The sequence below is a fragment of the Tetrao urogallus genome (genome assembly GCF_951394365.1).
Source record: "Tetrao urogallus genome assembly, chromosome: 5".
Lineage (NCBI taxonomy): Eukaryota > Metazoa > Chordata > Aves > Galliformes > Phasianidae > Tetrao > Tetrao urogallus.
The window spans coordinates 26,746,309-26,890,487 of record NC_136818.1 but is presented as its reverse complement, the minus strand read 5'-3'; the positions used below and the strand labels follow the sequence as shown (position 1 = coordinate 26,890,487).

General features: G+C 45.4%; 3 protein-coding genes across 3 annotated transcripts; 1 reads left to right on the top strand and 2 right to left on the bottom strand.

Annotated features, from left to right (window-relative positions):
• Positions 1 to 33,617: 33,617 nt before the first annotated feature.
• Positions 33,618 to 42,679, bottom strand: TSEN15 (tRNA splicing endonuclease subunit 15; the record flags this gene model as incomplete). The annotated part of the gene is made up of 4 exons (XM_079535267.1): positions 33,618 to 33,822; positions 40,600 to 40,735; positions 41,723 to 41,804; positions 42,563 to 42,679. The coding sequence occupies 4 exons, from the start codon at positions 42,677 to 42,679 to the stop codon at positions 33,618 to 33,620; spliced, it is 540 nt and encodes a 179-aa protein (XP_079391393.1).
• Positions 42,680 to 44,594: 1,915 nt separating this feature from the next.
• COLGALT2 (collagen beta(1-O)galactosyltransferase 2) lies at positions 44,595 to 76,775 on the top strand (the record flags this gene model as incomplete). The annotated part of the gene is made up of 12 exons (XM_079535483.1): positions 44,595 to 44,860; positions 67,365 to 67,475; positions 68,027 to 68,144; positions 68,629 to 68,763; positions 70,525 to 70,729; positions 72,709 to 72,828; positions 72,942 to 73,018; positions 74,210 to 74,316; positions 74,958 to 75,090; positions 75,278 to 75,405; positions 75,863 to 76,069; positions 76,499 to 76,775. 12 exons carry the CDS (start codon positions 44,595 to 44,597, stop codon positions 76,773 to 76,775), a joined length of 1,884 nt encoding a protein of 627 aa, XP_079391609.1.
• A 3,191-nt stretch (positions 76,776 to 79,966) lies between these two features.
• On the bottom strand, positions 79,967 to 142,923 carry RGL1 (ral guanine nucleotide dissociation stimulator like 1; the record flags this gene model as incomplete). The annotated part of the gene is made up of 18 exons (XM_079536348.1): positions 79,967 to 80,154; positions 80,624 to 80,738; positions 81,743 to 81,997; positions 83,747 to 83,933; positions 85,944 to 86,033; positions 86,550 to 86,671; positions 87,313 to 87,345; positions 88,144 to 88,230; positions 89,864 to 89,953; positions 92,046 to 92,130; positions 92,884 to 92,987; positions 96,520 to 96,735; positions 97,374 to 97,498; positions 100,097 to 100,281; positions 108,185 to 108,262; positions 117,915 to 118,123; positions 142,035 to 142,145; positions 142,897 to 142,923. The coding sequence occupies 18 exons, from the start codon at positions 142,921 to 142,923 to the stop codon at positions 79,967 to 79,969; spliced, it is 2,307 nt and encodes a 768-aa protein (XP_079392474.1).
• Between the last annotated feature and the right edge of the window lie 1,256 nt (positions 142,924 to 144,179).

The following is a 144,179-nucleotide window of genomic DNA, read 5'->3' as shown; positions in this document are numbered from 1 at the left end:
CCCACAGGAGCAGTAAAAAGCTGAACCCTGGGGAGCTCTTAAGGCCCCAACCCCAGCCCCAACCCCAGCCCTTGGAGAGGTTTCCAAGTGCACACAAAAGACAGAAGGATGCTATGTGGATGTGGGATGCCATACTGATTCATGGTTAGCCAGACCTTTTGGAGTCCTTGGCTATGTGTAGAAATAATGAATAAGCTCACAGTTGCCTCCTTCACAAGCACCATGCCAAGTGTTGTTACAGCGTGATGCTGGCGTGCATATATGCAGACACACGGAGATAGAGACACCCAGAGGGCAGGGGCACAGGGAGACTGGGACACCAAGAGAGTAGGGACACCAGGAGGGCAGGAACACCCTGAGATAGGGAGACCTGGAGGCAGGGAGACCTGGAGGCAGGGAGACCTGGAGGCAGGGAGACCTGGAGGCAGGGAGATCTGGAGGCAGGGAGACCTGGAGGCATGGACTGCCAGTGACAGAGGCACTCAGAGGGCAAGGATGCCTGGAGGCAAGGATGCCCAGAGGGCAGGAACACCAGAGGCTGGGAGCACAGGACATTCTGCTCCAGTGGATGTCGTTCTGGTTTCCCTCCAGAGGTGGGCTACCATCAGTCCTGCAAGAGGAGAGCAAGAATACTGAAACAGCACAAGCATTTATTCTCCTTTCTGCACTTATGCAGATCCCACCATGGCAAGTAATAGCCATTACGCCTGCAGAGAGAGGTCAGGACAGATCCCTTGGTAGGGGCATGGCTTAAAATGATAGTTTGTCCATTTCCTGCTAGCAGCTTCTCAGATCACTGAAATATCTGGAAGTGCAACAAGTGCTGTTTTAAAGGAGACCCTCTGAGTCACTCCCAGATTTCAAATCCCTGAAGGGGATGCTCAGGGTTTCTGGAAACAAATGGGGAGTTTTTTTTCTCCTGATGTTTTTGACTTTCACATGCAGGGAAGTGACAGGAAAGACTGAGCACATTTCTGCAACTTTTTTTTTTTTAAATCTCATCAAGACTTTGCCTGTAAGAGGGAGATGACTCAGCACGTGGAGGAATACTGTTTTCCAGCCCCCTCCATGCAGTGTACTGGAGCCAAGCTCAGTGCCTGTGTTTTGCTGGTGATTGCGTGAGCTCCATGAAGCTGCAGACACAGCCAGACCCGCCAGCCCCGCCAGCACCACTTGTGATCCTGACCTTATGTTCCAGTTGAAGGGTGGAAAGGCCTATTTTTTCCTTTCTGTTAATTTTAAGGAGATAAATATAGCCAGCGGAGTGACCTCTTAGTCCTGTGGAAATCTTTAAGTTTGAAGCTCAGAATGTGAATTTTAACAGTAGCTCTTTCTTTATACGCTGCTCATTGTTTTTGTATGCTTGAGGTGATGTTGTGTGACTCCAAGTGCAGTTAATTAGCACTAAGTCGGCTGTCATTGCAGAACAATGACAGAAGCCTCAATATCATTAAAAAAACCAAGTTTTCTGAAAAAAAAAAAAAATAATCTGATGTTTAAACATGATTGAATATAGTCTTTAATTAGGTTGCCCAAATATATATTTTTTGCTTAAACAGCTATCTAGCTAATTCTGGCCCTGCTGACCTCACTTTGCCCTGACCCTGATCTAACACCCACCAGGTCAGAATGATGCCTGAAAGGTACAGGAATGCTTGCAAAAATGTGTTTTATGAAACAAACGTTGCTCATGGCTTGACAGGCTGCCTAGCAAAGGGAGCATGAGCAAAGCCAGGCCCATGAGAACCAGCCTAAGCAGTGTGGAGAGGCACTGAGCTGATCTCCAGGGCTGCAGATGCAGAAAGCAGTTATGGGGAGAGGACAGGGAGCAGCTTTGCAGTGAAGCAGGTGACCTCACCTTTTGACTTCCAGTAGCCTGGAAGGAGCATTTTTCTGTGCTTTCATGAAATCTATAAAATATATTACATGGAAGGGCCCACAGCCACGCGGGCTACAGGGAAGGTTTCAAAGAACCAGATCCTTCAGGAGGTTGGACAGAGGTAAAGGGTGGAAACAAAGCTCCACTGTTCAGGTCCATGGTGCAGTGTTTATTTTTTATCCCTTTATGATGAGTTTAGATTGCATTTTTAAATAATTGCACAACTGATGTGGGTTCAGATTCTCAGGGCCACTTTTGCAGAAAAAAAAATAAATGTATGCTCTTTCTCATTGATGTGTATGGCACCCAGCCCAGCATGGCTCTGATCAGGCCATGCAGGTGTTGTTGCAGAGCAAATCAAATGAATGAAAACAGAGGCATGAACCGTGCTTTTATCAGCCAGAATGTGGGCCACAGGCACCATGGAGAGACCATCGTCTACGAAGATGACCTTTCCCTTAACAACAGCTCTGAGAAGGACCTGAATGAGAAGTACTGGTCAAAAATACTCCATGACATAAAACTGGCTCAAAACTGAGACCCTTCCAAAGCTTTTTATTTTCCTTGTGGTGACTGCAGAATTAATAGGACATGTGCTCATTAGTCTGCAGGAGGTTGTTGTAGTGTATAATAATGGATGTGACAACAACCCGAGGTAACTTCATGACTCTGTTCCTCATTCTCCCATACTTGGCTTTAGCCCTCTTCGATTTCTGCCTTCTGCCACCCGTACTCTCAGCCAGACACATGGGATGATCAAAAAATTGGGACATTAGTTTGTGAAAATAATACCGAAAATTGAACTGCGAACTAGACAGCTCTTCAGCAAGGGCTTTAATTTCCAGGCTCTGGATGTGGCTCAGGGCAGCCTGGTCTGGTAGTTGGTGACCCTGCACAAAGCAGGGGGCTTGAAACTAGATGTGCATTGTGGTCCTTTTCAACCCAGGCCATTCTATGATTCTATGATTAAGGGCCAGAGAAGTGGTGCACACTTATGGAATCTTGGAGTCAAGATTTTTCCTTCTTAGTGAAAATGATGTGAAAGCATGCCCATATGCTACTTAAAAGTATTAGCAATTCCTTCCAAGAAAGTTACGATGGTGTTTTCAAGAGTAGAAGGATGAAATGAGACCAGTAAAGCTGACCAGACAGGAGAATAGTTGCAGCTGAAGAACTCTGCAGGAGATGCAGCCCTCCTGTTTGAAGCAGCATCAGGAGTGTGCTATCCAGGACCATGTCCAGACTGTGCGTGAATACCTCCACAGGTGTAGACTCTACAACCTCTGCTTTCCATCTGGCATTTTCTGGTAGGACAAGAGTGATGTGTTGAACAATGCCATTGAGTTTTACCCATGATGACATTCTTGGTTTGGCACTTGAAGAACAGTTGTGGTCTTTGACAGCCTTTCTCCCGGGGGCAAGTCCAAATGAACCTGCATTCCTGCTGGCCTGTCTTGCCAAGGAAGGGCAAACAGTAACAATATTCACTTTACAACATGCCTGATTTTCTCTGCTCTCCATTTGACTTGTCTTTTACAGTACTTTTAGCATTTGTTTTCAAAAATAGGAGCTGTAACTATCTTTTGAATGTGCTGAAGTGCATGGCTTTTGCTTTCAGCACGTAGTTGATGCTAGTCCATGTAAGCAAGAAGGCAGCTTTGCTACCAAATGGCAGCTTGCTTTCCCTCTGGGTAGCTGCTGCTGATCATGTGGTGGGAGGCTTGTCAGCTGCCCTGCCTGCAGCAGCACCTCAGAGCCACTGTTGTCAGAGAGCACAGCGATATCCTGAAGCTTCAGTTTTAATTTATGACTCCACAAGAGCCCTGATCATAATCTTTTATATCAGAGGGAAGTGCAATGTGTATTAGCTAGATCATCTGAAATAATTGTACTTGCACACCAAATTCTCCGTCTGTTTTTCCCTGGCAAAAGCAAGAGCTCTTTACCTGACTTTGGATTCACCCAAAGCTGCTGCAAAGGACTCAGCCCAGATGTACGTGATCCCATAGCTGGACATGGGAGGCCCCGGGTCTTCCCCCCAAGGGCTGATGTTTTGTTTGTAGTGAGAATGAGGAGCCCTGTGGGCGAGCTGGATTTTTTGGCGTTGCATGGAGCTGCCAGCACAGCCCCAGCACATGTTGGTAAAATTCAGAGATACATGGGAAGAGACAGCAGAAACCAGAACTACTTAGGGAACCTTGTCTGAGAAGGCAATGGGGGCTGCTGGCTTCTCCCGGGCTCAGTCCATGGAGGGACTGCACAGCTCAGTACCTGCCTGCTGAGACACCATCAAGCAGTGGCAGCGATGTGGGAGGAACACAAGAATCTTTCTGAGGCTCTCAGAAGGAGGGCTGGTGCTAGACTGCGATACCTGGTCGTGTAAAACCTGAAGCAAATGCTTGCATCTAGTGTTCTTTACCTGCAGGGAGGGTCAGTGTCTCCATCCAGCCCCTTATGAAACATGACTGCAGGGTGAAGGATGTTCCAGGTGAAGGAGGTTGGACCAGCTGGGTGCTGCTCGCTTTGCTTTCAGGCTTTCACACAAGGAGCCCGATGAGAAAGAATGAAGGGAGCCAGGAAGCTCAACTCACATGAATTTTGCATGGATTCCTGTGTTTGGGCTGGCATTTCTATTTATTCTGGACTTTAATTTCTCTGGGAAGAAAAACATTCGTTTCTGAGATAGCTTTGAATAGTGCTTTATCTCCTGCGTGGTTGTTTTTTCTTTTACATAGAAGAGAGTTCTCATAAATGACAAGCCTTGCTATAAACATAGATTGAAGTTCCATATGTTATGGAAAACTCGCCCTGCTCTGAGCCTTCAGCTATGATACACAGCGAGCGCGATACGCAGTTCCTGCTAGACTGCTAGCAGAAATGCTCATTTGAGTCATCACGAAATCAAGCTTTGAGCAAAGGCTGGAGGGTTTCATTCCTAGGCAGAAGGCCCCTGTCTTCCAGCTGGGTGTCACAAGGTACACTTCACAGAGTGGATTAGCACTCCTGCGTCCTGCAGATCCAGCTCCTGAAGAGCCTTATCTTTTAACCAGGTTCCACAGGGAACCACGATTACTAAACAGACAAGGAAGGAAAACACGAATGGATCAACATTCATTGGGAAAAAGGTTTAAGACAGTTGATAACTCAGCCCTTTCAGAAGGGCTCTTTGGTAAGGCAAGCTCAAAGCCATGACCTTCTTGGAGAACGTTCTGTGAAATTAAGGACTGAGCCAAATAGCCACAGACCAAAATCCTATCTTTAGGTAAATGTATTTGTTTCCTCTGATGGGGAAAGGTTTAGGTGCTGAACCCAGTTTTAAGAGATTTTTGATCCTTTCATGGAAAAACAAAATTCAACCGTGGAACTGGGCTTGTTCAGCTTTTTTGTTAAAGCCAAGTTCTCAGTCAGTGGTATTCTTGAAAAGCCTTTTTCTTTCTTCCTCGGCATTAAAAACTGAACGTACAAATTATTTCTAAAAATACTTGGTATTTCCAAATAGGTCAGCTAACTTCATCAACAGTCCCAAACTACTGAGCAGTGTCCTTGCCTGGTGCAACCATTTACCCCCTGCAATTTAAGTCTGTTGACTGTAGATGGATACTGCAGGTTCTTTTAAAAAACGCAGCGTGCTCTGATATCCTAAAAGTTCAAGCAGGATTGAGATTGCTATTTTTGTCTTCCAGAAAGGAACTAAACACCAAATGTATCAGCTTGGGATGTACCAAGTGGATCTGTACAAAAAACCACCCCATGCTTCTTGCTTCTATGACAACATTAGAGACATACAATAACTTCTGCACAGCACATCCCACACGATGAGATGAAACTGCCTGCTATCCTGAAGTGGCCATAGAAATTTCCCTGAGACATAATAGCTTAATGTGCCTTGTTTCATGTGTCTGCATGACATGTCTTGAGAATGTTGGGGAACTGGCAAATTGAGCCCTTCTGCAGCACAGCAACGTCCACCACTTTGACCCTCAATAGGGAATCATGAGTTGACAGTAGCTGTGGTGCCTCCAGTCTAAATGTTAAGAGCCCTCAGCACAGGAAGGCTGGGAGAAATGACCTGACAGCTGAGTAAGGCTGCGAGCAGCCCTGACGTGTGCTCTATTAGTTACATGGAAAACACAGCCTCCTATTCTGATGAGAATACGATCTATCAATGAGCTGGTTCTACAAAGCTTAAATATTGTCTCTACCAAGTATGACCACAGAACAAAAGTCCAACTGCTTGACTTCCTTCCCTGGAATGCAGGGTCAGGAGTTTCATGCTTTTTCATTTTTCAGGTTGCTTTGAAGAAAATATGGCTCACTTGAACAGTGTAAAGGTGAGAAGAACAGAAGATAGATAGGATTTCTGTGCCAACCAAAACTATGGTTTGAGCTCATCTTTATGCAAAAACTATCTACCAGGGACACAAAATGTTACTTCTGCCTCAACTGCATGGCCGCTAACCCCCAGCATCCACCAGCCTTCTTGGGGTTTCCCCACCTTGAGTCCCTTGTAGCAGGTGGAGCTGTCTGAGATGGAAGATATGGAGATGAGCTTCCCAGACCAAGAGATCTTGCTGGAGTGCCAAGGCAAGCCAGACTCAAGGTGCTGCAGGGCTTATTCCAGCTGGACCCACACTCCCCCTGCCTGCAGCCCCAGAGGCTCCTCTGAATCTCAGGCTGCTCATGGAGGGCCCAAGCTTCACAGTGCTTAGTTCAGGGCTTGAGATGGCCATTAGGGAGCAACAGGGGCAGGCACAAGGCAGTAGCTGAGGGTGCCTGTGCTGAACTGGTGTGCTTGAGTGAGGTAGTAGGGCTGAGTGGCCACAGCACCACAGCAGCAGGTTCCTAACAGCCCCGTGGTGGTTATGGCCAAGATCAATGGAGGAAGGACAGACAGTATGTCAGGAGCATCAGGGACTGGGCACAAACCATGGCATAGCATTCAGCTGTAACGTGAGAACTCAGGCCTGAACCAAAGCATGGCTCTTAGCAGTTAGTGAGTGGACCAGGTGAGACTTGTCAGAGTGAGCAAGCTCCATTAATGCCTCCAGCGCCCTGCAAACTGCTTGGTCCCACTGGTGGAGGAGTGGAAGTGTAACCCCAGGTATAACTAGACCTCCAATCAATATATATTCCCCTGGAAAGCTGTCAGGAGGAATGAAGGATGGAGTCCCATTAGTAAGAAGTAGAGTGTCTTTGTGCCTAAGAGCTGTCTTGCTGCTTTGAAGATGGAATGCTGTATGCTGCCCTGAAGGTGACTGCATGCAGCTTGGTTGTGCTGGCATCTCGTTATCCCTCTGCTGTCGGCTTCTAGGAGCTCCCCAAGCAAGGAGGTTTGAAGGTAATGTGCTTAATCAGTATTCTGCTTAGTCTGTGTAGTGAAGTGGAAGGTTAGTTTGCTGTTGCTGTATGTCTTCTCCTTAGTTTTCTTCCTCTAACTCCATTTGAAGTAGCAGGAGCAGTAGAAAAAGCTTCCTTATTAATGGCAGCCCATAAGTGTGAGCCTGGCAGCTGGTAGATGGGCAAAGATGAAATCATTTGTGTTCCTGTCTGCACAAGACTAAAAGCAATGCAGAGGAGGCAGCTTTAATTAAAACCAACTGCCATAGATCATAAAGCAGCCTTATCAACTTGCAGGCACAGCATACCACGTTCCAGGGAGCGCCGGGCTGTGGGAAATGGAGTTGTAATAACTGAGTGCAGGTGAGGAGCCCTGGAACTTAGTGCAGAGCAAATGTCTCAGCCCCACTTCTTGCTTCCTGGAATCACAAAGAACACAGAGGAGCTGTGTTTGTACTGAAGGATGGCATCCAGTAGTGCAAGCCACTACAGTTACACCTTTTTAAAAGGTGGAGTAGCGCATGTAAAGCCATGCTTTTGGCTTTCTCTGTGCTTCATTCTAAGCCAGACTGAAAGTCTCCATTCTGCTGCTCACAGTGGGTTGGTGTATGGGGTATGACTGATACTCAGCTTTGCTTTTGGTTAGGGGACTGATCTTGCTGCAAACAGCTCGATGTGTTATTCAGTAATGCCTCCTCCAGAAGTTGCAGCCTGGCTTTTCCCAGACTGCTTGGAGTGAAGCATTTCAGTGCAGCGTGGTTGTGTAGGGGTTGGAAGGCTTGTCTGACACTTCTGTTAGCTACATGTAAAGAAATGTATACGAGTCCCAATCCACAACAGGCCACAGAACTACTAAGTTTGCTACCTCCAAGAATCCAGAAGTCATGAGGCCTTGGTCACAGTTCTTGTTTTTTTGGTTTTTTTGTTTTTGTTTTTTTTTTTTTTAAATACAAAGAAACCTCAGGGTTTTTATTTTCTTACTGGCTTCTGAACATTGAGTTCTTATTCTCAAGCATTCAGGCTCTCATAGTCGTGGAAAGAAATCTCTTGTAGTAGCAGCCGTATAGAAGCCTAACTGAGTTTTGTAACTTCTGTGTGTGTGTGAACTGAATGCTCCTACTGTCCAATGCTACCAAATGTGTTTCTTCTCCATTTGGACTTCTGTGCAGTACAGGTTTTAAGCAATGACATTAGGAACTGAGAGCTGGTTTTCAAATCTTCCCAAACTAAGCTTCCCAAACCATGTCCAATGGGAAGGCTGCATGGCATCTCTGAGTGTTGGCCACTATGGGGGATGTTTCATGCCAGGCCTTGCACAGAACTACACCTTCTGCGGGCTTTGAGTGGCTGGCAAAGCATGGAGGTGTTCTCTGCTTTTCCCTTGGGGTGAAACAAGTGCTTATTTCAATCCTAGGTCTGAACTGCTGCCAGGCTTTGTTCAAAAAAAATATGTATAAAGGAAAGCAAGCATGCAAGTCACGGGAAACTTCTAGTATGTTTTAGCCACGTTAGTAATGCTAGATGTGTTTCCATTTGCAGTTCATTCTTCTGTAAGGATTTGTGTGCTGAGCTCCCCTTGCTGCTGCTGTTGGGTGCACAGGTGGCTGGGAGACCAAGCTGTATTTGAGGTTGGACTTATAAACATACTAGGGCATATCAGTGTAGACAAGTGTTAAGAAACCTCAGACACATCTGCAGTGGTAGTGCATGTAATGAGCGTGGAGTTAACTGCAAACTGGGATCCAAAATCACATTGCAGTTATCACTTCTTCTCTAAATGAGAGATGTTTGGTTCTCTAGTGAGAAGAAAGTTGTTTTCCATATGTGTACATGAGTAAGAAACTCGAGTGAGGAAATGACAGGCAAAGGTCTGTTCTGTTTGGGGTTGAGAGGTTTGCTGCTGCCATGTGGTAGTTAGCATGGGATCCAGAGGCAGAGGATGGGTTTGGTGCTTCTGTTCACAGTGGAGTACCAAACAGTTCATCTCTCAGTTTCAGATAGCCAACAAGTTATAATGCTTTTATTCAGGCCTCTAAAATGTAGTTGTACCTCTAGGTTTGATGTACAAAGTGTTCTGTGCACATATGTTTTTATTTTCTCTTGCAAGCTCTTTGTGGCTTTGACCTTTGAAGGACTGTAAAATGAATCTATATTTATAAGAGTGCTGGGCTGATGCAGAGACACCTGGGTTTTGCTGCTTTGCTTTGAGATCCTCAGTGAGTTGCTGAGTTTTTTTGACCTTCCTTTCTTTCTTGGATTGAACAGTTGGTGAACTTTAAAAATAATGCTGTAAGAAACTCAGTAGTACTGTAAACTGTAAATGAAAAATGGGAATTACTTGGTGATGATGGATTATTAGCATAGTGGGAACGTGCCCTGCAAACTTAATGCAGGTTATCGAATGTACAGTGCATTTAAAATGTACATAGAGCCAGTTCTCATTTTGGCAGAACCTTTAAATGGCTCCTAAGGCTAATAAAGACCAGCTGGCTGTGGACAGAGGGGTGGTAGAGCTCTGTCTGAAATTTCTTTATATTTCCTTGGAGCGTGTTGTATGTGAGGCATGAAGTCCCAAATCAAACATTTCCAGCAATACACAGCATGTTTGTCTAGATGTATTCACAGCCTGTGTGACCATGCTATTCTCCTGCTAAAGATAAATGCAGAGTAGGGCAAGGCAGTGATATCACAGTCCAATTAAGGGTTTTGGTAATGCACTGAGAGGGGCAGAGGACGGCATGTTCTGCTGAGCACAGCTTGATGTGTCCATGCACTTGGGCTGGGTTTGCATAGCACAGTGATACCCACTATGAGCATCCATAACAGGTCTGCTGGGTTTATGAGTTGTAAACAAGTCCACAACTTCATGTGACACAAGTTTGTGTATCCCTTAACATTTCTCAATCTGAAAGATCTGCTTATGTTTACTGTGGTAGCATCCTGTGAGCTGTAGGAGCTTACCTCTGCCTGCAGGACACCAAGCTGCCTGGGGGGCCAGGGCAGCTAGTCCTGGTGCAACCTGTCTGAAGCTGCTGGCAATTAGCTTTTAACAGAAATCAGCAAGAGCTTTCAGATCCAGTTACAAAAATAGATGCTACCTGTGTTTGCTCTGAGAGGAGTCAGGATGCCATCGCATGCTGAGTATTATTAGAGCTTCATTTTGCTGATGCCCAAGGACAGACTCAGCTTTGTTTCTACCTACTGGGCACAGATTAGTTCTGAAAAGCACGTCTGTGCAGTGGAACACCTTGCTGCCCTCTTTTAGTGCATGTCCCAGCTGCACCACCCCAGCCCCCGTGCCATCCTGGAGGGGAACAGTGGCTCAGCCTCTGACATCCAGGCTGAATTGCCAGTGGTAAGCACCACAAATGCTGATTAGGCTTCTAGTAAAAACAAACATTTTAATGCAGGTGGTGAGCAGCGCCACTGATTATTAATGCTGGACCATTGTGGAAAATTGTATGGGTGTCAATAAAGACTCAAGAGCCCTCTGAGGTGAATGGTTTACTCTTCATTGCATTCTGTGGCTGGTGGACTTGGCTCCTTTGTTCACATTAGGGGCAAGATCTTAATGGTCTGGGTCTTTGGTTGCAAAAATCATCCTCTGGTGCAAAATTTTCATTTGAAAGCAAATAAATGAGAAGGCCTTTTACAGCAATCCGTACTGTGGGCTTTCAGTTAAAGAACCTTTGCAATATTCAGCTAAAACAGAGAACAGGCTGGAAAACCCTCTGCGGGTTGGATTGGGTGAGTTGATCAATGTATCTTTACTGCCATCAGTCAGCTCTTTCAGTTAATAAATCAAACCCTTGCCAGCTGAAGTATCTCATCAGAAATGTCAGTAGATAATGTACCAAGTTGTTCTATGAGGTTATTCTTTGTCAGAGGTTTGATGTATGTGCTTGGTGGGAACAAACTGATGACTTTGGACTTGTTAGGCACCAGAACTCCCCTCTGGAGAGCCAGATCCATCCACTTTCCCATCTGTGTCTCATTTCTGTACCCAGTTATGTGACTTCCCCTTGAGAACATTTCCTATGAATATTGTACATAAATATTTCCAAGAAATCAACAAACTATTGTTTGGCTTCTGTCTTTTTTCTTTCCTTTTAAGAGAGAGAGTTTCTTCATCAGGAAACATGACTGCTGTTGGTCTTTTCAGCAGGTCTGGTTGGGAGGTTATTGTTTCTGGGTTTGGACTGTTTTGTTTAGATGGTTTTTGGTTTTGTTGTTGTTGACTTTGCCCTCCATTGTTGGCAGTCTAGGGAAGTGGGTGGTTCTCTGTTTTGTTTTTGTTTTAAATTATTTATACAGGCAGGCTTTTGTGGGGGTGAGATTTTTCTCTGGGTTTTTGTATTTGTTTATAAGATTTACTGTATCTCAAGGCGTTTTTGGTTTTGTTCAGCTTTTCTTATTCTTGAATTCAGCTTGCTCATAGTATCTTCCAAGTGTTTTCTGTAGCTACCTGCTTCTGTAGCCCTTTATGAACAACCTCAAGGCTTTTACCTTTTGTTCTGGACTGGTCACGGTATATGGGGCTTCTGTGCAGATGTGTGCTGGGCTCACCCAGGGAACACAGCTGACTTGTCCTCTTAGCAGGGCCAGGGGGTGGAGAAGGCCAGAAACAGAAACTGCTCTAGACCACATGGGAGATACAGCAACTGTGATGGCAAAGCCACGTGTCTCTGTCCCCAGTTGGTGCTGGAGGGCACATACAAGAGGCTGTCTCATCCACTTTTGGATTCATTAACCCTTGTTGATCCTCCACCAATGCTTATTTTAAAAGGATGTATAAAGTAAGAAGGTGAGGTAGTATCTCATGGAATTGCCAAGGTTGGAACATCATCCATCAAATCCACCTATCACCAATATTTTCCCACTAAATATTTTCCCTTAGTAAAACATTTAAATGTTTCTTGAACGTCTCCAGGGACAGTGGCTGTACAATTCTTTGATCCTGTAAGTGAAGGAGCAGGGCTCTGTTAGAGCTGAATGTATCCTCTGAGTTCATAGCTGGCCATGTGGCCGAGGTTTTGTGCAATGCTATGGCTTTGATAAGTTGTGGCAGGACAACAGCTGCTGGCCTAGAAGGCATCCATTTGCCCATGTTGAGGAGGAGCATGTTTGCCAAGTCTTACCAAGCTGACAATGGAATGGCTCAAGTGAAGGAATCCTTTTGCACAAGGGGCTGTTTGGAAGCCTGGTGGACTTCAAAAGACCCTGCCAGCCCTGTCTGGCTGAGGACAGTCTTTGTTACAAGCAACTGGAGAAAGTCTTCAAGTCAGAGGTTAGTTCTTTCCAGAGATTTTAACACCCTGACTCCTCACAGCAGAACATAGAATCATAGAATCATAGAATCACCAAGGTTGGAAAAGACCTAAGAGATCATCCAGTCCAACCGTTCACCTATTCCCAACAGCTCCCACTAAACACAAGCAGTCCAGGAGGTTTCTGAAGGATGTCAGGCAACAACTTAGCCCAAGCTTGACACAGGTCATGCAGGGAAGATGTGCAGCTGGATCTGCTTTCCTCTAACAATAATGAGCTGACTATGTGGTGGGCTACAGCAGCCTTCCCTGAAATGACCAAGGAATAGTGGAGCTCAGGATTGGGAAACAGGGATTTCTTGAGAAACCTTGACTTGAACTATCCAGGTACCCAGTGAGATGCATCTGTGAGTGCTGGGAAAGCTGACTGCTTGTCACTGCAAGGCTGCAATCTGTTGTCTTTGAAAGCTCTTGGAAATAAGGGCATGATCCTGACAACTGGAAGAAGGTAAATGTTGCACCTACCTCCAACATGATTAGGGAGAACAGATCAGGAAGCTACTTAGTTGGTCAGGCTCCCTTTGCTGCTTGAGAGAATCATGGAGCAAGACCTCTTGGAGCATGTTTTTGGGCATTGGAAAGAGAAAGCAGTGGCTAGGAAGAGACAGCATGGATATGTGAAGGGTAGATTATGCCTGACCAACCTGAGCTAAAATGAATAAATCTGTGGATGAGGTAAAGCAGTGGATTTCACTTACCTTGGCTTTAGCCAGGCCCTCAGTGCAGGCTTCTCGTAGCTTTCCTGTATCTGAGTTGGGATGTTGAGGGCTTGATGGGTGGCCTCATAGATGTGTGGAAGAACTGGCCGGGTCATGTGGCACAAAGCATGGTGGTTAATGGTTTGTGCTCTACCCAAAGGCTGGGTACTTGTGGAATGACTCAGGGACCCCTCCTGGGACCCCTCCTGCTTTGGGAGTGTGGTTGGCTAGAGAACTCCTGAGGTCTGTTCTGACCTGAATAATTATGTTGTTCAAACAAGCTGATGTCAACTGGATGTCAGTGTCAGGAGAAGACAGTGCCCACATCCTACTACAGACAGCTATTTTTGCCTAGAGGTCTAGTCATTTTTCTGCTGATATGATGAAGGACAGATTCTGTAGCCACCTCTTTCTTTGAGAGTAGGACTGTGGTGATGGAAGATGCACTGCCTGCATGTTTCTGCAGTAGCATCCTTGACCATTCCTGAAATAAATTTGGTGCACACAAATTATGTACAATTTTCTTAGCCCCTTTTCACTTAGCTGTAAAAGCAGAGTTTTCCAGCCATACCTAGGTGTTTTATTGCTGCTCTAATGCATTCCTTCAAATTGGTTTCTTCCTTTTTTCGTTTTTTTTTCCAGTTTATAATGGAGGTCTCTAGTGCAATAATCCATTTTAAGATAAAGTTTATGACAAGTTGGAAAACAATTGTGATAATTTTTTTCTGGAATTTTAGTTGAACAAAACTGAAACTTAGGAGATAAAGTAATAGGTTGTTGTGGAGTCACTGTCCCTGGAGGTGCTTTTAAAAAAAAAAAAAAAAAAAAAAACAAAAAAAACAAAAAAAACAAAACCATATTTAGATGTTGTGCTGAGGGATGTGTTTTAGTGGGGAAACATTGGTGGCAGATGGACAGTTGGACTGGATGGTCCTGGATGGTCTTAGAGATAGTTTCCAACCTTGGTGATTCTGTGATGATTCTACGAGTTCTCCTGCTAGGTGGATATTGAGTTTCCCAGCAATTCTGTAAATGTGGGCTCCTAAAGTCAATATTATGACCAATCACAGGAGTCTTCTGGGCTTTGAAGGACACTTTTTTCTTAAGCAGTGATATCCTAGTTGATAAAAACACTCTAAACCATTTTTACCTGCTATAAAATGGGTAAGTGTGATGGAGTGTTGTCTTCAGGGCTTAGAAACCTAAGGTTTTGCTTTGACTCTTTATAACTTTAAACTCATTTAGACTTGTTGATGGTTTTCCTTCTGCCTGCTTCAGTTAAGACATTTGAAGCTGCTGTAGTGGTGGTTAATGCCTCCATTTGGATTCTCTGTGCTGCCAGAGGAGAGAATTTAAACCTTAACACCTGACTCAGTGTTTTTTTTTTGTTTTTTTTTTTTTTTGTTTGTTTTTTTGTATTAATGAAGCCTTCCTCACTTCCAGCCCTCTGACAGTGAAACTTTATTTAATGAGAAGCTACTGAAGCCAGCTGCTGAAGGACACTGTGTGCAGTATCTATGCTCAGTGTTCATCCTTATTTTCACTACTGAAATCTTTTTGTTTTTAAATAGGAAAAATGAGGGATCGCTCTTTCATTCACACCCTTCTGGACTGAGTCTCTTGTCATAGTCTGTAGCAGTTCTTACTGACCAGGGGATGAACTGCATTTTCACTGCATTGCCTTTTTATTGGCATCTGTGATATGGGATGGTATGAGGGGATTACTGACCTAGCTCTTCCTTTAAGTGACTTACACCAAAGCCAAAAACAGGACTGATGCACCACTGTCTTAAATACTGAGAAGTGGGTCAGTACCATCATGGGTCAGAAGGGCACACCTTTCTGGGGCACCTGAGCTTCCCCACCTGCAAGCAGAGCCAGGTCTGCTTTGAGGGACACTATGGGATGGAACTTGGTGCCCCTAATCTGGATGAAGGACTGCAACAAGCAGCTTAGCTCTGCAACATGAGGCAACAAAAGCCATTTTGGTGGCCAGCTTTTTTTCCAGGCAGGCCTTGCTTGCCCACGGCTGGCTGTGATGGATGTGGAAACTCAGGGTCTTCGGCAGCCAAAGAAGCTGATCAGCAGCACCACAGCACTGACAGTTGCCTGTGAAATTCAGCACTAGCAGGTTTGCTCTGCTTCTGAAAAAGAAGATGTTGAGGGTGATGCTGGAGAGCAGAAGCTGAGGCCCTGTTGTGTTGAACCTGTTTTTTTTTGTTTTGTTTTGTTTTGTTTTTTTGTTTTTTTTTTTAAATGCCGTATGTAGATGCTGAGAAGGCTTTGCATGAAACCCAGTCCATTGCAACATTACATATTATTGCATATAAACATAATAAATCCAAATACGACGCCAGTATGACTTGGAAGAGTCCCCAGAACTTGGGCCAAAGCAGAGTATGAAGACAAAGTTATGGAGGATTGAAAACAAGTATGACCCCAAGCTCACACGGGTGATGACCTTGAGCTCTGTTCCTCCCTTGCAGGCTGGGTTGTATCCCACACCTGCACTGAGACTTCTCAGCTGCGAAGAGATGTTGGCTCTTCAGTTCTTTGGAATTTATCAAGTCAGGTTTTTTTCTGTCTAAAAGACTTAAAAGTGAGCAGGCAGTTACTTCAACACCGTCACAAAAAGATGTAGAAGTATTGTAAGCTTGCCTGGCTTTTCCCAGTGCCGTGAGCTGCAGCTGGAGGACTTGGAAAAGCTTATGCAAAAGTGTAGAAATGAGAACTGTTTTATACAGCTGTGAAGGTTCTTTTTGAAGGTGAAGCCAAGTGATTTTTCTCACTTTATCTGAAATATTTGTATTGACTGGAGCTGCTCTGTTGAAAACCAGGAATCAGCCAAGCCTGATGGGTCCAGCTGTGTGCCTGCAAAAACTCACTCCTCAGACATGGAGGAGCTCTGCAGTTTCTCTGGCCACATGCGAGCTGCTCAGTGAGACAGGACAAGGCTTGTTGGGCAGTCCTGAAGACAAGTGGTCTTGTGCAGGCCCTGTCCTTGCACTCTTTCCTGCCTTTCTTGCCCAAAACAGCAAGACTTTGTCCCTACTGCCTTCTGGAGTTAGCCCAGGGCTTGTGCTCTCCCAATAACCAGATACTGCTTGACAGAGCATCAGCTGGTGCCTGCTGAAACCTCATGGAGGAGCTCAGTAAAACCACACAGCCCCTGCAGTGGCCATATTTCATCAGGGCTATTTGGTCTGCTATGGACTGGGTGGCTTCTGGAGTTGCAGTGTCCCCAAAGTTGTTTTGAACGTTAAGGCACTTCACTGCATACAAACACTTTTAAAATGACCTCTCTGGTCCAGGTGCCTTCAGCTATACCGCGGTTTTCAATGTTGGCATCAGTGGCTGCCATACTGTTTGCTCACCTCTGCCTCCGTACTGTGCTCTTCTAGCTGATCTTTCAAAGAAGCAAATGCAGAGGTCACCATGAAGTGTGCATTTCCATCAGTGCTTCCAATTCTGTGCTTTGGGAGTCAGCTGCTACTCCTGCACCAGTCTGTGTCCTGAGAGGCAACCACTTGGGATGGGCAGAAATAACAGCAAAGAACATGTCAAGCCTTTGTGATCATCAGCTAGATGGGCAGGTATCTCATTCATTGTGTCCACAGCATAAAAACGGAAGTGCTTTGGAAACTGAGTGCGTTTCCTCCACGATCTCCATTATTTTTGACATATTCTGGTATTTCTGACATGTTCTTAGTACAAACCAGAGGCCTGAGGCAGAAAAGCAGCAGCAGGAAGGCTTTGTCCTGGGGAGTGCTTACCTTTCAGGGATTAAAGCTCAGTGCAGAGCATGAAGGTGCCCAGACTTGGTAATTGCAGTAAGCAATTATACTGGGCACAGACCAGGAGCTTGCAGTCCTGTCAAGTTGCTCCTGCTCCGTGTCTGTCTTGACAAGGACTAAAGAATTCATCCTGTCAGACTTGTGTCTAGACACTTTCTGTTTGTTTTCTTTTGCATCAGTAGTTGTGCACTCAGCTGCTTTCTAACAGTAGTATTCAATGCATGCAGCAGGTACTTGGCAGTACAGGGGCAGCCCTGGACATGTGTGTAACTCCACACCCTGGTGGTTGCATGAATAGGAACTGGACAGCCCGCATCCTTCTTCAGCTGGCCAAATCCTGCATGAATCTCATTTAGCCCCAAGCCATGCAGTTCTGTTCTCTGAGAGAGGAGGAAAACAAGCAACAAATTAAGAGGTTTAAAAGAGATTAGGCACCAGAATGCAGTTGGCTCCTCAGCTATTTCAGTGTACCCATCCCCTGTGCTGCGGGGTAAATGCATGCTGACTCAACCTTCTGAGCAGCCCATGTGTCCGTGTCTGTTACCATCACATTTTAACTTCTCCTGTAGTGTCTGTTTGTCCCTTGGTAAAACAGGGATCCTTGGGGCATGAAGCTTGTTTTCTCTGGGGCTGCAGTCCTATTCGTTTGTTGGGCTGGCTGTAACACAAATGGATAAAATAAGCAATTCACCCAGAAGAGTTTAATTACTCCAAACACCCTCTTCATTCTCTCAGGTATTTTAGCTTCCATGGCTTGTGCTGGATGAGGTTGTGGCTCAGGGGCACAGCTCTAGCAGCAGATTCTGTCTAGGGCAGAGGCAAGGCAGGCTGCTAGTGCTCTCTGCTCTGTAGCTGCATGTCTTTTGGGGTTTGCAGGGTGCAGTGCTTGAAGCTGCTTCTGCCCGTGCAGTGTAGACATGGGAAGGCAGTAACCCTACATGCTCCTATCCTTATTTCTCCTCGTAGGGTGGCCAGTCTTTAAAAACAAATGTAGGAGGCAGGCCCCCCAGGCTGGGCTGGGCTGTGTGACCCTGTACATGGGTAACAGCCCCATGGACGGGCTGAGGAGCTGGGAACTGACTTGTTCCCAGGGCTGCAGCCTAGGGGTGATGGCAGCAGCATATCCTGGAGCCTGAGCAAGCCCCACGGCAGCACTGTGACTCATCTTGCTGGCATGTTGGGATGGACCCAGTTAAACCAGGACATCTGGGCAAGTCTGACTCCTCTGCTCACGCAGCACTGGAGCCCTGTTCCTTGCTAGAAGCTCCTAGGGAATGCACTCTGTACCTTGAAGGAATTGTTATCTGAGTTCTTGTTTAAAAGCTTAGAAGAACTGTACATATCTCCTGTTGTCATTCTCTAGGGAGTTGTGCTGTAATAGAGGTTGAGATGCACATGATCTTTTGGAATACTTGGGAAGAACTGAATTCTTATTCAGAGCAGTGTCTTTCTTTCTGTGTGTCATCAGATCAGCAAGCATGAGGAGGCAGCACCATCCAAGATATGACAGCTGTCTGGAAATGAGGGCCCAATTCTTGGCACTGCTGCCCTTCTGCATTTTGATAGCAGCCTCCCGAGTCTCTGTTTCATAGAATGACAGAATATTTTGAGTTGGAAAAGACCCTGAAAAGCCATCTAGTCTGACTCCCCTGCACTGAACAGAAACACCCACAGCTCCATCAGGTACTCAGAGCCCTATCCAGCCTGACCTTGAATGCTGGTTTTCTGGGCTGTGAGGGCACATTGTTGGCTTTTGTCTAGCTGCCATCCACCAGTACTCCCATGTCCTTTTCATCAGGGCTGTGCTCTATCCTTACATTCCCCAACTTGTACTGATAGCAGGGGTTGCCACCATCCAGGTGCAACACCTTTGTTGAACCCCATGAGGTTCTCCTAGGATCACTGCTTAGCCTATCTAGGTCTCTCTGAACAGCATCCCATTCCTTGATATGCTGGATGCATCCCATTCCTTGATATGCTGGCTGCACCGCACAGCTTGGTGTCATCCACAAACTGGCTGAGGGCACACTCAATCCCACTATCAGTGTCACTGATCAAGATGTTAAAGAGCCCAGATCCCAGTACTGACCTCTGAGAGAGACCACTGGAGCCAGTGACCATCACTCTCTGGATCCAATCTCACTCCACCTATCAAAGCCATATCTTTCCAATTTGGAGAGAAGGATGTTGTTGGGTACCATGTGGAAGGCCTTACTGGAGTCTGGGTAGGTGATATCATTGGCACTTCTCTTGTCCATTGATGCAGTGACACCATCTTAGAAGGCTGCAGGTTGGTCAAACAGGATTTACTGTTGGTGCAGCCATGCCAGTTCTTTCATATCATATCACCTCCCCCTCTTCCATGTGCTTTAGCATAGATTCCTGGAGGACCTGCTGTACTATCTTTGCCAGCTCAGAAGTGAGGCTGACAGGTCAGTTACTCCTTGAGTCATCCTTTCTACTCTTCTTGAAAAAGGGTGTGACATCACCTTTTATCCAGTAACCAGGGAGCCCTGCTCTGGAAGCCCATGGTATTGTGTAGCTGGGCCACACTGCTGAGAGCTGAGGAGGGTGTTGCTCAGGTTCCTGTTCTCACACATTCTCTGGCACAATTTGCTTCAAATGCATTTGCAGGTTTTTTTCCCCTAATTTTTCACAACTTCCCTGCTCTGTGTGCATCTCTTCCAGGCCTTTAGCTGAAAGCACAGCAGCATCTCCTGGAACTGGATGGCTATTGCAAGCTCAGCTGTCAAAGTGTTGCCCTTAAATCCCAAGTGGAGATATTCACTCAGTCCTGGAAACTCCATATTGGCTCCCATTGTACCAGGTACTGAGGATGGCATGGAGTAATGTCTGTCCAGACCATTGCCTCCCCTTTTAGGGGAGGTTCAGGCTGAATATTCAGGCTGAATTGAAAAAGTTTTCCTGCAAGAGGTGAGGTACTGGCACAGGCTGCCTTGGAAGGTGGTAGGGTCACCATCCCTGGAGGTAGAGATGTGGAACTGAAGGACATGGTCAGTGGGCATGGTGGGTTGGGGTTGGACTTGGTGATTTTAGACGTCTTCTCCAGCCTTAATGGTTCTATGATTTTTCACCTTCATGAGGTTTGAGGAGGGAACCAGCTATCAGAAACTGCCTTTCAGTTATTCAGGTGTTGCTCAGAAGTTTTGTCTAGCAATGCAGGTCATTGTGTTACACCAGTGCTCATTGCTTAGAGGGAAACCAGGGAGAGCCAGATGGAGAACAGGACTGACACCACACCAAAAGGTGTCTCTACACTGAAGGAGGTAGGAGGAATCCACCTCATAAGCAAGCAAAAGAACTGCCAAATGTCTGAATTTAATTACCAAGGAGCTGGTGTCTCCTGTGAAGGGAGGCTACTGGGACCGTGGGCATCCTTGAGAGCTGAGCAAGACGCTGCTGAAAGAGGTTCTCTGCTCAGACATAAAGCAAACTGCTGTCTTTGTTCACCTTATATGTAAGACCAGATAGAGCTGGAGAAAAAGGCAAACGCAAAAGAGTGAAAATCGAATACTCCAAGGCCTCTCATAGGAGACAGCAGCAGCAAGGTTGAACAGCACTGTCTTGTAACTGCATCATCATTGACTCCTGTGTCTGTGGGACAACACCTCAGTTCACAGAAGCCCTTGGAGCACAGTCAAGTTGAACTGCAGCCCAAGCCCAGGCTCCCTCCCTTCTCCTGGAAGGGACCTGTTGCCCACATAACTTAGAGGAAACTGGAAGTCCAGGTTTGTTGATGAGACCACATACGGGTGCTGGGTGAGAGTAGTGAGGTACTCTGAGGTGGGCTCTGGCTTAGGAAGGAGGATTTTTGCATTTGCACGGAGTATCTGTTGTTTGGCAACATCTCATTTGCATGGCAAATGTCACTTTTCCCTTGGTAGTGTTTGATGCAAGCTATGGGCTTTATTTATTTTTTATTTATTTACCTCCTGGTATGGCTTCACCCATCATACACCATTCACTGGTACATTCAGGTGCAGAAAATGGCCATTTAGGTCTGGTTTTGCGGTGCAGTATGACCAACCCATGGGAGAGAGGGCAGACAGCATTCAACTAATTTTCAGTGAGCTGATGACAAAGCTGATGTTTGGGCTGCCATGGCTGGACGAGGTTTGTCACGCTGTGGGTGAGAAAAGAGAATGTATTCCTGTGTTATGTCTAAAGGATGGGGGAAGCTTATTGCTTTCCTGCAGTCTTCTCCTTTTTTCCTCCCACAAATAGGGCAATGAAAACATAAATGCTGTTAGTGGAAGCTTTAGTTTTGCTTTTCTGCTGAATTTCCAGGAGAGATGTGCCACCAGTAAGGCATTGATGAGGCACAGGTTGGGCAGCTCAGAGTTCCTCAACTAAGATTTTGCAGCTCCAAGCTCTCTGCTGCTTCTGTGCCCTGTTCAGGGAAAGGAAGGGCTCTGCATTATTTAAACCTAGCTGTGCTTTTTCTGAGAGACACATCTTTCCCTTGTTCTAACGATTAACCAACGGGATCACGTTGCAGAAGAACATAAGAGCCGGGATGGGGAGAAGGAGCGTGGATGTGAATGCAGATTTCTTGTCTGCTGCAACACAAAGACTGCTTGTACTACAGCGCGCCCTGCAGCATTATCTGCCAAAGGCTTTGTTTAATTTCAACTGCTGTCCTTGTTACATCTCGACTAGCTAATTAGTATTTTAGGTGCTCCTAGAACAGTTTGGATGTATTCCTGCGAGTATTTCACACACATCTCTATTGCTGTTCCTTCTCCTGCCCTATGTGATCATGGCAGTAACATCATGTCTGCTTGCTGATGGGCTGAAATCTTTCAAGCAGGAGGAAAACTCAATCTCCTCCGCTCATTCATGGGCACTGTCTCCTCCTGCCACTGGCATCCATTTGACATCAGCTTTTTTTAACAACAATCCAGGACAGAACGGACCTCAGTAGTTCTCTAGGCAATGGAGGGACTGCTTGAACTGCTCCCACAAGCAGATGAACTTGGATTACAGTGATAAAGAAGCAGTATCGAGCTTTTATGCAAAGCACCCAAACCCACAGCTTATTTTACAGATCTCCAGCTACAAACCATTTCCAGAAGTGACGCTTTTCAGAGCACACAGTCACTCTGCTTGCTTTTTCCCACCTGATGTTTGGGAGGTTCTGCAAGCAGAAGGATAATACGTTTTCGTACCCGCGCAGTTCTGGATGTTTAGTACGCAGAGGCACTTCCCAAGCATTCTGTGAGAACAAAAAGCCTTTTTCCTGACTGTTTACAGATGACTTGCAAAGAATAAGCGAGAGGTTTGAGCATGGCTGAGCCAAACAGCTGCTGAGAATTCAAATCCATGGTTGCAAGCCTGCCTCTTTCCACTGGCTCTGCTTTGAAAAATGCAGGAATGAGGCATGTCCCAAGCTAATGGTGTCCAGCGAGGGCACAGTGAAGAGGAAACCTTGTCTCATTTCCATTCCCCGCTCTTTGAAAGCTGATTCTTTAAGTGTTACAATTTCTGAAAGATTTTCAGTGCTTGGGTTCCAGCTGTGATCTTGTGGGCTGCAATGTGCTTTTTTGAGCTGGAAGGAGGTTGGATGAACAATGACATGAACATGATTGCTTGCATCTGTGTGCTGTGTGCACTGAGACTTATCAGTCCCTGCAGTGAATAATGCACGTACCTCTACCTCTTGATTTTTGCAGTGTTGGTTTTCATTTCTTGTGTGTGTTCTGTAGGACAAAGGCTGGCTTTCCAAATTTTCTAGGCTCTCAAAATGCATCTTCCATAATCATAAAGAACTGTGTTGAAGAACACAGGATCACAGGATCTTCCAAAGCCAGGTTAGCTCCAAATCCTTGTGTTGTCAGTGTCTGCATTGGGAAGGGCTGAAACAAAGTCACCTATAAGGTGTCATGCACATTCCCAGTCATCAGAGCTAATTGTTCTGTGCCACCAGGGAGCTTTCTTACCAGAAACAGATATTAAATGACAGAAACACTGCACTTTGATACCAGCAGTAGGCTTTAGTAAGCTTGTTTTACTTCTCCTTGCCTTTTAATGAATTGGATATCCCTGAAGTCCTATTCAGAGATAGTTTGGGACATTTCTTTCTTTGCAGGTGCTGTTACTGAGCCCTCAGGACCACTTGGCTCTGACTTTACAGAAGGCAAACCAAGCAATCAAATATTATGTGAAACCAAACAAAACAAAATCTAAGGAACAATGTACCTTTGTTATGGAGGTGTTTCTTCACAGCTGGTGTAGCATATGCAGAAGCCCAGAGTGGTGCTGCAAAAACTTTTACAGGGCTCATTAGAGCTGACCTACTTCTCTGTTATGTTTTCAACTTCTGGATAGAGGCATCTTCCAACTCCTACTAACAGCCGTGTGGTGGAGATGTCTTTTCACTTCTGAAACATAGTTTTGTTCTGCTCCAAGCTTCAGCTTTGCTGGAATGGCCAAGGTACCTTGAAGTAAGAGTGAACCTACGGTGACTGCTTTCTCTAATGCATATTTGCACATCAGCTCCAATGTAAAACAAATACCTTCCCTGCCAGATGTAAGAGACCAATTAATTTTTCACTGTAGTTTGCTTTGGGTTGTGGGCAGAGTCTGCTGGGCTGCAGAAGGACGAAACCTTTGTCGTTTGTTGTTTCATCTGGGGACTGCTCTGTAATTCAGCACAAGCAAAAGGAGGATGTCTGACCTGAAAACACCCTAGGGTTCCTGTCATTTTCTTGGAGCAAAGCCATTGTTTGTCCTACTGACTCTAGGGAGCAGAGCTGTGTGCTGCAGAGCACCTTTGTGTCTGCTGCTTCCACCCTTTTAACCAGACTTCTTCAGGCAGATAGATATGCACATACTGAGTATGTGATTTTGGAGCTGACAGAAGATGACTGGGCTAGGCTGAACTGAAACCTGTTCGCATGGTTTAAGCTCGTGTCATCTATTTTTTGGATCAAAAATCTGATTGCCAAAGTGCATACTAATGAAATAATGGAGACCTAAGGGGACTTGGGAGCCAACAGTTTGACAGCAGAGGTCTGCTAGCCTGCTTTTCTGACAGTTTCCCTGTCAGACCTCGTTATATAGTCACTTCTACATCTGAGGGATGACAGAGTGGATTAGCACATCCAAGTTAGATGGCAATGAAAACAAACATCTTTTATCAGCTAAGCATCCCCTTTTGGAGCCATTCCTGTGCTGATGGCTGCAAGGGCCTTTCTGCTGCTTCCTCCCGTGAAAAGGATGACATCCAGTAATGGCATGCCAGGGCTGAGAATGTACTTGCCAGTCTGAGCCCATGTCTTGGGACTGGCATCTCTGCTGCGTGTCTGCTCGTGACCCTGCAAATCACAAGCTGTACAACTGGAGATAAGGCTCTTGAGTTCCTGTATTCCCAACCATGAAGATGTGAATAATAATGCACCACATTGCATTAATTAGCAAGGGATGTAAAGGCTACTGGAGCCAGAGTGAAGATGATCTACTGGCTTGAATTGGCTTAGGACTCATCCTGAGTTCCCTGCTAAGGCCTTATTGCATTCATGCCCCCTCTACAAATAGAGAGCAGGAGCACGAGGTAGCAGACACATTTGCATTTGTTACTGCGATGTTCCTCCTGCCCGTTGCTGAGTCCCACATTTCTGCTGCAACCCAAAGTCTGTTTGCAGATACGTGAGTTATGGCACAGGCCATTCCCTGCAGCCTGCTACGTACCCTGCTTTGTACGTGTGACACTTGCATGCCAGCAGCCATCAGGGTGGGAATGTTGCCTTTGTTAAAAAGACTGAGTTTGGTTCTTGCATCTCACTCCCTGACCCACTGCTGGTGCAGATATGCTGCTACTATGCTGGAAGAAGATTTTTCTAGTTAGAATTGACATTATAAACAAATTGCTGGTTAATTTGCTGCTTTCTTAACATCACTGATCCTACAGCTACATCCTTAAGCAGATGTGTGTGAATATAAACCACCCAGTAGTAAAATTATATCTCAATTTGGATGCAGAGCACAGCTTCCTTATTGCCAGGCTTTTACGCCAGTCAGGAGCTCCAGGGTTGCTCGTGCAGAAATAGCTGGTCTGCCTGAACAAGCTTACGAGTGTTGTGTCTCAGCTTTTGAGGCAGAAGTGTGAGCCCTCACAAAGGCATGTGCTGCGTTTTCCATAGGCAGCATTGGCTCAAATGCTCCCACTGAGCCTATGGCAGGTTTGGGGATGTGCTCCAAAAAGTGCCCAAACCTCTAACAAGTAGATGTGTCTCTCTGAAGACACTGAGCATTTGGCACAGCTCAGTGGCTGCTCATCCTTCTCAGCTGCTTGTTTCTCCACCTCCATCCTAGACTCGTGGCATTTTGTAGTTTGGGGTTTTTTCTTTGGGTGCATACAGAGGCGTGGAGGAATCACAAGAAAGAAGCATTGAGGCAGCAGAGCAAGGCTGAAAGACCAGCACAGAGCTGGGATAACCGGCTTTCCGTTCTTCTCCTTCCAGTTCTGCTCTCCTGGTGAGGTGAAAGAGGATACCCAGCAGTCTTTTCCCAGTCTTTTCCTTTTTGCTTTCAAGACAAAGACTTCACGTTTCTGTCCACCAGCCAGGAAGACGCTGGTCTTCAGGTCAGTGGGTTTTAATATCTTTAAATCAGATCATCCTCCAAAGTACAAACTCTCTCTGGAGCAAGCAGCCTGGACAAATCCAAACACCCTTCAGCCACAAAAGGTCTCAAGGCCAGGCCCACCCTTACCCAAACAGCACCCATGTATTGAAGGTCTGGTTTGCTCCAAAGTGCTGCAAGGAAAACACCCGTCCCATCCAACCTGTAGGATGGTGACCAGTCCTTGTGCAGGCGTTGTGGTGATCTGTGCTTGGGGAAGTTTCTGGGGGAAAAAAAAAAAAAAAAAAAAAAAAAAAAAAAAGTGAGGAAATTGAGTTTAACAGACCATCCTTTATACTTTCCAGGGGCCTGGCTAAATAAATACGTTTCTCCAGGTGAAAAAATTAACTTTTACAGTAAAATCCTTCAGCCTTCACAAAACATCCCCAGCTATTCAGGTTTGCTTATTGAAAGTCTGCTTTTATATAAATAACCCCTCCTTCATCAGTACCTGTGTGTCTTATGCGCACCCGCGCACAGATATGTGCATGAGTCTAGGTTTAGTTATTCCTAAAGCTTAAACCAGTCCTTAAAACACACAATCATAGTCATAGAATCATCAAGGCTGGAGAAGACTTCCAAGATCATCCATTCCAACCATCCACCTATCATCAATATTCCCCACTAAACCATGTCCCTCAGTACAACATCTAAGTGGTTCTTGCACACTTCCAGGGATGGTGATTCCACCACCTCCCTGGGAAATTTGTTCACGTTTCAGGATCCAAGTGGACCCAGTTGCCATGTCAGCAGATTAGTGCCTACAAAAGAACAGCTAAACACTGGGCAGGAATTCAGCATCCCGTCTCTCAGGCACGTGAGCTGAATCTTAAGGACTGTCATTTGTCCTTCATCCTGCATGGGAAAAGTTGGCCTGAACCCATCTTCCTCATCCTTCAGACTCTCAGATCTGGGAAGGCAGTGAGTGAGGCTCTGCCCTGCTGCAGGCTGTTTTTCTGGTGTGTGTGTGTGTGTGTGTGTGTGAGAGAGAGAGATACCCATGCTGTGACAAATTGCAGAAACCATAGGAAATTCATCAGGCTCTCTACTACTGGCTCAACAGCATCAGAATTGCTTTCACTGTCTGGTAATTAGGCAAAAGGCAGTCTTGTTTTCCTCCTTTGCAACATCACAGTGGCTGGTGCATCAAAGCAGGGGCATGTTGCCCAGCACAAGAAGCTCTCACCCTCGAGCAGTTTCATATCCAGAGGGCTGGATTCAGCCAAGGGGAAATCAGATCTGTAAAAAGTGTCCTCTTTGCTCCTATATGGGTACAGTGGATCGTTGCAGTTGCAATTCTTGTGCAGGATACATTTTGGTATATCTGCAGAAGTTTTGGGAGGAGAAATCCTGATAGCAGAAGGTTGGGTAGAGGCTTCAAAAGTTGCCTTCAGAAGTTGACCTAATGCTGCTAGTTGCCATGCATGCTTTAACTAACATAGACTTCACCAGGAGCATCTACCCCAAGGGTAAGTCCTGAGCATAACTGTGGTGCTCGCTCCAGAGCTCTGTGTTCATGCAGAGAAAAGACTTCATAGTTGCCTATTTGCTGAGATGGTGCAGGAGGGACATCTGAAGAAACAGATGCAGGCTCTCTTCTTCAGAGAGAAAATGGGATGAAGAACAAAAACATGCGCTTTGCTTTCCCCTTTCCCTCCACCAGCCTTGCCTCAGATCTAAGGGCAGGGAGACACAAGGCAGGTCCAGCAGTGAGCTGATCCGCATCAACAGGGACTCCAGACATCTCTGCTGGATTCCAGCCCCAAGCCTTGGCCTCAACTCAGCTGCCAGTGTGAACAGCTCTGACACACATCTCTACATCTCTGTAGAGAGATGGGGGTTTATTTGTTTGTGTATTTTTAGATAACTTCCCACAGTTGGGCCCTCATCAGGATGCCTCAGTCTTTCCGTTTTCCAAAAATCCCAACTTTTGCTCATTTTTCCTTCTCCCCCCAGCCTCCTTCCCAGGCACTTAGTCATCATATCTTATTATTGGCACTGGTGCTGAAGTTCTCTGTTGTTTTTTCTCTTCCCAAAACAGCCAGAAATTTTTGACCCCATCTCTGCACTGTGGATGGGTTTCGGACATCCTTTGGATCCGTAGCCTTTCAGGTTAGTGATGGATCTTCCCTTTTCTTACCAAATTGTTAAAAATAGATAAGAAATCACAGTCCTTCATCCTTCAGCACTTTGATTCTTTGTTTTTCTGTCAAGTTACATTCTCTTTTTTTTTTTTTTTTTTTTTTTTTGCACATCCCATAAAATCTTTTGCCAAGCTTTACTTGCATCACCTCCTTTGGGATAAAGCAGTATCAACCCACAACACTAAATACCTTTGCAGCCTCTCATCTCTCGAAAGTTGCTTCTGCAGACGCAGCCCAACAAGCAGTGCATCCTGCTGGCACAGCACCAGCCTCCTTTGCTCCTGCATAATTTTCAGTTGGCAAGCTGACCTTCTGATTATGCTGCTCCTGCTTTAATTCTAATTTGATTGTTATCGATGCTGCTAATTGGAGGGAAAGCCAGCCACCCACAAGCACTATGTGGTCTCCTCCCTGTCTCCTCTCCAGCAACCCACCAGAACAGCTTGATTTCACCAAATACATGTTTAAAAGGGCAGTACTCGTGGACAGACAGCAAAGGCAGGGAAAACACTGAGCTAATTACTATCTTCCTTCATTAGGCAGGCTGCTCCACGAGGCTCCAGCAATTAAGGATGGTGCTGAGGAACAAGCTGGACAGGAATTGTTCTGATGGAGAGAACCCTGCTGTGCAGCCTGGCTGGTTGGACCTGATGCCCACCATTGCCAACAGTGTCCCAGAACGGGGACAGGTGCTCACTCCATGGGATAAGCACTGGTAACTCCTAGAGCACATATCCGCTGGAAATACTTTGCCTAGAAAGTGCCTTTCTCTTCATGGCTTGCTATTTGGTGGCATCTTGCTGAGCCTAATGGCTAATACCTTAAGATCCTGCTTTCCAACAGCCCTGCTTGGTAAGCCAGAGTCCCCAGCATGGATTTGTACATGGATGTGCAGATCTGCAGGCAAGGCAGAGGTATTTCTCCTGGCACTTCGTGCCATTTGTTCTTCCTCACACGGCAATCAGTTCCTTTCTGTATTTTTTTTGCTGCCTTGTCACTTCTTTAGCTCTGTCCCCAGATTTAGTCTCTGTCCAGCTACAGAAAGTGAACATACTGAGCCCAAGATCAGGGGCAAACACTTGAGCAACCTCCTTCCAGCCCAGTACTTCCTTGATGTGTGCAACTCCTGGTTCTTCCCTGATCAGATTCTCATCTATCTAGCTGTCGCACCTCCAAACCCACTTTGCCAGTTAATTATGATTGCTCTCTTGTGATAATTTTGCTTAAGCAATAGATTGGGCAAAGGATCAGTGGAGCCCATCCCTTCTTGGGACAAAGATGGCTATAACAGGTAGCAGTCTGGCTCTCGGGCAGATAAGCAGCATGTTTAGGCTGCTGGAGATCTTGGATTTTGAAGTATTACTTTCTACTTTATGTAGTCTGTTTTCTCAACTGCTTTTCTGCAGAAGGCACCATGTTTTGTAAGAACAGCAAATGTTCCAAGCCTCTCTCAGCCTCTTCTCTTAGATGACAGTCACATTCTTCTCCATTAAATATGATGTTCTGTGGCAGGATTCAAGCTGGATTCTCCCTCTGGATGTCAATTCCAAGATTTCAGATGGTGACATACAAAGGTAGAGGCGTACCCAGAACTCTCTGCATGAGGATGGCAGCTGGGAGGACCCACTGCTTCGCTGTCACAACTGGTAGGATTTTGTGCTGTGTCATTCCTGGCAATATTTGATTGTGGGGAAACGCTCTTCATGGTGATGTATGTCGGTAGCTCTGAAAGTAATGCCTTCTATTTATTTCCATGCAAACGACAACAGATACAAAGAGTGCAGCTGCAAAACAGTTTTTTAATGTGGCCACCACATTAGCCATGCGTTTTTGCCAGTGACGGACAAGAGCCTGTGTGCCACTCCTGTAAATATCTGCACCTGTGGAGGTGACCCACTGTTTCACAGCAACAGCACAACACTGTGCTGGGAATATGCTACCCACAAAGTCCATCTTTCATTGGCCTGAATAGGTGGAAGTCAGGAGCCAAATTTGGAATGAACAGCGTGCTGTGGTAGGACTACCCAGCCGGGATTGGATGGGGCCTGGCGTTACAGAGCTGCAAGAGAAAGGTTGTCCTCTTCTCTGGCTTTACTGTAGTTCAGGCATCATTTTAGTCAGCGCCGTGATGGAGCGGTCAGGGTTGACGCAGATCGAAGGGCTCTGGCGGAGCAGCCGGCGGAGGAGGGCAGCCGCTCCGCAGTCCGCAGCGCCCTCTGCTGAACGCCAGCCCGCGGCTTCGGCCCCGTGTGCCCGCCGTCAGCCGGTGGCACGGCCGGAAGTACTCCGGGGTGCGTATGGAGGAGCAGGGAGGGAGCCTGATGTTGGAAATATCCGGATAATTTTTGTCAGGACGGCATCTCTGATAAAAGCAGATTTTATTCGCGATTGCAATGCACTTATGGACGCAACGTGACAGCCTTTATACCCTGTTTTCTCCCCCTTGCCTTCCCCTCCCTCCCGTTTCCCCACTGCCTGAGTAGTCCAGGTTCACAGTCTTATCAGGTTTACATTTGTTAATTACTTGTAAATTTGTTTGTTATCTCGTGTCAGTCCTATCGTCTCCAAGATGTCTCAACACTCTTCTTGTTCGTATGGGTATGGTGATTTTGTTTGGAGTCCTTGTTAAACAAACTGTACAGAGGGGAGGTGCCCTATCTTCCTCCATACCTTCTTCAAGCTCTCCCTGAGGCATGCAACGGATTGTCGTTGTAATTTGCACAGGATACTCTTGCAATGTGGGTGACATATATTTTCAATGCTGGCTATACGTAAGTTGTTACTAGCTTATATATATGTTCTTAATTATTTAACTTCTTTAATTCTCTATTACCCAGGTCCTGTCTATCCAGCACCAAAAGCTAGTAGTTAAAGATGTTTATCACATCTAGCTTGCCTTTAACTGAAGGCCCAGAAGTTTTTTTTTTTTCAGATGGCTGGACAGACAGGAGCCTCAGTCTTTGTGCTTATAATTTACTCCATCTACCTAATCTCTACAGATATATATATATATATACAAATTACTTTTCTTATATGCCTAGTATGTGTTGTTGGGGAAGATTCATCTAGGGGATTAGCAATGAAAACTTATCAGAGAACCCCAATAAAGTAGAAAGGCCCCTGAAAAGAACCATTAGTTCTAATAAAGGACCAAAAGGTAGCAGAGGCCATGAAATTAACAAAATTTATGTTCTGATGCAGAAACAACATTCAGTTCCCACACTGAGAGGGTTCCCTCCAAAAAGGGGGGAAAAGCTCCAAAAAGAGCCGCTCGGTTTTGGCAGAGGGAGTCTGGAGGATTGCTGGAGCTGGATGTGAAGGAGGATCAATGAGATGGAAGGGCATCAAGGCAGCACACGACGTCAGTGAAGTGCAGAGGTGACAGCACACAGCTCATGATGGGCTCATTAACCTGCCTGAGCAAATGGGCTGTCGGTAAGGCAGCAGCTAGGTGCTCACAGAGCAACCAAAGGGACAGAGAGCATCCAGAAACTATGTAAAGAAAATGGTAAAGAGATCGTCCCATGAGACAGTCTGAAAAGCGAGGTGCAGCTGTTTTGGAGGAGTCAGGAAAGCCCAGTTGCTCACAATTACCTTCGTTTCTGCACTAAGAGGCTGGAAGAGGAAGAGAGTTGTGGTAGTGCTTTGCTGGGGGGCAGCTGGGGCTGCAGGGATGGCTACAAACCGGTGGTGCACCAAATTCCTCACTGTCCTGAAGTTCAGGCCTGCTGAGCTGCAGCATAGTAATGTGAATGGCAGAGAGAAAGCTCCCAAATGGAGTATTTGTATATACAGATACGATATACATACAGTTCTTAGCTGTATATATACAGTATACATCTCTTAGCAAAAGGGATGGGGAGGACTGAAGACGTCAATGTAGTCACTTCAGCCCTGCAAGGATTCATTTAGAAGATGGTAAAGTGGAGCCTGTGCAACCTGGTGGGCTGGGAGGCTGAATTTACAAAGGTGTCACGGCCAGATGTCACAGGTCACACCTCTGCAGCTGGATAGTGATAGGACAAGGGAGAATGGTCTCAAACTGAGACACAGGAGGTTTAGGTTAGATATTAAGAGGAAATTTTTCACACAGGGTGGTGATGCATTGGAACAGGTTGCCCGAGGAGGTTGTGGATGCCCCATCTCTGCAGGCATTCAAGGCCAGGCTGGATGTGGCTCTGGGCAGCCTGGTCTGCTGGTTGGCAACCCTGCACATAGCAGGGGGTTGGAACGGATGAGCATTGTGGTCCTTTTCAACCCAGCCCATTCTATGATTCTGTGTCTTGCAAACCTTTAATGCAGAGCTTGAGTACTTCAGGCATAGTACCAAGATCCTGTGGATTTAGGAATCTTAATGTGCTGCTGCTCAGATGCGATAGGCTTCCAAAGGAAATCTCTCCCCATCTTTATTCAGTGCTCAGGATGCCAGAGGCTCAGCTCTGTGTGCTCACTGCTGGGCATGGAGAAGCAATACCACTTCAACAGGATGTAAAGGAGCAGCACTGCTGGTTCTGAACTTTTCTAACATCCCCTTGTTTGCACAGTAATGCCTATGGGACAAAGGGTGCACTGATAGTATTTCTTTTTTTCCCCTGAGAAACACAGGGCCACCAGGAAAAAGGCCCACATAAGCACTGCTCCCTGGGATGCATAGAGAGATCAAAGCCTCTACATACTGATCCTCTACCTCAGCTCCTGAAGACAGAGTTGCAGTTTGCAGTATATAAAAAATAGACACTCCTTTTTGGTACTTAAAAGGGATAAAATGAAGGAAGAAAAGCCAAGCTAGCATCAGCCACGCAGCAAATACATGTCAGTGTTTTCTAGAAAAGAAAGCACATGCTAAAGGGCTTTTGAGGCTAAGCACATGTTGCTTAAATTCTGCAAGATGTAGCATTTGCCAGAACTTTCTTCACACAAAACCAGCTCTTTTCCAGCACATACTCACACTAGGGTTGAAGGATTTAACAGCTTCTAACAAGGACCTGAGTTACCTAATGGCATGCAGCCTAGCAAAGTTAAGATTTGCTTTATGGAATATGCAGCAGAGTCCATAAAATACATCCAAGAGCAGCAAGTGTGGTCACAGCATACAGCAGAACAAAGTATCACCAAGATCAGAAAAATAATGCTATCACAAGGGATGGTGTCAGGGAGTTGCTCCAGTGCTCTGAAGTAGCTTTCCTGGATGAGTGAGCCAGCGAAGGGCTCCCTGCAGGTAACAAGGACCCCAGATCAGCACGCTCCCCCCTGGATGATGGGGGCAAGGATATCTTTTTACTCAGGAAGCTTTTACTAGGATGGCATCAAGTTTAATTTGAAGAAGGCTGTTATGTGAAAGATGTAGTTACTTCTGCAGGAAGCCTTCAGAAATGTAACCTGGGAGGTAGCACGACCACTTCTGACAGCGTTAAGATGAAGACACTGTGAACTACAAAGCTCTTAGTAATGATTTCTGGCAGGGAAACTGTTAAGATTGACCTTTTTTAAGTATTTATAATATGGGTAAGGATCTGTACATTGTTACATACCCAAACAGGTATCAATCAGAGATCCTGCAGTGCAAACCTCTGAGAAGTATATTTATAGTAATTAATTAGGAGCAATCTGTCTCAAAAGCATGACCCATTTCATGCTTCGAGTGGTATTTTATTACAGCGTAGCTGCAAGAAAACTCCATGCTCCATGAACATGCACTTGATATGCAGAAGGCAGACTTCTGCACACTGCTTATTTACACACTTAAGTTCCTGGATTTTTGTTCGAGTAGTTCAAGAAAAGTCTGTTTGTCTTCGTTACTTGGAAAGCTTCCGTCTCTTCCTCTTCCACTGTTTATTGTCTGCATCTTCAGTATCATCAGGAGGCTCTGGTAACACAAAGCCATCAGTCATTTTATAGTAGACTATTGTGGAATCTGTCTCAACTATGGCCAAGGTAATTGACAGCGGGGTGTCAGGATCATCGTGGGGGAGAGCAGCTTTCTTCATGATTTCTCTTAACCTAGAAGAGAAAAGAGTCAGTTAGAAAAGACCCCATAGCAACCTTGCACACAGGAAGAAGCTGGGTTTTGTAGGTCTCCGTACTGATGACGTTCAAAGCAGAGAACTTTTTTTCCTTCAAGTTAGTTCACAGTTTTTCCTACTGTGGATTCTCTAACTTGAAAGGTATTTTACACACTTTTATTTTATTTAATATCATTCCTGCAAAAACACAAGCCCCCCAAAAACTCCTGCAAAACTTGGGAGTAATAGAAACTTGCATTTGAGCCTTTCACCAGGGCTCCAGCAAAACTGCTATTAAAAAAGCTGGAAGATTATCCAGTAAAATGCCTGTTTTGTTCTATAAATTTGCCTGCATAGAGAAAGTGTAACATCTGCTCTAACAAAAATCCAAATTCCTATAACCATTTAGAGGAAAAAAAAATCCCCCCCAAAAAACAAAACAACAACACCCCCCACATAGAACCAAGTGACTTCTTCCATTTGTAGAGATAAGCCCTTCAGTCTTTGTGCTACAGTTCTCTATGAGCCTGTGGAAGACCCAGGAACTGAAGCCAGGCTTTTCTACCTCCCTGTCTAGACTAGAAGCCACAAGACTAATGATGTTCTTCAGGAGAGTCAGCATAAATAACATCTTCCTTAAAAATTCAAGACAAAGTTATGCAATTTTTCCTGTTCAGTTTAAGAATAATAAGCTACTTATTTTTCAGCTCGGAGCTGAGAACAGCACTGCCCCAGCAAGCACTGCTGCAGCAAGCTTCCTCCTCAGGAACCAGAAAGAATGCATTCCCATACGAGCCATGCCTCAAACACTGCAAGGCCTTCTGGCAGTGCACCTAGTGAGGAGCTTCGTGGGAGACAAGGGGCTGGGAAAGGACTGCAGCTGTCCTTACAGAATGCTGTATGCGCACAGAGCAAGAAGCCGGTGTCACACCTCAACAGCTTCTGTCTGAAGTGAGCTCTGAACAGAAGCCAATGGTGGGGCCAGGCTGCTGGCAGCAATCCCATCAGGAAAGAAGTATCCATTGTTCTTTTTGTGGCAGCAGAGGTTAACCTCTCCCTGGCCCCAGAATGAGAAACAGAAAGAAAAATAGAAAGTCAGAAAATGGCACAGCTTCCTTGGAGAAATATTTTGGGACCTCCCGAAACAACAAAGCTGTATTGAGCATGGCCTGTACTGTCAGCTAAGACTCCTTTGTATTTTCTTTAGTAACTGTTACATTTATCTTCCTACTCTTTTAGGAGGTTGGATGGACAGCCAGGCATTAGATCTACACTTCTCACAGAATCACAAAGGTTATAAATGACCACTGAAATCATCTAGTTGAACCTACCCCACCATGCCCGCTGACCACATCCCCCAGTGCCACATCTCCACAGCTCTTGAACACCTCCAGGGACACCGACCCACCATCACTCATGATTTCTTCTTACAACTTCAGGCAGGGACGCACAGACCTTTATCCCCCCACCATTTAGCACCTAGACTTAGAAAATGAGCCTCACAGTATCACAGAAGTGGCCAGGCCCTAACAGCACATTTCTTTTCTCCGTACAGGCAGCACCAAAACAAGAGCTTGCATTCATACAGACCACAACCAGCACATCTGCAGATTAGTGGGATGGTATCTTTGAAGAGAATAAGCTTTGGAATTCAGGAAGCCTGTATCAGAGGCCTGCATTTCCGCTCCTCCCTGAGGGCATCCAACAAGGATGACAGCCAGCACGCTCACCAAGTTTCTTTGCAGCACCAGACATATGAGTAGTCAGGGAAGAACATCTGGGTTTGCCCCATTTCACTGTACTTGCTACCTGACACAGATAGAAAGATGAAACATTGAAGGAAATCTATATGTTTTTAAATCCTTTTGATGTGCCTAAGAATGCAGGGGAGGTTGGGGGGGACAAGAAGTGATTAATTTTATGGTTATAAGGCATTTGAAATGCAAAGCAATGCATGCCTTGGTTCATCACCTCAGCTTGGCTCATCCACAGGCTCAGCCTGGCTACGAAGAATGGGGACAGAAACCCTGTACATGCTGTCTGCTTCAGATTTATGCCAAAGTCCTGGGAGAGCTCACAGAACAGTCAAGCATGCGTGCTGCTGCACATACAGGGGGGAGTCTAGGAGTTAAAATACCCTGCAAACACTCCTTTCCCTTCTCTCCCCTTCCCAAGGGAGAAAAGCCTCGAATGTTAAAACTGCAATACTCAGACATCACATTTCCCACACAAAAAAGGTGTGTTTTGAACTAAGGCCTCGTGAAAGGAAAAATATGTAAAGCTGGACACCACAGGAAGCATTGGGAAGCTTCAAGACCCATGAACAGAGTAAGACTAAACATTTTTCCCAAATAATTACTGTCAGTTGTACATCACATTGTACCTGTTTTTCATCCCTAATGCTGATGGTGTCTGCATGTTCAGTGCAAGCTAAATCTGCTCCCACCAACACAAACCCAAGCAGATGAAGCCCTCAGTTTCCACCTAGGAAGCAACCTCCTGCTCACCTCACATTGCAGAAGATGAAAGGAATCTAATCTCAAACACATGAAGGAGATGCTATTATACAGAAGTAAACATCTGGCATTTCTAAGGCCCTTTGCTTCAGAAAACCTTGAGGGGGTTTCTAGATACTACAAACTACATTCAGCAATGATTGCTAGTTTTCTAAAAAGAATTCATTGAAAAAGCAGAATTAACTTACTGAATGTCAAAGCAAGGACCGCCGCAGTAAGGTAACATCACTGCTAAGGTCACACTGCATCTGCCCTCAGTGCTGCCTTCAAACTACATCACAAGAGGGAATTTAGCTGTCTTCTATTAGCGTTATAAATAACAGCTTAAAAGTATGGTGGGTGAACTTCAGGCTTGAGATTTCAACTGATTGTCCAACCAGCAAAAGAGAACAGAATCATAAAGCAAACAACGCTGGCAGAAAGTTTTGTGGCCAACACAGGTATTTCAGTGGTCTATCCCATGCAGCTGCCTCTGGGAAGCAGAGAAAACACTGAGAGCTCAGAGCTGTTTTATGGAGGTTGCATAGTGCTCCATTGAGCTGAAATGGAGCTACTGCCTTCCTTACCATAAAAGCCAACGGCTTTCAATCTGTCCTTTGTACTGGGATGAATAATTCATCGCAGGCACGGCCAACCAGAACAGCTCCCTCCCCTCCATGGAAGGCAGTGCTGAGAGTCTATACAAGTTGATACAAGCACTGAAATACAAGGGAAGAAACGTGTGGTGTGGGGCAGGGGGACGGTGCGTAAATGGACGCCACTGTTTCTTGGGATTTCTTTCTTACAAGAATACGGGATGCAAGAAGAAACTCCTGTTTTTGTAATGGAAAAGAAAACAGAACCAAAGAAAATACCACTCATCAGAGGAACGAACTGAAACCCCAAGGAATATGAAGCCCTTTTTTTTTTTCCAGGGAAGCTGAAAAAGAAAACAAGTTGTGCAAAAAGGGAGAAATCAGTTTGGCAAAGTTCTGCGAGGTATGCTGGCTGTAGTTAGTTCAAGCAGTACAGCATGTCTAACTCAGCTGCAAAAGCCACATCAGTCACTTTGCAACTACTGATAAAGAATTTTTAGCTAGGAGCCACTGATGACATTTTTAATGTTTGATGTACTGTAAGAGTAAACTCAATGCTAACAGCAGAACAACTGACAAAACTGAAGCAGATGCCAAGCAGGGAGCACGTCACACTTCCACTGCATTTAAATCACAAGCGCTGCTTAAAAGCAAAACCCCCTTAGATTAGAGGAAGATCTATTTTGCAAACTATAGATTACACTTCCAACCACCAGATTTGTCTCTAAAGATGTTTATCGGCTTTAAAATTAAACATTAACAGGTTCCTTTCCTGAAATCAAGTTACCACTGTAATAAAATAGTCCATTTCCTTTTAGCCCATGTAGTAGAAATGTTAAGTCATGGCTTGAAGCAGAGATTGAGAACCTGGTGGGAAGGCAGAGCCAACCCAGGGGAGCTCAGGTGTATGCAATGAACCTGAGTGACCAAAGGGATGGAGCCAGGATCCACTCCTTCCCTGACTTCATTTAAGGTTTGGCAGTGAAGGTGAGGGCATCTCTTGGTGGAGATCTGTGTCTGAGGCCTTCCAGAGGTAAGCAGCTCTTTTTCTTCGTTTCTGTATCTGTGTTTGCTGCAGCCAAAGACTTTGCCACTCTGCTATTATCATCCCATTATAGTTACAGCCTAGAACAAACTCCACAGTCTTCATAACCAGATGTAACTGGCTTCATTCTTCAGTTCCAACACTTCCATATAACTAACAAATGGGACAGGGACATATGTAGTCTGGTGGTTTATTGCTTTGCCAATGTCATCTGTCCAGGACAGACTGTGCCTGATTCTATTAGATCCAGCATCTCAATTCTACTAGCTCCGAGACAGGACTACCTGTACTTACCTGCTTCAACCCCTCTGAGGAGTCACAATTCTGGGCATAAAGCACAGCACACACAACAGCCTGCCCTGCCTTTGGACAAAGGAAATCTTAGAGTAAGCTAAAAAAACACTGAACATTTTGTTGGGTGTTTTCAGGCCACTCATATTTATCATCTGGGTGTCCTGCTGGTAATTTCCATGCCAGCTTCACTATAGCCTTTTAAGGACACTGTCCTTGGAGTGTCAGCCAAACAGGAATCTTCCCAAGCCACCTGGGAAGGCAGAGCTTGGCAGGGTTTTGTTGAAGTGGCTTTGAGAAGAAAATCACCCCTGCAGCTCCTACCCAGGCTTACTGTTTAAGCAAGGAAATGCTGACCTGAACAGTGCCAACTGCTAGCGGCTTGTGCAGCTAGTGCAAACTTTCAAGGCCCAGGAATGAGGACAGACTATTTTCACATTCCCAACCACCTCCAATGGCTTCTGCTTCAATGTTAACTGAACTGCATTTACTCATTTCAGTAAATTCAGTATTCAGACTCATTCCTCTACCTTACAGCAAGTAACACAAAAACTCTGTTACTTTTGGACAGAACAGCGAAGTAACTAAGCATGGATGCTTTCCTGTCTACAGCTTGGGACATCAAATGAGAAAATATTATTTCAGACAGCATATATATATATAGCAAGCCTCCTGCTATCAACAGTCACAACACAGATGCCAGAACAAACAGGCAGTGACACTATAACTGTGTTTCCAATTTCTTTTTAATGAACTTCCTCTTCAGTGACGCACAGTTTTGCCTCCTGCTTCAGCAAACGAGCTGAGTTGATGCTGTCCTTTCTCTACAAAGACACACCAGGCCTCTCTGATCAGTGCTGACCTTCTAATGAAATTCCAAGCATGCACACACACGTTTTCAGTAACAGAAACTCCCAAAGCTGTTGTCAGGCAGAAGACAGTACACGTTTGTATCAAGCACATACAGGCTTTAATGAACTCACCTGGCATTAAAGCCCAACATTTGGCTCACTTCAGTGACAATGTGCTCTCTGCATTTGCTCTATAGCAAAACCTAGTCACAAACTGTACTTTTAATCAATGTGACGCATTCACTCTTTGCTTCTCTAACACACATCCTTCCAGTAACAGATTCCATGCACGCTGGTGCCAGCAGCAGAGCAAACAGCATCACCACAGAACAAACAAGTCCAGAGGCTCCAAGTGAAAAGCCCCAGTGAAACAGTACTAGATAGGACATACATACAGCACATCATCTCCCTGTCATTAAAAACTAATTAGAACATACTTGCTGGCATTGACTCAATTCCTAGGAATCAAAGTTTCCAACCTAAGTGGAAACCCACTATGTTAAACAAACACAGCAACTCTGCACGCAGGAGTAATTTCTCAAAGGCCCCCTATAGCAACTTGCTGCTCAGTATATCATTCTGCAAGTCCTGTAAGCAGATTTGCTCTATCACACCATATCTATAAAACTAAGCCTACAAGAAATGACCAGTGTTGGCCAATGGAAGACTCTTCAGCAACTAGATAGCACTCAAATCGATCAGTATCTGCTGAGTCTTTTTCTTTCCCCTCAAAATGAACTGTTTCTGAAGATATGCTCTTAGGAAAGCGCACAGCAGAATTAAGATGTAAGTTTGTTCGCTGAAAACTGATTTGTCACTCCTGAAGCCTAAGAAAAAGCAGAAAACATAGAGTATCTAAAACATACTGTCAGAATCACAGCTCAAAGGATAGCTGAGCATTAGATTCTCAGTAAGCATGATGCATTTCCAGGTGAAAGCAGCCAAATTATGCTATCCAACCAAAAAGCTAAACAAATGTAGCACACTAGGCTTATCCTTGAGATTCAGCAATTAAAAAGTTTATTCAGAGAGGTCCAGAGGGATTTATGTTCCTCTTTGGTACTTGAAAGCCCAGTGACTTAAGGTATTATCAGCAAACACACAGCATAAGAATGTTCAAAACATAAGCTGTGAAGGTCTCATGTTCTGACCTTGTCTCTCCAACGCACGCTTTGATATTCACTATTACCTCCTACAACACAGGCAACTTCGAAACAATCCAGAGTGCTCAACAGAAGGAGCTGGGTGCTGCAGGAAGCTGACATCCAAGGCTTGCCACTTCCAGGGAGGGAGAAGCAGAGACTGATGCAACTTAGAAAGAGAGAGCAATCTCAACTTGAAACACACATTCGCAGCACTCAAAATAACTTAGCTCACAGATTAAGATACTGCTTTCCTTGTTTCCTCCCAATTCCCCTGGGCTGAATTAATAGCCTCTTGTCTAGTCTTCTTTTCATCCTGCGGGCAATGGGATCCAAACACTGAGCACAGCCTCACCTCTCATGGCTTACTAACACATCCGCAGGTATCGGTACCATCACTTGGAGATCTCCCTGTTCTCTTTCACGGGCATGTAAACATACGAGCTGCAGTTCTGCTAATCCAACATGCTTCACTTCATGCCAGCTTCTCCCTAAAAAGGTCGATAGTTGATGAGAAGGATCAGGACACAAAACACAAGTTTCATTCATTCAAATATTAGGTTTCAAGTTTTATTTAACATCTTTGGTTGTTTCCCTCCCTCTCCTCACAGGGCATTTCCCAGGAGAGACAAATAGCCCATTCACACGCCAAGTTTCCTTTCTGAGTGCTCCTATGGAACATTTATTACACTGCCTTCCCGCTTTTCAGTTAAGCCAGTTTGGAAGAGTTTGCAGAGCTTTAGAATCATAGAATCCTTAGAGTTGGAAGGGACTTTTTGAGATTCCCTGGTCCAACTCCCCTGCAGTGAACAGGGACACGCACAGCTCCATCAGGTGTTCAGAGCCTGGTCCAGCCAGGCCTTCAAAGTCTGCAGGGATGGAGCACCCACCACATTTTGGGGTAACCTGTGCCAGTGCCTTACCGCCCTCACTATAAAAGACACTCTTCATTATCACGTAACTCTATTCCACTCTTGTAAGGCTCCAAAAGCTCGTCATAATTATTGCCACTAGGCATCTTTCTTTCCTACAGGAATCTTTGCCCTTTCCAGCTACCAGCATCCTGATCAGGCCAAGGCACTTCTGCCCATTGCTAAACTGGACTCTTAGGGAGATGCTATGATTTAGTAGTTTTGATTTTAGCATATAGAAGAGCATTCTATTGCCACAACAACCACTGAACTTGTAACCTCTCCTTTCTACCTCCCTCTTTCTTCCCCTGCTTCTATCCTGGCACTGCAGCTGTGGCAGCTGGCCGAGGCAGGCTCTAATCTTTGCAAAGGCTCTGTGCAGGCGCGTGACAGGGATCCGAGGTGCCAAAACACTGTGTTTCTTAGGGAACTATCACTGCGTGAAGTTTCAAAACCACTGCCAAGGACTTTTCTAGGAAAGGCTCTGCCAGTGCACAAGCTTTCATAACACCTGAGTACATGTGAATGCATTTTTGCTACGCCTGTCCGGTCGGTTCATTCAATTACCTTCCAGGAGGTCCAGGTACACCAGGAACGCAGCATAGATCTGAGAGCTGTCGGATATATCGAGGGACATCATTGCTGTGAACTGAATCACAGAATCACAGAATGGTCACGGTTGGAAGAGACCCCAAGGATGATGAAGCTCCAACCCCCTGCCACATGCAGGGCCACCAACCTCCACATTTAGTACCAGCCCAGGCTGCCCAGGGCCCCATCCAACCTGGCCTTGAACACCTCCAGGGATGGACGGGGCATCCACAGCCTCTCTGGGCAGCTGTTCCAGCACCTCACCACTCTCAAAGAAAATAACTTCCCCTGAAATCCAACCTCAATCTTCCCTTCCTCAACTTAAAACCATTTCCCCTTGTCCTGCTGTTATCTACCCTTTCAAAGAATTGATTCCCCTTCTGTTTGTAGGCTTCCTTTAGGTACTGAAAGCCAAAAGGCAGCCTTGCTCAGGGGAAGCTGCAGTTACAGCCATACAATGGCCAAACCCACAATCTGCACAGCCATCCAATGAACCCGAAAGCAGCTGGAGGGGCTGACAGGACACGAAAAACAGGAGCAGTCTGCTAAGAGCTTCTCAAGAGCTTTTCTCCCCCCGTTTTAGAAAAAGGGAATCAAATAAATAAGCGACAGAGGAAAACACAACTATTTCTGGAACAGAGCTGGCGCTGGGAAGGAAGAAGGGCTCTGAATTTCTGCCGCAGAACATCAACACCAGAGGACCGCCAAACCAAACACCTCGTGTCGGCGGCACGGGGAGCCGCGAGCTTCGGCCCTCCGCCTCCGTCCCCGCACAGCGGGCAGCCCGACCCGCCCCCAGCGCACGCCCGGCCGTACCGTGGGATGAGCGGCCATCCAGTCGCCGCTCCCCCCCGCCCAGCCCTTCTCGGCCCCCGAGCCGCCCTCCGCGGGCCCGCACGCCTCGTCCGCTCTCCCGGCCGCCGGCTCCTCCATGCTTCCCTGGTGCAACGCGACCGCGCTCCGGGCGGCACGGCACGGCTCTGCCCGCCGCTGTAGTTCCGCCTCCGCGCCGTTCCTTCACGGCTGCGGGGGGAGCGGCACTACGGGGTGTGTGTGGGGGAGAGGGAGGAGGGAAGGAAGAGTCAAACGGGGAAGGGGGCAGGGGAAATGGTTTTAAGTTGAGGGAGAGAAGATTTAGGTTGGATGTCTTTCCTATGAGAGTGGTGAGGTGCTGGAACAGCTGCCCAGAGAGACTGTGGATGCCCCGTCCATCCCTGGAGGTGTTCAAGGCCAGGTTGGATGGGGCCCTGGGCAACCTGGGCTGGAATTAAATGTGGTGGTTGGTGGCCCTGCATGTGGCAGGGGGGTTGGAGATTCATCATCCTTGGGGTCCCTTCCAACCCTGGCCATTCTGTGATTCTGTGAAACGAAAGCAAAAGCAAATAGTGTGCTGTTATACCTCAAGTCCTTCTGCGCAGGCAGTTCTCCTCCCAGTCCATCCATGTATCTGGGATTGCCCCAGCACCTTGCACATGGCTGTGTTGACTCTCATTAGGTTCACACGGGCACATTTCTCAAGCCTGTCCCTCTGGATGGCATCCCTTCATCCTGTTGCACCAACTGCACCGCTCAGCATGGCACCATCAGCAAGCTTGCTGAGGGTGCACACAAGGCAGACCTGGGAGCAGCCGGATGGCGGCACTGCTTAGGGGAAACACCAGGACTGAGCTGGGGATGCTCAAATCAACACAGGGCCTTGCAAGAAATGCACGGTCGAATGGGGGGAGGGAGGGTTGGTCCCTGTGTATGTGAGAGTGAAGCATAGAACCACAGAATCACCAAGGTTGGAGAAGACCTCCAAGATCATCCAGTCCAACTGTCTACCTATCACCAATGGTTCTCACTAAACCCTGTCCCTCAACACAGCATCTAAATATTCCTTGAACACCTCCAGGGTCAGTGATTCCACCACCTCTCTGGGCAGTCCATTCTAGCAACTGACCACACTTTCAGAAAAGCAATTTTTCCGAACGTCCACAGAATCGCCAGGGTTGGAAGGGACCTCAAAGGATCATGAATCTCCAAGAGTGGGTCCTGGCTTATGAAACAACACAGGGCGCTGTGGCCCAGCTGGAGCAGCCGTGGCTCAGTGCGCTGGGAAGAGCTGGGTGCCAGCCCTGTGTGTCACACAGCAGCACAATTCCTCCACATTGAGGGGTCCCAGGGCTGCAGCAGCACAGTGTGTGCCTGGCTCCTGTGGGACTTGAATCCCTTTGTGCAGATGCCAAAGCTGTTCCTTCTGTGTGGTTAATGAAGCCGAGCAGCACAGTGAAGTGTGGCAAACTGAGCGTGAAAGGAAAGCCTCATTAATGTATCATTCTAGAGGAACAATTAGAAAGATGTCATGAAGGGCAAACAGGAGGAACGTGTCCTCCTTAATTGTTCCGGTGGATGCTTACAGACTGCAGAAGGTTCTCACATTGCATCGTCTCTGGAGACCTTTTACAGGAGTTGTGATAGGAGCTCAGGGGAGAACTCATCTCTCTCCCGCTGCCTGAATGGAGGCTGCGGTGACGCTGGGGCCGGCCTCTGCCCGCAGCTAACAGCGGTAGGGCGAGAGGCGGTGGCATCCAGCCGCGCGAGGGGAGGCTCAGCTTGGCTACCGGGCTATTCCTCAGCAGCCCCGCAGGTGCGCGGAAGCCACGCGAGGCGTAGCGCGGACCCCTCCCCGCCTCCACCTGCCTGCCCGCCCGCCGCCGGCCCCGCCTCGCAGCCCGTGGGGGCGGGCCGAGCCGCGCCGAGCGGAGCGGAGCCGGGGGAGCCGCGCTGCCCACAGGGCCGGCTGCGGGGCTTCGGGCCGCCGCCGCCGCCCCTCCCCGCGGCCCCGCATCGCCGCCCCGCGCCCATCATGGCTGCGTGCGCAGCGCCCCGCGCCCCCTGTCCCGTTCTCCTCCTCCTCCTCTTGCTCCTGCTGGGCGGCTGCGGGGCCAGCCTGCCCCCCGAGCCGCCGCCGCCGCCGAGTCCCGAGCTGCAGCCGCAGCCCCTGCCGGAGTCGGCTCTGCGCAAGCCCACCGTGCTGCTGGCCATCATCGCCCGCAACGCGGCCAGCGCGCTGCCGCACTTCCTCGGCTGCGTGGAGAGGCTGCGCTACCCCAAGAGCAGGATCGCGCTTTGGTAAGGAGCCGGGGCCGCGCGGTGCTGCTGCGATGGGGATGGAGCGAAGCCGGGCAACACGCGCTGGCTGAGCGCCGCTCCGATGCCGCGAAACGCAGTGAGGAGGAGCGGATCGGGCGCTGTGCCTCCCGCTGATTGCTGCGGGTGGGCGTCGAGAAGGGGCGCTAACATGGGCTGTCTGCTGGGGGATGCCTGCCCGAGTGGATCTGGGAGCGCGGGTGTGCGGCGAGCGGAGGGTTGGAGCCGATGGGGACTGCGCAGTCCGTCTGCGGAGGGGGAAAAAAATCTCTTATCTAGATGTTAATGGTGAGAGCGACGGGACCTGCCTTAAATAGGTACCTTGATACACGTGGAAAAGGGGATGTAAGGCCTGACCTGCAGCTTGATGAGCTCCCGCTCCTGTTTGCTGAAAGTATCCCAGTGCGCAGGGTATCTGGGGCTATGCGCCCTCCCCACTGCCCCCAGCCACGGATGTGGGTGCAGTGGGTGTGTGCCATGCCTACCAGTGTGCAGGCTCATAGGAGTTCTGCTGTTCTGGATCTCATCCCATCACATAGGCCCTCAGAAAGAGCAAAGAGGCGCTGGCCCAGGCTGCCCAAGGTGCTGGTGGAGTCACCGTGCCTGTTCAAAAACCGTGGAGACATGGCACTGAGGGACGTGGTCAGTGGGCATGGTGGGGTGGGCTGGGGTTGGCGTTGGGGGTCTTAGAGGTCTTCTCCAACCATAATGATTCTGTGTGAGCAGATGCCATCAGGTCTCTGCACAACTGTGTTGGAGCAAGGTGTGCTCTCTCAGTGTTTGTGGGATGCAGCAGGAGCTGTAGGTGTGGACCTGTTGGTCAGAGCGGAGCTTGGCATGCTTCTTGCTGTAAAAGTGCAGAATAAAGGTTTGTTTTTGGTTTATTCAAAGTCCTGCAGAACACTGATTGCCTCTACGACCCTTTTTTAAAAATGTATTTCTTGCATTATGCTTAATTGGCTTACTGTCTCTGCAGTGTAAAAGTGTTTGTGAGGATTGTTTATGAGATTATGACCCAAGATAACTTAAAAATGTGCCAGTTTCCATAACAAGTGGGGTGGTACTCTTAAGAGGACTGTGTGCAGACACAAGGCATGGATAGCCTGGAAAAACTTGTGCTGAAAATGGCAAGCTTTTCAAAACAAGAATGCCTAAATGTCACGGCAGTTGAAAAGGCACTGCAGCCCTGGGGAGCTGCACCAGAGAAGCAGCACCTGCAGAGGTGGCAGTTCCTCAGTAGGTTTGGGGACACTGGGACATGAAGAGCCCCCTGAGAGGGGGCCCACTGAGAAGAAATGATAAATAAAATATAGGTTGGAAAAGACCTCTGTGATCACCGGCCTCCATAGCTGAGCGAGTGCTTTCCGTGGCTGGATTCCAAGATGTCCCATGTCCCTGTGCTGTGCCTTTGGGCTGAGTGGCAGTGGAGTGGTGGCTATTGCATTCCTTTGCTGCCACTCGTCTTATACTTAAAAGCTTCTGAAATCAGCATTCGGAAGTACCCAAATGTGGATCTTCAGAATGCAAATTAGAAACATGTATCATCTCTTTAACTTCCATATGGGCTCTGTATTGCTTGAGGGCTTAAATTCAGCAGTGGATTCCTCAGATTTCTGAGGTGGAAGTTTTGAGTGACAGCGAAGATGGGTCAGAAGATGAGGAATGAGTTTGAAGCAGACATGGAATTTGTGTGTCAGTATGTGCCAGTCCTCGTTAGCCTGGTCCCTAACAAGCTGTACTGCAGGCAGCCTTGTACTCCGTTCTTCCCCTTGGTCCTAATGCTGATTTGTGGTGGTGGTGAGCAGCCTGGGAAAGACTTGCTGGCTGCATACGCCCTAATGAATTGAGCAGGCTGCTTGGTTGGAGGCCAGCTGGCACGCTGTGACCCGGGTCCTTGCAGTTAAACACTTCCTTCCCCCTCCAGGAATTGGGAGGCCTGTTGGGAATGGACCCTTGCTTGCAATAACCCTGGCCACTTTGGGGGTTGTTTTTCTTGTTCTAAACAAGTGTATAGATGGATTTCTTTCAAAGAAATAAACCCACTCAATTATAGGCTGTGGATGCTCCATCCCTGGAGGTGTACAAGGCCAGGTTGGATAGGGCTCTGGACAACCTGGGCTAGTATCAGATCTAGAGGTTGGTGGTCCTGCCTGTGACTGGGGGTTGGAACTTGATGATCCTTGGGGTCCCTTCCAGCCCAAGCCATTCTATGATAGATAAGGACCATCTTGGCTGGAGTGAGCAGAGTAAAAGTTCATGTATTCAGCAGTTACTGCTCTGGCTTACACTTCCCTTATGCTCAGATGAGGTGTTGGTGCAGCAGGGAAAGCTGTCTGTAATTTCACCTTTAAATGCCTGTTAGCGAGGGGCTGTTTGCTGTCTCATCTTTTAGCACCCCAGGGATTAAGTACCTGTGTAAATGAGTTGGCCCTGAGAAGCAGGAATTGGGTTACTGTTGAAAGCCTGAGCCTGTCCTGCAGAATGGAGTGTCCTTGTGCTTCAGAAATGGTAATGTGAGCTGGGAGGTGGGGATGGAAGGTGGGGGTGTTGGGTCACTGGGGATGCTGTAGCTGCTCCAGGGAGAGTGTGGCTTGGACTCCGAAGAGTGAGTGGTAGCCAAAATTAGAAGCTGATGAGATCAGTGTAATAATGATAACTTTCATAATTACACATCATTAGTCTACAGCTAGCTCATGATACCATATCTGAGTGTCTTCTTATTCTGCAACAGTTTACTTTTAAATGTGAGGAATTCCACATGAAGATACTTGCTGGAAGATGCAGAGACCATTGGAAACCTTGGTGGGTGTTAGGTCTCCCTGGGAGGCACTGGCTTTCAGGTTTGCTTCTGTTGGTCGCATCTACCTTCACAGCCAGCATCACTTGGTTGGGAGTGCTGAGGCTGCGTCTTGCTGGCTCTCATCACAGACTAACGTGGAGTGGGATGGGACCTGCACAGCCTTGGAGCTGTGAGTCCAGTGACTAACATGTTGTGCAACATCCTGTGCTAATCTCTCCTCCACAGGCCTTGCACTGAAGTAACAACATCAAGAGAAAGTCTAGGAGTAAAATACTTTACTTCCTAGCTGGGAAAACTGGGAAGAAAGGCTGGGTAACCTACATCAGAGTTTTGACTTGGTTAGGACCAGAGAGAGTATTCCTAATTGACATTTCTTGATTCTTCCTCCTTACTGAGGCCATTTTTACACTTCAGTGCTGTAAATATGTGTAAGAAATGGAAAATTGTGGAAGGCTGAACAATGATCCCATCCCAATATCCACAGTAACTTTGTCCTTTGGGTCTGCCTCGCTTATCCAGGCCTTGGCAAACTTACGGAATGACATCATGAAATCCTCCAGCAGAAGCATTTGATGGGAAGCCGAAATTACGGCTGTGCCTAACTGAAGTCTGCACAGCAAGGCTTAAACTGCTCTGCTGCAGCTGAACTCTTCACAGAGCTGTGAGATGGCAAACATTTGCTGGGTAGCAGCAATTTCTCTTTTTCTCTTTGCCTGCTGTGCTCTTAAATTGCCAGATCTGATGCCGCTTTTGTTGTGTCGGAGAGCATCGTGCCTCATGTCGTGTACTAGGGTTCACAAGACAAGAGTGTGAATGTTGGGGTCTTTCATAATGAGTGCTTGGGGAGTGATCATACCATGAGAACATGTAAGCACTCTCTGGAACTAGTTAATGTTATATGTTGTGGGGCGTGTTTAAAATTGCTTTGTGTAATTCTGTGTGTTTCGTATCTTTCAAAATGCAACCATTTATTTGGACTGCTGCCATCTGAGATGGCTGTACCTTATTGTCCATTTATCTCCTTCTTAGGGAATGGTTTGCTAGGTGCCTTGTGATGCTGCTTTTTTATGTAGAGGGGAGATAACAGTATGATACTGTGCTGTTACAAAGAAACAGCATGGGAGAGAGGGTGTTGTCAAATGTTATTTCTTACTAGAAGCTTTTGGATGCTTTCAGATGTCAAGGGGAACTAATTTTCAGGATTGATTTGATATTTATTAAGTATAAAGTAGGGGTGAGAAGACCTCAAAGAATCCTCTAGTCTGTTTCTGCCCAGGATCCCAGGGGACAGAGGGAGCAAATTATGGGGCACAGTATCCTGCCTGGCTGGCTGCAGTGTGCACACTGAGCTGTGGGTTGAAGGGCATTCCTCATCTTTTACATAAAGCACTGCAACACCTGCAGCTGTTTATCTGAGTCCTTTGAGACTGAAAGTCTTCATGTTCGGGGTCAGGATGCTGTAAAAATAGAGCAGAGGTACACATGGTGTGCAGAACACGGGGAGCTGCCCATCACTGGCAGTGCTGTGGGGCATCCCAAGAGGGATGTGTGAGCCGTGGGGTAGGGACAGGGCTGTGATGAGCACAGGGGGCTGCTTGTGTTGGCACCTGGAATGTCCTTCCTTGGGGTGACAGCTCAGGCTTTGTGTTATTCCAACCTATTGGAGTGCATTTCATTTCCTTTATTTTAATGAAGCATAGCTTAGGCTGATGACGTTTTTAGCTTCATCTTCAAAGGTGGATTAGAGCTAATGGGGCCCACATGCATCAAGATCTCAGGCTAAAGGAAGAAATAATAACAGACATAAACAAATGGCTTAACGTTGTATTGGAGACTGAGTAAGGAGGGCTTGAGCTGTGCTGGTGCAGTTCCTTTGAGAGGGGTGATCATTTATTTGGGACAAACAAAAAGCTGGGAAATATCACCTTGTTCAGGAGTGACATTCTGTTTTTTACGTGGTTAATATATCTTCCCCTCTTATTAATGTGTAACGGGGAAACAGGACGAAAAATGAGAATGTTATTTGGGGGATTGTAGCATGTTTTGCCAAAGCCATGTTCTTTTCCAGGGTCTCTTCAAATGCTGGCACTGCTGAAGGTGTCAGCTTTGGTGTTACCCCTCTTGTCCCTGTGTTGTGACACGTGGAAATAAACCGGTTGCTCGCTGTGAACTCTTGTTGCCTGTATGTGCTGGTAGGAATAGCACATCTCTTCCTAAGCAAAAGCAGATCCTGATCTGGGCCAAAAAATGCATTAAACTCGAAACCGTCCCACCTGCTCCCTAGGGCTTAGGTAGGGGAGCCCAAATGCTGCAGCTGGGTTCACATAAGCTCTTTCACATCAGTGTTGAAAGGCTTCAGCTCCAGCAGGGATTGGTTTTTCTCTGAGGCGGAAAAATAAGATTTTCATTTATGCGTATTTTCAGCCAGGCTGCAGGCTTCCCCCTTCGTTTGGAAAGGACTGCTTACTTGTTTTTCCTCTTTGATCCCACCGCAGGGCAAGGCAATGCGTGGCTCTGCTCTGAATTTTGCCCACTGGCAGCTGAGGTGGTGTGAGCTGTGGGCTGCGTGGGAGCTGACAGCAGGTGGCTGTCTGCTGGTGGCACAGCAGAAGCTCAGTGTGGCTGCTTGCTCAGCAGCTGTTCCCAAATGAGATAACAGCACTGTTGCCTCTGGGAGCAGCCCAGGAATTTAAAGCTGCAGCTTGTGTTATTTCCTCAGTGTTTTCAGGCATTTGTGTCCTTAGAAGGTACCTAGGAAAACTGGAGGAAAAGGCTGTTTTCCTGTGCTCGTGCTTTGATGTGCTAATTATGACATGGAAGTTGAATGTGTAACTCTGCCAAATGCAAACGCTGATTTTTTTTTTTTTTTTTTTTTTTTTTTTTTTGGCTTGTTTGTTGGTTCAGAGGCATGTATTATACCCCAGGAGACTTCAACCAAACAAATCAGAGCTCCCATAATCAGACTGATGGCCAGAAGGAGCCTCATGGCAGGGCCCTGGGACAACAACAGCTTGGGAGCTTGGGTTTTAGAGAACCAGAAGGAGCAGTGAGAAGTCCTTTGTTCCTCTCATTGTGTTGAGAGTCAAAGAGGAACGTGAAATGCAAAGTTCTGCTGATGTTACTGATGCAGCAGCAGAGCTCTTCTCCCTCCCTTAATTATCAGCACTTAGTTTATGGAGGGATGCTGAAATGTTACGCCACTTCTGCATCAAAAATAAACAAATGCATTCAGTTGAGATTGAAAACTCTTTGGAGAGGAGCCACTGTATTATTTTATTTTTTATCTGTTTGGTGCAGAGCTGAGGAGCACAGGTGTGGGGTGCTGACCTCAGCTGCACTGACTCTGGCTGTAGCTGTGAGCTGTTTCCCTGATGAGCGCTGGAGTGTGGTCCTTGGCTGCCTCCTCCTGCTGCCTGCCAGCAGGGAAGTGACTTTTGGGGGGAGATCTGTCTCCCAGCTGCAGTGCTGTGTGGGAAGATAAATAAATGCTGCAGCAGAAACAGCCCTGGAGGGGCACGCTCAGGGCTTGGGCTGGCATGGTGAGCTAGCAGCGTCCCAGGAGCCTGATGTGAGATCCCAGGGCCCCAAGGTTTTGCTGCACGTACCCTATGTGGGAGATTCAGCACTGAGATGTGTATTAATGCTATGAACTCCCCTTGAGGATTAGTGCAGAATGTGCGTTTGCTCTCAAAAATGCTTCTTAAATGATTGGTTTTGTTCCTGTAGCCTGACACTGTAATGTGCAAAGACAATGACAAAAATGCTGTGAAGGGAAGCAAAAGGCACGGCAGTTATGTGCACAGGTCAGTGCACTCAAATAGCTGGTGCCCCAGAGCCCCTCTGTGCTGGGGGATGGAGGGCCAGAGTGGAAATGGCACTGCTGGGGCCAAGGCTTGTGTTGTCTTCCCAGACACAAACAGAAGCCTTGCTGGGTCTCATTTCTACACACTGGGAGGTTAGAAAGAGTTCTGGCGTCTATAAGGAAGAATGAAATATTCTGTTCCTAATTCTTGTCTAGATTTGGCTAGAAAGGTGGCCTGAAAGACTGTGGTGGTTCCATCCGTTGTTCAACTGCAGCGATCAGAAGGGTTGGAGTTGAGATCCCAATTAGCACTTGGGAGGGAAAGGCCCAAGAAGTCACAGCTGTAGGTGATGAGAGGCCCTTGCTGGTAGCAGCAGTGTGTTTGGTGTTAAAGTGGTATTGGCTCACTGGGTATCGCTGGGAAGGTCAGGTTGGGGAGGAGGCAGATGCCATTTGGGATTGATGCCTTTTGTTCTGTCTCATGTTGGAGTTTGGTCTCTTGTAACAAGTAGGATTGTGAGTAGCTCTGGGGATTAGGTTTATGATGGAAGAATGGAGAGTTTTAAGGTTGTAGCAAGCCTTATTGAATTTGGGTTTGGAAAGGAATGTGTGGTCAGCAGGAGCACAGTCCTTGTATTCTCTGTTATGGTACAGTTTATCCATTACTTCTAGTAATGGCTAGGGGATGTGAAAGTTCTGGCACTCAGGTCTCTGCTGGATTCTGCTGCTTTTGCAGAGTTAAGAGGTTTCTTGCATGGGTGGGTGGAGGTGCATTCTGTTTGGGCATAGACGAGGGACCTCTTTACCATGGCTGGATTGGCTTGGAGGTTAGCCTTCAGGTTTTGAAATCAGTCTTAGTGACTGTCAAGTAAACCTCATGGCCCAAAGCAGTTTCTGGATGCAGTGTGTTCCAGATGATACATGGCTTCTTCAGTAGGAGGCTGCTGTTTAGTTGTATAGATGACTGGCTTCAGGATTCTGGAGGACCCTCCTCAGACTCTTCTAAATAGCTTAGTGGAGAGTAATAACTGCTTTTGGGTCTTCTGCTTCTTCAAATATTTTTTTCCTCCAGCGCTTGCTGATGGAGCCTTTGGTTATGCTTATTTTTCAAAACAATCTGAAATGAATACTGTGTATGTGACTGGAATATGAAAATGTCACTGCTTTCAAATATTTTCTCTTAATTTATTATGAGTGCAAATCAGGATTTAAGTATAAATTACCATTTTAAGCCACAGAGTGGGCTCATGTTACACTTTTAATGACTTAGCATACGCGCTCTCTTCTTTCCCTCCCCCCATCCTTATTTCTCACACAAACAAGTCAGTTGTTGCTTCCACAAAGTCTTGTCAATGAGTTGTTATTTCAGACTGGTGAGCTCATAGCTGTCTGCTGGCAGAACTCTGCTCTGACTTCTTCCCACAAACTAAGGCTGCTGCCAGGATTTTTTGCCTCATACCTGAGCCTTGAAGGAAGCTCTCACAGAGTGAGAATCAGACTGCTATCAGAGGGGTTCTAGTACGAGCATCACAACCTGTCTTTTTGGACCAGCCTATCTTCATATATAATCATAAAGTTGGTAAAGTTGGAAAAGATCTTTAGATCCCCAAGCCCACCTCACCAAGCCCACTGAGCACGTCCTTCAGTGCTCCATCTCCATGGTTCAGGAGCACCTCCAGGGATGGTGACCCCACCACCTCCTGGGCAGCCCGTTCCAATGTATTGCCACTTGTTCAGAGAAGAAATTTTCCCAATATCCTGTGTACGTGGATACAGGTGTACCACAGAGGAGGCTTGCTGGAGGAAAATGTGGTTCGAGTCTCTCTCAATTGCTTTTTCCTTCTCCAGCAGAGTGGGAACTCAAAGTGAAAAGGGAGTTCATTGCTGCAGTTGAACTCCTGCCTGACTGCCCAGCTCCTGGTGCTGCTGCAGGGTGCATGGCCAAGCTGCTTACTGTGCTTATGGGGCAGCCTGCTGATAAAGAAAAACATCTGCTCATGACAGCTTTGGGGCACGTAGCTTGAGACCACAGTGTGTAGACCCAAACTGCAGCTTTTTCTGCTCTGGGAGACGTATATCTTCCAGATCTACTGAACCAAGAAAGATTTATTTCCTCTAGGTCTCCTGAACTGACAACACAGATGGAGCTGAAGAGCACTACGAGCTCTGGTATGGAAGCTAGGAACGTATTTGGGAGAAACCGAATAAGGAGCCAAAACACTGAGATTTCAGCTTGTTAGATCTTATATCAGGTTACATGGTTTGAATTAGTCAGTGGAATGCTTTAGCACAAATGTTCCTGGTGCAATGGTCTGCGAGGTCTCTGCTCTCTGCCTTGGGTAACAACTGGAGCCTGAGAAACGAGGGCTGCAACTGAGAGCATCCTCAACAGGCATGAGAGCTCACCCGGTTATCTGCTCTTTGGTCCTGCCAGGCAGCGGCTGAGCGAGGAGCTGGCAGATATTTAGGAGAGACCAGAATGATGTTTCCTCTGAGACAGACTTTGTTGCTCAGTTTTTCCATGAAGAAAATCAGCAATTGGTTCTGTATCACCGATTTCAGGAATCCCCCTGGTGGCCGCTTGCTTGTACGACGCATCACTGAGTGATGTGCAGAGGATATGGCACCGTCACATCATATGGATTTCAAATGCAGCTTTTGGTGGCTTACTTGAAAGGCTTCAGCTAAAGATCCTAAGCCAGTTTCAGATGAAAGTCAGGAGGGGAAAAAAGAAAAACAACAAAACATAAAAGTATCTTGAATGGCAATGCTGAAATAGCGACAGTAAATGATTTTTTGCCCATGGCCTATCGTAGGTTAAATATCTACTGGATACCCTGGAGCCATCCTCCCACCCAGGTGGAAGGATGCTGTTGGATGAGGATCGTGCCATGAGCAAGGGCTTTTGGGTCAGCACGTGTCCCTGTTAGAACATCTGGGTCTGATGCCTGGGGGAGTCTCACGCTGACAGCATGACATTTTGGCTCAGCCTTTGCAGTTTGTTCACTGGCAGCAACTGTGGTAGTGCTGTCTGATAGTGAGTCTGTCCCCTTGGGGGTGGCACAGATGGAAACCATGCTCTGCAAAATAAATGTGTGCACTATGGAACTTGCAGTTGTCCAGTAAACTTAATCTCAGTAATCTGTTGCTTGCTACTAAGTGCTCATTTCCTTTCTTTATTTACATCTCTGTGATGAAGGAAAAGTTATTCTCAAGCTCCTTCTGTGGCCAGGATTAAGGATTAATGAGTTGAAAGAAATGGGGCATGCGTGCTTTTCTCTATGTACACCTACCATGTTTGTTTGGCTCTCCATAAAGTTCCCTGGAAGCATGTAAGGGACAGACCCACAGTGAGAGTGGTGGAGCCCCATGTAGTGTCGTGGCACTGAGGGGCACGGTGGTGATGGGTTGATGGTTGGACTAGGTGACCTTCGTGGTCTTTTCCAGCCTTAATGTTTCTGTGGTATTGATCCCACGGTTTCTTTAAATGCCACTTAACAATCCCATTTCCTTAGCTGGCAATGAGAAAGGCACAGCTTTTTTTGGCATTACTCTGCATCCCTTTTAATGTGCAAGATTAGGGAAATGCTGAGAACTTGGTTTGCGTCTTTTTCCGTTCTTTATTAAGCCAGCCATCAGCGTACCACTGCTTTTCTGTCAGTTTGAGAGCAGTCATTCTTTCCCCAGATAAAATATATTCTATCTCAGAAGCCCATAGCATGGTATGTGCGTTTGCAAAGCAGTAGCCACGTGTCATGCATGTGTGCCTGGGCCTCCTTCATAGGGGAGGCCCCGTGGATTCCTGCACGTGTGAGCAAAATAAGAGCTGACAAATGAAAGAGATTTGGGCTCAGAAGTTTTAGCTGCCCCAGAGTACTTGGAGTTTTAAAGTGCTCTGCTTACACATAGCTATTATGTGATGAAGTTGTTGGTTATATTGCCTTAATTCAGAGCTCTTAGACTTCATCCACTTGTTTCCTAAGTGTGTGCAGGTATGTCTGATCCTGGAGATGTGTTTTTTTCCTGAAGTACAAGTGCTTCACAGCTCTGAAAAGTAAACCCTGAACTGCAGCTCTTCTCTGTAATGAAGGCACCCGAGCAGAAAGGGAGGCTTTGCTTTTGAGCCTCTGAGAGCTTCCTGAAAGCTACATGGAAGAAAAGTTGCTCTAGAGATTGCCATGGCTGCAGATCTACCAAAGTGTGACAAATACTCTGTGAACGTGTTAAGTAAACAGCCCTGCAGCAGCAGAACGTTTGTAGTTTATTTCAGCGCATATCCCGGAAGGGAGGGCAGGCACGGTTTATCGTTCCCAGCCTGACACCCACTCCTCTTCTGTGACCTGTGAAAATCCATTAATCTCTTTGCTTTTGTTTCCCTCTCTGCAAAACAGAGCGATAGAGCTGCTGAATTCAGTGCACAGAGGCCTTTGCTGTGGTTTTTGGGGCCTCTGTGATGCTGGGTTTCCTGGTGCACCTCCGGGATGGGGACACCCAACCATCTCAGTGGGGAAGCGCTAAAATCTGTCCCCCAGAGAAATATGAACTGATAGGTTGACTACTTCATGTTTACAACAGGTAGGCAGGTTGGCTTGTTTCCATATTCAAAGCCTGTCAGTATAGGAGGTGTCACCTTCCCAGCTGTTTCTTCATCTGAAATGTGGCAGATTGCACAGGTGGCATCCAGCAAAACTCTTTCACATGCCAAGGCTGAATATTTTTTTTTCCAGCTTGGCTATAGTAGTTGTTTTTTGAATCTCTTCCTTAATTGCATATACAAGGTTGTTAGCCATTTGCCAGCAAATATGACATAATCCATTTATTTTGAAGCCCTGCACTGTTCCATGCAGTTCAGAGCACCTCAGTTTCCCAGTGTAACTGGCTACTTAAGAAAGTAAGTTAGGCCAAAATTACCAAGTTTCAGGTTCCATGCTGGCTTCAGTAAACTGTCAGCCCAAAATAACTTAGTCATGACTGCAAGCTTAATGTTGATGAGACCAAAAGTTGGCAAAGCCTGTGCTAAGTGAGAAGATAATAAAACCCACCATGCTTTTGTTTGCTCGGAGTCTGCTGTCTGCATGTCATCCAAATGCTGTGTATGGTCAGTATTATCTTGTGTGTTCACACGGAGAGATGGTGCTTTGGCTCTGCCCGTCTGCGGTGTTATAGGAACAAAGTGCCCTGGCTGTAGCCCTGGCTGACTGATCGTAGGAGCTGGGTGGTGGTGGGGACCAGGTTGTGAACAGGAGGGTCTGCTCTCCGTACAAGAGATCAGCACAGAGGGAAAATCAGATCGTGAGCATCAGGCGTAGCTCAACAGGGCAGTGAAGATGTGGCAGAGGTCTGAGCCCTCTGGAGTCAGTGGAGTGCCTGGAAGCAGGGACTGGATAAAACCCCTGCAGCAGAGAGGAAAGCTGTGCAGCCATTCTCTGTCTTACCATGTGGAGACCAGTGAGTTGGAGCTGTGTTGGATGTTTGATTTATTTTTATTTTCCTTGCAGTACCTTTACTGTATGCTTCTTTGCAATGTGCCACAGACTGTAGAGGCAGCACATGTGCCTTACTGTGAAGGCAGATTGCCCTGGCCTGCACCCCTCAGCTGCTCTCATTTCCTCCCCATCTGGCAGGCAGCTGCCCAGGAGCACAGTGTGCTCCTTGGCCATCCTCTAAGCTGTGCTTTCAGCCTCCTCCAGCAGCAGAGCAGCAGAGCTGATGCAAGCACCTTGGATACCTTTGGAAAAGCAGCTGAGAAACTGGTTTCTGACTTTATTTCTCTGCACTGAATCTGGGGTTTTGTATTCCCTGCACTTGCCTTGTTTGTCTGTAGGCAGCCAGCAGGAAAGTGTTTACTGTGTGCCCATGCCAGCATTAATCTGGGTGCCTGGCACTAAGAATAGGCTTGTGGTGGTGTGTTGTCAGAAGTTAGGAGTTTCTAGAGGCACAGATTGCTATTGCTGCCTGCTTAGGTTGTACCAGGGATTGCATTACAAAGATGCAGATGTGAGAAGCGGGTCTGATGGGTGTATTGATATTGGCACTTCCAGGGCAAGCAAAAGGGAAATGGTGTTCTGTGGGCTGAATGCAAACCCAACACACTTTTCCTGTGAGAACGCAGGCCCCTGCATAGCAACCTGGACTTACAGTAGATGTGCTTTTCATGTGACTTACCTTCACAAACACATAGGAAATACTTTCCAGGTGTCTACTGATCACAGAATGAAAACTGCTGCTCTACAGCCATTCTGAAGTTGAGTTCCTTTGAAAACATCCTGCTGACTTTGGCTGTTCCTGTTTTTTAAGTCTAATACTTGGTAAAATGCACTCATGTATGTCAGCCTGATCTGCTCTGAGCACCAGGGAAGTTTTCCCTTCCTTGCCTGGGCTTAAGTTTGTCCTTTTATTTTGTATTGTCCACTCCTAGTGGGAGCATCGCAGATCACTGGAGTAGAAAGGAATCCATGTGCATATGCAATGGGAGAAAACTGATCTTAATGTAAGTGCTGGGAATGCTTGTGCAAGGCAGGCTCTATGTTGAGATCCAAACCTTTAAACTTGGCAGTTGGTGTGAGCCATATGGCAGAGGGAGAGGGAGCAAGGCCGCTCTCACCTTGCAGGGCAGGCTGTGCCATCCATGGGGCACACTTGTCATGGCTTCATCCAGCTCTGCGCAGCTGTTGCTTGCAGAAACCTTCCCAGGAGATGAGACAGGTTGCAGGGCAGCTTTTCCATTCTGCTGCACAGGTTTAGTACACAGTGCCACGACTGCTATCCAAAAGTCTAAAGAGGTGGTATTTTGCAGACTGCTGCACAGCAAGTGTGTATATGAGTTATTAAAGTCCTCTAGACTTGCTGAACTGGAAGGTGTCTCAGCATTTGTGCTATGTTTCCCAAAAAAGAAGCTTTCCTGTTGAGGTTTCTTTGTCATGTCTCTCTGCACCTGAGTATGTAGGCAGGCAACAACTTGTTGGAGGTGAACTCTGTGCAGTTTTACCACTGACAGTGCTACTCAGCCTGCAGCGACAGCCAGGGATTTCCTGGGTCCGCTAGAGAGGCAGGGTCTGGCTGGTGCTGCAGCTGCTGAGCTGGCTTCACATGCTGCACATGTTGAGGAGGCAGTTGGTGTTGCCTCATCTCCATAGGGATTTTGTTGAAAGACCAATAGCTGCTCAGCTGAAGAGCAGGCTTGGTTTGTTGAAACCAGGCTAGAAGATGACTGGATGGCAAGGAACAGTGCATCACTCCAGGAGCACCAGGTACTCTCATCATCACATTTGCCTGATGGCTCTTCCCCTTATTCTTGCTGGAATGTGCTTCTTGCCCTCCAACTGACTGTGTGGTGGGAAGCCTGCAGGGTGCTGAGAGTGCTAAGGGAGCCTCCAGCAGCTGGGTTGCATTGTGTTTATATCTGTGCTTTCAACAGGAGAAAGTCTGAGTTGAAAATGAAAGCAGGCTTAAGACATTCTAATGTGTGGAAGTGACTTACTTTCATTACTTGTGCTCCGCACTGGGAGGAAAGTTGTACAACTTTGAAAACATAAATGAGAAATGTAAACTATGGAATGACTTCCTTGAGGTGGCAGAAGGCCAGTGAGCTGTAAGCTGAAGCTCACTGAAGGTGAAAGAAATCTCCTGTGCATTTCAGCAGTGCTTGCATTACATGTACATAGAGGTTAGATGTTCCAGTGAGTCTCCCACTGATGCAAAAATATGAAATGCCATTGACTGCTCAACTCTGAGCATCTCTCACCCTTCTAAACATTTTTCCCCCTCTTTCTAGAGGTAAAATCTTTCAGAATAGTCAAGTTTCCATTTCTGCTTTGCTTGTTGGAAAAACCATTTATAGAACTGTAGAATCATTAAGGTTGGAGAAGACCTCTCAGATCAAATCCAATCCCTGCCCACCCCCACCATGCCAACAATCCATGTCCCTCAGTGCCACATCTCTGTGGTTCTTGAGCAGCTCTAGGGACAGTGACCCCATCACCTCCCTGTGCAGCTCCTTCCAATGCCTCACTGCTCCTTCTGGAAATAAATTTTTCCTGATATCCAACCTGAACCTTTGCCAGCTCAGCTTGATGCCACCACCTCTCATCCTATCGCTGTTACCTGGGAGCAGAGGCTGACCCCACCTCACCACAGCCTCCCTTCAGGCAGTTACAGAGAGCAGTGAGGTCTCCCCTGAGCTCCTCTTTTCCACCCTGCCCCATCACATTCCCTCAGCTGCTCCCCATCACGCTGTGCTCCAGACCTCACACAGCTCCATGCCCTTCTCTGGACATGATCCAGGGCATCAGAGTCTTTCGTGCAGTGAGGGGCCCAGAAGTGAGCACAACACTGATGTAAAGCCCCACCAGAGCTGAGACATGGGGATGATTGCTCCCTGCTCCTGTTAGCCTTTTCTTAAGTTTCTCTCACAGTTCCTCTGTGTCTTTGGTACAGATCTCTTAACCAAACTAAATTTTAAATTTGAGTTTCATCTTGGAAAATGCTCTTACTACACACACATCCTTTTGTGATGTTGTTCTGGTTTGAGACACAAATTGCTGCATTCCTATTTACCATGACCTCAGAAAGTTAGCTGAAAACCTTTGAGAACAAAGTCTCTACTGCTGCATTTGGGCAAAGTTTTCACATGAAGGGTCAGTCATTATGTCCCATAACATCCTGCCATTTCCAGTTCACAGAGCAGATTCTCGGCTGGGAAGACTGAATTTGCCTCTGCTCCAGGATTAGCTTTGTGCAATTTCTTATTGCTGCTATAATTCCTCCTAATTAGAAGCCTGAAATAGAATATTCAGTTTGTTTCCTGTTTTCTTATGTTGTTCATAATGCGGGCTAACAAGAACAAATAATTCAGTTTTTATTTGCAGCTACAGAAAGTAAAGCACAGCATGGGCTGACTTGGGTCTGCCTGTCCCTCCTGCTGTGGGCATCAGGGGTCCCTGAGGTGAGGCTTTGTGCTGGGGTTATGGCAGCCTGCCTGCAGGAGGCTGGCAAAGAGGTGGAGAGCTTACTATGAGTCCCTATTTTGGGGACCCTCGGTAACGTGCTATGCGCCTGTGCTCATTGAAAAATCAGTGGAACCTTGCAGCTTTAGATCCTGGCTTTCAAAATCCATCAGATTTTTGTTACCAGTACCAAGAATATTTCTAAACATCAACATTCCTTCCCAGTGGCTTGTACACTATAATTAACCTTGGACTGCATTAACTGGTGTTTCAATTAGTATAGGTAGGAACAAGCTACCCCTTCAGAAATTGGGGTACAGTTGCAACTGATTCCTTATTTGAGCCCTCCCATAGGCCAGCCACAGCCCTGATCCCATGCTTAGGAAACTCCCTGGGCTTTCTTTATGGAAGTTGTTCCCTTCAAGCCAAGTCTGCTTGGAAATACTTGCAAGGCCAGGTGTAATGTGTTGTATGTTTGAAAGCTCTGTCTGCACTGGGGCGGGATGGAAAGAACTCGAGCAAGACAAAGAGGGGCCTTGGGACGGAAGGGGCAGAACCTGCTTTGCACTGGAGTGAGAATTTCTACAGAAGCTGGGGAGGTGTGAAATTTTGGCTGTGTGGTGAAGCGATGAGCTGCCTGGCTCTGATGGCTTTTCTGGGCAGATGTTGATTCCTCTGTTGTGTCTTCTAGAGGCTTCTGTGTGTGGTGTGCTTGCTGGGCTGAAGCACAGATCTGGCACAGCCCTGAGCTAATAGCAGCAGCTCAATGGCTTGAGGCATTGCTGCTGCATCCTACAGCCATCATTAGTGTGCTGGGAAGCTGTGCTTCTGAGGTCAGTCTCCAGGAACTTCATCTCCTCTTTCTGCATATACTAGAGTGTCCCCCCTCCCTGGTGTTGCATTACTCTGGGTTGGAAGCCAGGAACGTCTGGGAGATTTCTTGGTTAGCACACAAAGAACAGAAACCGTGGTGTGTTTTTATGTGTACATTTATATACATCTGTGAGTCATTCCCTTACTTAGGTTTGGAAGGTTGCTGGATGTTGTTAGATTGCTGCTGCTGCCAGCAAAATCTGCTATCCATGAGTGGCTGAAGGGCAAGGGGAATGAGAGGAGACATTTGTTGCATTCCTGTACTGTGAGGTCCTTCTCTTGTACAGCTGCCCAGACCGGGAACCGTGCTGCTCCTGTGCCTCCACGCTGCTGCTGGGGCTCCCACTATCCCCGCTGGGAGCTGGCAGCCCAGGGACCCAGCTAATGTGGGAAAAACCACCAGAGCTGCTAACAAATCAACAGCAACAAAATCCCACACCGAAAAACGAGGTACTCCCAAAAGCCTGTCCTGAATTAAGGAAAACCCCGGGATATATGGTGGGTTGCTGCAAAGCCAAAAAGGTCTGACTCAGTTCGACTCCTAGCAGCGTGATTAAATACTTAAACAGTTCTCTGAATGTGAGCCTGAACGCTGGGACCTTACTAATGAGGTGTTGTGAGTGTAATTGTGCAGAGTGGCAAGAAGAGTTGACATCTGTTCAGCGTCTGAGCTGCGCTGTGTGAGCTGGCTTGGTGGGTCTGACCGTGTATTGCTGCCTGATCCCAGAGATACCTGTGGGACTGGAGGTGTCCTTCACAGCTCAGTGGCTGCAGGGCACAGCTGATGGTCCAGAATGCAGAAATGAAGTCTGCAAGGCAACAGAGCATTTCTCTGCCCTGTAGGATCCGTGCCTTCTCTTCCCATCTCTCTCAGCTGCACTGTTCCCTATGCAGGGTAATTCATCTCTGGCTCACAGTGGAAATTGCCAGTTTGGTGGTTTTGGTGTTTTGGAATTGGTTCTCTAAGTCTGGCAGTGTTCAAACAAAAAGGCAGGGAGAGATGACTCTCCCTGTTACTTTATTTACCACTTGTTTTGGGAAATCCAAGTTCAAGTTTGTATTTGACTCACATTAGGGCTCCGCTGCGAATCTTATTTTTTCAGTTATTTTTGACAGGGCTGAACTCATGGCCAGAATAAGCACAGCCACCAGTCAGTGGGCTGCTGGGCACTGGGGGCTGTGTGCTCAGCCTGCCCTGAGCTGCAGGGTTGGCTGGGGGCAGTGGTGGGCTCTGCCTGCTGATCCTAACAACTCAAGGGGACTGAAGTCTTACAGAACTGGAAATTTCTTGCTGTCTTCCTTAGCTATGCATTCTTCAGCTGAGCTTAGGGTGTTAAATTTGTGCATAGTGTTGCACAGTGCTCTGGTTGGTAGCATGCAGCAATGGCTGTTAGCAGTGTATGAGGCTGGGCAAAGTGACATGGTCATCTCATGCTCTGCTGTTTGAATTCCTAGTTTTTTCCCCATGGTGTCAGGGACAGAAGCTGTCAGGAACACATAGACCCCAGCTTTGAGGGTAGATGGTCCTCTCAAAGGGAGAGGTTCTGGGCCCAACTGGAGGTTTGGGCACCTCTGCTAGCACAGCTGATGGAACACAGCACGCACAAGGCATGCAATGGTCTGCACCTCACAGGGGAGACCTCTGCTGCCATTTGCTTTGCTGCATAACCTCTCTCTGAGTGCTTTATGGCTGTTCTCTCCTTTTGAAGATGGCCAGTGCTTGATTTTTGTTTCTATTCCATCTGTTAGGAGGGATCTAACAGGCTTTCCATTGGCTTTGGGCTATTCTCTGGATGAGTCCCTGGGGTGGAGGGCACGTGGCCAGCTACAGCAACAGATGTCCTCTTTGCTGTATGTCAGTCTCATTGCATCCCTGACTGTCAGCATCCTGAGCATTGTCACCCATTGTGCTTCCCACCCGGGTGCCTCAGGTTGGCTCCCACTGGAGCGGATGGCTTGGCACCAGCTGCCTTCAGCAGCCCCGGTCATTCTGCTGTATTACAGTACACTGCAGTGGGGGAAGAACCCCACACTCTCACATCTTGCAGCCCTCAGAGCGTGGCCAAGAAGGAAAAGGATCCCTCTTACAGCTCCAGCATTTGCAGTCCAGCAGCTCTGCACTCTGCAGACCTTGATCATGAAGTACTTGCTGCTGTTTGCTAATGGAGGCGGTTGGAACTGTTAAATTCAGTAGGAAGATTACTGACGGTCTGTGGCCTTGGGGTTTCCCACAAGTGCTGCAGTGTGAGCTGGACTGCTGAGCAGCCAGAGGCACACAGCGTTGGGGTTTGTCCTGTAGTAGTTTTCCTATAGCAATGATAAAGAGTAAAAAATAGTAATAATTAAACCTCCTCTAACCTGGTGCCTGAGGTATAAATAACCTGTAAATAGCAGGGGAGGGCAGGCTGGGCTGTGAAGTAATGAAAAAGAGAATTTTTTTTTTTCTTCTTTCTTTTGGGGATGAAAAGAGGAGAACCATCAGAGCCCACATTAACTGCCTTTTGCAAACACAGAGTGTGGAGATGTCAGGTTAAAAATACAAGTGCTCCATGACATGCGGTTTGCCTTGTGCTGCTGCTCACATGTTACTTAATTAAAGCAGCGGGAGCTCAACATTTTGCTTAATTTTCCACTATTCATGGTGCTTGAGTTTTTTGGGAGGGGGTTACTTTGCTCAGTATGGACAATGAGGACTTGTGTCTGTGCTAAGAGTGCTGCTAAAAGCCAAAGTAAATACTGGAGTGGTTGTAGTTGTGCCCATGTAACCCCCTATATGAACGTTCTCACTCAAACTTTTTCTAAAATTTAACTTCTATTTATTGGAAATGGATTTAGAACTGAGTGAAAAAAGCTGCTGTGTTACAGGATGTTCATCTGGAGGTCTGTTCTACTTTTATTATCCTTTTCTTGTTCTGCAAAGCGTGGCAGGAGATGAATTTTTTTCTTACATTCCACCAGTCTCTCCTGGTTAAGTCACACAGGCTTTAGGTTGTAAAACCGGCAGGAGACAAATCCAAACATCAAACAGTGCAGCCAGCAGGAGCCGGAGGTGCTCGTTCCTCTGTGCTCAGCACTGGTGGGGCTGCACATCAACTGCTGGATTCAGTTGTGGGCCCCTCATTGCAAGAAAGACATTGAGGACTGGAGAGTGTCCAGAGAAAGGCACGGAGCTGTGCGAGGTCTGGAGCACAAGTCTGAATGCTGAATGTTAGTAAAAGTTTCTTCTCCAAAAGAGCAGTGAGGCAGTGGCACAGGCTGCCAGGGAGGTGATGGGGTCACCATCCCCGAGGTGTTGGAGAGCCATGGTGCTGTGGGCAGCAGCATGGTGGGATGGGCTGGGGTTGGACTTGGTGATCGTAGATGACTTTTCCAACCTTAATGTTGCTGTGATTTTGCATGTTGTAGTGCAAAAGTCATCGATGTATCCTATACCTCTTCACAGAAATTTAGTTTTTAAATCTACAACAATTAATAGTTGCAGGCAGATATGCTGGCCTTGAATTTAGTTGTCTGCAAGAAATCTCTTGAAATTCATCATGGAAGAACCCCTTTGCAATGGTGCAGGCTAGGGGGAGCAAGGTCTTGGCTGAAGAGACTTTGTGGTCTGTGAGCTACGCTGGTAGCAAAGACCAGCTGCAGCCTGGGCAAGCTGAGCAGAAGCTCAACCAGGAGGTTGAGGAGGGGTTTCTTCTTTTGCGAGGCAGTTACTATGCCATGTCTGCAATCCCATGTCTGGCTTTTAGCCCGCTTTGACACAAGGAAGATGTGATCGAGTCATGGCAGACAGCCATGAGGATGGTGAGGAGTGTCTCAACCCTTTGGGTCTGTTTTCCAGAACTGGGGAGGTGTGCAAAGTGGACAACAGACCATTGGTAGCGGTGGATGCTGCAGCAGAGATGGCTTAGTCTCTTCCAAATGGATTCAGAACATTCAGGGTCCAATGGGTCTGTCCATCCAATAAGGGCACGGAAGCCTTAACAATACTCAGCCACTTCAGGTCCTATGGATCATGTGTTACACCAGAAGTGGTTATAGCAGAATATCCTGTTGAGCCTCTTATGTCTTGAGAAGCTGTTGCCAACGGGAAGTTGGGAGGTTCTGCTCATATTTTTATTTGCCTGTTTTCCTCGTAGTCATTTAAAATAATAATTTTAAAAAAGTATTTGCCTGTGTTTTTTTCCATCCAGTAGTGTTGCAAGCACCATAGTTGCTGTTTCATCTGGGGAAGTAAGTGGGCTGCAGTGGTACAGGTATTACAGTAGAAGTGCTAATTTCTCTTGATGTGAAATGTGAATTGTCCCAAAACTAATAGTGATAATTGTTGTACTGTTGGTTTCTTTGTATGTGAGTTTTTTGTTTGTTTTTTTTTAGGCTTAAAGTCAGAAAAAAACATTGATTTGCCAAACTACTAGTCATAGGGCATGTTTCATCCAGGGCGTGACAAACTGTGTTGCCTTTGAGCACTTTGGGCTCAGAAAAGCTTCTGGGTGGATAGTCCTGGAGGCAGCCGTCCTTTGTTTGTGCCAGAGCTTTGGCTCACTGGTGTATTCCAGAGGCTCTACTGGGCTGTGAATTTGCCTTCCACATAACACCACTGTTACAGCCTGGGCAGTAAAAATGGCATTTTCCTTCTAGCAGTTTCCTTGTGGACAGATGGAGAGATGCCTCCAGGTTCCCATTCCCATGTCCCACTTCTGGCCAGAGGCTGTCAGCTCTTAGAATCATGGAAGGTTGGAAAAGACCTCTAAGATCATCCAGTCCAACTGTCTGCCTACCACCAATATTGCCCACTGACCATGTCCATAAGTACCACGTCTACACATTTCTTGTATACTACCAGGGATGGTCTTGTGGACTTGTTGGGAGAGCCTGCTCAGTGGGACCAGCTTAGCCATGGCAAAGAGCACGGTGTAAGCTGGGCCCTGACCTTTTTCATGATGGCCCGTTGTCTCTGCTGGGTTTGCCTGATGCCTGATAGTGGTGTGGTCCTGCTGTGTGGCAGGAGCCTCTTGCTGCGGCTTCAAGGACGGCCACGAACAAAAAGCCATTTTCACAGAAAGCCATTTTCATGGTTCTCTGTGGTATTTGAGGAATGTTGGAGCTGCTGCTCAGTGCCTGCGCAGCTGGGAGCGTAGGAGGGAAGTGGAACAAGACCAATGAAATGCGCGCGGTTGAGGGAGGTCTGAGCGAGTCTGCTGAAATGGGGTTTGGGTGGGTGACCTGAAAAGTGTTTGCAATTCACAGAGCAGTCCGATTTCATCTGTTCTGCTTAGCAGCAAGTGGCAGTTTTTGTCTTACTCAACATCCATGCCATGTAGGTTTGCCGTGGGGTCTGATGAGGAGCTTGGTTAAAAGCAAATCCCAACATCATGGCTGACACCAGCCTTGCTCTGCCACGCAGAGCAAGAGCAGATATCAAGAGCAGGAAACCAACATCCATTTGCTTGCTGCTTTCCTTATTTTTTGTTTTACTAAACAGGAATTGGCGTTCAACAAATAAGCTTCCTGTCCCTGAGTGACTGTGTTCTTCTGATGATTCTTTTTGTTAAATTTAACCCTATGCTTGTACTCCCAAAGGAATAGGAAGGAACTGTCAGTTTTCAGTGGAGCTTCTAGAGCTGTGGTGGTGCAGGATATATCCTTCTGTGGGGCAGTGCTTTGCTCCTCTGGCCAGGAGCAGTGAGCAGCCTTTCAGCTTAAGGGAATGTGCTGTGGGATCCATCACAGCTGTGTGAGCAGCTGGACTGAGGTCCCACTCCCAGGGCTCTGTGCTGGGAAGAGCATCAGCTTGGTCACGTGTAACCCAAAGGCTGTCACAAGGCTGTGAGCATACAAGTTGGAGGAGACCTTTAAAGGGCATCTAGTCCAACTCCCCTGCACTGAACAGGGAAGCCCACAGCTCAGTCAGATTGCCTGTAAAAAATAGTTCTGCCTAGAGCAACCCATGTATCAGCTGGGATATGTGAAGGAACTGGAGCCCAACCTTCCTGGTACCATCTTGGGCCAAACAGGCAGATCGTACTCCTGGTGTGTAAATCTTGTATGAACTGGGCTCTTATTTTCCAGGGTGGCCACTGACCACAATGCTGATAACACCACTGCAGTCCTTAAGGAGTGGCTGAAGAACGTGCAGAACCTCTACCATGACGTGGAGTGGAGGCCAATGGAAGACCCACAGTGAGTACTGCAGCAGGGGCTGGCTTTTGAAGCATAGCCTGTGTTCCCTAGGTGCTTTCCTGCTCTCCAACCAGGAGATGCATTCAGTTATGCATGTGGTTTTTCTTCGTGGGCTCTGCCCCATTGGATTTGTTTTGGTGGAGCACGTAAGATTGCCCTTCTTTATGTGTGAGAGAATAGAGAAATCACAGCCCTTTCCCATTGCTTCCACCAAAGCTCTGTCACTGCTGTCAGCTACGCAGCAAGTTCCGAGCCAGAAAATGGCATCACCTTGCACAGGGATCTGACCCACAATTTCCTTCAATCCCTTTTTGCCTTTGGACTTGATGCTCTGGGCCTGATGGGATCCTTCTGTTGTGCTTGTGGCTCCTTGGTTGTCAGGAAGTGCTCTGTGCTCTACACTTGCCAGCAAGAATTTGGAGCCATTTTCCCTCGGAAGCACTCTTCACTCTTTTTTCCTCTCCCGAGTTGCCCAAGGTGACTCTGATGCTGTTTTCTTTGCAAAGAAGGCAGCAAGAGGTCTGTGCATTTTCGACTGCTTTCTTTGCTAGGTCCTACCCAGAAGAAATGGGACCGAAGCATTGGCCGAGCTCCCGTTTCACCCACGTGATGAAGCTGAGGCAGGCTGCCCTGCGTGCCGCGCGGGAGAAGTGGTCAGACTACGTTCTGGTAAGGAAAACCTTGCATTTCTCTCTGTCCTCAGGCTAAAGCCATTCAGGCCATGCCTATGGGCTAAGGGAGCAGAGGAGCGGAGCAGCTGTGCAGAGATGGGGGGTGGTGGTGGTGGTCGTGGTCTTGAAGGCTCTGAACAAGGTGAAGGTGTGGGGCCTGTTTCAGAACTCTTCCTGCTCCTCTTCACAGAGTGCTCTGCCCTGAATTTTCAGCATTGTTGGCTCCCCATGCCCTGTGCTGGAGCAATTTTTTGCAGTCAGAGAGACAGCTCCATGTCCTTCCCCATCTCCTGTCTCTGTCACAGGGGCAACCACCCCTGGGCTTCCCTACAGCAGTCGTGTCCTGCAGTGTCAGACCCACCAGCTGGGTGCTTTTTGCCAATACCTCACACTTCTGGTTGCCGTGTTTCTTGGCAAGCATCAGGGGAAGCATACGGTCTCATCTCATCTAATAACAAACTATTTTCCTCTTCCTTCTGTAGTTTCTCGATACAGATAATTTGCTGACCAACCCAGAAACTCTGAACCTGCTGATAGCAGAAAACAAGACCTTGGTGGCACCGATGCTGGAGTCTCGCTTTCTGTATTCCAACTTCTGGTGTGGCATCACCCCCCAGGCAGGTGGTTGGGTGAATGAGGCACGGTGACTGCAGGTTGGGGCTTTCCTCACTTGAAAACACCGCGTCTGAAGGGAGCTGTGCTGGATCTGAGGGATGCTGTTCCTATGCAGAAGTCTGGGGAAGCCGTACAATTCCACTAGCTACATTTAAAAAAAAATGTATATACCAACATACAGTCACACCAGTGTTTATTTGAGGTAGTTCCACGTGTTTGCATAATAGCCTTAAAACTGACAGTACCTTATTTTGGATTAGCTGTTCTGTGTACTGACACTGCTCCAGGAGGAATCTGCTTTTCTTCTACGGCTCCCCATTGCATGCAAGTTATTTTTCTCATGAGTGAGCACAAAGCAGTAGGGTCACAGAGGAATCTCTGTGCGTGCTCAGGTGTAAAAGACAGAAGTGCTAAGGCCAGAAATTAGAGTTTGGTGTTTCCTTCTCATATACAACAGGAAGAATAGGATTTTAGTGTGAAAATCGTTAATACAGAGGGGAAAATCTATTGCCACAGTCTGGGCAATCTCTACCCCATCTGTAAACTTGGTTCTCTGGAGGTGGGTTGGATATTAGGAAAAGTTTCTTCTCAGGAAAAGTGGTTGGCCATTGGCACAGACTGCCTAGGGAATGATGGTATGACCATCCCTGGGGGTATTCCAGAGCTGTGGAGGTGCCACACGTCTTGTTTGATAGCAGGGGTGGTAGTGAGGAGTGACAAACATGAATGATACCTCCTCACAATGTTTTCCCATCTTCTAAAAATCACAGCTTGAGTTATTTGGGTATAAAAACAGCAGGAAAGGATCCTAAGCTTCCCAAATTCTTGGCAGTTTCATGTAGAGATAAGCTGTTTGTGAGTGGTGTTAGTTATTCCATGGGTTTTTTTCATGTTGTTTTAAGTTGGAAATAGTAACTTCATGGTGAAGGCATTTTCCTGTAGGTTTTTAAGGTTTGCTGCTGAGACAGCCAGGTTTTCCACTGATATAAATCAGCATTTCTTCACAGACTGAAGTGGATCGCTGCCTGCATGCACCAGCCTCAGCCCTGGCCCTGGGAGTCCCTCTCCAGTAGGAAGTTTCCATTGACACCGGCATTAGCTGCAAAAGGAAGAAGGGGAAAAAAACCAGCAGCAAATGCGCCTTCCAGAATATGGGGAGGAAAAAGCTGCTCTTGGAACTGCTGCATGTGGCTGTGCTCGCATTTTTCATGCTGCTCTCAGCCTTTCTCTCCCTGGGGATGACGATGAGGGCTGAGCTCAGGAGATGGGTGTGAAGCCTACTTGCCCTGGGATGGAGAACAGGAGTTGTTGGACAGCCAATGGATACTGAGAAGCGACTTGCCCTCCAGCCAGGGACGTGGCTTGTTTAAGTCACATTCAGAAATAACCTCTAGGTGCTATTGTGGCAGACATGGAGAGCCCTTTGTGGCTGCTGAGTGTGAGCAGTGCTCCCAGGATCAGACCTGAATGCAAAAAGAGCTTTGGAGAGAGCCAAGGGAACACCATGCTGAGTTTGAAGTGTTCTTGATTTTGCAGTGGGAAGGTTTGAGTTTCCAGTAGCTGCTAAAACAGAGAGAAGGTTGAGCTTTAACCTGTGGGATGGGAATTGTTTCTAAATGCTTTCCAATTAGGGAATGCTTCAAAGTCTGTGAACTGGGCACTGATCCATCTCTGCTGGGGAGGGCAGAGGGTGAGAGCTTTTGCTTGGGAGCATCCTTGCAACAGATCTCTTGTAACGAGCGGCCTGCTTGTTGTGTTTGCAGGGCTATTACAAAAGGACCCTGGATTACCCCTTGATCCGGGAATGGAAGAGGACGGGCTGTTTTGCTGTCCCGATGATCCATTCCACATTCCTCATTGACCTGAGGAAGGAGGCCTCCACCAAGCTGATGTTCTACCCGCCCCACCAGGACTACACCTGGAGCTTTGATGATATCATGGTCTTTGCCTTCTCCAGTCGCCAAGCAGGTATGCCTGGAGCCTTTGGGGAGGATTCACTAGCAGACGTGCAGAGCTCTGCTTGGAGTTGAGAGGCCAAAAAGCTGTATGTTGACTCCAGTGTTCAGTTTGTACCCCCCTCCCCTCCTCCTCTGAGAGGTCTCTCAGGGAGAATGGGAGCTCTTACAGGGACAGGGGCTTTGTGGCACCCACCCTTCATTTGTGTCACAGCAAGGCACCGGTGACCAAGGGTCAGTGTTGTGAGAGTGGAAGGCGTCCTACATTCTGTAGCTGGGATGTCTACAGTCATCCCTTCAGGAGGCTCCCTGAGCCAAGGGCAGGGCAGGAGGCTGCTGGTACTGCGTCTGTCTCTGAAAGAGGAGGATTTCAGCTCGACCTGAAATGCAGGGGTGTGGGGGGATGTTCCTGGTGCCTGAACATGGGTTCTGTCTACGAAGGCTGCCAGTAACACCAGCATCCGCAGCTTTTCCTTTACTTGTCACACTAATGGATTTTCACTGTAAAAACAGATCGAGCAAGTGAAGTCCCCCTCCCCATTTTGAAGTAGCTTTGCTTTTTCAAAGTTGCCTTTATCCCAGAAGGAACAGAAATGTTGGCGTGAATATACACAGATTAACCAAGTTTAAGCCAGTGGAAGATGAGAGCAGAGATCGGAGAGCCAGATAAGCTTAGCTGATTAGATCAGATTAGTGCCAAACCAATTAATGTCAGCAGGTAGGAATTTTTTTATTCTGCCATTCACCTTAACTGTAGTTGACAACTGGATGTGCTTTGGCAAGCACTGCAGCCAGCAATGTGCTTACAGAACTTCAAGAGGTGGGAACATGGGGGTCATTAGTGCAGACAGTTGTAGAATACCAGGGATTAGGGGGACTTGCACATGAAAGCATCTGCACTCCAGGTAGCCTCTGTCTGCTTTTGCTTTCTTTAGAGGGAGTGGTTGTCCTTGTTTTATTAACTAGGAGGAGAAAGGGAGATAAGGCAGAAAATGCAAATGATTCCAGTTTTGCATTTTCTTTTTAAATCTGCTTGGCCAGTTGTGGTGATTCAAGCAGTGTTTAGTTAATAAAAGGGCCTTACCAAAACTCAATGAAAACAAGTATACTCCCTTCCTTGGGTGTTTTGAGCCCAATCACAGGTTGGAAAGGACCTCTCTGATCCCTGAGGCCAACCCCAGCACACCCCCACCGTGCCCAATGACCACATCCCTCAGTGCCACATCTCCATGGGCCTGGAATCCCCCCTGAGACGGTTGACCCCACGGCTCCCTGGGCAGCTGTGCCAGTGCCTGGACTTTGCATTTCCAAGATGGTGATCAGACATTTTTTTGCTGACACAGGTGAAAATGTCTCATCTTTATTTCCCAGCCAAAGCAAACAGAAGTAGGAGGATGTCTGGTAGCAAAGCCCCTGCTGAATCCTTTGCAGAGGCAGTGGCAGGGCCTGTAACTGCACTGATAATCTGGGCTTTGCAGCTCCATCCTGTGTGACCCCAGGCAGGATCCCATGTCACCCAGAGGAACAACAAGGCATCCAGCAGGACTGCTTCTTTCCGCCTGACCTTCACCTCTTGCAGCTCGCATCAGGCACTACTTTTGCTAAAGGTCCATTCTGCCCTCTTCTGTAGGATCACTTTGAATGCAAAGGCTGAAAAAGGCCCCTTTCTCTGGTCTCAGCCTCTCCTAGAGAAATCTTGACTGTGGTTAAAACACCTGCTGCTAGGGAGTGAGTAGATATTGGTTTCATAGGAGAGGCCAGACTCTGCCAGGCAACAGAACAGAAAATGACACAGTGATGTTCATAGGATCATAGCATGTATTGATTGAATTGGAAGGCCGCAGGGATTGCTGAGCTGCACACAGCACCAGCCAACCCCAGCCCCTGTGGATGAGAGCCCAGCTCCCTGGGGTTGTGGCTGCGTATCAACAGAGCACTGAAATCTGCCCATAAAACACCCAGTTCTCCTTTCCCTTCTTCTGCAATCCTCAGGAATTCAGATGTTCATCTGCAACCGCGAGCACTACGGTTTCCTTCCCATGCCCCTGAAGTCACACCAGACGCTGCAGGAAGAGACAGAGAACTTTGTGCACACACTGATTGAGGCTATGAGTAAGTGGCTGTGCCCCGCTGCATTGGAGCCCCCAGTGAACGTTTGCAAACATCTTCAGTTATCTCAATCAAGGTACACCCAGGTGATGGTTGGGATCTCTCCTCTCTTTCAGTCGATCGTCCTCCCATTGAGCCTTCTCAGTACGTCTCCGTTCCTCCAAAGCACCCTGACAAGATGGGATTTGATGAAGTAAGGAACCTGTTTTGCTGTCATTGCTTTCCCATCCATTATGTACTCCTCGTAGCTGAGCTTCCAGATGTTTTCCTTGGAGTATAATATGTTTTTACATCGTTAGTTCTTTCCCAGTCACTCCCTTTTGGACTCGAACTTTATGCATGGAGACAGCAGCAGCCCTTATTGGGGAGAAGCTGTGCTGGGTGGCCACGCAGCCAGTCAGATCTGTGAGCACTTGATGCTCTGTTCACAAGTGCTCATCCCTGTGTTTTGTGACAAAAGAAACTGTCTTTTGGGAAACCTCTCCTGCTCTTGAGTGACAGAAGGGAATGATTTCTTCAGTTTTGTTGCTCATTCTGCTACATCTGTTTACACAGCTCACACAGAGAAGTGGGAGCCCAGCTTGGCTGTGTGTCTGTGTTCGCTGCACAGCTGGTGTAGGTTTTTTCCACGTTGCCCTTTGTGGCTGTGCTGTATTTATCCAGTTTATTATTTTTGTGTTTGTAGTGACCTGGAATTCCATCTGCTTCTTACTGGGATGAGGTTTTGCTCCACAACATACAAAGCTGTACTTGTACGTGTCTGCCTGGGGCTGAAAAATATCCCCCCCCCTCTGCTGTTTACCTACAAGCGAGGGCTTCAGCCCTCCACCAAGGAGTCTGTGTCCTCCAGGTTTGGGCTGAGCCCTGCCCAGACATCTCTGCTCCAGGTCTTGGCTATCTGCTCAGGCAAGGGGAGCAGTGGAATTTCAGTGCCTGAAGTAATTACAGAAATCCTCTCTTTATGGCGTCCTTGTGTTTGGCTGGTGGCCCTGCTGGTCACCCTAAATATGAGCGGTTGCATCTTAGTGGAGAGACACGTGGGTCAGTGTTGAGCTGGAGCTGACCATTGTACCCTGTGTTAAACAAAAATCAAAGCGTCCTGTGTCTTTATACAACACAGGCTTGGTCTCTTTGCAGCTTTTCATCCTGGAAAAGCAACATTCCTCTGTTTTGCACAAACTGGTTTTAGACAGAGAACAAGCCTCTCACCTTCCCCCTCAAAATCAGCCCCAGTTTGGGGACAAATTCCAAAGCCTGGGACAAAAACAGATGTGGTATTTTCATGAGTTCTGTTCTTCCTATGGGGCTGCTGGAAAAAGGGTGGATCAGGACTCCCTGTGCTTCCTCCCAAAGCATGAGGCTGATGTCTCTCTCTTCAACACAGATTTTCATGATCAATCTGAAGCGTCGGAAGGACAGGCGGGACCGGATGCTGCGGACACTCTATGAGCAGGAGATTGCAGTCAAGATTGTGGAGGCTGTGGATGGAAAGTGAGTTCACGTGGCCCTCCGGTACTTGGAGAGAGGGTATAAGCAGGAGGACCAACTTTGTACATGGTCTGATCAAAATTGGAGAAGGGGGAATGGCTTTAGACTCAAAGAGGGGAGATTTAGGTCAATATTAAGGGGAAATTTTCTACTCAGAGGTGGTGAGGTGCTGGCACTGCTGCAGAGAGCTGCGGGTGCCCATCCCTGGGGGTGCCTTTGGCTGTGGATGGGGCCTTGGGCAGCCTAAGCTGAGGAAGGGGTAGGGGGATCCCTTCCAACCCACAGCATTCTGTAGTTCTGTGATTCTCTTAAGTCATCAGCAAAAGTGTTTGAGAGAATTCACCTCCTGGCAAGGTGCTATGAAACTTCTGTGCTACAGTGTTAACCTGATATTGCCCTTTCCCTGAGCACCCTACTGTAAGGTGTATTAGGGCATTTTTATAATGAGAAATAAAAGCACACATTTCAGGTCTGGAAGTTGCACAGGTTCCTGGAGGAATGAGGAACTCATATGGATCTCATGGTCTTTGAATCCTGGGTGTCCATCAGTTTTCCCAGAATGTCAGCAGCATTTCCCATTTTGCCTCTGTGTCTGGCTCGAGACGTGACTGTTCTGCAGTGGTGACACACACTCTGTTTCTCAGAGCACTGAACACGAGCCAGCTCAAAGCTCTCAGCATCGACATGCTGCCGGGGTACCGGGACCCCTACTCCTCCCGGCCGCTGACCAGGGGAGAGATCGGCTGCTTCCTCAGCCATTACTACATCTGGAAGGAGGTAAGAGGTTGGTGGGTGCTGTTCTTGACAGCTCTTGTGATCTGTAGCTGAACTCAGAGTCTGAGAGTTGTTCTGCCTCCCTGCCTGCAGGATCTGGGAGCCACTGTCAGGTCAGGCTGACCTCCAGTGATCCCAGGGTGCGAGGAGTGTCCTGGGGCCGTCACTGATCTGTGCCCTCGTGTTGCAGGTGGTGAGCAGAGGACTGGAGAAGACTCTTGTTATCGAGGACGACGTGCGCTTTGAACACCAGTTTAAGAGGAAGCTGATGAAGCTGATGGATGACATAGAACAAGCTCAGCTAGATTGGGAGCTTATGTAAGTGGTTGGTCCCAGGCAACTGGGAGCTGCTGGGCACACAGAGGGGAGCAGCATGCCATGCCATGGCAGAGGTGCAGCTTTATGCCAGAGAGCATTAAGATTGCAGACTTCAGCGGGCTCTCCCCACTCCCTGGGACAGAGTGGAGTGCCCCAGCTGTCGTGGGTGCTGTTAGTACCCTCTGTGGGCAGTGCTGGTTGGTCCCAGCGGTGTCAGAGATGCTGCTGTGGCAGAGGAGCTGGCACTGCCTGGTCCTGGGGTTGGACTGAGGCATTCAGTGCCCTGACAGAGCCTTTCACAGCTGTGCCACTGCTGGGTTACGCTGTGGCTGTCTGAGAGCAGGGATTGCTTCTTGGATTGACTCTCTGCCCTGTCCTGGTGGAAATACAGCTGAGTGGTTTTCATTGCTACAGATTCACTTCAGCTCAAGTTTTTGTGGTCTCTTCACCCTTTCAGCTACATTGGCCGGAAAAGGATGCAGGTGCAGCAGCCCGAGAAAGCAGTTCCCAATGTCATGAATCTGGTGGAAGCTGATTACTCATATTGGACCCTGGGGTATGCAATCTCTTTCCAAGGGGCTCAGAAGCTAATTGGGGCAGAGCCTTTCAGCAAGATGCTGCCTGTGGATGAGTTTCTGCCAGTCATGTACAACAAGCACCCTGTGTAAGTAGGATGTCTCTGTGGCTTGGGTTGACATATACTGGGACTTGCTGAATGGTCTTAAAATGGATGGCATCAGTGCATCTCAATTCTGCAGCCAGGCTGGGGGAGCAGGGCTGCTCCTTGTGCTTGCAGGCTGTCTGCAGTAGAACAGCTGTCGTGGGGCCAAGTCAGTGATAGCCCTGTGGCAGTGGGGCTGTGTGCCTGCCTGGTGCAGGGCCTGTGGGCCGTTCTGAGGTGCTTGTCTGGTAACAGAGGCTTTATCTGCATCACTGTAAGACTGCGTCCCCAATCCCGAGGGTCAGACCTGCTCTAGACTCACCCCAGCTCCACCTTGCTGCACTGCGACCTGTCTGCTCAGTGGGTTGGCTTGTGGCTCCAAGTTACACATGGACATACACTCAGCTCTTGATGGTTTTTGTCCCCCTTTAGAGCGAAGTACATGGAGTATTACGAATCCCGAGACTTGAAGGCCTTTTCAGCAGAACCCTTGCTCGTTTACCCCACCCACTACACAGGGCAGCCAGGCTACCTCAGTGACACAGAGACCTCCACCATCTGGGACAACGAGACCGTGTCCACGGACTGGGACAGGACACACTCTTGGAAGTCACGGCAGCAGGGCCAGATTCACAGCGAGGCGCAGAACAAGGACGCCCTGCCGCCCCAGTCCTCCCTCAACGCGCCGTCCTCCAGGGATGAGCTATGACTGCCCGCCTCCTCTGGGCTCTGTTGACAGCCAAACCTGCCTCACGCTTTGGCTTTTCACCTCTGGAAGTTGTAGAGCAGCTGTTTGCAGGGACTCTGTCCTGCTGCGTGGGACGGCACGGCGGGGCTGCTGGTTGGGCCCTGTGGGGTTGGATCCTATCGGGTTGGACTCAGTTGGGTTATGGCTCACCGGGCTGCTTTTCCGAGACTGTGGGGAAACAAAGGAGGAAAAAGGTGTTCCAGGCAGGCAGAGATCTGAACAAAAGCCTTTGTAAGCTTTTGTTTGAAAAAAAAAAAATCCTTGAATGACGTCTTTCTACAGTACCTTGTGTAGAATGCTGTATTTATGAAAATTAATATATAGAGGTGTACAAGTGTTCCATACCTTTCCGGATAGCTGTAACTGGGCTGCTGTGTAGCTTTTTCTCCTTGTAGTCTGCAGGCTTTTATAACCCTGTTTATGAGAGAAACTGCAGAGAGTATTTGGGTTAGGAGGTTTCGTTTTGTCAGTATCAGAATGGTTTCCAAAAATACTCCATGCACTGGAGCAGTGCTCTAAGTGTAGTGTCTTCTCTTCACGCTTCTGCAGAAAAGCATTCCTGGCTTCCTGTTTGAACGTCGAGGCTGCCCGGATCCCATTCAGATGGGCTCCTGGCCCACGACAGATGTGTTGGTGCATCAGAGAACCTGCAGAGCAGCAGGCAGAGCAGTGCTGCCACTTGTATTTCCTCTGCACTCCAAAAGGAACACATTCAGCTTCCTTCCCCCTCCACGTGTTCCTTCAGGACGGAAAGGCAACTTGTCTTGATATTTTTTCATGTGAGGAGCAAACCTGGTTTTTTTTTTGGGTGTGTGCTGACGTCCTTGCTGTTGGCTCCTGTGACAGCAGAGTGCGATGGTGGTGTTTCGAAGAGGTTTGGGAGCAGGCAGGTGGCCATGGGCTGCAGCTCTGGGCCGCTCTCCTGCACGGCAGCGCAGAGCCTCGCTGCCAGCTGATCTGTGCAGTTGATCTGTGTGTGGTTGGTTTGTTGTGTTTTTTTAATTTTCTTGTTTGTTTTTAATAATTCCTGATCCATGTTGTGCTTTCTGCTAAAGACGACATGTTACTACCTGTCAGCGGGTCTGATAATACATAGAACCTGGTGCAAGAAATGCAGCTGTGTGCGCTCTTCATTGGGTGGGAGCAGGCACTGCTCATGCTTGGTTTGACTGACATGGCATTTTCCATTCAATCCCAAACAGTGCAGCCGAGAGCTTTCTGCCAGGGGAGGCAGAAGGAGCTGGGAACTCGAGCCAATTAATGTGGTGATGCTGAAGAGAGGGGCATTAATGGAAGGGGGTATGAGATGCAAGGGAACTGACGCACAGTAGTAATAAAGCCTAAGAGAAGGGCATAGATTAACTTAAGGCAAGTATCAGTGGAAAAAAAAATATTTATATGCTTATTGTATAAAGATTACAGGTAAGCAGTTAAAAAAATCTTTATATATAATGTTCTGGGGAGGGGTCAATTTGAGGTCCAGACCGTTTTCCTTTCAGCTTAATACAGGCATGCAATGGTGGAGTTAGCAACTCTGCAGTTTACAAAGGATGCTGTACAGACATCAGTGCACTCTTACACTGAAATACAAAGAAAACCACTTCTGCTGTAAACTGGTGCTAACCTTGGCATGTGTGAAGGGCTGGTTACAAACTCCAGTCGCTCACCAAACTCCAGTTTTAGATTTTACACAGAATGTACCCTGGGTGGTGCCTCCTGTGAAGGCAGTGTGCCAAATTGCACCTGCACTGCTGCTGATGTCATGCATTTATCACAGACTGCTGATGTACTCTGAGCTCAGTTCGGACATGGCAGCTGCAGAATGGGTGGAAGAACTGCCCCAGGCAAATGTGTAAAATTCAGTATCTGAGTTTATTGTAACTAACACTAAGGTATCTCAAAGGCTGTCTGCTCAGTAAGGGCTGTTTACAGTCCTCACTCTCATCTATGGCTTTATAAAATCAAACCTCCCTCCTTTCAAGGAAGCCTGGATGTGGGAAGACACTCCAGGCGTGCATTCATGGAGAACAAATGGTTAAATTCTTTATTCCAGCTGAAAGGATGTACCATGTCAGGAAATTCATTTATAGGTGTATACAAAGAGCAAGGGGAGTGGCTGGAGATTATGCATAATAATGCTACAAGGATATAAAATCTGTTTGTTTGAGGGTAATGCTAGACATGGGGCTATTTCCTGTCAACACCCACTTTTAAGACAGAAGGTAATGTAGTTGCCTCCCGTGGAATGAAACAGGTGGAGTAATGTGGGGAAAGTTCTGCTCCTGAATATTGATTGCACATTACAAAGAGGTACATCAGTCATGTCAGAGTGCACGCAGAGGCATCGACTTCTGATGAGTGGGTTAACAAAGCAAAAGGAGAAGCAGGCGGCAGTGGCATTGAAGTCCAGACATGTAGTGTTGAGTGCCTTGCTCATGAACAAATCATGACATTCATGTGAAAGCAAGCACAGTCCTCTCTTTTAATGTTCTTTGGAAAAAATAATAATAATCCCAAAGTAGGTAATTTTCTGGCTTCGAACAAGTGCAAAAAGAAGGCTGCCAGCAGTGTGAAGGCAATGCACGTGCTTGCAGCTGCTTCTTCCTTCTCCAGAGATGAGCATTTTGGGGCTGTACCCACAGTGCCTTGCCATGGGTGCACTCTGTGCCCACCCCTCCTATGACCCAGCACCCTCCATGAGCTGCTCGGCCCGGGGGCTCCTGCTCCATTCCGACAGAACAGGCCTGTGGCTTTCCTTCTCCAGTTTTATAAAAATAAATTTAGGTATTCTCACTGAATGTAATACTGGCACAAAGAAAAGGTTTTCTCACACAAGAAGTAGGCTTACGTGGTGGTCTGAGTACAAACATTGCAGTCCTTTTTTTTCCCCTCTAGGTGGGGTTTCTCACCTTCCTAGGCTAATGTGCAAAACAAAATCATCCTAGTCCGGCCTGTCCTGTAAATCCGTGTCTGTCCAGCTCAGGTGAAAAGACACGCCTCTGGCTGGACGTTGACCAAATGCTCACTTTGCATTTGCCTCCAATATTTTCAACGTTAAATACTGACACATTCACCTGCTGTGATTCTGTAATACTGGATGGTAGCGAAGGTTGGGTTCTCAAGCAGTTCACCTCAGAGCCGCCGCGTCCACCTCACAGCGTGATTTTGCTGTTCCTGTTACTCCAGCACCCCCGTTTGGCAGTTCTGGGGAGCGTCAGGCTGGATCTGCTCCTCATTTTCACCTGCCCATCAGCAGGAGCTTTTTTCCTCAGTATGAAGTCAAAGTTCACCTGGCTGTTCATGGCGTAGAACACGTTGGCGCTGTCTGGGATCACCAGCTCTGCAACAGAGGGAGCAGAGCGAGTGTTCATTGGTGATACTGCACAAAATGTTGGTGGTACTGCAGGACAAAACAGGGAGCCAATGAACAGATGCCCGCACACGGCTGAGCAGTGCTGCCCCTTTCTGTGCACAGAAAACAATAAACTCTCTCAGAAACAGGAGAGAAGGGCTCTGGAGGACATGAGGTGGCAGCAGCAGGGATCCAGGCTGTGCCCTTCCCCTCTGGGCAGGCTGCTCTGCTCAGGGAAGGCAAGCAGCCCTGGAGGTGGCTGTGCCCACACAGCACACGTACAGAGAGGCTGTCGGGAAGCCAATGAGGATGCTCTCCCTATGGAAGGCAAGGTGCTGGCAGGCCATGCTACATCATCCCCACGCAGTGATTATTCCTACTGTAATAACGCGGCATTTTACCCCTTCCTTAAAAATGGAGCATGACTTCTCAAGCAGCAGCAGTTCTGCCTCCCTACCTTTGTCCTCGGAGATGACCTGGACGAGCTCGTACTCCTCGGCTGCGTCAGATTCCAGGTTGTGCTTTGACATAGCTCGCTGGATGACAGCAGGAGTTTTATCTTGGCTGGTTAGCTGCAAGAGGGACAAATGAGTAGTGAGATGTTCTGCTCGATCACTTTATATAATGATTTAATGATCAGTAAAGGCCTGTCTCTTTGCAGCCCACTTGGCCTTGCAAAAGGTTTTAGAGAACCGAGAAACTCTGATGGGTCGGTAACATGGGAGTAGGCAGATACTCCTAGCTACTAAGTTGTGGTATTTATGACACTTCTTATTGTTATTTTAATTCAAGAAGACAGATGCTGTATGGGCAGAGCCAGCAGTAAATCACACCGTCTGCTTCCCTGAGCAACCACTCTGAGAAATGAGATGTTATTATTGCTAGCCATAAACTTCCACACAACTAACTGCCCCATCTGCCGCTTGCAGACATCAATTAATCTGGAGCCTCACTGTGCTAAATACCTCCTCTGACATCCAGCAAAGATTTTTGGCCTTGTAACTTACAGTACTGTCTGCAGTGGTGTGCCAGGGACAGACATGAGGTTCTGCAGGGCCTTATCAAGTCGAAGGGAAGATTTACCTCTTGGAGGCAGAATCTGGCAGGCCCTCAGAGGGAACTGCTCTTTGCAATTTGGTTAGGGCAGACCATTAAAACCATGAAAAAGCTGAACCTGCTAAAAAAAAATACCTTTGTTTGCTACCAGGTAAGGCTTTGAGCAGAGCTTGTGTCACTCACGTACCAAGCAGGAGAGGCAGCAGCTGGCTTTAGCTAAAAAGGCAGGAGCAGCACATCCTGCACCCATCACACTTAAAATTTCTTGATCCAACACAAACATAAATTTCAAGAATAGAAAGTGCCACGGAGATACTCTGCTGTATTCAAATCTCCTATGCACATCACGTTCCACAGATGCTGAATTCAAACGTTCGTCATTTTCACTCTCAAGCCCTTTTTGAGTAGTTGGCTCAGCCAATTGGTCTCTGCACCATTAAAAGCACCTTGCGCTTTAGCAATCACCCAGAAAGAAAGCAGGATGAAGGCTAAGAGCAGCCTGCTGTTGCACACCACTCACCATGATGCTTTTGTACATATTGCCATTATTGTCCTCCACGCTGATTCGGATGATGCAGGTGTCCTCATTCTGCTGGTTGTAAACAGGGGGCAGCACTGTTGAGGTAATGGATGTCACAGAGATGGAGCGCTTGTGGATCTTGGGGTTGGAGGACAAGAAGGGAGGGGACGAGATTATGTTGGTTAAAGATGACAGCCCCGAGGAGGATGTGTCCATGGAATGGATGGAGGAACAGGAGGAGGAGGATTCCGAGAGCTGCACAACAGGAAGAAAAACACAGTTACAAACCCGACGTTTTGTGCGTGTGGAGGAGAACTTGGGAAAGTAGGAGGCATGTACAAATCCTCACTGCTCTGCACTCTGTCCAGCACATTGGCTGTAGTATTATCTCCAAAAAAACAAACAAACAAACAAACAAACAAAACAAAACAAAACAAAACAAAAAAAAAACTTGACTTGATTCATTTCAGCATTTTAGTGCTTCCCTGCTTCCAATTTGGTGAGTTGCTCACAGTGTGCGAAGGCCAGGAGGTGGCAGCAGAAACAAGGAACAGAGTGGGCTCGTGGCCGGGGGCAAATGGGTGTGGGAAGGGCACTCTGCTCTGCAGCAAGACCCAAATTTGCACAGGGAACTGGACTTGTGACTGCTGTGAAAATATACATATACACAGACACACCCTTCCTTGTCTGCCCCTGCTCCTTGTCTATTCTTCATGCCTCCCTCCCTCCCCCTGAAGTGCAGGGTTTCACCATTTTCTTCCACATGCCTTGCTCAGAAGCTGCCGCCAGGAGGTTCCCTCTCCAACTCATGCTTCAAATCCACTTTAACAACAACTCCAGCTGAACTTTAAGTTTGAATGACTTAGTGAGTTGGATGCTGATGTCTGGGACCTTGTGCTCCATTTGGTTTAAGAACACTAAATGCAATTTCATTTAAAATAGCCGTAAGCTCAAGCCCAAACATCCCTAAAATGTCTCCAACGTGACTTAGAACAAAACGGAAGAATTTGCCAGTAGGGAACTTGTCCCTGTGGATCCCCCAGTCAGATCCCACCTACTGTCTTTACAGATCCCGCCTTCCTGTCTTTACACTTTGGCTGTCCAGAATGTACCAGAGAATGGCCAGCCCATCTGCTGCCAGCACAGACACACACAGTTTCACCCCTACATCTTTACACTCGCATTGCTGGGGGACATCCCAGTTGGCCATGTGCAGGGTATGGGGCTCTGCCAAGCAAGAAGGAAAAAGGGGGGATTTCTTGGCTTGCTAGTGCAATACCTTTCTCCTGGTGGCAGCTGCAGCAGCTCTGCCTACTCTGGGATGAGACCAGTGCTGTCACCAACATATACATGAGCTAAAACACAGCCATGTCACATCAATTGCTTCAGCACAACAAGCATGGCACCAGGCTGCTAACCACAGAAGAGCTCATTGAACCCGAGACAGCCTGGGGTGAAATGACCTGCTGCTGATTCACTCATGTTCAGATGATCCCATCTCCTGTTTCCTTTGGTTTTGTTTGGGGGAGCCTACAGATCCTCCCGTCCTCATCTGCTAACGTCACACTGCTGCATGCTGGAGAGACGTGCCACCATCTGTGAGCAGGATGCTCTGGCTCCTCACCCCAGTTCCTATGGTTCCAAGGTAGAAATGCTGCCAGTCTGTCCCATCCCTCGCAAAAAGCATGATGGGTGGCTGAGAGACAAATTAACCTCATATTGCTCCAAAGCCTCCTCTAAAACCAAAAACGCTGTCAGGCACCACATTAAAATCTGGTTTCACAGAAAGCAAACTGCAGTCTGCCTGGTATCCAGGCAACATGAAAGGGATTGTGCAAAAAAACCCGACTGGATTGCTTTCATTTTGACACAGTTATTTTTAGAGTCTCTCCTCTGCCTTTACAGCAGTGCCCTCGACAAGACTCAAGACTTGGAAAACATCTAGGTGCAGTATGGAAAGCCTGCCTTTGTCTAATTGTGTTGGCAACAAGCCCCAGGCTGTACCTTTTTCTGTGGCTCATCAGGAGTGTCTATGGGAGTGACGCAGACTTCTTCAGATTCAGAGTGGTTAGACTCACAGGATGACACACTGACCGAGTCCATGCTCTCACCAGAGCTCCCACTTGGAGTCGATTTGGGTTGCTCTTTGGTGGGCGTGCTGTTGGTGATCACCTCGGAGCCCAGAAATAGTCTAACATGGAAAACAAACGTAACAGCCAGTAAGCAAAAGCAGAACAGAGCTGGGTTGAGCAAAGCTGTCATTCGGTGCAAAATCTTTTGTACTGCTTTGCTTTTCTACCTCTAGTGGCCTATTGTTTTCATTTCCTCTCTACTGTTTATATCATTTGTCAAGAGAGTTTGCTACACACTAACATAATCCTGTCTTGACCTCACGTAAGCTCCAGCTGCAAGACCAAAATCAGAGCTAATGCTCACTATCATAAACGAGGCTTCTCATCAGTCTTATACATTTTCAGACTCTCTTGCCAGGAACTGATTGATGGTAAATATGACATGTTTACAAACCAAGCTAGAGGCTTGGCAGCTCACTCCTTATGGACTGCTGCACACCATTGTCTCTCTGACACAAAGGAACTCAAGACAGAGACGCTGTGAGTAAGTAGGACAGTGAGTGATGGGTAATGTGTGGCCCATACACTGGGCAAAGGTCTTCAGAATGCAGATTCACCTCTGCTGCACATTCCCGCACTCAGTAAAGCTGCCACAGATACCAGTTTCTCTCTGAGCTAAATGGGCACAGGCACAATAAGATGACAAGAAAGTGTAGATGACATAAATGACAGGCTCTCCCTCACTGAGACTCATTTCCAAATGCAGGTCAGGTAAGTTTAAAGGAGTGCCAAAGGAAACAAGCTTGTATAATACATAAAGCAGAGAAACCAAGTGGATTAGATGCCACGTCAGCACGTAGTTAATGATTTAAAACAATTCAGAGTGGTGTCGCTCGGTGGTTCCAGGAAAATTAAGCCAGTCTTTTCTACAGTATTAATTTGCAGAATACACTCAGCCCGTAGATGAAACAGCTCCTTACACAAAGCCTGCACAGTGCAAACAAAGCTGATGCTATGGTAAATTACAATACTGGAGCACTGAAACAGTCAGAAATAAGAGACCAATCAGCAGTGACAATTCTTACATTCAGTTTAGGCACACACCAAAGGAGAGACTCGTGCAAGCTCTCAGAGTTGAGGCTATTTGCAAAGCTCGTGGTGCCACAGCTTTTCACAACCAAGTTGGATGGACTGAACACATCTTTCCCAAACAGCTACCCACAGATTTGTATATTTTACTGTTTTGCACATCAGAACTCAGAACTCTGGACTAAAAAATCTGTTCTTCTTTCAGACCCTAATATGCAGTAGTGCTGACGTAAAATGAATGGCTGTTTGCTCTTCTGAGGAAGCCAGGTACAAGAATGGCCAGGAAAGAACAGTTAGGAGCTGACAGAGCTGTTCATAGTTTTTCCCCTCATCTTGATGATACCACTAACACACGGGAGTTCTTTCGTATCTCCTCTCACATCAGGTTCACATGTTTCATCTTTAAGGTATTTTGACGTTGACCCTTGACCTGTGTTTTCATTCCTTGCAGCTTTCCCTGAGCTCCTGCTCGTTTGTTATTTCCACATCTGCTTAGCTCTTTACCTACCCAAATCTTTAAGCTATTAGACTAAATTGGACCGTGTCCCCATGATTATGTTCCTTTTCCAACCTAAAGGCAGTTAGGCAGATTGTTTCTATTTTCAATGCCTTTTTGCCAACCTTAATTATCATAGTCAAATCCTGCGAGGAATTTTTGCATGTGGATAGTAAATTAGACTGATAACAGGCCAGACTTTATCCTCATTTACTCTGTTTTGCTACTGTGTTCAGGGAAGTTATTGCACAATAGGTACTGAATTTATAACCCAATCCAGAAATTGTTCCTTTTCTTGACTCTTAAAAAGGTTTGTTTGTCTCTAATCTCTTTCATCATTAATAATCCTCACGATCAGTTATAACAATAGAAGAAGACAGCTTCAGACAGAATTAAGAGTTTCTGGCTGATGGTGTCTCCTTAAAGTAACGTGGTGGTCTGGGTTCTTAGCCAAGTTTTCAGCTGGTGAAATGAGTTCTGCTTGTTGCATTCATTCTGGTTCGTACCAACACATGCAATGCTGCTACATCCCGGTCATACTCACAGGCTGAGTCTCTTCACCATGCTTTTCCGAGGTTTCGGTGATGTGGTGCTCGTGTCAACAGCTGTTTCAATCTCACACGAGAGGCTATAACTGCACGACAGAAAGCACTGCCTCAATTTTTACATACAGTAGTATTAGTTACATATGTCAAAGTAGCAACGTGTTGAAGACATTTCAGACATCTTCAACTACTCCCACTTCATAGAAGAATTGCAACCCCACAAAGAGGAACACAGCTCCCATTTTACCATGAGCTCTGAGCTGCCTTGGCTATTGCTGCCTGTGTCCACCAGCTGAGTGCTCTGCATCCTGATGGCCCTCAGGATCATGGTCTGAGTATGTCTGGGTATGCAGACAGGCCAGACACAACAGGCTCTCACATTTCAAAGTCAGAACCCTCATTTCCAATCTCAGAACTAAGCCCTGCTCAGCATTAGGCAGTTTTTCTACAGCTGTTGAGCAGCAGACAGATGTATTTCCACCATGCTGGAGCAGCAGTGTATGCTACATCTGTAAGAGGATCCCTAAAGGCTGACATAACTCATCCAGGTGGGCTTGGGATAAGAAAAGCAAAGCCTGCTCTGCCAGCTGGATGCAGAACCATACCTCTCCTCCTCGCTCAGAAGCTGCTGCCTCCTGAACCACTGGATGAATTTTTGGTCTGGTGTCATGCAATAGCTGTTACATGCAGATTGTAAGAGCTTAATTTGGGCGATTACTTCAAATTCCTAAGAAATAATCAAACAGAAATTCTATTTAGAAAACGAGATGAAGCCAAACATATTCATTCATATAAACAGAAAACAAGATGCCAAACAGACTCATTCATATACTAAATATATGCAACAACAGACCCAGGACAAACTTACTGTCACTTGCAGCTGAGGAACTATTTCAACAACCAGTTTATAAGCAATGAAATCTGCTGTGGTTTCTGCTTGGTTGTGCATTGAAATGTGAGCATTTTATTAAAGATGCACCAATTCAAAGACAAGCACAAGGAACCACGCTCAACCAGCATCAGTGCAAGCCAGCTGAGCAGCAGCACAGCAGCTCCTCTTCCACAAACAGCAAAGGGTCACAAGTTCACAAATTACTCTTATCAATAACCTGAACCATGCACTTATACATAAAAGGTAAGTCCAAGAAACAGTTTATGGAGCTGGGAAGAGGCTAGGGAAGGAAATGGCTCCATCACAGCCAAATCCAAGTCACTTTCAGGCCCCAGAACAGAGATTTGGCACAACTTTATTCAGACAAATGTGTCCCAAGCTGCTGCATATGCCTGAGCAAAGAGAACAGGCGTCAAGCATGAGAATTCTCTAGAAGGGGCATCAGTGAACTGAAAATCACAGAACACACTACTTACCCTTCTCCTCTTCTCAAAATTTATCAGGCCACCCTGTTGGAAGCAAAGAGAAAGGATCAGAGTAGAAGAGCAAATGCTCAGTTGAATTTAATCACAAACAAGATGGAGTAGCACACAAACACAGAGCAGAGACCTGCCCTGAGCAAGGACTCAAAAATACTGTTTCCCAGTTGGATGAAAACCATAGCGCTCACATGAATCTCCAAACGTTATCTGTCTTCTTGGGCAATCTGCTCAAGAAGAAAAGTCCAGTGTAAGAAAGCTGCATTGAGATCAGGTCTGAAGAAGTCCTTGCATTGCAGGAAACAAACTTGTTTTCTGCCTATACTGTGAGTGCAGCAGCATTCCCAGCAAGCTTCAAGAACACAGCTGAACACAAAGCACAGAGGAATGGGAAACTGCCAAAAAGAAAATGGATATATAGCGATCTCATTCAAGCCTGCTTTAGTGCAGTTGGGAAAACAAACAACAACCAAACACGCCAGCAGCATTTACCAGCCCAGACAGAAATTTATTTGCCCATTCCTATCATAACCATCAGCACTGGCACAATTAAGTCTGGGTGCCTTCAGCAAGGCTCCTCAAGTATCTGCATTAACTGGGAGCCAATTTTCAAAGGTGTCTAGAAAGCTCTGAAACAAACACCTCTGAAAATTGGCCCCCTCCTCAAGCTCTGTTATGTGACCAGACTCCTGCAATCCTTCCTGTGCTCACTTGTTCCTCCAGATCTGAGAACCGCACATGATCACAGTAGGAGACAGACGAACACAAGCACTCAGTGCCAGGCAGGCAAGGAGAGCATGCAGGATTGAAAACATTGTCCCAGATTACCTCGATGTAATCCTGAAGGGCTGTGTCCAGCATGGTGAGATCAGTGAGAAAGGTACCAAGGTAAGGGACGGTGCCTTGCATCACTCCCTGCAAACGATGAGAGCAGCGTTGGATGGACTGGGAAACAGTAATTAGAATGCTCAAACACTACTAAAAGAAGAAATAAAAGCAGCTTAACCAAATGTCAGTCTTTTCACTGAAGCTTTCTTTCATTGCATCACCTTTGGTATGTAGGCTAGAATTCAAATTAAATCCTATTGAGAAGCAGGATGCTTTTGCAGACGTTGAGGAGTGGCTTTATACCGCAATATTTCTAACAGGCACTGGGAAACCCTACTTGTGGGAAGAGCACTGAGAGCTCCTCCACTACCTGCTGGAGCAATCCAGGCTAGCTGGTGGAAGTATCTCTTTCTGCTTCATTCTGGTGGGATTTTACTCGATTACACTGCTATATTATGTGACAATCAAGTACATCAAGTCACAGATTTTTCCTCCAAGAAAAATTAATTTCTCCCCCAGTCATCCACTGCATTTTAATTACTTAGCATTCAAATTTTAACTTTCTAGACTGCAACCAGTCATAGAGTTCAGGCCGTTCCTACACTCATGAAGGAAATGCTTGTTCCTACCATCCAAAAGGATCAGTATTTTTTTCCATTCAAACTAAAAGACAAACAAAAAATCATATTCAGCACTTTTGCCTTCCTATCCCAGATCTCTCTTCCCCTGTTCTTTTAAATCTTTGCCAACTTTGAGACAAAAGCCATTTTCACCAACAGATTGGAAACCAGACATTTTACAAAGCAATCTCTGTGAAGCTCTGTGCAGTTTTCAAGCTGGTTTGTCAGAAGCTTCACGAGCTTGTTTAAAAGTAAATGAGATTTCTGCTCTGGTCAGAGCTAATTTTCTTTATCAGAAGAATCCCAGTATTTACATTACATATTTTACTAAGAAACAATTGTGTAGCTTTCCCCATTACTCTCTAAAGGATAACAAGGGTAAATTGATGGGGTTCTTGCTTGTGAGGCAGAAACAAGGCAGCTGAAAGCGACAAGCACATGTTTATACACATCACTCATTTGTCCCTTTTTTACATGACATGCTCTGTAAATCTCTGCAAGACTTGAAACTCAGGCCAAGCACTTGGCTCAGCATCCATCCCCAACAGCTGGTTTGGATGTGAAACATACACAAGTGGGGAGAGGAGTAGCAGCCTGATGCACCCATTTATCTCTTGTCAGGGAGCAAGGGAAGGTCGGCACCAGGAAAGACAGTGTGCTCCCTGCATACACTGCATACATCCACCAGATCCTGTGATCCTGGAGCATTCTCAGCACCAGATCCCTGAGCACCTTGCCTTGCCTATGCTGATGCCTGGTCTGTTTCCTTTGGCACCTCAGTACACAGACAGGTGTTACTGGAGCACAAGGAGAACTAGTTTGCACCACAACCCACAGCTCACACAGCCTGGCAGCACAGTGTAACACACTCAGTGTGACACAGTCAGTCTAAGCTTTGCGCTTCACTTGCTTGGTATCAGCTAATCAACAGCATTGATTATTAGTGATTTTTTTGCGTGACAGAAGGCATCCACAAGAGCATCACCTCCTACATGCTCCCTTTTTTAGATACCCTTCTAGCTTCTGCTTCTCTCATAATTCACCATGGTAAACTTAACCACATTCCCAGTTCAAAAAGGAGAGGAGGGCACCAGACGCACCATATCTTTTTGAAGCTGAAGACGTCTCTGTGTTCTTTTCTGATTTTCTTTCACACTGCTGTCCAGATTTGCAAATTTGGATGTTCCTTCCTGTAAGGGATGTAAAAGGCAGTTATTGGAGGAGGTAAGTGGTGAGCTGGCAACTACGTCTGTGTAAAATCATTGCAAATGTATTTAACAAGGCAAGCTAGGTTAGCACAGTTACTTGGGCATATATGCATGTGCTGCTTTTCTGGGTCTTGTGCACTACCTGGGGATTTTGGCAACGTCCCACCAGGTGACCATGGGGGAATTTCTCTGTAAAATAGCTCAGCTCTGGCCAAAGCTAAGCGCTATCGTAAGTCCCCTAAGAGTTAAAATCTGAGATGCTTAGGCATATTTAGGTGTCTGTATGCTTCTCTGATTTCTGTTTAATTTCCCGATGAGGACTGCTATGAGTAAACATCTCTGTCATATGTAATGCTTTGCTGTTTTTCTTAGGCTGTGACACAGAGATCCAACTAACCTCTGTGGCTTATTGACTAATCCAAAAACACGCAGGAAATGGAAGTAATAGGTTTTGATCTCCACAATTCCTATGAATGGATGAGCTATTTCACAATACATCTGCAGCCTTTATTTCCCCAGATCCATATGGGATGCTGGGAGTTACTGTTATTTTTTCCAGTGGCCAGATAGATATGGTATGAATCATCAGTGTCTTTTTAACCTTGCACAAAACAACAGCCTGCACTTGTAAAGAGCCTCTCACTACAACATTTACTTCTCCCAGTCACACTTAATGAACAGATGGATTGAACTCTGCATTTCCTTCCTTGACTTGAAAAATGAGCAATGGAAAAGAACTATCCATGTCCTCAAGATCTTGGAAGGTGAACGAGATTCTGTAGACTCATAGAATGGCCTGGATTGCAAAGGACCACAATGCTCATCCAGTTCCAACCCCCTGCTATGTGCAGGGTCACCAACAGGCAGGCCCAGAAGCTAAAGCTACAGCTCACAGCAGAGCCATTGTCTGGGGAGGAGAGAACAGAGCACTCCCTTTTCTGTGCCAGACAACCTGTTTTGTGCAGTGTTTTTTCTGCTCTGCACTTAAATTTACAGGACGGATAGACAAAGTCAAACACGACCTCCTCAGGAAAACTGCTTATAGAGACACAAAGCAAGGACTGGGAGGATGCAGCGTATGTGAATCCTCCAATCATTCCAAATCAGTCCACAAGATCTAGGAGAGTTCTAGCTAATTCTATGGAATTTCTGTCCTCTCACTGCTTTCAAAATGTTTTGCAGATCTGCTTACAGCAGCTGGAGAGAGTGATGTGCTGGGAGCCAAAAGGTCTGGGCTTGGATTGGGTTGTTTCATCCTTTTAATATTTAGTTCAAACAAACCATTCCAAACACACATTTTTCCTCTACACTTATTACTGTCTCACCTGCTTTAAAACTGAGCTACAGGCTGACTGTAAGTGCGTGATAAACAACAGACTGCCAGTTCTGAATGCACTCACCAATCACTCGAGCTTAACAGTGTTTCAGATATCAAGGGTTAGGTACAAATGCCAGATAGACTGGATAGAACTGCCAAAAAGTAAACTAGTTAGCTGGTTTAGAGAAACTTCTTATGTAAAAATAAAAATAAAAAATTGCCACTGACACATTCCTCAGATGCTACATAATATAAGCTTCTCTGCTAGTCTTCCTCACTCCATTCAAGCTCTTGAGTTTGCTGGGGTTTGCCCAGGAGAGCACACCAGTCAAACTATTCCAGACAGAGTCTGCTTTGTTGTCCATTTGGCCACACACAGAGCAGGAAGCTTGTTCCATCGAGATTCCCAGCCCTGTTTTCTGGTTCCAAGGAAGGTACAGGACAGTTGGATAAACATCTTGGTTTAATTCCTCAGCTGAAGCTCAGTGGCATTGTTCCAGTGAAGTCACAGTGGTGCAACCCAGTCAAGAATCTTGCTGGAGCTGCTTTCCACTCAGCAGTGCAAACCTGAACCTTTCCAGATCTGCTCGGAGATGAACAATGAAATCACCTCACCCTAGCAGAAAAGTGTTACAAGCGATAGAGTGTTTCTCCCCTGAAGCACTGCAGTAGGTTAGGAAGGGATGAGTTTTGAAAAATGGGCCAGCTTCAGCTTTCATTGGGATTATGAGCCTTGCAACTCAAGCTAATTCTCACCTTCATTAGCAGCTCCCTACTTGTCAAATAATTGTCATGATCTGAGAAGATATCAGACAGCTCTTCAAACATCAGCATTCTGTCCCTGCACAGGAAAAGAATTGAATAATTTAGGTCATTAGTAAGCACTTCAAATCAGATCAGATTGCTCTTCAGCCTTTTTTCTCCTCATGAATCAATAACAGCAAAGCATGTAAAAAAATAACATCAAGGTGCACTCAAGGAGATTTAGCACATCTCCTAGGAACCCTCCAGAGACCTTGTGGTGCTCCAAGAAAAGGCAGAGCTTTATTTGACAGCACCATACAAGCTACAGGTACTAAGATTCAGACTCTGAATAGGATTTTCAGTCATACTAGTATAAAATTCCTGTAGGAAAATGGATAAATGGATAACAAGGAGCAGAATACTTGCTGTGAGACATATCCCAAGTACTTAATTTTTGCTTTGTTTGATGCCCTCTGGAAAGCTAGATTTGATGCATAAGATCCTTTTTGTTGTCCAGGACTGCAGACTTGAGATAGCAATATTTTGAACAGGAAAACAGGACAGTGGAAGGAAAGTGCAATGGGCTGTGGGAGATCAGTATGCTGAAAAGGATGGAAGAGTCCCAGTGCCCCCTGAGAACAAGCTGATCCCTGAACAGCAAAGAGGAGCAGTCAGACCCAAAAAAAGGGTCTGAGCCTCACAGGAATGACAGGTTCTCCTGAAAGAGAACAGATGTCCATGAAGGAGAAGAGTGGGAAGGCTGAGAAAAAGGTGATAAAGAGAAAAAGCACTTCTTGCCTTTGGGGCCAGCCACAGAACAGTCAAAACAAGGGGGTGGGGGGGGGCTTACTTTGGAACAGCTGCCCAGGTCTTCTTTAGCCGATAGATGGAGTTGGACTGCAGTGCTGAAACGATGGCTCTCAAGGAAGAAAAATTCTTCAGGATCCTACATTCCTGCAAAAGGAGTGGTTAGAAATACAGGAGCATTAAAGGTCAGCATTATGGCTAGGTTAGTGCTGTTCTGTTTGACCGGTGTCATGCTTGCTACATATTCTCCCTGCTAAGCAGGCAGCTGTACAAATACCGAGCATCAAAAATATCATCCCCCCTCCAAACACCAAATGCTTTATGGGCTTTGGCACTTATATCTTGTTTTCCTCACTTTCATGTACTTGTGAAGACGCTGCAGAGTTATGGAGTCCAGCCCTAGAAAAAAATAAGTTGAACTGAGCTCACAAAGCCAGGCTAAAGAGCAGAATTGTTACACTTCCTAAAAATCCCTTTATAGATACCAACCCCTTATGCTCTTTAGGGGAAAAAAAAAAACAGGCTTCACCTCTTTGTATGTGGTATTTAAAATGTAAACCCTCAGTCCATTAAAACTAAAGACATGATTGGAATAACCAGTTATTCAAGTACGTGCACCCTGTTAAAGAGTAAACCTTCTAAGTTTTTCCAGATCTGGGATCAAATCCTGACAGAGAGATTTGGTTCATGGGCATTTCCTGTGGAGCTCTGCTGTGGCAAAATCTCCTATGGAGAGCAGGCTGCCAAGAGCCACATCCAGCCTGGCCTTGACTGCCTCCAGGGGTGCGGCATCCACAACCTCCTTGGGCAACCTGTTCCTGCGCCTCACCACCCCAGACTAAGACATGGCTAAGAAGAACTTGTGACGACCAAGTTCAAGATCATGTGGTAGGACACACAAGACCTGAAAGCTAATTTTGCATGGTTTGCAGCCAAAGAAGGCACAGCTCTGACACCTCTGAGAACAAAACCCTTCTTTCTTCATGTTCAGCTTGAAATTCAGGCTGTGGAGAATATAGATTTAGAGGCAAATTCTTAACATTTCTTTTTCTCAAGTATGAAAGGAGTTATGACTGGAAGCTCCAGTTCGGAACCATCTTGACTTAAAATGCATGTCATATGATTAAAAGCTCATTAGGAATTCAATACTGGATTTCATGTTCTCAGCGTTCTAACTGACTGCTGCCTAAACTTTAGCAAACTCCCATTTGCATATAAGAATTTTTTAGACTGCTTTGAATGATTTCATTTCACGCTGCGTCCTTCTCAAGGGGAAAACCAGAAAGAATCCTGCAAAGTGCTCCGAAAGAACTTGGATTTTTTTTTTAATTAAGCATAACAGGATACTAATTATTCCATTTTTACTTTTTATTTTTAAAGAAAATACTGTCTGAATAAAATTGGCTCCTGCTTAGATGGAAGTGGAGCAAAGAGGGCTGCAGTTTATTCAGCTTTCCTTGTAATCTAAGAAACTGGATCCAGAATTGATGAACAGATAAGAAATGCAGAACTCCACGCTGCTAAGATACAGAGTTAGCTGTCAGTGAATAACTGCACTTTAATGAGTGGATTATTTTCTAATTCAGGCATCTAACTATTCCAAACACTCATTTGCATGCACAAAGCAAGCAACTTTCTTCAGAAGTGGGCAGCTGACTCTATATGCAAGTAGCTGTTTTACATGTGCAATTATTCTGCAGAGTGTGCACATGCATTTTCATGTGCCTAGCAAAGACTGGAGTTTTTAATTAAGTGCATGAACTAAGTAAAAGGAGATTGGATTTATAGAGGTGAAGAACCAAGTTCTCCATCCACAGAACAAGTATTACGGTGCCTGGCCTGGCTTCCCTGGCCCTTCCTGCTGCCCTCTGATGAGCAAGATGCAGCTCCATGCTTGCTTGCCCAGACTGCAGCCCAGCTTGCTCCAGGAAGGCCCCATTAACTGGAGATCTGCACACAGGAAATAAGAATCAAACTTCCTAATCCATTCACATGGTCTATAAAGTGGGCAGCAGATAACGATTCGACATAAGTGCCAAAGTAGAGGTGAAAGAACTTCCCCATAACAGTTTTCTGAACCATGCAGTTGCTGGAGCTTAAGTGCCAGTACTAACAATGCTGCCTCTGGAAGCACAGACGTGCACTGTCAAGGTTGGAAGGTCTCTGTTTGGCTTGAGCCTTTTATGACTGCTTGTTTTGTAGAGCTTTGAAAGAATCCATGTGATTCTTCAAACAAAGTCAACAGGTATCCATATCAAAGTGCTTTAAAGTTCCTTTCAAAAAGGAGACCTAGGTTTAGGTGCCAGCAGCCCTGAAAGGGACTTATTAAAAAGCTTACAGTAAAATATAACTGATAAAGTCTAAGAAATAAGATAACTAGAGTTATGCAAAGAAGGTATGCAAAACTCTGCTGTGCCAAGATAACGCACAATCTCTTAAAAGACAAAGGAATTGAGGCGAAAAGGAAGAATGTATTAGAGAGAAATAAATATAAGACAGTGAAAAAGTAGAAAAGTAAGATGATGAGACCAGTGCCATATCGTACCACTACTTGCTCTGTCCACCTGCCCCATCCCAAACCCAGCTGGTTTGCAGACCCAATGTAAACAAGGAATAATTCAGTAAGCAAATGACTCTTTAGCCTCAAGAGATGTTCAGAACAAAAGAGCATAAACAATAATTTCATTTTTTTCTCATGATAAAAAAGGCTACTACTACTTAGAAGTTATTTTTTTCTGTACTTAAAATCTAGTACTTAACTTTCATATATACATACACGTATATTTAAATGTATGTGTATGAAAACACAACAGTTATGCTGTCTTCCACCATACCTGGCTTCACCTCTTACATCATTTGCATATGCAGGAGAGGGAGGCTGATGCTCACTGACTGAATATTAACAGCCAAGGCAAGTGAAGTGCAAAGCTCACTCTAACTGCCTACTGCCTACACCACTGCCAGTTTTCCATTTCTATTTGATTTTCTTCTAACATTTGGTGATATAATAGAATCACAGAGTAGTTTGGGTTGGAAAAGAGTTTGAAGCTCACCCAGTTCCAATGCCCTGCCATGTACAGAGACACCTCCAGGTTCTCAAAGCACAATCTCCAACCTGGTCTTGAACGCTTCCAGGGATGGAGCAACCACAGCTTTTCTTGGCAGCCTGTGTCAGTGCCCCACCACCCCTACCAAACATAATTTCCTCCTCCCATTATTATTTCTTTTTAGCTTAAAACTGTTAGCGCCTGTGCTGTCACTGCACTGCCTGATAAAGGAAGTGTAGTGGGGATCAACCACCACATCATTTCTATCACTGATATGAGCAGTACTTTCTTACCAGGGAACTCGACTGATTGAATTTATATCCATCTTACCATCAATGTTACATTATCAAGTGTGCAGCGCTCCCCATCTGCAAGGCACATTATCTGCCTCATTTATTAATTAGCATTCCCCCCCCTGCAAAGAGACAAACATCAACCCAATTTCCATATGGGAAAAGGAACTAGGGAAAAGGTGGCGGTATCAATCTTCTATTAGCAAGAAAGCTGGCCAAATCTAGAAAGAATCAGAGCTAAGTTTGGCCTGAGATCAATGCACACAATCCCTTCTTCGTCTCCTTCACTCCAAAGCACCTGCATGAGGAACATCAAACAATCTAGAATAAATGCTTTACATGTGCAATATGAATCCACTTCTCAATGATCTTGGCCCTCTGCTGTGTTTTGAGTTCTTTGCTCTTCAGGATAGTGCTGACAACACATTTGGTAACCGCGTTGAACTGAGAGATGGTGGCTCTGATGGTAGGTGCCAGGTGCTTGTTTTCTTTCTTATCCCTTCGAGACCAGATGCATCCCAAACAGTGGTGGGGCACAACTTTCTTGAAGAGCTTCTAGAGTGAAACAGAGGTGTCTAAGTCAGCAGGATCCTCCTAGGTCTCTACTGTTTGCAAGAAATGCATGTTAGAAGTCCAGTGCCATATTAAAATATAAATATTTGCTTTCTCTTAGCTTAAAATATAAACTTCAGCATACTGCTTGTAGGCTTGATGCCCTAGAATAACTGCCAGCTAAACCTTTGGAATATAAGAGACACATTTATATTAGTAGTGCAACTGAGGGGAAATTTGTTAAAAAATAATACTGTTTTGAAGTAGAATGGCACAGACAAACGAAATCAGAATTGGAGTATGTATACGTTTTTAGACCACATAACAACATAATAAAAAAAAATAAAAAAAAACCACACACAAAAAAAGGCTACATAATATACATAGTATACACAAACATTGTCCACTTCTTTTATTTGTTGTCTTTTTTTTTTAAATCTTCAGAATGACTGAAGGAAAAAGCCCAGAAAATGAAGGAGGTTTGGATGACCAAGCAGAGCTACGTTCTGTGGCCCAGAACTAGACTTATTCGGGAGCACTATTTATATTGAAATCATTAAAAAGGGAATAACACAAGAAAAAACTCAGAAGCTCAGCAGTATTTCCCCTAGCATTTCAAGTAGTACATATACTGTACATACTGCATCCATGTACGTCAGCTGCTCTGCCACAAGGTCTTCCCGGAAAATAGAGAATTCTTCTGGACCACTGATTTCCATTTCCTCTTCATCATACAGATTACAGGGGGAAGTGCTATGGAACTCATCTGTGCAGGATGGAAAACATGACTTGGTAAACAGTGAATCAGAGCAGCTGTTACTGTGATTACATTCCAAAACCATTGCATGAGGAATGTTCTTACACCCAGAGTTCACCTCCTGTATGTGGAAAGAAAAGAATGTATCAGGTATAGTGGCACAATATGGACCACATGGATAATAATGAAGAGAAGCTATTCCAGCATTGCACACCATTTCCCAGATGTTCCTGTGTCACCTTTTGGCTACCACAGTTTGGAACAAAGACACATTATAAAAAAAAAAAGCCACAAAGAAATACGCCCACAGTGAAGGAGGAAGTCAAACAGAAAATCCCTAAAATAAATCCTCTTCAAATCCCTTTTACTGGAAGGTGACAATAAGAACAAAAGAATGGGGAGAAAAAAAAAAAAAAGGAAAATTGGACTTTCCCTTTTGTTGAAGTCTAACAGCAAAAGCATTGTGTTTACTACCAGAGAGATTTCATTAACAAAAACAGCAGTGCATTTCAGAGTATGTTATGCAATCCTTCGTATTCAATTAAAGCAGAGCAAACACTAAAGCAACAAGACAGATAGCAGTACTTTGCTGCTTTTTAAAATACTTGGCTCTCACAAACTTGCAAAACGTAATTATCAGTGTAACTTCCTACAGTTCTGCTGTAACAAATTATATGTCCACGACTTCCATCTGTACATTCCAACTGCACCATTTGATGACTCGATGATCTCTTGAGGTCCCTTCCAACCCCAGCAATTCTGTGGTTCTGTCTGACCTAGGCTGACTCACCTTGCTTTGTATTGCTCAAGCTGCTGGTGCTGAGGCTGGGAGCAGCTTCTAGCTGTGCAGCTGGCACTGCCACCTACTCTGCTGGGATGGGTGATGGCAGCACTGAATGGAGGTTTGATTACAGAAACCAATCTGTTGGATTTTAGGAAGTTTTTCACACAGAGGGTGGTGAGGCACTGGAACAGGTTGCCCAAGGAGGTTGTGGATGCCCCATCCCTGGAGGCATTCAAGGCCAGGCTGGATGTGGCTCTGGGCAGCCTGGTCTGCTGGTTGCTGACCCTGCACATAGCAGGGGGTTGGGACTGGATGAGCGTTGTGGTCCTTTGCAACCCAGGCCATTTTATGAGTCTATGATTAGGACCTAAATTTGTAAATTTATAGCACATTAGTGCTTTAGAACAATAATTATCAGCCGTCTTGAGATATGATTGCAGCCATACATTAGAAGATTTGAAAGAAGTTGGAGAAATGAGCAAAGACGGAGTGATGATAAAATAAGCCACAACTCAAACTCTTCTCCGTAGACCTCTCAGGTTAATTGCATTCTCCTCCTCTCCTTTTATTCTAATTCACTGTTTCTATTCTGCCCCAATTTGGAAAATGTTACCATTCAAATTGACTTGCCTATAACTCAGAAAAGAGCCTTTTCAATTGTTGCTTTAGGAAACAAACGCAGAAAGCAGGGTTGCTGGGAACAGCTGCTCACTTTGAACAACAGATGAATCCGAATATAGCTCTTCTGTCTTTGTTTGACCTGTGGGAACTGAACTCAGGGAAGAACATCAATGGGCACACATCAGCAACCCAGCTCACTTACCTGTGTTCAGTAAGGAGACCGCTTGGGCTCTGTGTGCTTCTTACACATGTGTTAATGAGCAAGAAAAGTTGGCACTGCACCACGTTATGCACTGACATAGCATTTCTGGGATATTCAGCAAGGAAGACTTTAGTCTAGGAATGAAATGTTTCTTTTCTCTCATTTCCTTTATCCTTTATTCCATTAATTACTCCCACTTGCCTCTCTGCCAAACCTGGAAGTTGGTTTTAGCTCCCATTCACACACTATGGGACCTCCTATGACATTTCAGCTTATGGCACAGGAAACTTATGAAGCAGGATAAGGGTATGTGTCAAGCTTGACACTGCACACAGCATATCTGCATTACCACAGTTCTCTATTGTTTCAGTAGATTGTGACCCCCAATAACGTAAGCTTTTCCTCTGTCCTTGGATACCAAGCAGCCAGCCACTCAAATAGGAAAAAACAGCCACATACACTTCCTTTGACATGGTGGTAACTAGGAAGAAAAGCTTCATAGCAACAAGGCTGTGTGACTCAGGCTGTATTTTGTCGCAGCCCAGTAAGATGAGCTTTTTGGTTTTGTTTTTTATTGATTTGGGGTTGATTTTGGTTTTGCTGTTTTGTGTTTGGTTTTTTGTTGGTTTTTTTTTTTTTTTTTGCTGTGAGGGTTGAAGTAAGAGGACCAGCTGAATAGCAGCTTGTTTCTTTTAACTCTGTGACAATGGGGAATCTGCTGACAGTTAACCACTCAGCTGCTGCAGCAGTCTTGAGACTTTGGCTGAACATCATAAGTGCTGGGACTCCCAGTCCTCCCCAGAATGAACAGAAGGCTCCCACGCTGTACTATTCACACAGAACCTGATGTCTCATTCAGAAATTAAAAAAGAATGAAGTCACTGGTGAGCCTCACAATATTACCAGTTAGCGTGAGTGTTAATAAAATGTAGTCTACGTAAATCCCAAGGTACCATTCAGCATGTGAAAACAAGGAAAGAAAGAAGGGAAGGTAGCTTACAATCGTTTTCTATTTCTTGCTTCTGGAACTGCTTCAAAAGGTTCTGTGCCCTCCTCTCTGGGTCAGAGCCAGGCATGCTCCTCTGCAGGTATTCCAGCAACTTCAGCAAACATGGGTAGCTGGGAGGCTCTCTGAAGTCCTCAGAGCACTGATCGAGCCACGCTCGTAAGATTGATGCTATTGCACTGAAAGTAAATACACAGAAAGCACACAGCTTGTACAGTTTCTGCCAATTGCATGTATCTATATAAAAATGTAAACACGACGATATACATATTCCTCATGAAGGCAGTACAAGGATGTTTCTGAGCACAGAATTTAATTTGTTCTTTTCTATGCATGGAATCTTACTAAGATACCGCTCAGATTTTGCAGGGACTTGAGTGAAGCTGCTTCTGATTTGCTCTACTACAAGTAAATCCAACTACAGCCCCAGAACACACAGTATTGAAGAATCAAAATCCATTTAAGTAATACTGAGACCTTTCTATTAAATTCAGGATATCAAATAGTAATACATAAAGCAATTAAGAAAATAAATTAAAAAATAACCATCTCCCAAGCTCATAAGATCAGCATCCTCGAATAAAGCCCAAACATTTCCTAACTCTTGGATTCATTATAGTCCTGCTTCCCTGCATTGTACTTTGTTAAGCTAGAAAGGCAAGACTTGCCAACTACTTTGGAGTCAGCCTTTGTTTAAGCAGTTGAAGTATCTTCGCTTAGCTGTACCGTGACCACGTTTGAATGACTACCAGTCATAGTGCACACAATCAGAAGGAGAATATAATTTCTTAATTCACTCCTGCACCAGTGGGAAATGCTGCAGCACAGCACAGCTGCAATGTTTGCTCAGTTACTGTTCCCTGGGACGTTGTGGAAAAATACAAGGGAGGAAGAAGGTATTTGTGGCTCCTTCAGGATAGGAGCTTCCTGGTGGAAGTGCTAAATCAAACACTTCCTCTGGTGTCTTTCCTCTCATCAATCACACTGCCCAGCCTGGGAATGCAGTCCCAAGCAGAGTCCTGCACAATCAAAGGTGTCTGCTTTCTTAGAAGAGAGGCTGCCCATTCACCAAGGCTGTGTGTGCTGGAAAAAGCAGTGTAAGCCTGAACCCCCATGTGTGCAGATTGTTAGTGAGACTGTCGTGTGTGTGCAGATAAAAGACTCACCATGACTTGTGCAGCATGGACAGCACAGCATTGCCAGCTCTCCATAGCAGGCTGGAAGAGCTGAGATGGCTGAGCCCAGAAAACAGATTGGGTCTGCTAATCTCTGGATAAATTGTGTAACAGAAACATTAGCAGAATGTGGATTTTACCCTTAGTTCAAAGAGAAGGAGGCACCATCAAATTATGCCATGCAAGAAGGTATGCCTCTCTCATGGAAGGAAAGGATGCTTGAAAATTATAGGAACTTTTTAAGAAATGAAAGACTCTGAGAGCTTCCTATCCACGATTCAATGAGCATGACACACCAACAAGGACCTGTCTCACAGACACGTAGGGTGGTACTGAGAACAGGACATGACATGAAAGCAAAACGCTCTGTTCCATAAGGAAATGCACCACTGACATCAAAATTCCTGAGAAAAGGAAGTCTCAGATATTTTCTCTGGGACACTAAGACGACTCCTCTATTTCAAGCCTCTTCCAGCCAGCAGTCAATAAAGGCTGCAGCAAGAAAGAGGGGTGAGCTGCACTTCCTGCTGTCATGGAAAGTCGGGGGAGATGTCTAGGAGAGAAGAAATGCAGTATTTTAGGGAAGCAGCTCTTCACACTGCCTTCAGAAAGCAGCTGAGATGAGCTAAGTGAAGCAGTCCTGGATGGCAGCAGGTCTCACTCGGCTCCACAGCTCCCTAGGATTCTGCTGTGTAGTTAGAGGTGAGAACTTAGCCCCACAGTGAAAACATTATTCACATCTACAGAAACCTTCTGATCAAGTAGTGCCTCTTCCACTAACCTCATTTCACAATGCACTCATTCAATAACAGTATCCCATATTCATACACAATACATGAAGAGAAGGGCTGGGCTTTCAGGAGCAACCTCTAACCGTAGGCATGCAGTCTGAGACACCAACATGGCAGCTCAGTGAGCATCTGTGCTCCCCTCATGGCAACCAGGCACCTGGCCTTCGAAGTTTCTGAGAGTCCTCAAAAGCATGGTATGCAGAAGTAGTGGCTCCAGGTTTGTCACATTAACAGCTGGAAAACACAGAGCTACAAGCCAGGAGGACCTGTCTCTCAATTTGTTCAATATGAACAGAGATTTCACATTTAGACCGCTGTACAGTGAAGAAGATGGAAGCCAGCCAAGACAGCTTTCCTTGCAGAGCTGCACACAGATGCTACCAGCATCTGCTGTTAACCAGCAACACCTGGTTAATTCAGCTGCTTGGTGGCACTCAGAATAAACTAATAGTTAAAGAAGGGTAAAGATTGCCTCTCCCATTCTATTCCTCACACCCTGTCTAACTTTCAGTCCCAAACAGATGCCATTTTGCAAGCTCTATTCACTTCACTAGTCTGTTGTTTCTTTTATTTCCCTCTCTGATATTGTGACAACTTCAAACTTCTAATTAGTGACAGTATTTGGAAAGCTGTCAGTAATACTGCTCGGTTAGGCTTGCTGACAGGAAAAAATCTGCAATTAAAATTTTAGAGCTACAAAGAGTATTTGGAACCAAAAATTAACATACAAACAAACACTGTGCTTCAGGTTCTATTGCAAATATGAAATACAGATCACTCAGCTCCAAAGATTTGTCACATTTGAAAACCACTTGGGAATGGATTTTCACACCTCTGCCCAGACAAGCTTTCAGTGCAGGCAGCAAGGAAGCAAGCTCTTCCCAGGTTAAGGTTATGGGTGCCAAACCTTTCACTGGGAGCTCCAGGACTGCTTTTCTCAGCTGGGATAAATGCCATTCCATCATAGAGGGAAGCCAGCATCACCAGCTCCACTTCCCAAGAAGTATGATCACTGCCACAACAGTCAGCCATCCCCAGTGATGCTCCCAAGCCCTCACTCCTGCCTCCCCACACTTCCAATTGTCCCCTTTTTGTCCCCTGCTCTGTGCCTCCTTTCCCCACACCACAAACTCACTGTCATTCCTACTGATTCCACTGCCACAGAATAGGTTGAATAGGTATTTCTTTTTTTATGAGCATTTACCAGTTCTGCAATGATTTCAAAGCAGGAGCCTCTCCCCAGGACACTTTTTTGTACTAATATTGTTCACATACTGAGCTCAGTTTCCAGAGGCCTGGTTGATGGCCGCTTTCATAAGCTGAAGAATAAACAGAGTTGAACACGGACCCAGTCTCCCAGAACAGGGTGAAGAGTTCACAGCCATTACAGACACAGATTTCTTTGCCAGCAAAATAATTTCAGTCAAGAGGGGAAATAGGAAAGAGAAAAAAGGTACACTCTAGCCTACTGACCTCCTATCACTTGACTTCCTAATTGGTGCGTCAGGGAGGAAAGCTTTCTGAAAACAAGCTGGAGGGCTGCCCGCAGCTTGCAGGAGCTTTACATTTGCTCCCTACACTCCCTGCACTTGATAGATCCAGAGACAGATAGCAATGGGAGCATTCCAAGATCTCAGACAGGAAAGAAACATCACAGACTGCATTTTTCATGGGCTGATTATGAGCTATAAATTCTTACTTTCCTATATTTGCAGCTTGTAAGAAAAACTTTTTAATGTTTAAATCCCGTCCTTCCAACCACGGACTCTGGGCTCTGCTCAAAAATGCTTTCAAGTTTTGCACCCTTCAGAAAATCTTGCAATTTCTGCACCACCCTTGCTTAAAACATTTCAGACTTTAAAACCTATATATCGGAAGACGCACGTGTGGTTTTGTTGCCTTACAAATGGAAACACAGAACTACTCATCCACTCACTAGCTTCCATGAAACAGGGCAAGACCATGGTAGCTCTGAGCCTAACATCACTGTTAAACTGAGCTAGCAGAGCACAGACAAGGTGGAGAATGAGCTCTCCTATCACACAGACATGAGTGATTCAGTAGGTTACACAGCAATTCTGCAAAAGCCACTCTCAGGTCTCCCCAAAGCCTTCTCCTTCCCATGCTGAACAGCCCCAGCTCTCAGCCTTTTCTCATAGGCAGGTATTCCTCTTTTGGATCATTTCTGTGGCCCTCCTCTGGGTGCACTCCAACAGGTCCACATCTTTTCTGCACTGAAACTCAACATTTAACTATCAGTTAAAAGTTAACCAAGGAGGAATCCAAGTCTGGGAATAGAGATTACAGCTATCAGCTCATATCACCAAAAGCACTGTTTGCATCTATCTCATCTGCAACACACAACAGTTCGGTCACCTGAAGTCCTCAAGTGGCATTAGTTGCTTGGCCAGAAGATGCCCTTCCCACAACAGGTCAAGGACCTTGAAATATCTTACACATGCCTATCTCATTAAAACTTCCCATCATTTCATCTTACTGATAATTTTCATTTATATTTAGCACGTGTATGGTTTTATTCTGAATCGTCTTGGTGTGCTGTGTCCATTATTTTCTTTTTGAAAGTCACCAGAAGTCCTGAGCTAAAAAACACACAGAGCACAGAGAGCTCCACAGATGAGAAGGCAACACCTTGACACAAGAGGATGTAGAATTAAGCAATGTCCTGGGAGTTTTGTTTACATGATGCAAGAAGAGCAAAAAGAATCGCTTGTAGCAGGAGACAGAGGGTCAAGTGAGTTACTCCTTACAACTCCTTTATCAGACAATTAAGTGAGGTATGGCCTCATGTTTTTGGAAACATGGGCCGAAGTCCATCTAACTCAGACATTTGGGCATTGCATCTGACCTTTTCCAAACTTTATTCTTCTGTTTCTGGCTTTCACGTTGCTATCATAAACATTCTGACTGTCGGAAAGCAGTGAGAACTGTGAAAAGCAAGCTATTGAACATAAAGAGGTATAAGGCAATGTTATTAAGGTCACAGAAAGTTTGATCGTTCAGAGTTTAATCATTATTTTAAGGCCCAAGATATGCTGTCTTGTTTGTTTGTTTTTTTTAAAGTTACAACATTACAGCACTTTGTTTAAACTTTCTGTTACTGAATGGAGATCTAAAGAAAATGGCCATACTAATTTTAAAAAAATCAGACATTTTGTATTAAACATAATTGTCAAATTGATGTTGAATAAAAAGAAAAGAATTTGACCATTCCTGTGTCTCAAAAATGCTAGGAATGACGCTTAAGTGAACAGGAGAAAATCCCCTTGGCAGAAAGGATCCCTAAGAAGGCATTTTGTGGGCAGAGCTGAAGTGAGCTTGGGTCAGTAACAACTCCATGTCACTGCAGTGAGTGTGAGAAGTAGCTGCTGGCTCAGACCTGGAACACCAGGTGAGGTTTACAGCTCCCACAGGGCTCCCAAACCATGCTGTGCCACAAGTGCACTCAAGCCCTCGTGTAGGTCATGCAGGTTCTTAGCTACATTAACACCAGGTGGAACACTAAAATAGTACAGGAAATTTACATGTATCGGGGCTTTTCCTTCTCAAAACACATCACAGCTCTATACCACAAGTGCAAAAAGAACAGGGAGTTTCAACACAAAGTACTAACTGGAGGCCTAACGGTACACAAAATATGACAGAATATTCCTCCTAAGGTTTTGCAGAAACCCCCTACTTTTTAAAAGCTCCATGAGATATCTCAGGAGCAATGAATTCTCCTCCTGAAGTTGTTTTTTTTTCACTTCTACAGCATTTCTTGTGGCAAACAGGAGGAAATGCTTTACATTTCTAATGCATCAAACAGAACTTAACATCAGATGTGTCACACCAGGAGTCTGATGAACGTAGAAGAGCCTTGTGCACAAACTCCAGGACTTCCCAAGAGATGTTTCACCTCCAAAAATACAGAGTTAATGGCAAGAAATAGCATTGCTCCAGCACATATAACACTGAGAGCACACCTATATCATGTTTCTGTTCTATGAGACAAGAGGGTAAATGCAATTATATTGGAATTATCCCCAGACAAGAGAAAACCTGAACTACCAGAATGACGCGTTTCGCAACAGGACTACAAAGGCAGTCTCTCTTCCAGATAGCATTAATCATAGCTAAGAGACAAGTAGCCACAGCAACTGAAAGGCAATGGAAATTTTTAAGGCAGGGAAGTGAACTCACGTTTGTGCAGGATCTGTTGAAACATGTGCCCATGACATATAAATTACTCGCTTGGTAACTTCATTGTTGAACTTTCTATAAATAAGTAGTTGGGTAACAGGTATCAAGTTCAGATGTAAAAGATGAGGGCTGAAGAATCAAAATCAGCCATGCTGATGAATGAAAATGGAGTCAGATCAGCGCATTAAAAGTTGTGCTACTAGAAGAATGGGAAGACAGACCCCATCCACTGGTCATTCATCAACTGTGCAAAGATGTTGTGTGACAATTACTGTCAAGAGAGAAGACAACATGGATGCAGCAGGAAGCAGCATGATGATAAATTATGTGTGTCAGTAGAAAAACAATTCTCCTTTAAATCTAAACAAAAAGTTCTAAATCTATTTGACAAGAAGGGCATGGCTGACTGCCTGTTTTCTTTCCTTTACCTTCAACATCATTCTGTCTCGTTGATGCTTGTGACCAAGTTTTAACTATCACCTGTTGTATTAAGGTTGCTTCTGGCAATCACAAAAGAGTCAGAGATATGAGCTCTCCTACCAAGTCTTCTGGGTCAAGAGGAGGAGTCCAATCCACCAGAACTTGTGGCTTTCTGCTCTCTCTAAGCATTAAAACAATTAACAAGCAGTAACATTTTGTTTCTAACTAAAGCCTTTTTTGATAGTCCTGTATCATTTATAGACATTAATTAAGCTCTACATTTCTTCCACCTTCAGGCAAACATAATTACTTGTGTTTTCAGAGTAACACTCCTATACAAGGGGCTTTCACCAATTTATCTATGGTGCTTAAACAGAACAGTTTCTGCATGGATGACAGAAGGCAAAGTGAGCCCATTGTCCAACAATTCCATTCAGACAATGAGGGACAGGGAGGTGCTGGGCATGTTAATGGAAAATATCTGCACTGGGGACGTATGAACCATTTTAAAACAGACTCAAAACCTTCTGTCCCAACACATGCGTCATCAGAAATGCAGCAAGAGAAGCAGTGTGAAGAGCAGGCCCAATATTTTAAAATAAGATGTGATTTGAATCAACAATCTGCATCAGTCTTAGGAATGAAATTACGCAGTGTATTTCACATTTTAGAAAAATTCAACATTCTCTTCTATCTCAAAACAAACAAACTGATGCTGTAGGGTCTCTTCAACTCCTCCTTGCCAAGTCAGACTTAAATTTGTTTTTTAACTGATAGATGAAATAGAATCATAGAGTGATGCTGACAACAATGTTGATTCCCAACATACTGTAATCAAATATAACTACTCAGCTACTTTTCATTGCCATAGTGCAAACCACACATCATACAGATGTCAAAGTACAAATTCTGATGACCTAAGGAACATTTTACATCCCATGTCTAAAGATAAAATGCAGTTTCATAGGATGTTAGGAAGATAACCACTTTTCTCCATGTAAACTGCATTTCAAATCAGCTCAGCTATTCTTCTTGCAACACGGGATGACATCAGAATTTAAATTTCACTCAAAAAGCAACACTGTAAATCAGAGGGGCACTAATGGAGAAGATGCATGCATGCACATGTTGCCTGGAACACCCTCAGCTACGCTTTGCAGATGCTGCTGTAATGCACAATAAAATCAGTCATAAGCAAAAACTGTTTATTGCTATAGATAAGGCAGGGGAAACAAACATTCCTTGTTTGTTTAATCAATAAAATATTGGCCTAGATGTGTTCAGTTCTTGTTCAATTCCAAGACAGTTCTGCTGACTGAGAGACCTCTGGGTTACATCATTGGATACGTCTTGAGATGGTTGATATTTGGCTTTTACACAAGCTTGTTTAAGCAAGAAAACAGTGCTGTGCATTTTCAAAGGAAACAACAGCTCTGTTACCCACATCCTCCTCCAGTATGAATCCTGACTGCTGCACAGTGCAAAGCCACACTTACTTCCTGAGTACTGTTTTGGATTCAGAGGAATTCTGGCTCCCGACTTCTTCACAGCTTGAGGTCTCCAGGTTTCCATACCTGAAAAAGGAGATGGCTGTTTAGAGGAACACCTACGAAATGAAAACACAGGCCCAAATAAAGCACTTCTTACACAATTATCATTCCTACCGCGTGAGATTTCCACACAGATTTTTTCTAAGTGGTAATTGCCCATTCGTGTCAAAACTCTTGATGCAGTTGTCATGAGCAAGAATGGTGTGCAGCACTGTGAAAATGCCATTGGAAAAAGGAAACCAGAGGTACAACTCCATCAGCACAAAGCAAAATCTCACACCTACATACGTAATGCTTGTGCCTTGCAGGCAGGATAATGCACTTCATATTCAATAGGAGTACCCACTGCTTCAGATACACAGCTCTACAAAGAACTTCATGGCTCCTTACAGCCAGCTTAAATGAAGGCAGACAATTACTCGCAGTACAGACTTAGGCAAGCTGGTTTTAAACATTCTGTGTTTGACTAATTATGTTAGTCAAGCACCTGCAATTAATCTGAGTAGCTAGGAGAACAAGTGCATCTTTAACTGTTTGTAACGTTCTAGTAACATCAGACAAAGAAAATAGCATGGGCTGTCAGTTTGTGTAAGGAAGGATCGTGGCAGAACTGCAAAAAATTCATCCATAACTTTCAAAGGTTAGAAATATAAGGTGGTAACTTTATGTTCTTCTGAAGTATCAGTCTAAGGTTTCATATGCAAGAACTGCAGATCTGTACAGAAATTGAACCAGCAGAGTTTAATTCAAGCTCCTTCTCACCAGCGGGTTGTAAATAATGTGTTTTTGCACCACCCTCATGTTGACATTCTACCCTATCATGGCTCTCAATCTCAAAACTTCACAATACATTAAAATAAGTTTCAACAATATGATGCCAGGGGTTTAACGTTGGACTGTTCAATACTGATGGAAACTGAGGCACAGAAAGATCAGTGGTTTTAATGCACAGCTCATTCCAGTGCATTACAAAGTAAACCCAAACTAATGAAGGCAAGCTCCTCAGATAGCAGCAGTGTGGCTGCAGCTGTAAGGAGGTCACTTTGGGCTTCCTTAACCTTGAGAGTACCGCAGTAGGACCACTTGTGTTATCTGCAACAATGGCTCGTTTAAAACTGGCTCCTGCATCTCCAGCTACATGTAGACACAACAAAAATGTTGTTTCCACTTATCTGTTGCAAAGCTGAGAGCAAAATATGACTGCTTGATCCCAGTATCTTAGTCTGACCAACACGCTGTCCCTCGTTCAACACAAGACCAGTAGTGAAGACTTCAGAAATCTCAGCATTATGTCTGCCCACGAAACAAAGGTATAACACATACATAAACACTTGCAAAACTACACTTTGAAGGGCTCAAATTCTTCTCAGTTATACCCAAACAATACTGCTGGTCCTACAGGACTGCAGACATGAGAGTACACTATAAGGACTCCTAAAAATGTAAAGGGTTCTTGGCCTGGAGGTTCATGCAGAATAAGCCATTTCTCCATTGTGATTTCATAGAGCTACTGCAAACATCTAAAGAAAAACATGCTCAGCTTATGCTTATGGTGACAGTGGGGTAAGAATCTACTTCTGATTACGCTGCATGACACCTTGGTCTCCACAGGGTCACAGTGAATCACAGCAGGAGCATTCACAGAGGAATCACTACTTTGCTGTCAATCTTGTTCGTACATTTTTCAGTCCATCAGTGGCCTCTCTGCTTTCTCCTGTGTGCTTCCAAGCAATTTCACACTCTACCTGTGATCTTTTCATTGAGATCTGCGCTACTGAAGCTGTGAAATGGAATAGATTCTTTATTTTCATCCATGCAATTCAGCACTTAATCCCACCTGGCCTCTCTAAGGGATCAGTCTTACCCTTTCCAATTCAAAGTGAGTGCAGTTAACCACTGAAGTACTTCCCATTGCCTTCCTGCAAGGATGAAATAAATCCGAATGCTTTCCAAACAACACTGCCACAACACCTCCACAAAGCCCATCACTCTGCTAAGCTGAGGTTAAATCCAATCAAAATAGGTTGAACTCTATTGGCTTCAATATTTGCACTTCCAAATATCGGAACACTGGTTCCAATACAGGAACAGCTACAGGAGAGGGTTGCTGAGAGGGAGCAGACATTGAAAGAACAATCATAGAATCACAGAATGGCCTGGTTGAAAGGGACCACAATAATCATTTAGTTTCAACACCCCGTGCTGCTGATGCAGTGTGTATCGTATGCTCTTGGCCTGTTGATAAATGGAGAGGATTTCACTCTCCATCACCATCTGCTAGGAAGTGACTAAAATACATCTTAGTCAGTACAAAAGACAATTTTCCCTACTGAGCAAAGAAAGCTGCAACTCTTGAATAATAATCACATTTTTATACTCATTTTTCAAAACTTCCCATTAGTTCTCCAAGCAAAATGCATTGAGATGACTTTCAGTATCACTGTCCTAGAAACGTGTGAAATATAAAAGATGTATCTGAAGAACATTAGGCACTTGCACATAAATCCCACTAGAGGTACTTATGCTGATTTTTCTAATATAAATCTATAACCCAGACATAGAAAGCAAGCAATCTGCAGTACAAAACCTGGCACGTATATAACATTTTGTCATATTGCCAGATGTAAATCTCTGCCTATCTCTCAACAAAAAAAGAGCTCTGCATGAGCAACAGGCCATTAAAAACGGGTTAGGAGGAGTTAATGATACATCTGATGTAAAGAACAGTGTTTCTGCAGACTTCCACCACTCTGTTCTCACCAGCTCCTGGACAAAGAGCCATTCACTACCCAGCCTTGTATGAATGCTTTGCATACAAAAAGAGACATGAGAAACAAAAGGATCCTGTAGCCCACAGAACTTTTCAGCCTTGCTTGGTGTTTGGAAAGTTATAGACTTAGTTCAAAAGATCTGACTAAGCAAATGAGACCGGAATGTAACCCGTAGTGCTGAATATTTAAATACTGAAAAATGTGGTAGAAAATGCACCCCTGCATCTCTGTTCAGAAGGAAAGGGAAGAAGAGGAAGGAAAATCCTCTTTGAATGATTAGGAAATAATAAGGAAAGGTGGTTCTCTGCAGAAGTGCCAAAGCCCTAAATAATGCTTGGAAGCATCAAAGCGAGCAGAAAATAACTGGAAGCACAGATATTCAGCAAGAATTGTGAGGTGTTTGGAATTATACACACAGAATAATGGAAACAAAGTCAATTCTTTAGCCAAGTGATATACAGGGAAACAACACAGGAAAGATAAATGCTACAGCAGTAACAGTGAACTTGATGCCATATAAAGTTACCGTCCTAAAATGCACAGAAGGATCTGCTCTGCTACAGGAGGATCCGCTGCTCTGTGCCTCCTAAAACACCATAGATGTGAGCTGAAGGTGCCTGGTGAGGGAGGAAGCTCCAGAAGCAGACACTGTGGTACTGGGGGAGGGATGGACAGGCTTGCTGCTCAGGCCACCCCTCCTTGGAAGAAGCATGCAGAAATGGCACAAACCCCCCACAGAAAGCAGCACACAATGGTAGGCTCACCCAAACTGTAACGAGGGTGCAAAACCTGGAACGAAAGCACTCAGGTTCCAGAGAAGAAAAATGGCAAGAGCAGATTCTTTGGGAGATTTCTCTTCTTCACACGGTCCTAAGTGATAGCTTTTTGCCCTGTTTGTTCAAAACGGCCTCAGGACTGTCTGCAGCTTGTGCAAAGCCCTCTGTTTATACTTGCTTCCTTATTCTGTTCTACCCAGCCAGGCCTTTCTCAAGTTCCCCCCCTTTCTCCTCTCCATCTCCATTTGCCCTCTTATCAAGCCAGCCTCCAGAAAAAGAAATGAACCAGAAACGTAAAACTAACTTGTTATTTGCCATCATCATACTGCTGGGCTTACAGCTCCAGCTCTCCTTTTCTGCACACTTCTTCAGATAGGGACTGGTTGCTACTTTATATGCTACTGCACAAGCACAGCACAGCCTGCTTTTAAGCACCACTGCAAGGAACACGATTACCATGACAAAGTAAAATACATCAGAGAGGAACTTGGCTTATGCCTGCTCTCCTCTGGACAGCTAAATATCTTTGGCTTCCATCACGCTTGGGAGCACTTAATGCCACAGCACACACAGCAGCAGGGGATGCTGAAGGCTCAGTGAGGGCACCCTGCTGTAGTGCTGTGCTGGGGGCAGGAGGAGCTTGCCTGTTCTTGGCTCTGCCCCTTCTTTCCTTCTTTCCACAGTCTTCCATCCTGACAAGAGACTTTTTTTTTTTTTTTAAATTATTTTTAAACCACTTCTACCAAACAAAGAGGCAATATCAGGGTGCATAGTATTAAAGACTTGGCAGGTTTTCAAAGCTGCCTAGTGTATTTAGATGCCAAACTTCCATGCATACTAAAGGGTCGTGGACATCCAATTACTCTTAACGAGCTTTGCAAGTACAAGACATCTCTCTCACTTCTTAACATACTGGCCTACACTCAGTGTTTTGTTTAGTTTGACTTCCACTCTATGTTAAAAGAAAATCTTCATAGATCAAATACAGCCAAAATAATGAATAATGCTCCAGTTTTAGATTTAATAAAAAGCAAAAATTTAATTTGAAGTCATGGTGCAAAGAAATAAAAAAGTCTGCAAGAAATGTTAGTTTACTCAGAGGGCAAATAACACATCTCTGACTATATTAAAGGCGGGAATTATCAAAGAGCACAATTGGTAGTCCATTACAAGCAGCACAGTTGTAGAAATCCAGCAAGTACCTCCTGGATGATGCAGAGGGTTCTGCATCCATCTTAACAATATTCTGAGTTTTACATTAGCAGATTTAACCCTTTTCACACATCTTGTTTGATACTCACTGCACTGGATGCATCACCTTTAGGAATGTTTCTCTTTGCCCAGTCTGTTTGTGCGTTTCTGTGATGACAATACCAGCACAGGATGTGGGAGCTCAAGACACCACAAGTACAAGTGCTGTGCAACCATGAGATTCCTGCTGTGAAATAAATGAAGCCATGTGTGTGTGGCTTTGGGAGGACTTCCTCCTGCACTCCTATGTCGTGTGAAGAGGAGCAAAGGCAGTGTAAACAATGCGGATGTCCCTTTAGCTCATCCCACCACCACACAGGGTCAAAACTACCAACTCCTCCATGGCCAGGCAGGAAATGAAGGCCCCTTCCAAGTCCCGATGGCTGCAGAGCCTCACACACTCATTGGGCTGACCTATGTTTCTGGGCAGGTACGTTCCCAATGTGTACGTTCCCACATACAATGTGTCCTACGAGCAGGAAGTACAGGTGCAGTTCCTTCAACCCCATGTCGTGGAGCTGCTCCCCTGCAGAAAGATGGAAGGGCCTTTTTGGATCTGGCCACATCACTGTTCTTCCTTACACCTACAAATAAAGATTCAGCGTTGCCATCCATGATTGCCCCCTTACTCTACAGTCTCACTCTGTCACCAAGAAGAAGAAACACTGCTCAAGCTTTCCACATGAAGTTGGAATTGACAACTAATGCTTATTCTGAGAGCCTTTTTCACATTCTTTTTTACTCAACTGGAAAGTAAAAATAATAGCTATAGAATACAGACTATGCACTAATACCCACCTTCATCCCTGTGCTGTTATTTAGAAATATTGCTAACAATAAATTTGAAAAACGCAGACTCTTAGCTACCTATTCTGCAGTAAAGATGAAAACTGAGTTAGTTAAATTCAATTACTATCCATTTCTATGTATTTTTCTTTACAACATCTGCTTTTCTTCACAAGTTCATATTCCACACACGATGTAAATCATTCTAACCTTTACAGCTTACATTTAATCTATATTTTGTCCCAATCCATACACTTCTAGATAAACCATGATATTTGAAAAGCCAAGAGAAACATCTTAAACACTTAACTCAGACTCTTAAACACTGCACTCCTGAGATTTGTGAGAGGGGAAGGAAGTGGTGACCTCCTAGGATTTCCTGAGGATTCTACCATTTGTTATAAAAAGCTGGGGATAACGTTGACAAGGTCAAGCAGCCCATGTGCCCCTCCTCGTAGACTATATTACGGCTTGCTCCAAGAGGTATGTAAGCTAGAGACCAGAACTTGGCTCAGGAAAGTAAGTTCTGCTCTGTCCCCTGTGTTTTCTTGCCATCTTATGACATTTTCACCTCTTTTAAGTTGCTCTGGAGGAGAAGGACACTCACCTGAGTGCCCAAACTTAGACACTGCTAGAAATATCACATGGCCTACTTGTTTGAAGCAGACCTGCAGCATTGGAACTTCCCCTGTTCTCCTTTCCTTAAGGCAGAACAGCTGCCACGTTAGCATGTTACCAAAAGCTCCCATGGGGCACAAACTCTTCAGACACAGCCCAAGAGGACAAACAGCAGCAGACAAGATTGGGCCAAGATCCTTCCCTTCAATCGACAGCCAACAAAGCCGTGAACAACAAGGGTCTCATCTTTAGAAGACTCCTACTTTCCTGGTTGTCTGCTTGAAGACTCAAATGAAACTCATTACAAAATAGCCATGCACAGATTTCAAAACTAAGAAGTTAGTCCTGTCTGCTCAATTTGTTTTCTAATCAGTGTTGATTTTCATTTGCTCCCCTGATAAATGCCTGAGAAAATATAAGGCTCTTAAGTTAGACTTGCTACTACTTTTGTGCTTCAATCTAATTGTAATGGTACAGATGTAATTCCCAGATATGAAAATACTAAGAACTTAATTGCAGTTAACTGAGTTAAATGGCACCAAAAATACAATTTACAGCTACCATTGCTGCATTTTCATATAAGCCTGAAGAGTACAGGTGTCTTAAGACTAGTGATTCTCAGAGAATGAGTAATTACTTTCTTCAGGCTGTTTTTAAAGTCCTATCATTACTGCCTATGTTAAAAACCTATATAGAAGTAGAAACTAAAGCACATGATGTATGAACTTGATAACGATCCTGACTTATTTCCTTGCTCAAATTCCTGATTTTTAAGTATCTGAATTTACAACTTCAGTGTTTTATTACTTTTGTACATTCCTATTTTTAGCTTGCTATGATAATTTTCTCTTGGGGAGAATACAGGAAGAAATCAGAACCATTTATCTAGCGGAGTCTGCTAACGTCAGTGCAAAAGAAGCAAGATTCCCAAAAGACTTTTTCATCATCCTTACAGCAGCACAGCCTTGTAGAGTTTGAACATTTTAATGGCTAGTGATGAAACACCACAAAACAATCAAAACCATAACCAGGCTAATTGACTGTAAGATGGCCTGTTGTTTCAGTGGATTACCCATCTGGCACAAACCCCAAGTTTATCATTCTTCAATCCTCAATTCCAGAGATGTTATTTCATTATTTTGGTATTGCAGTGCTATGCACAGCGAGTTCTCTGCAGAGCTGTGCACTGCAGGAGCCCTCTCTAGTCCTGCCCAAGGGGCTCTGTGCAGAGTGTCCAACAAACCAGCCCTCCATTAAAAATGCAGGCAGCCTCCCAGCAACAAGAATGTCTCTCCGACACCATCACTTTGCTGATCATCCATCTTAACAGGTTTTGGTAGTAGATTCTAGACTTGCCTGTCAGATACATGGGATCTTGTATAATTTATGCAAATTAAATAAGCACAACATATGAATTGCTCTTTGCATAATAGTCTTCTATCTCCCAAGTACACCAAAACAACAACCAGATGTGGACACAAAAACAGAGATCCAGCTCCAAAACCGTAAGGTGAAGCAGAACTGTTATTCTCTCTGTGCCTCAAGGCACTCCTAAATATCTGCCAGCAGCCTGCTCCTCTCATTGTGTCTCTAGGATCTCTTGACAGAAGAAGGGCCTTAGGGTGGGAGCTGCTGCAAACACTCCTAGGCATGTTTGTACAGTGAGTCCTAAAATGAGGTCATAGTCTCAGGTGGGACATTTCTTTTTATTACCAAAACACCTCACTAACAAAGAAATAAAAATGGAAAACTACTAAAAGCCTAAACTCTGTTAAACTGGATGGCAAACACATAAGGATGTCTTCTGGGCATTTAAACTGGGTACGTGAACACACTTTTAAGACAAAATAAGTTACCTGCGTTTTATACAAGCACCTTTAATTTAAAAACTAAGTGTGAATCAACAGGTTTGGAGCCACTCTGGAATGAGTAATTCACATTGTATAAGCCATCTTAAAGATCTCATTGATTACAGAAAGGCAAGTTCCCTAGGTGCATGTCGACTAATAGGAAACCCCAAAAGAGCAGTCTGGCTCCATCACAGAGCAACAAGAACTGCACTGTTAGAACAGAATTTAAACAGCCATTCTGGGTAACGCATCATTGCAAAAGGTATTATTTTATCTAACCCAACTCTTTCTTAATAAAAAGAGCTTCTTCTGCTGACCTTTATCTTTACAAAAAATAATTCAATTAAATCACATAGGAAGCATTATTGGCTGGAAATAAGAGTGTATATGCATATAACCATTGGCTTATCCAATAGATGTGCAGCTCCTGGGCAACTCACATGATTAAGAGCAAGAGATTCTCATACCACACTGCCCGTTTGCCAGCCAGCTCTGTTTTAAATTTAATAGAATCCAGACGAATTTGGTGTCTTTTACAAGGTATTCTTCAAAAGATACTTACATTCAAAATGCAGAATAAAAAACTGAATGTAAAGGCAGAATTCCTTATTCTTGAGAAGGAATTCCTCTGCATTTTTACAATCCTACATATATGAACCATTGTTCTTTTTTTGCTTATGTCCTAATTACGTCAGAATGTGTATGGACTGAGACGTAAAGGTCACTGTAGGAAATCTAACTGCACAGCCTCTACCCATGATGGCTTCTCTTTTCAGATCTGACTTTTTATTGGCTGTGAAGTTACTACTCTTGAGCTACCAGAGTTGTTATTATAATTACAGCAGGCTTGGCAGCTAGGCATTTCTACACCATTGTTAATTAAGCACATAACATTCCTGCAAAGCAAGTGGTATCACAGTCTTTTTCAGATATAAAAGAACAGCACAGATAACTTACATGCACCTTGCTCCTTATCTACCTAGTGGGAGAGCCAAAATCAAAACCTAGTTCTTACACTAGCCCTCTAATTACTACATGCCTGAATAGCTGCTTTTGTACATCACTTCCTTTTGAAAATGAAATAAATATGATACTTCCACCTCTGACCTTGCCTGTTTGTGTATCTAAGGGTAATTTGTATATCTAGGGGGTTTTGTGCTGTCCACAAAAAAAATTATTACAGTGTGTTGATGTGAACAGATGTAGATATGGTTTTGAGTATGTTTGCATTATCCCTGCTTCAGATCAATTTCCCCCAACAGGAGACTTAAGTCTGAAAATTCAATATCCAGTGAAATACAGGAATCAAGGCTAGATGTGACTCTGCAGCCCTCTCATTCGGTCTTTTTGGAGAGAGACAAGCTAGATTAATTTCCACGTGCTAGCCCCATTTTGATTCCTCAGTTGCCAGACACAATGTATTTTCCCTACATGGTGAGCATGCTTTAATGAGAATGTGAATGTGAGCAGCATGTATTTATACATTCCAAATTTTGACATATTCTTGACACCTGTCCATTGGGTTATTAAGTCCACGTCCACTGACAGTAATGGAAACAATTCCTGACAACATCTCCCTGCCATGTAAATGACAGCTCAGCTCCCACCATCCACTGGCTCTTACCTGTCAAGGAGAAGCTCTAGTACTTCCTTAGTAGAAGCAAAGCCCCTGTATGTTGAGAGAAAGATACTGATGTAGGTAAAATCATTATCCCCAAAAGCTGTCAGAAGGTTCTCCACAAGTTTCTCCAAAGTTCCAGCTTTTATTGTCCTGATCTTACATGTTTCATACTGGCTGACAGTATGTCCTGGAGGTAACTGGTCCCCTTCAACCTACAAAGCGAAAACAAAAACAAAACATAAAAATCAGGCAAAAACCAAATCCTTCACACAGCTGTCACACTCAACTCATCTTCTCACAGGAGCAGTTATTTGGGAGTCCACCCTTAGTTACTAAACTACATTGTCCATTTTGACTCTCCAAACACCAGGAGCTCTGTCAAGAATGGACGTTATTCAGTAAGTTTATTTTTACTTCCCTGACATGTTCCGCGGAATATTTTACACTCTGACTGCTATCAGTGTTTCTTGTGGCACTACTACATATTATAATCTAGAAGAAAGTTCATTATCCCACAAAGAGAATAATAACACTGCTAAAGGAAACAACAGTGGTGATTCAGTCCCACTTAACTTCTGCATAAACTCTAAAACTGATTATAGAATGGCTTGGGTTGGAAGGGACCTCAAGGATCATGAACCTCCAACCCCCTGCCACACGCAGGGCCACCAACCTCCACATTTCATACCAGCCCAGGCTGCCCAGGGCCCCATCCAACCTGGCCTGGAACACCTCCAGGGATGGACGGGGCATCCACAGTCTCTCTGGGCAGCTGTTCCAGCACCTCACCACTCATAGCAAAGAACTTCCCCCTGACATCCAACCTCAATCTTCCCTTCTTCAATTTAAAACTGCTTCCCCTTGCCCTGCCATTATCTCCCTCTGTAAAGAGCCAACTCCCCTTCTGTTTGTAGGCTCCCTTAAGGTATTGAAAGGTTGCAATGAAGTCACAACTTTAGTGTCAGAACTTAGAATTCCTGTGCTGGAAATACCAGCTCTGGGCTGACAACCAACCTGTAGTCATAAAGCACATTTGGACAAGAAACATTTCATGATGCTTTCGCAAGGAAGGAAGGTGTCAATTCATCTAGTACACATGCCATTATAACCCCTCAGTTCACTCTTACAGTTTTCATTTGGTGTAGTATTTGGCAACAGATCTCAGGTTTGATGCTTTGTTTTTATGAGGGGGAAGGGTTATTTTTTAAACAGTCACTAATTACTGTAATCACACTGCACCACCAATAACAGAATGGCAGAAATAAAGAAGCCATTTCTCTTGAGGGAAAAAGAGATGGCCCCATCTCATTCAACTGTTTGCAACCATCAGTAAAAATACAGACCCTGGCAAAAATCCCTGGACATCAGGATTTATCTACGGGTAAATAAACTCCTGGGAAGCCATCAGAATGGCTGAAATATCTTTTCACAGTATGGAGTTACTTTCACTCACATTCAATGAGATCAGAATATATTCTGTTTAAAGCGAGTTTTGTAAGTATCTGGGATTAATGGGTTTACACAAAGGAAAAAAATCAGGCCGCCGGGAAATAGTTCAAGCCTGAAAACCAATTCTTTAATCTGTTTAGGTTGGATTGAATGCATCAGCAGCAAAATACTACAGGAAATAAACTGAACCAAAGCACACAACAGCCTAGCTTAGACTTTGCATCACCAATTCTCCTACAGTCTCAGAAGAAAGCCATTTGCAGAGCAGCAGTATTGCAGTGCTGATTTCCTCCTCACATATGCACTCACAGCAAGCTTTCAGCTGGGACTGCTGTGATGATGCTCTTCTGAACCACACAGCCTTCCCTTATTGGGTAACAGCCCTGCTGTATCCCGATACAGACAATAATGGTGTTTCATTAGGTCACATTTCCCAGAGAAGCCTTACAGTAATATTTTGCAATTTAGCAGCGCTTCTGGGCTTTGAATGTTGAATTCACCAGCACGTAGGATGAGCAACACCAGACTGAGAGACTCCTCTAAGTAACAGATTAAGGCATATTTTGTGTTTCTCCATGGTTGCTTGACAACACATCTCAAGTACCCCCTGAAGAACTACATTTTGGACTGCACGTGAAGTTCAGACACACAGACATTTTGACCAGAGGTTTTGCTCCGGAAATTTTCCAGTAAGGTGTAAGTTCAAAACAACGAGGACAGTTCTATTCCAAATACCAACTCAGCACCTAGACTCAAGGACTTGAAGATGTCACGGCACTGACTTCACAGGCATTATAGACTTTGGCTTTGCACACTGGCAAAATACGAAGAAGAAAAAAGTCAGCTATTTATGAAATAATCAGGAACAGACAGCCCATCCAGTTCATATTTATAGCACTACCTTCTATTGCTTTTCAATTATTCATAATAGATATCTCTTCCTCTCTTGGGTAATGTAGATGTCTTTACTGACTGCACAGCTCAGCTGCTTTAGGATGAGGAGATCCCATTTCCCAGGGCACAGGGCCCAACAGATGCTTGGTAGAACATGAAAATCCAGCCTGCTAAAACAGAGTTGAGAGGAGAATGAAAGAATGGGACCAGTAACTCCAGCATCTTCACTAGCCAATTGTTTGTTTCTAGCAGTACTCCCAACAATTGGATTTCATAGCAAGAAATGGTCCCAGCAATGGTTTTGGTTGCCATGTTCCTCTGGGTCTGTAAAAAGCACTGGAAGAACCAGGAGCATCGTGCAGGGTTGAGGAACAGGGACCTCTCAACAGCCTACAAATACCAATGGCTCAGTCTACAGGCAGAGGGCTCAGGAAACTTGCAGCCACAACTCAGCAGGAAAATGGCACCATTTCACATCGAGTTTAAGCCACTGCAAGAAGCCATTCCAGAGACCCTTTTCTCCCCACATGCTGCCCTGCTCCAGAGCTGTTTTTTATGCAGCCATGTGATGAACTGGAGCACAAAAGGAGTCCAGGAAGAACACAGCCTGCACTCGGTGGGGTGAGAGACCTAGACAAGCTGCCCAACCTTGCTACCCCAGGGCTGCAGGAACACACGGACCCACAGGGAAAACAGCTCTGGCTCAAGGAGAGAGACGGTTCCCAGAAGCACTGCAGGTTTACATCTGTTCAGACCATGCAATTGCAGACTGTTAACCTGGTCTCCTGTCATGAACGGATTGTTCATGCTACACAACCCCATCCAAATTTACCCTAAGTAAAACTAGCTTGGAAAAAAAAATATACTGTTGACCTTTCATCTTCTGATTAAACTGTACTTTTGAAAATTACTAGTTACAGAATACAACCACTTTCAAACACAGAATGTCTGTGCACCACTGCATTTAACCATTCATTTTCTATGCAGCAGATTCCCCCACTGCACGATAGTTGAAGGAAGGCTGCCTTCTCCTCGGCACATAAAAAGCCTCCTCGCACTCACTGATGTGTGCCAAACAAGGGCAGAATGTGTTCCCAAGACTGATGCGTGCACAAAATTTTCCTGTAATTGCAAAACTGCAACTTCCCCAATACATAACCCTAGGAGAATGTTTAAAACAAAAAACAAAAAAAAAACACACAAAAAACAACAATAAAAATCAAAACTTTGAAAATCTAAGGCTAAGTTTGTCTGCAAGACATTAAACTGCTAGAAATCATTTTAAGAGTCTTTTAGGGATTGTTTGTATTTGTATTATTTTAGCAATCCTGCCTGTAAGCTGAAGAGGAAAGGACTTGGCAGAGGAGTTCGGGGCCAGGCTCTCAGAGTAAGACACTGCGGGCTGCGCTCGCATGCTAACAGGAAACTGCTTGGTCTGGATTTAATCAAGAGGACATCTCCTCACTGACATAACCGGGCTGCCCAAAGCAAAAGAGTTTTCATATTTGCTTTTGTGTTGACTGACTGCTCTTTGCAGGCGCCTAAAACTCTGTGCGAGTTTTGACAGTGACACATGGTGATCGCTGCTAGGAGGCACTGGTAGTCAGGATTTCGAAACTGCCATTGGAAACAATCTCCTTTACCCCAAAACCACTAATCTGAAGGTTTTTCCAATGCAAATATTATCTGTTGAGATTCTGACAGTCACAATGATGGAATGAAGTCAACACAATCACTATTCATTAAGCAGGCTGAAATAGATACTTAAAAAATACAAATGAGATGAAAAATAAGTAAATCAAATATTCCTTGGACTCAGTCATGTAAAACATCACCACTTCAGTAAAGATTTATTCATGTAGAAATCCTGCAAAATGATTTTCAAGAGCGCATAATCAACCACTGTCTATAAATCCCCATTTTATTGATTGTGACAGATTTTTCAAAGCTTTTGACTGTGTATGAAGTTCACAGCTTTTCCAGATGTGGACTTTTCCATTATAGTTATTCTCATCAACTTACTGGACATACACTCTACACTGGACTAATGCTGCCCAAATTGCAGTAACTTATACATTAGGTAAAAAAAAGGCCCTTTTTGCTCTTTGCCTTAATATCATAGGATCATATCATAGAATCATAGAATGGCCTGGGTTGAAACGGACTACAATGCTCATCTAGTTCCAACCCCCTGCTATGTGTAGAGTCAGCAGCCAGCAGACCGGGCTGCCCAGAGCCACATCCAGCTTGGCCTTGAATGCCTGCAGGGATGGGGCATCCACAACCTCCTTGGGAACCTTCTGAAAAGAGGAATAAAACACTTTTTGCAATTTCACCCTTGAGCATCAAAACAGGTAAAACAGAAATTGTTTTAAGAACTGGATTCCAGAACAGAAAATAATACTACTAATAAAAAAGCACAGAACATAAGCAGCAGGAAGACTTGACGATGCTCTACAAAACTCCTTATCACCTTAGTTAGGTGTTACTGTTAATGACAACTTCAAAGATATTAATGACGTATTTGACGTGGCGTTTCCAACTGAAGTGTTAATGACCCTTATAGCTGAGCCTGCTCCCCTCAGAAGGAAGCCCCGTGTGCATGCTGACAGATAAAACCCACAGCAGCTGACCATCATGCTGAACTGACTCAAACGTGCACACGTTCTGCTGACTGCCCCCATCCAGGCCACATCATCATTAAAGAAAATAAGTGAAAAATGTTTTGTTTTGCTCTAACAACACCACGTAGCAGTGTACATCACTGACATCGGCGACCAGACTAAATCCCTCAGGTGAAGACACAGCATTTCAAGTGCTGTTGGGGTGCACACATCTGTGCTTCCTCTTGCAATCAGCTCTGCAGCTCTGACAGTACATAAGGACCTCGCATCCACCACTCTCTCCTCTCTGTCCTTGTCCTCCATGCTGCAAAGCTGTCAGCCTGGAAAATAGCTCGCGTTAGATAAGGCTGAATTTGAAGCAGAATTTCCACTCTAGGAAACCATGGCTGGAATGCAGGATTTGGGTGGCCAGCGCTAGATTTCCTTGCAGCCTGCAGGCTTCAGGCAGCATGGATGCTTGCCTTTGCAGGAGCAGCTGTTTTTATCGTATAGTGCAGATGGAAATAAAATGAACACAGAGCTCTCTGCAGAGCTTTCTCCACTTTGCTAACTCCCATTTCCTCATTTCAGATGCTGCTGAAAATCAGAATACTGTGTGTTGACTGCACCAAACTCAGAAGCCAATGTAACTTTATGAGCTCTTTCCTGTGATCTGACAGCGAGGGGTATTCCTGGATTTCCAAAGCTCCACCCTTTTCCTTTCCTTTCATACCACATAAATAACTCTTCTTGGCAGCAACCCAGAGTTTCCAGGACTAATTAATTCCATGATCATTGTTCAAAAGGCATTCTCATTTTCTCGTATCTTTAGAGCTCACAGCTTGGCATGTATCTGTCTGAAGAACCAGCAAACAGCAACAAAAGCTGTAGGTAAAAGAAAGAGGAGCCTTCCACAAACACTGTTGCTCAGTTAGAACCCTTTCACTCAGGCACCTTGCAGCTATTTGGGGAAAAATAAGAAACAAGAAGCATACGGAGGCACCGAGCAGCATTTCTCACACCTTCTGAAGTTATGCAAATTTGGACTCATTCAGGTATCGTGAATGGTGTGGAACCACCTCTAAATGAATCAAAGCATAAGTAAAGAAGACTAATTTATACACCGCCTCTTGCTGCGCGTATCTAGAGGAGTTTAAGCAAGTGCATAAAGCAGTTGAGACTCTTATAGTAGTGCAAAAAGTCTCAGCCAAGGGAACATGTAAATTCTCCCTCTCTAATTTGGCATACTTCTTACAAATATCCGTGCAAAGGAATGTAGCTGTGGCATTCAATGAGAAGCAAGTCCTCCAAGAGGTTCGCTGCGCAGTACACACGCCTTTTAGAGGGACCGAAACTGCCCCAACAACTTCATCCTAATCTTCATCTCCAGCTATCCTGTATGATTTACATGCTTACCCTCTCATTCCTTCTAACCTATGAAAAGGCCCTTCTCATGCTGACTCTCCCACCTTGCTGTGCCTTTCAGCAGTATCAAGACAAGCCCTCGCACCCTCTTATCTAACTTACTGTCTTGACTGAATTAACTGAACCTATCAGATTCATTCCACTCCTTTCTTTCTTCCTTCCTTCCTTCCTTCCTTCCTTCCTTCCTTCCTTCCTTCCTTCCTTCCTTCCTTCCTTCCTTCCTTCCTTCCTTCCTTCCTCTCTTTTTTTCTTCCTTTCTTTTTGTTCTGACACATTTCACAGTTCAGCAGTTTGCCACAGTGTGGTGCTTCACTAGCGTGCCATGGATATGTTATTTTCATAATATGTTGGGACGTATAAATATTCCTTGTGGTGGCTTTGATCGGACATTGAAGTTTAGCAAGTGCTTAATTTAAAACAGAAAACCAAGAAATAGGAACTGGTAAGTCAGGTAGAACTCACAGTCATGTGCATTTCATACTGTCTGAGAAGCATCTGTCATCAAATGACACTTAGTATAAATATTTTCCTAGCCCACTAACAAATACAACTCATATTAAACATCTTTCTATACCCCTTTCATATTAGAGGAAAATAACTTCTATAAAACCTGGCATTCTCCTTGCTTCAGTGCATAGGAACACCAAAATGTCCAGTCTCCAAACTGAGCAGTAAATAAATACTAGAAACAGCAGAAGACTAAGTGAACAGTGTACCAGAATGAGGGCATGGAAATAGGTTTTACTGCCCCTTTTGGCAGTAAGCTCAGCCCGTTCTGCAAAATATTTTGACCTGCGTAGACTCAGATGTGTTACACAGTGTCTCCATGAGCAAAGAGCTCTTCACAGAGTCTTCAGCCTTGCATAAAACTGTCAGAACTAATAAAAGCAGGTATAAAAACAGGAATGGCTTTTAAGAATCGAAAGGAGACACAGGCAGCTGGAGCAGTCCCTCTGTGCACAGGAGCAGTGAGCAGCAATTACTGTTCCGCTGGCACCTCATCTTAGCCTCATTCCTCCCACGCCCTCCTCACATTTTCTGCTTGCAGCCTGTCTGGGAGGCTGGTGGGTGCCAGGGCTGAGCTACATACTAGTAAGTCCAAAGGAGAAAGGAAGAGCTGTTGAGCAGAGGAAAGTGGTACTAAAGATGGCAGGCAGATCAAATATTGCACTGGACTTTGACTTGAGAACTGCTTCTAGTAATCTTGACTTCAGCTCATAATGACAATACACTGCACTCTGCAAGTACCAAGGGGTAAAGGTGCTGTATTTACAAGCAGAATGCAGGCCTCAGTTATGAGTGCTGGAAAACACTGCACTCAGACAGGAAGTTTCTGCCACAAACCACCCCAGACATTAATGTAACCCTTATCTATAAAACTTCAGACAAATCACTGAGTAAGTGTTTGGCTGGGCACCACGGAGCTGAGCCAGAACCACTGGCCACCTCTTAGGAGAAATGCAGCTCTTTTCAGAGTAGCTGTGCAAATCCCCAGACCACAGTCTTGCAAGAAGAGTCCCTTCTGGCAAATGCTTTAGGATGAGAGCTGATGGTCTCAAGTTGCACTGAGGGATGTTCAGGTTGGATATTAGCACAAATTTCTTCTCCAAAAAGCAGTGAGGCAGTGGCTGCCCAGGGAGGTGGTGGGGTCACCATCCCTGCAGGTGCTCAAGAACTGCGGAGATGAGCCACTGAAGGACATGGTTTAGTGGCCATGGTGGGGATGGACTGACAGTTGGACCAGATGGTTTTGGAGGTTTTCTCTATCCTTAGTGATTCTATGCTCCAAGGGATCTCAAGGGAGCGCTCCAGCGATGTCGGCTGTGGTAGCACCGACCAGTTGGGTGGCCATGTGCAAGACATCTGTGTGCTCTGTTTTGCCAGCTCTGAAAGGACAGCTGAGAACTGACCTGCTCTGTGAACTACTTCTGAATTCATAGATGACAAGCGTTCTGCAGAGCTAAGCAGTACTATCCTACACTGAGTCCATACAACAGATGTAGAAGACCACCAACTTAACATCATTTTCTTGCAATGAGCAGATGGTGGAAGGTAGAAGTAGCAGCTGTAAATATGGCAGATCCATACATTCAGCTCAAAGGCCAGACTCCAGCTCACTTCTTATAAGACCTACTCGAGAACAAACTGTCTCTCATCAAAATGAAAACTCCCCTATTTTTCCTCACCCATTTTATTGTCTTTGGAGGGATCTGCCAGTGCCATGCAACAACAGTCAGTCTGGGTCTGAGCACTGGGTTGAAACAGTCAAGTGTTCAGCAGAATTTATACAGACATTTATACAGACATTTATAGAGCTTTTGCACTGGGATAAAGTGATTACAGAGTACTGTCCCAAGCAACTTACAGGGCACAGCAAACAAGGAGAAAAACAAAAACAAACAAAAAAAACAAACAAACTTGCCATACTTCTGTTAAACTACATGACACACTGGTATGCAGGTCAAATAATTGTCGTAGCACGTGATAGTGATACTCATTTCCCAGCAGGCATTTCCTACAGAGGAGCTAAATGAACTCTGAAATGTATTTAAATAGGGTAGAACAGCTCAGTAGGAAGAGACCTTCAAAGATCACCTAGTCCAACTGCAAAAGTGTTGCATGAATGGCTAAGATCATGTCAACTTCCAAGCTTTACATACATATAAACAAACGTGCACATGCCACAACCTACTTTCTTTAATTTAATTAGGCAGCTGAGGTTAAATTACTGACTTAAAAGCACATATGAATCCTTCCAGGACTCCTTTTGTATGCAAATATTAAGAACTTTATACACATCAGGCTTCATAAGCTGGAAGTCAGGCTGCATAACACGGTGACATATCACAACAGTATGGCCTCCACACAAAATACTTGCTGCTGTTTTAACACAGTGCACACTTGAAAGGCCTACAGCATCAGACCCTTCTCCCCAAGTCACCTACACCTACATTCTTCAGGATAGATTAAAACATGGTAAAAAATACAGCTGCTGAAGTCATTCTCCAAGCTTACAGCCTGCCTTGGGATTGAGAGCTTTGTTTGACCTCAGGCCTCCGTACCCAGGTTACCCCTGTCCCTACAGCCTCATCTCCCAGTCTCATCCACCTCAACACCAGTGCTTTGCTGCGTACTGCCCACCTCTTGAATTCCCCTCTTGGTTGTTATACGGCCCTTGCATACTTTAACACAGGGCCAGACAGCACAATATTATTTCCAGTACAACTGAATATTGATGCCACTCAGTGCTGCTATGGAATCAGCCCCGCTCCATCACCACCACACAGAAGCTGAAAATTCTTAATTACCCTCATGTTTATAAGCTGTCTGGTTCTTAGAGATGATGAAAACTCTCCATCTACCCCAAGAAAAACAGAATTACAGAAATTCAGTTTGTGAAACACTGGTTGGTGAAGTAATTTGCCACAACTCTTTCACGCTGCAGTTTTTTTTAATAAATGCCAAGTCTAGCAGGGAGAAGGAGTGCTTGATATTGCCACTAACATGGTCAGACATTTAGGGTGGCAAGAGCTACACCGTTTGATGGCAATTATAGATCAGCAAGAAAAAAAAAGGTATTTTGACCATTCAGATGCACAGAGATCATTTTTCCCCAGTGCTTGCATTGTTGGTAGTCATAAACTGTGATGCTTATCCTGTGAAAAGCTGCACCACTTTTTTCCCTTCCAGGAATGTAATTTAATTTAATTGTGGAGCTCATCATCACTTTCTGCTCAGTCAGTAGAAACAAAGAACGTCCTGTGTGAGACAGCAGGCAAAACTGCTGAACTCAAAATGGTTGTAAGGATGGCAGAAGTAAGAATTGTGTTGCATAATTATAACATGAATACACATTACATAACCCAAAATGGTTTTATTTATCCTGATTGGATGGCTGGCTTCCCTTTCACACTATAAAGCTTGCCCCAGAAGTACCCAGAAATTAAAATCATACTGACTCAGGAAATCAATGTAAACTGCTACTGCCCTCAGTGCAAGCAACAAGGCAAGAGTGATGGATTTTAACAGCATGAGTAGCTGGAAAATAACACTGTAGGTGTGCGTTCTGGCAGAGGAGAAAATATTTAGCAGAAGATTGATTCAGATTTTAAAATAAATTGAATTTTGTGGAAGAAAGAAGAGAAACAAGGAAATGTTTTTACATTTCATAATGATTTCTGTGAGTAATCTCCACTGCCAAGCTTTTTTAATATTTTAAAGCAGAAATAGGTTAGCAGTAAAGCATTTTTATGACCACAGCATGAGTAAATATCTAAATTGAATTATAAACTTCATTTCAATGGCTGTGCTTTTTACTACTCTTTGTTTTGAAACTAAGAGATGTCTCCAGGGTGGGGCCTGACCAGAAAAAGCAGCAAGATAATGTTACTTAATATTAAAAGTTACTAGCTTGAACATTTACTCAAGCGCTAAGAGAGTCCAAAAATATTAGTTCCATCAGTAGGTCAGGCCAAACTGCATTTTTACTAGATTATCTAGACAGCACAGGGGATTGATTATGGAGTCTATTAAGATCCTTCTCTCGCACACATGCACATGTAGTGTGAGCCTACGTGTACAAACGCTCGCTCACATGTGTACGTACCATGTCTGTGATGGCAACATTCTTCTGCTAATTACATACGTCTCTATGAGAAACTGGCATTTTTGCACAATAATCTGCCAAAGTGTATGATAAAGAAGCACATTATATATCTAGAAAAATGACTGCATTCTTACAACTAAGTGCAGCACCCGGCCTTTAACCCATCTCTTCTGACATTGCAGAAAGCAGCACCAGCTGCGTGAGCTGGCGCTGAACCCACTGCAGACATCTGTATTTCAGTTTTGGAGTTCTGTTGCAGTTAAATCCTTAGGCAGTGAATACAAATCAAAACACACATAATTATGTGGAAGTACTGAGTCAGAATGCACAAGAAGCATAGCTTACAAGTAGAGGGGAAAGAGCAAGCGAAAATTGTCAGACTGTAAGATGAAACAGAAGTCCTCCACGTTATTGTCTGTCCTTTTTTTGTTGTTGTTTAATTATGCATCAGGAGTTAATGGCGTATTTTTTTTTTCTCTGTCCTCTTCTAACTCCACAGTCATCTGAAGTTTTCTGAACAAGAAGACTGCTTTTGTACAAAGAAGAATGCAAGCCTCATGGTTCAAGTAAGCGTGCAAGAGTTCATTCCCGTTTCATATGCTGCAGGGAGCCAGTGGATTGCACAGCCAGAATCAATCTGTGGCACTCATTGGGAAGAATGCAAAGTGTAAGATCTGACTTCCAAATGAAATGGATTGTTGTTACTTAAGAGACATTTACAACAGCAGCACAATGGCTGCTATGTCAAAATGTAAGGCACCATCCCTGTCTTCAAGGGTTTCTGCTCTAAAAATGCGAAGTGCATCACAGGTAGGGCCAGAGAATACTACAAGCCAAGCACTAAGACAGAAGGATGTGTGGGCATATCTTCATAACCATTTTCTTGTTGTATTTGCCTGCACTGTTTATACTGGCTCCCAAACACTCCTCAGGAGCATTTAGTTACCTAATCTCTTCTGCACTGAAGTCAGTAGTTAATCCTGAAGGGTGTACTGACTTGCCATTGGCACCCAACATTGATGAAGCTTTGAAATGTTACCATCCTCCTTTTAATAAATCCAATCCATGAGTACCGTTAAAAAAAAAAAACAAACCTGAAGGACATTGGGCACTGGCTTGAATCAAATCAACAACTCAATATGATTCAACACACAGTGCCAAGATGTGAGATGTAAACTACCATCATTTCTGTCAAGGGGTAAATCAAACCATGACAAACAGGAACAAGTGAAAACTCCACCAGGCTGCAACCCAGCAGCTTGACAGTCACAAGGTTGGTGACTGCTACCAACTCAACTGCTAAAAACCTTCACGCCTTTGGCTGACAAAACAGTCAAAGGGTATCGACATCCCATGGGCAACAGATGGCTTAGGCAACCAAATGCAGAGAAATTTAAGAGCTCAGCAGAAAAGGTCTGTTGAAAGTACTACCTTCAAAGGTCACACTGTGGCACACGCATCAGAGAAAAGATCTGAAGGCTTAGAGTAGGCAGAGCACTCAATCTTTCAGCACAACACTTGGAAGCAGCAGCAAAAAGCAAACAATTTGCAATGTATAAATAGAGAGCACTGAATCAAGTCAAGGGACATTATTCTTCCTGTGCATAAAGGGTCTGATGAGACCACATGTAGAGTACCGAGCTCTGTTCTAGCTGTCTTATTTTTAAGGCAGCTATTATGAAGTTGAATGGGGCACAGCAACCCACGCGATTCCTACATTTACAGAGCCTCAAGCAGCAAAGATGCAAACATTCATTTTATGCATGAAAAAAGCAGGATCTGAGCACCCAAAGTTCTCGTTGAGCAGCATGAGGCTGTAGGAAAGCAGGCCCACAGCAAACTCCCAGGTCATGTTGCAATATGGCTCTGACATCTTCAGGACATTTGAGTTCTCAGGATTCTTTTTATGAGTGCCTGTGTTCAATTTTATTCTGCCTCGTTAAATATTTGCTACAAACAAATAGAAAACAGAACTTTATAAATGGCAACACATAATAATTGTCATCTTAAACTAAACTAGAGGATTTTCTTTCTGACAGTGGCCAGATGTTACAGACCAAGGTGCAGAAATAACATTCATAACATAAAGAATAACTGATCTAAAAGAAAAGACTGCTCAGTCATGGGAAGTGGTTGTTTTACACCTAAATAGTAAAGAGTTATGTGGCTGTTTTCAATCTCAGGCAGTATTCATGTGCTTGTTCTCATTACTTATATAAATGCCCAGTCCTCCCTCAAACCTTCTAGGATATTGGACTCAATTACTTCTAGCAGTGAGTCCTTCAGGTTAATTACATGCAGTGAAAAAGTACAGGTATCTTTTCCCCTTGCTTTTAATGTACTGCTTTCCACCAAACACAGGAGGGGGAATGGCTTTTTACAAGGGTGGACAAGGGGAATGGTCTTAAACTGAGACAGGGGAGGTTTAGGTTAGATATTAAGAGGAAGTTTTTCACACAGAGGGTGGTGAGGCACTGGAACAGGTTGCCCAAGGAGGTTGTGGATGCCCCATCCCTGGAGGCATTCAAGGCCAGGCTGGATGTGGCTCTGGGCAGCCTGGTCTGCTGGTTGCTGACCCTGCACATAGCAGGGGGTTGGAACCGGATGAGCATTGCGGTCCTTTTCAACCCAGGCCATTCTAGGAAACACTCCCTGGCACCAAAGCATCCCTGCTCCACTCACCGTTTCAAGCATTTTCACTATTCTTTCCTATTCACTGACAGTGTCAATCAATCCTGCTTGCACCAAATCCCAGATTGCATAGTCCTCACCTTTCCAGTGCCTCTCCAAATGCCAACAGTCATATCCCATCTGCATATCCCGTTTCTAGTTCTCTTTGCTTTGAGATGAGGGAACAACAGAGATACTACAATATCCTCTTGTAGCAGTGTTTTCTAAGCACTGCTCCATTCCCCCCTTGCCTACTGCAGCCTGATATTTGAGATTGCTTTCACAACTGCTGCTGCAAGGTGAGTGAAGTCTTGCACAGAACCCTGGACTCTCAGATGTCCGGGTCTTCTCAAATGGTTCCAATTAATTCACTTCTGTTCCTAAATTGTTTCAGTGTGCTGCTATGCATTGTTAACCAGCTGCTTCTTGCTTTGCCACATGTGGGGAAGATATCCGTGTGATAAAACAACGAAGCCACTAAGTATCATCCTGCAACTCTGACAACTAATCAATTTCCCAAGAACTTTATCTAATGCTTCAAACTCTTCAACAACCTCAAAAGAAGAAAAAAAAAAGAAAAAAAAAGTGGCTTTTAAAAAGTGAGATTGTCCCAGAAATGCTTTTTTCTCACCTCCCAGAAGAAAGGGGAACTTCACAGACCTGGTTTAGTGGGCACAGTGGGAATGGGTAGAAGGTTGGACTGTACGATCTTAAGAGGTCTTCTGCAACCTACGTGGTTCTATGGTACACCAAATCCAAAGCATCAGCACTGCTGCTGAGCTGTAAGCCCCACCCAAAGGCAGAGTTTTATACCATGTTACACGACAACACACTTTACATAGCCTGTCTGCTGAAAATTTGTGGCCATGCTTTGAAAGCCATTTGGATAAAAGATGCTGCAGGAATTTAGGATCATTATCATTTCAGTAGGATATGCTTTTACTTTACTTCTGGTGAATTATCGGTGGCACCACGCTGAACCGAACTACAAAGCTGCTGTATTCAGGCACTGGTATGAATCCATTTTGGTCCAAATTAGAGTGATTTCCATAAAAAATCCACTTTCACACATTTAAAAAAAAATTCTTATCCCAGAAATCATAAAAATATAACACAGACTTTATAATTCAGCCCTGAAGGTAGCGCTACCTGCTGGTGTAGCATTCATGGAAAACTATCGGCCAAATCTCATGAGTTTCTGTGGCCACTGAACATGAAAAGCGACTGAAAAGTTTGTACATAACATACATGGAAATACTGCATTTGTACATGCAGTATTCAAAGAATGGTTTGTTAGCCTGGCCCATATCCACTGGACTAGAGAGCTTTGCTGCTGGCTGAGCGATGCACAAATGATAAACCATTTCAAACACGAGGGGCATTCTGCTTTTCTGGTGTAAACAAACCACAACACCAAAGATAATGTTTTATGAGCTCTGAAACTATCTTGCCAGGGTAATAAACAACACTAAGACATCACACTTACTCTGCCTCTGGTCTGCAAGAGGCTACACACCAGCTGCACAACGACAAGCAAGAAACCACATACCAGCTACATAAGGACAAGAAAAAGTATGAATCACGCTGTGTCAGCATCCATTTACCCCCGTCACACAAGGTAACACTATTGCCTTTCAGGAGCTAGGCCAAGATCTGATTGTTTGTGATCACTTCTACACACAGCTGTGGCCCCTTACAACGCTGCTATAGGAAGCTGTGTATTTAGAGAATAGATTCCTACGGCGGTAGTAAAAGATGCACGTTCAAAGCGTGCATACACACACTGTCACTAAACATATTTTTAATTAGCTTTAGCAAGGCTAAATTTAAATCCAAGCATGACTAACATGCTCGCAATGCTTCAGTCTGTTTCTTAAATGAAAACATCAAACCCTGAACTGTAAAACTAATGGTTTCTCCAGGGCTGTTCTCTCCACAGCATCTCAGTTGAGTTCATATGCTGCTTCTCCCAGGCTTTCCGATGACACATAGCCACATTCCTTGCCAACACTTCTTTAACCCAACAAGTGACCTACATCTTCCAACGTTCAGAAGGAAAATGCCAGTTTCTCTTCAGAGCAAGCTGATTTTTTGTTACCCCTTTCAATCCCTTCTTCTTGGAGAAGCAAACAAAATAAAAATCACTGATGTTAGCAGCAGGACAGTTAAAACACTATAATTAAGGCAGGATCTTTTCCATCCAAGAAGCACAGTTAGAATAGACAGGCATCCTGGCTATCAGAGGAATTCCCAAGGGATATCACTTACTGTACAGGGTGTTGTTATGTCCCCACATGTCACAGGTAACCTTAAAGAATGTCAAAAGCAAGCTTTCAGGTTGAAACAGATTGCCTGAGAGATTTCCGAGATGCAGTCACAAACAATCAGTGCAAAAACAGAACAGTGCAGTCAACAGCAACATCTGCTCTTCTGAGACTCCCTTACCTCTCATTATTCCACTTAATGGAACAGTCATTAGCAGGAGATGCCTCTGCACAGCCTATATGAAGAGAAGCTTCCTCTGTGTCTCTTCCTAGTTTCAAGTGGCCAAGCAAGAGCATCCTATAGCCTCACTCATTGTTAATAGTATGCAAGACTAAAGCACTGCAATCCAGTCACTCTCTGACAGTTTGGAATGTGAGGTTTTAAACATGACCAAAAGCATGATACGGTGCTATAAAGCTAGCTATCCTTCTCATCATGCACGTTGCATTTGGAACTGCAAAAATAAAAGACCGTAATTTTTCAGGCTTCCATTTTAAAATTTATAATAAGCTCAGGTCTCACGTTCAAATGTTTGTTGCACAGACACCCAGCTAATGATTGCATCGCAGTGTGCTACTGGAATATCCCTAGAGCAGAAAAGCATACCTGAATGAGGAAGTAAGGAAAAAGCAGTTGTTAATAAGGGGTATGATGCTAGCGTACAACTATGACTACAGCTGAAGGAAAGGGCAGGAGGAAAGAGCCTACTCAAAACCAGAAGGTAAGCCAAATGAATTCCAGGGCTTTCTTTCAATAACTGTGTACCTGTGCATAGGTAAAATCATTTGATTGTCTCTGAAATCTCCTATCTGCGTCCCCTGGTGGGTCTCCAGCAGTTGGCAACTACCTTCTGCCACACCAAATCCATGTGAGCACTCCCCATCTTCCATCCTCCATCTGCAAGACAGGTCCTCAGAGAACACGGCATTCTGAGTGCAACAGCAGGGTGCCTGTCAGCTCCTTGTCAACTGCCTTTCTACTTCTGCCAAATACACAGTCTGAACTATAGCCCAGCCTTGGGCTTTGTGGTCACAACAGGCAGCAGGATTTCAAGGAGTCTGATTTAGCCAGAAGAGACCAACAAATGCTACAAATCAAGAGTGAAAAACAGAAAGCTGCAGCAAGGACAAAGATCAGCTAAGTGCTGGCCTACTGATTGCACAGAAAACTGCACTTGAGAAGAACATCTGGGACCTAAGAGTATGACAGAAATAAATCACAGAGTTGGCTTAAAAGTGCACAGAGGAGGGCAGGATCAGGCTCAGAGAAAATGTGAGGCTTTGCACGTTCCGAAAATGTTGATGGTTCCAGGCACCATTTAAATCTCAACCTGTACTTAGGAGGTCAGCATTGGAAAGAAAATAAATCCCAACTAAAACTTCTTTGCAGACTTGCTTTTCAAGTCAGTGAGGAGGTTATATCCCAGGTCCTAATTGCAATTAGACAGTTCCATACCGTTTCTCACTGATCTCTCCAACACAAGCTTCCTGCCAACGTACATGACTACAGAAGCATTCAGAAGCCAAACATGTGGTTACATGCAGCACAAGACAATTATTCAAAAATCAGTTTTAACGCGCCATGAAGTTCTCAGGAAAGGTACTTATCAAACACTATCAGTGCTAGGAAAATACATAAATATTTAACGACAGAGTTGAAGCTTCTCACCTTGTTCCCTTTCAGAATTTTGGAGGGATTTAAAGCACCCTTTCACAACAAGGTCTTCATAGTTTTGGAAGAACACGTTCAGCTGTACGCCCAATGCTATAGCATTAAAGATGGCTTGAGAAATAAGTAATCTTTTGAGTCAATCTCTCACTTAACAGACTCCAGAGCCAGAAGTCCAGCTGCGGCCAAGAAGGAAAGCAGAAGGAAAAAAAAAACGTGTCTCTAAAATCTGCTTTAGAAATGTAACCAATGGCTAAACTAAATAAGGCAACACTGGCCATGAGGGAGCCTATTATTTCACCGTTATCTGGATATTTAAGACAGAAAGGAAGAGCAGTCTGTGTCATCCATTAGTACAGTGAGAAACTTAATACTTGAGGACTGGCTCACAAAGCTTAGCAACCATTTAAGATGTGGAGATACAGGCCCTGCATGGCTCCTCCCGAGCACTGGGCTCAAGCGAACTCCCATTCCTGGCTGGATTTTCCGAGACCTGCCCCAGTAAAAACTCCAGAGGCAAACCACAGGTCTTTTCCTCACTCCTTTCAGGGTAAGGTGAAGTACTCTGACAGGAAGAACATTTGCAAGCATTAAGGAGCCCCTCCTGGTCCTCATTGCTCTCTACTTCCCTTAGATTCCTGGAGCTCTGGACACAAGTCTCCCACCCCTCCCTGCAGCCCCTGGAAGGGTGAGATAAAACACTCCAGCTGGCTGACAGGGGAGCTCTGCAAAAAATAACTTCACTGGACTTTGAAAACTCTGTTTTTCATTCTGTAATCTTCTTGTCCATCTGCCTGTACCACACCCATGCCTCTCGCTGTCATTTTCTGTAGCATGCATCCTTTCTATCATTCTTATCCCACTGTCCCCCCTCCTCCATTTCCACACCAGAATTTTTCAATCTTTTCTAATTGCCACTCTGCTACTTTTTTGCATTTGCTTCCCCATGTTCTGCTTACCAGTGCACGTTCACACAAACAAGGCACTCTTCATGCACTTTCACTGCCATCACCTCCTGCCTCCCCTGCAGGCACTCCTCTCCCACCTGCCCTTCTCTGCTGCTTCTTGAACAACTTCGAACATAAAATGACATCGGTGTCTCTGCTTCACAGAGCAGTCTCTCCAGCACCAGGACAGACTAGCACCACTGCCTACCTTGAATTAAGCAAGGCTTTACAGCCTCATCTTTTCCTCATCAGCCTGGTTCAGACAGTGGGGACTTCTACCACAAAGCAGCTTCAGTACTGATGCTGTACAGTTATTTGCTTTCTTTGCTCTCCCTGCAGTGTCACCCCACTATCTGGTTGATCTGATGATTTGAAACTTTATTCATTTCGTTAAGATAACCAAACTATAATCTTCAGATAATAGTCAGACACAGCTGTCATTTTCTTGATTATCCTATCTCCTAGTTTAAACCAATTTTCTTGAAAACAACCAGAATTGCAGAGTCACACCAAGGACACCATCCAAGAAGATCCACGCTTCCCATCTCTGCTGGCAATAACCTAAAACACCAGAGCATCACATCTGCCTTTCTGGTTTCAATCATCCTCGTGGGTCACGTGTACTTTGATTGACTAAGATGTCCAAAGTTGGAAGGGACAAAAAAGGACAAAGATATCAGCCTGTAGCAGAAATTTTAATTCTTTCACAAACATGTCTCTGTGTTCTGCTACGTAACCTCAACCTGCTCCAGTTACACCAATCCCAAATGTCAGCCTCTCGTTGCTTTCTCCTCTGCCAGACCATTAGATTTTGTCAGCGTGCTTCTGCTTTTGTCACTGACCTTAATGAACACATGACAGCAGTTCAGTTGCAAGACTGACCTGCAGGACTTCCACAGGCAGCTGTCTCCAGACCAGCAGTTTCTCTTTGCTTCCTAGCAGTATCTACTGCTTTGGCTCAATTCTTGTCAGTTACCAAGGATCTTCCACCACTGAGGTAGCCTTAAACTGTCTTTGCTCTTTATACAGTCATTCATTTCTGCCTGCCTTACTGTCCCACATCATTCATCCCTTTCTCTTTCCATCTCTGTAGGGTCTATCCTGCTCGCCCCTATCCTTGGTGCATCTTCAGTGGATGCACCCACTGGCACCTGGCACACACACAACCACCAGGCCAATTATCTTCACCAGTAAAACCTTTTTTCCCCTCCCTTTTACTTCATTTTTGTCCTCTCCACAGTCAAAAAAATTCAGTATTTCAATTTAATCTCATTCTACATCTGCAGTCCTTGCTCCTGAAACTCTCCAGCCCTCATTCCTCTTTGCAAAGGACACCTTGAGCAACTCTTACTTCTACTGTGTGACAACTGTAGAATTTTCTTGCCTGTGCTCCTTCTCTGATCCTGTCACTTATCTGACAGATCCCATCCCATTTCCCCATAACTCCTTCTCTTGGACCTTTTGCCTCTCATATTCTCATCACACACTTCTCCCATTCAAAGTTTATTTCAGTACATCACCTCTTAAAAAACTCCTTCTTCTTCTCCACCTACTTGCTGCTTCTTCCCTTTTCTTTCAACTCCCTGTTTACTCTTCAGTTTGTGTCTTACAGTAAGTCATCGACTGGAGTTCACCTTTTCCAGCACTTATACTCAGTCAGCATACTGCTCTTGGCAACAGAAATTAAGGTGTTCAGAAGCTGATCTACTTATACAGCTCTACTCTTATCTGCTTCTGGCTACAGTATGATTCAGCCGGTCTCTCAGCCTGGTTTCACAAGTACATGGCTGACAGTTCAAGACCAAAAAAAGACCACAGAACGCTAAACTCTTCACCTGCCTTTTCTGCTTTGCTGCCTTTTCTTCACAGACAATAGCGCTGTCCTTTCCGACATGCAGAGTGCCAGCCTCTCTATGGGCTGCCTTTACATCCTCAAAAGTAAGCTCAATCTCATTTTTTAGGTTTTGTGTCATAGTTTTTATACAACCTTCTCTTTCTAGGCATATCATTAAAACTCTTTGCTGCACCCTTTCACCTTCTAATCCCGTTACTGGTAGGTCTTTTTCTCTAGCCTGATGTAATCTCATTCAAAATGATGCTGAACATCCACTCAAAAGGCTCCTGGCCCTCATCATCCCATCCATCCATGCAGTTCTCTGCCTCCCCATTCTCTCACACAAGTTAGGTTATCAGTCTGTTTCCATGGCCTTCATGGTTCCTGGATTGTTCCCAGTCTCCACACCACCTCTCTTGCTCTCATGACGATGCCTTCTGCCACACATCTATTCTGGAGACACTTCCACCCACTTAGGTTTAAAAAAAAAAAAAAAAAAAAAAAAAAAAAAAAAAAAAAAGTCTTCATGCTTTCTCTTGTTGAACTTTTCAAGCTCACTAGGGATCCTCTTTAAACACCTCCAGAAGAAACACTTGGCTTTGGAAAATTTTCCTAAGACTTTCTGTTGCCTTGATGTTTGCAAATAACTTGAAAAACACCAAGACTGGGGTGAGATTCATAGCACTGCCTCAGACACTGGCCAGCAGAAGAGATAACATATGTGCACAGACATATGTGCCTTATCTGATACTTAGTCTGTACATTCCTTTTGGTCAGGGTAGTCCTTTTGTGCAGCATCTATCACAACACTGAGCTACTGCTGGGTTACTAATCCTTCCTAATACTGTAGTGCCTAAAGTCTTAATCTTCACTAAATATTTAGTGACTAAGCATTTAATGACAAAACCAGTAGTTATTATCGGCATCCTTTGATGTCTGTATTAAATTTAAAGCAGAAAATGTGTTGTTTATACAAAAGCTTCACACTTCTGAAAGATACAGAACTACTGATGACTGTGTAAGTCACAGCCTGTTTATCTTCTCCTTTTATTAATTATAGAAGTTTGAAAATAAACAAGTGGTCAGGGGGCTTAAGCTGTAATCCTACAGCGGGCTTTTAAACATTCCCTCACAGCAGGGATGACCATTCAGAAGCCTGGACGGTTATGTTAGTGTAAAGAATTTTAAGAAAAGTGTATTAGCCCTCTTGAAATATAAATAATCTAAGGTCATTCACTTACTGGTACCTCTTCAAGAACATATTTATCCATGACTTCCAACAGGAGGGGAAACAGCTGTTTATGAGGGTGCATAGTGATAGGACAAAGGGAGACGGTCTTAAACTGAGACAGTGGAGGTTTAGGTTGGATATTAGGAGGAAGTTTTTCACACAGAGGGTGGTGATGCACTGGAACAGGTTGCCCAAGGAGGTTGTGGATGCCCCATCCCTGGAGGCATTCATCCCTGGACACATCAAGTAATTCACCCCCTAATGCTTTCCAGCTGAAACGTCTCCAGTTTACAAACACAGCACCACTAAGAACCATCCACTCCGGAATCACTGGACCAAACCCTTACTCTGATGCCACACAACATTCAATATCCACATGCAACATGGAGGTTCTTGAAGAACTCTGGCTTTTCAAGTCACAAGGCACCTGACCCTCTGCAGTAAACCACCAGAAACTCAATGCCTCAGAGAAGGTCAAACTAAGTAGACCTTTGCGGGATACAAACCGACACTGAATAAGTCACTGTTTTCTAACCTTAACCCACACGTAATCAGTGACAGAGTTACCATATTTGTTACAATTAAAGCTCAATACTTGCAAATGCACAAATACATTATTCCCATATTCTTCAGATGTCCTCCTGTCTTCAACCTGAGGGTGAGGGCCACCATTGATGAATCCAACAGCTTTTTAATTAAGCTCTATGAATTTCAAAGTTTTGAGAGGAAAAAAAAATAAAAATTACATCATAAAACTCTGTAAGCTCCAGATTATAAATAAAAAGACAAATAGATAAATAAGCAATCACCTGATAGCAATTACAAAAGAGACAATTATGCTTTTCAGGGCGAAACCACAGGAGGTAGGGATGCCTATTCATAGATAACATCCTGGGTTAGAGGCTATTTGCTGGCCTTAGAACCACAGTAAAGCCATTAATAAAACAAGATCGCAAAGAGCTTAAAATATTTTCTGTTCTGAACAGCTTAAGGGAACAAAAAACCCATATGTTTAAAAATATCCTTAAATAAAGTGCATGAGATTATTGCTGATTAAAGATGCCAGCCTGGAAGCTGCAGTCACTGGTTTATGCCCGGCACAGGTGACACACTGCCCCACTAACAGGGCTCCACCTGACCTGAAGAAGCTTGCACTAGACATAGAAAGCCAAAAGCCACCTCTGTGACCTTGCGGTCCCTTGTCCTATTACTGAGACCAGCACCTTAAGCTGTGCCAGTGGTCTGAGCAACACAGACACATTCTTCCTTTGAGAACGTGATCAAGGCTTAGCAGATTCCTTCTACACAGGCAGAACAACTGTCTGAAACAGGAGAAATTCATGCTTTTCTGAAGGATGCTTTTGGGATGTGGGCTCACTCACAGTGACCTCCACCTCTTACAAAGCCACCATCTGGGAATCTTACAGGAGTGCAAAAATACTTTCTACTGTTTTTCTATTGACCATGGTAAAAATGGGAGGCAGAGATGGGAAATGTGCCACTCAGAGGAAGCAGATTTGAAATTATCTCTTCTGAAAAGAATTCTGTATACTTCTTGCAAGCATGGAAAGGGGAAATTCTAAGCACTATCTGTATGCAGGACAAAATTTGCTTATCTTTCTTAACTGTGCTTTCAGCATCGCTATATTGCTTCACGATGTGGAACTTCACAAGAAAACTATTTGATATAAATCTTTGAGCAGATTTAAAAGGACTTGAAAATACTAACCTGGACACTATCACAAACCAAGTTCTTATGTGACTGCCTTTGATCTTGAAGAAAATCTATTAACATAAAATAATACCAAAGTTACAGCTACCTCCTGAAGTCCTGGCTCAGATTGACACAGCTGCAGCGATTCTAGGGAAGAGAGGACATTTTCTATCAGCTGGGGACTTGGCCTGACAAAGGTAAAGGCACTCAGCAGCATGCCAAATTAAGTGTGTGTGCATTTAAGCTTATTTCACTCACCGCTAAAGCCTCCCTGCTTTGAAATACACCGAGCACATAGCTGTAGTTCTTGCAGAAATGCTGACAAGCAAAAGGGAATACCAACATCTCATCTGGCCCAGAAAGAAAGAGTGAAACAAGACCCAAAGCTACATTCACTCAAACTTGGAAGAAGTTTCTGCTAACTTTTGAGAGACCCTCGTTAGTTAAAATACAGTGACTCTTTGCTTGAGGTACATGAAGCAGACTGAAACGAATCACAGCCCATGTGAAATAACTGTTAAATGCCCAACATTTTAGATCAGACCAAAAGACAACCCTTATTTCTGCATGAAGCATCGCCTGATCCACGGCCACGACCAGTCAGATCTGTTTTTATGCACATCTGTAAAAAAGGAAGAGCCAACAGTTCTTTCAGACTGCCCTGACAGACAACTCCAGCATTGTTGTTTTTAAATGACGAGAGCAGTCAGTGCCAGAAGTTAATATCACAGAGATTGGTGTGAAATGCAGCTCTCTGTGGCAGGCTCCAAAGTCCATGAGCGGCTTTCCAAAATGCCACCGTGCCAGCTTCACTTACCCCGAGCCACCTCGCTCCTTTGTTGGCAGCTTGCTGAATCTGCACTCTTTTCAGGGTGACATGGTAAACAGCTCCCTCTTCCACCTCTTCGCCCCAGTCTTGAATTGAGCTCTGCCGGGAAAGGGAGAGAAAAACAGAGATAGGAACTTTTCCCCTCTCCTGCAGACCGCAATCCATACCAGGTGCCGTGCTGCTGAGGGCAGAGATGGGCTGCACAAAATAAGCACAACAATCACAGCGAGATGGATACTTTTAAACGGAGGGAACACTAGAGATATTCTTGGCAAGCCAGCCCTTCCTGTGGTATCGAGATACCCTGACTTTCCATTTAGCTATTTTTCCTAGACTAGCACATATTTCAAATAGTTGTACAAAGTCTTTTCTAGGGAAATAGTTTGGTTTTGATTAGCAGCCTCTCTTCCCTCTCTCTCCCTCCCACCCCCCTTCTCTAAAGCAATTAATCTCTCCGGCCTTTCATTTAGGGAAGGAACGGCACTTTTAAAAACCGTTGCACACTCGGACGGACAGCCTTTCAACTTCCACGAGCGTGTAAAGCGCAGCGACCCTCCGCTCCTCTGACAGGAGGGATCCGAAGCGCTGCGGTTCGCTTCTTCAAAACCTATTATTTCCAGCTGCAAAAACTTTGCGCAGCCGAAGCTTTAAAATTCACAGCTAACGAAAGGAAAGAAAGGAGCGCGAAGTCTCCCCGACTTTAACCGGACACGTGCCGTGACGATCGCGGCAAAGAGCCGCACAAAGAACCGCCGCAGCCCCGCACGGACCCGGCCGGGCTCCGACCCGCAGCGCAGACGGACGCCGCGACGCAAAGCCGACCCCGCACCCCGCGGGAAGACCCGGCTACCATTTTAGCTTTCCACGGCAATCTCATTCTCAGTTCCTTCTCGGGCGCCTCGACGGGACATGCCGCAGCCGCCGGGCGCCGACGCCGCTCCTCTCCGTCAGCGGCCGCCGCCGCGGGCCGGCCCGAGCCGCGCGGCCCTTGGGCTCCGCTCCGCTCCGCGCGGGAGGCGGGAGGGCGGGCGGCGGCGCCAGGCCCCGCCCCGGCCCGGCCCCGAGCCGCCCGGCCCCGCCGCCAACAGGAAGCCCCCGGCGGGGCCGAGCCGAGCGCCGTTTGCCTGCGCGGAGCGGTGGGATCGCGGCGGCCCCGCGAGCGTGACGGCGTCCATCCGAGCGGTGCGGGGACAAAGGGCTCGGCGGGACCCCGCGGGCGGGGCTTCGGGGCAGGGCGGACATCGCCGAGCCGTTCGGGTGTAAAACAAACGCGTGCGCGTGGCTGGATTTGGAGACGGGTTTCGCTTCAGAAACTTATTGCTACAAGTTGTGAAGCGAGGAAATGGAACGTAGCTGTTAGCAAAGCGCGGCTGCCGGCGGAGCCCAGCCCCCTGAGGTGCCAGCATCCCGTGCGCAGCCGGCCCGGGTCCGAGCGGGCGGCACCGGCGGCGGCAGGAGAACCTCCTCACCGCCGGACACAGAGGGGAGCGGGACTGAGATAAGGTTCAGTGTGACGGGAGAAGCGTTCCTACCCCCCTCTGACCTGCACGACTGACGTTAGGAAACAGATCCTGGCCACTCTTATCTCATCTGTCCCGCCTCAAGAAATGACTCGTCCTGCTCCTGCCCGTGCAAAGTGAGAACACGCGCTGATGGTCTCCTCTTTGGTCAGCCCAACACTGACCATCTTAATAGCCTCTAGAAGACTGCTGGCTGTGCCTCCACCGCATCCTCTGCATGACAGCGCAGTGTTAAGTTTGAACACACAGAGCAGGAGGCCCTGCCTGGTGCGCTGCCCTGCAAGACACGGGCTTGGTGCTTCTGTCACCTGTTAACGAGTGGATGAGACTTCTGCCTGGGAACAGTGCTTCCAGCTCAGCCTCTGGGGCACCTGTCTGCTACCCAGCAAGAAAAACTTCTCATACTGATGCTATAATGACTAGATTATCTATTTATTTATTTCCCACCTCCCATCTCAATGAAGACTAAGCAAAACATCCTTCTTTTTCCAGTGTGGGAGTCCCTTGCTTGCAGACAAGCCTGCCTACGTTTACAAGCACTGCTCTGCCCACACTCTACAAGCACGAGCTGCTAAAACAAGGATCTCAAAAGACCTTAAAAAGCTACTTTAGG